Source organism: Somniosus microcephalus, chromosome 7 (assembly GCF_052327205.1).
Source record: "Somniosus microcephalus isolate GS21.2 chromosome 7, FLI_Smic_1.0, whole genome shotgun sequence".
NCBI lineage: Eukaryota > Metazoa > Chordata > Chondrichthyes > Squaliformes > Somniosidae > Somniosus > Somniosus microcephalus.
Window position 1 is genome coordinate 249974149 of NC_140993.1, and position 123967 is coordinate 250098115.

General features: G+C 44.3%; 1 protein-coding gene across 2 annotated transcripts; it reads left to right on the forward strand.

The window, feature by feature from the left end:
* The first annotated feature begins 1599 nt into the window (after nucleotides 1–1599).
* Nucleotides 1600–84811, forward strand: LOC147115224 (uncharacterized). Of its 2 annotated transcripts, XM_085993597.1 has the most exons (28): nucleotides 1600–2051; nucleotides 14045–14153; nucleotides 16356–16784; nucleotides 21551–21674; nucleotides 31249–31639; nucleotides 32429–32506; nucleotides 33355–33432; nucleotides 33550–33603; nucleotides 36553–36606; nucleotides 39265–39318; nucleotides 40390–40443; nucleotides 44906–44959; nucleotides 45082–45135; nucleotides 45310–45363; nucleotides 45841–45894; nucleotides 50243–50287; nucleotides 50373–50426; nucleotides 50534–50587; nucleotides 50721–50774; nucleotides 56797–56868; nucleotides 56957–56992; nucleotides 73259–73303; nucleotides 73394–73426; nucleotides 78167–78313; nucleotides 80002–80178; nucleotides 81154–81244; nucleotides 81355–81432; nucleotides 82858–84811. In XM_085993597.1, the coding sequence occupies exons 1-28, from the start codon at nucleotides 2031–2033 to the stop codon at nucleotides 83058–83060; spliced, it is 2751 nt and encodes a 916-aa protein (XP_085849723.1). In that variant the 5' UTR covers nucleotides 1600–2030; the 3' UTR covers nucleotides 83061–84811. The 2 variants fall into 2 exon arrangements, with proteins under 2 accessions (XP_085849723.1, XP_085849724.1); XM_085993598.1 differs by lacking the exon at nucleotides 16356–16784.
* The last annotated feature ends 39156 nt before the right edge of the window (nucleotides 84812–123967 follow it).

Sequence of the window (123967 nt, forward strand, 5' to 3'; positions counted from 1 at the left end):
CTCTGCGTGCATGTTCCCACCCTCCTTGCTGCCTGCGCTCCCTCTACCGAAGATCCTGGCGCGTGAGGTCGACTGCCAGTACAGCCCCCATGACTGTGAGCAGAAGTATTTTTAAATAATAAAGGCGTTCTGCACTTGCAACAACAGTGCCTGTTATCTTACAACCTTCAAAGAATTTAATAAAGCTGTTGAAGTTGCAGAAAGTAGCACAGAGCCACTCAAACTGCATAACCATGTCATGTGCAACAGATTGCTGATGATCTCTTTAAATATTGTTGCTGGAGGCTCCTTCCTGCTGTTGAATGCTCGCTCTCCATCATTGTTTAGGCATGCTGGTACGATGAACGGCAAAATCCAATGCTGCAGATCAGGTGTCAAGTGAGCATTGCACACTCACCGATGTCAGGATCTTGTTAATTTCAGCTCCTGCAGCGATAGCGCCAGTTGACAGAAGAGCGCCGGCCGCTGTTTTTTCGCTATTTCGTGGCGGTAACGGGTGGCGTAAAACACCCGAATATTTAGCCCTCTAGCTTTCTAAAACAGTAAACACAGGTTATTGGGAATGACTGGCCGCTGTTACACTCCATAATTCACTATAACATGCACAACTCATTCTGTTTTCAAATAGTGCATTCTAACAAGTGTGGGCTGTGCTCTTACACATGTACATTGTTACGTGCATTCTGTTTTTCTTCTGTTGCCCGTAAATAGATAACCATCAAAATAGAAGATCCTGTTTATTGACAGCAAATAGGAGGGATAGAACTAACCTGGTGCAGTCTATGGGAGTGATCTTGAATGCGCAAAAATCATAAGGATCTTACAGCAGAGAAGGAGGTCATTCGGCCCATTGTGCCTGTGCCGGCTCTTTGAAAGGGCTATCCAATTATTTCACCCCCTCTTTTTCCCCACAGCCCTGCGATGTCCTCATTCTTTGACTTTGTGCAACATTTTATTTTTCTATATAGTGAATATCTATGGGCCTTGCTCACAGTTAGGCGGGGAAAATGGCATGTCTTAGCTGCACTTCTTGCAGCAGCCTGAGGTTAGATGTTCCTGTCGAGCCTCCTCTGGAACAGATAAGGACATCACAGCATTACCCATTGATTTCAGTGGACTGGGGTGCTCGTGTACTGCAAACAATTGTAGTTATCATTTAGTTTATGTCTTTCCCTTTCCACCCCGTTTTCTGAAGTTTTAGCACTGTTCCAAATCGGTGCTGATTTTTCTATGAATTTGCCCAATTTTTTTGAAGTGGGGTTTTTCCATGGTTTTGACGCTAAAATATGTTGTGGGTGGAAATGTGAAACGGGGATTTTAAATTGGCAATAAAACCTGACTTTAATGATTCTTACTGTAGAGCTGGTTGAACTTGGCTTCTGCAACCTAAGGAGAATCAGTTTTGGCAATTAAATCATGCGAAGCGGCCTTTTCAAAAGCTGAAGATGTTGGGGTTTAATTCTTGGATTTCCAATTTTTGTTTTTCATAATTTTTCGTATAACAGAGAACTTTGCAAACCTGTTTGTTTAGTTTTTGAATTTGTATTTTAACCACGCGTTGACTTGCACAATGATGTTTAAGTTCACCCATACGGTGAGGAGCTGCGGTCAATGTCACAAGTGCATTCATTTTACTTTTGGCATAAAAGATCTACAATCTGATTTTTTTAATGAAAGCTTTAATACTTTTAGGAGGCTACGGTCGGGACAGTACATGTGCCACGTCGCAGCCATGAGCCACTAGTTTGAGATGAGAAGTTTAAGAATGAGTGTTTGCGTTGTAGAACTCAAGTATTTCGCACCTCTTGAGCGGATGGCCCTCGGAGCTGAGCCTGTATGAAATTACAGAGGGACAGATGAAACTGGCATTGAAGCAGCCTGCCACATGAGAGCTGGATGCCGGATGGTCCCGAGGAAAGGAGATTTGAGAAATCGACTACTGTGCTCAATTATGAACGAGGACGTTTGAATGTTAAATTACTTGGGAGCCAGTGTATTGTGGAGGCGAATTTAACGTCGAGACCGAAGTAATGGCAGCTTCAAGAATGGAGGTAAGAGGCATGCTGATGTTCGTAAAGATTAAAAAATTAAAGCACTGGCTTACGGGAACCCAATTCGCTCTTATAATACACCTTGCACTGTTATGCTTAACTCCACGTTACTTTGGTATTCAAACATGACAGGCCCCAGCTTGCGTTCGCAACAGCCAAGATTGAGTGAAATCCAAGTTGTGGGTTGGGGGTTTTTCTCCTTGGGCCTTAGTTAAGAGCAACATGAAGATGATTGGAAGTCAGCAGAACAGGAACTGGCTGTAATAAGTCTCGCGCGCAATTTATAAATGGAAGTAAATGCATCTGCGGAGAAAAGTTTCTCGGCGGCGTGTCTGTGACCCCACCCAAAGAGGAGGATAACCAGTTTATAAAATAAGGGAACGGATTAGTAACCTATTGTCATAGATGATCAATGTAAATACAATGGGCCCAATGACAAAACATATTGGACTTACCATTTAAACTCGTAGCGGTTAAGTCTAGTTGTGAATTAAATTGAATGCTTTCTACTGCAGCCCTAAATCATTTACCTATTTGGCAAATAAAAAAAATAAAACCTTTACAGTCGACTAAGTTCACTAGGATATACTCGGATATATTTTATCCATGTCCAAAATGTATGTTGTAAACCACAATATTTTCTTTTGGAAAGTTGACTTTTTAAAAGTTTTGATCGATTTTTAAAAGCAAAAGGTGCTTGTTTTCTGAAATTACATCAGTAGAACATACTTTTATAATGTTGCAATATTCTAATAGGCATCGCTAAAAACACAATGAAGGTGTTAGTGAGCATGGAAATGTCTTACATTGTTGGGAATAATACGGTAAGATTTAAAACGTTTGCACTGTTCCACATCATTGTAAAAGGAAAATTAATTAAAAAGTTACAGTGCATAAACATGCTGTTTGGATTCTTGTTCTCTTCAATTAGAGATGAACTTGGAAGCTGAAGTACTTCCAGTTTTTGTAACTTTTTTGTAGAGGGGGCAATCTGTTAAAGAAATTAAATTATATATTGGGTAATTCCACCAAGGCAGGTAAATGTTCGTTAAAGTGAGTGAATTAATTAAGCATTTGAGTACTCTGCATTTTTTTTGGATACCTGACTGAAACATGCTCAGGAGATCAAGTTTCCGTGACTAGTAAAGACCCAGGACAATATTATAATATCCATATATGTGACTGCAGTGGCAGCTAGCTAGCATCTGAGACTGGCAGTTTTGGATTTTATTCAGAAACAGAAAGGCAATCTAAATGTGGGGCTAAGGTGTTTCTGGCCTTATTTACAATTAAGCTTATGAATATATCTACAGTACCTTGAAAACATTGAGTTGTTTTCAGTCCATGTCACTCTGGTCTGTGGGAGTTACATGATCCATTCCTTATTTAGTGATTTGATTGATCCATTGAGTCACAACCATTAGTATTATCGATCACGCGATGACCATTGACTAATCCCCACTCTGCTGCCCCTTGGCCAGGATCTGTGACTCTCGACCAGCCCAATTCTGTACTCTGCTCTGGGTGCTGCTCTTCTTCCTTGGATATCACAAACAGGGTCCATCCAAACTTGCTTGCCTTACCCTGGTCTTGCTGCACCATTTCCGAACCCACCAGGTCTCCCTCTTTCTCAGGCTTTGTGTTAGACTATTGCTGTTGCTCTCCTCTCATGGAGAGTGCATGTTTCCCATCATTATGATAGGATGATACCCGAACTTCAAGGGTTAAGTTACGAGGAGAGATTACACAAATTAGTGTTGTATTCCCTGGAATTTAGAAGGTTAAGGGGTGATCTGATCAAAGTTTTCAAGATATTAAGGGTAACAGATAGGGTAGATAGAGATAAACTATTTCCGCTGGTTGGGGATTCTAGGACTAGGGGGAATAGTCTAAAAATTAGAGCCTGACCTTTCAGGAGTGAAATTAGGAAACACTTCTACACACAAAAGGTGGTAGAAGTTTGGAATTCTCTTCCGCAAACGGCAATTGATGCAAGATCCATTGTTCATTTTAAATCAGAGATTGATAGCTTTCTGTTAACCAAAGGCATTAAGGGATATGGGTCAAAGGTGGGTATATGGAGTTAGGTCGCAGATCAGCCACGATCTCATTGAATGGTGGAGCAGACTCGAGGGGCTGAATGGCCTCCTTCTGTTCATATGTTCCTATGTCCTATTATAACAGTGTCTACACTTCAAAGTACTTCACTGCCTGTAAAGTGCTTTGGGATGTCCGGTGGTCATGAAAGGCACTATATCAATGCAAGTCTTTTTTTTTTGATTGAGGAATAACTTGGAGAATTACAACTACTGCCCCCAAACAGCAGCCCAAGAAGGAATCTCGGGGAAGCAGGGATTAGAAGCTTGCTGATCAGGAGAGACGAGAGAAACTAGGGGACTTTTCATTGCAGCAGAGAAACTTGATCGGATGGAGATGTTCAAAATTATGAAGGGTTTTGATAAGGTAAATAAGGAAAACTTTTGTTGGTGAGCCAGTAACTAGACGGCATAAATTTTAGATCATCACAAAAAGAATGAAGGGAGGGGTTAGGAGAATTGGGCGGGCTCCCTATGTATGCACCCTTACCTACCCGATGTTCCTCTCCACCCAGGTTCAGGAACAGGAATGTTTGCCTCATTGTGTCCAGCTTTGGGCGTATTTCTTTAGGAAGGATGTCAAGGCCATGGGGTGGGTATGGAAGAGATCCATTAGGATAATAACAGAGATAAGAGGATTTAATTATGAGGAAAGACTAAACAAAATGGGACTCTTTCATTAGAGCAGAGAAAGTTGAGAAGATATCTGAAAGAGGTGTTTACAATTATTCATAGTTTTCATAAGGTAAATAGGGGGCAACTACTTTCACTGATGCAATGATTTCACTTTTACAGAATGAGGTTCATATTGCTCATGCAACTGACCTATTATTCTTAATGGTAAGAATTTTGCACTGACCAGTTAGTCATTGGGTAAGTATAGAGTTGAGGCCTTTTAAGAACATAAAAATAGGAGCAGGCATAGGCCATTCAGCCCCTTGAACCTGCTCTGCCATTCGATATGATCATAGCTGATCTTCTACCTCAACTCCACTTTCCTGCACTATCCCCATATCCCTTGATTCCCTTAATAGCCAAAAATCTATCGATCTCTGTCTTGAATATACTCAACGACTGAGCCTCCACAGCCCTCTGGGGTAGAGAATTCCAAAGAATCACAACCCTTTGAGTGAAGAAATTTCTCCTCATCTCAGTCCTAAATGATCAACCCCTTATTCTGAGACTGTGACCCCTAGTTCTAGACTTCCCAGCCAGGGGAAACAGCCTTTCAGCATTATTTACTGCTTATTATTAATTTAATGACAGTTCAGTGACTGGGGGGTCATTCAGGAATAACTGGCAAGGAAATTGCTAAAAAATGTGATTGTACTGCCCATGTTGGGTAAACACATAATTCTCCATTTAAAAAAATAAATTATATACTGCCTAAAAAGGGAAGATTATCAGAGCCGCAAATATATTGTAGTCTATAAATTTGTTCAGTTCAGACTATCCAATGACAGCTGAAGGATGCAGCTGTACTGATGTATTTTGGATATATTTTAAAGATAAAAATGAAAGCCTCAGGAAAGTGATAGATGATTTCCTTGAATTCCACTTGCTTCTGGTAACGCCATGGGGACTAGAGAAAATAAGGGTATCCAGAATTGATGCAAGATGGGATCAAAGGGAAGTAGAGAAAGATGCTGAAAAAGGGAGAGAAAAAAACTCACATAGATTAATACTGAATGGAGCAAGACAAAGAATTATGGAGTGGAAGAGAAACTGTTAAAGGAAAAAGGGATGCAATTTGTTTTCTATCATCTAGTAACTAATATAAAAAAAGCACAAGTAACATTTTCATCATGCAATTTGTGAGGTCACAGGCTAATGTTTAATTGCAGCTTTTAAGTTTGTATAATCATTTGAGCTCCTTCTTATTTTCCTTGCAGTATAATCAGTTTTTGTGAAGTACCTTCAGTGTAACTTAATTTGAGTAGGTAAGATTTACGCATGTGTTAATGTATGGGAAAATGTGCAATATCTGAGAGAATACTTTTTTTTAGCCTTTAGGGTAAAGTGTATAAAATTTAATCTTGTGTAAAGTGTGCCTGGTACAAACTGGGTGTACAGAGCACAAAAGAGAGGCCAGCTCTCTCTCTCTCCGCACTAGTTTAAGGGTCTGTTTGTTTCACAAGGTGGAGTGAACAAACTCAGAAACCAGACAGGCTGAGCGATGCTGAAAGAGCCTTTCTCGGCCCGTGTAGATAAAGGGAAGTTCTTCCTTTGTGTGGAATGTTTATCCTGCATGAGAAATGTTTCTGGTCTCAAGTTCTGCCATAATTACTTACTGGTTGGATAACAAATGATTCACTTTGCTAATGGCTGTTTGAATCACCTGCAAAACTTGCAGATACTGACATTCATTTAGTAAGTTGAAAGTAGTTTTTTATTTGGGAATGTTACTTAAAGTTTGATAGGATAACATTTTCAAAGCTAAGAAAATGAGCAATATTCAATAATGAAAATAATGTTATCATTTTGTACTTTTCAGATTGAAAGTCATTTAAGAAAGACTACCATTCTTTTTGGTTTCAAAATTGGACCTATTTTGATGCATGTCGGCATTTTCGCCCCTCTTTTCTCACCATTTTCCCCCCCTCCCCTGCCCTATTGAAGGCGTGACTCCTTGCTGGGGTCCATTCCATGGAGGCTGCGTGTCCTTACCCAAGTGGCTGCTGTTCAAAAAGTGTACTTCCAGCAGGGGTTGGATAGCAATCAGAAGTATCTTATTTTTCTCTCTCCTTAACCCTGCAGTGAGGAGACCTCAGACTTGGCCGGGAACAGCTAACTGAGCACAGAATGGGGATTGAGCCTGAGACCATCCTGATCTACATGGCTTAGTTATTCACTGAATAAATTGGGGGAGTCTGCGACGTACGTCAGTCTTAAAAATAAACAGCTCCATATAGTAAATTATTCTGCAATCTGTGTCGCTACAGACTCGCCGCTAGTGACATTAATATAACTCCTAACAATTTGCTCTTTTATGTATTCCATGAGAATTCATGTAGAGATCATACTGAACAGAATGACATAGAATTTACTACCAATCCAAAGTATTCTAAAAGGTTAAGTTTTTATTTTAAATGGATGCTAATTATCATCATTTGAGGATGATCTCATCAAATTATCTCTCATAATCAGCTTTGTGTATCCGAAATAAATTCCACATTACATTAGTCATTAAAAATACTAATCCCCTCAAACTTCCCACTGTGAACTCCGCATTGAATGGTAAATTATCAATGATTTATGAAAGGATTCTGTTTTTTTTTTGGTGGGTGTGTTGGGTGGAACACTAGCCTTTCACCTCTGGCACCTCTGTTGGAATCCTGCTGGGATGGAAGCCTCCTCTGTCTGTTGGCTGTAACAGGCCTTTGTGAAGTATGCTTGGGCCGTCTCAGCGAGCACGGGTGCATAGCACTAAGGTACTCATAAAGTAGTACTAAATTGGCAATCTCAAGAGTTCACAAAGGCCGGTTAAGGAAAATGTCATTTTTGGCACAGTATGAAGGGTTTTTCTGAGGCTCTGGCATATTGTTAGAGTAGAGGTAGAGGTAGCTTTACTCTGCATCTGACTATAATCTACCTGTCAATTCATCTCACTATTTTCATAACCACCATATACTAGAAATATACAGGTGGATGTCAGAATTATTATTATGGCAGGAGTGTTATAATTGGCCTCAGCACACCTGGACTGGGAGGCAAAAAGAATCAGTCAAAGTTCTTGCTCACTATCCTGTGCATACCCCTCAAGGTATTTATGCATGTAGATGTCAGGCAAGGACAGGATCAGCTCATCTATAATTATCCATCCTCCACCACAGTTGAATAGTCTGTTGATTTATATTTCCCAGCCTCACACGTGAGGAATCGCTTCTTGGTACCAAAGAGCTGTGGGTGTCCATAGAGCTGTACCCCAGCATGAGCCATTGCTTTCAGGACAGGAGGGGAGAATATTTGGAACAATATATTTATTTGTATTCACATTTGTTTTTAAAGCACTTGCACTTCAATTTGGTCAATTGTTTACTGCAGAAAAAGAGGTGAATCTAGAAGTTTTTAAACTATATTGAGTTGCAAGGGGATAAGAGAAGGAAAAATTGAAGTGCAAAAAAAAACCCAAGCGAAATCAAAACTTAACACAGTGCAAGATGCTTAAGGCTACATTTTAAATCAACAACTTCTTCAGAGTATAGCATAGAATAGTGAGTTTATCGGAAAGAGTTGAAGTATTAACATTTGAGATTTTCAAATACAACAAAAGAATAACTAAGACAGTATGTGGTAATCCTAAAGGGATTTGATATCTATCCTGAAGAAGCATTTTTCACTGAACATATTAAACCATGTTGAAGGGTTTCTCTTTTTTAAAAAAAAACAATTTTAGCCACCTTGACAAATGATAGAAGAACTGAACCATGCTCAACAGTTTTACATTATATTAATTCATGGAATCATAGAAATTTGTGATACTGTGCTGGCCGAAAAAGAGCTATCCAGCCTAATCCCACTTTCCAGCTCTTGGTCCATAGCCCTGTAGGTTACGGCACTTCACGTGCATATCCAAGTACATTTTTAAATGCGATGAGTGTTTCTGTCTCTACCACCCTTTCAGGCAGTGAGTTCCAGACCCCCCACCCCATCCTCTGGGTGAAAAAAATTCTCCTCAACTCCCCTCTAATCCTTCTACCAATTACTTTAAATCTATGCCCCCTGGTTATTGACCTCTCTGCAAGGGGAACTAGGTCTTTCCTATCTACTCTATCTAGGCCCCTCATAATTTTATACACCTCAATCAAGTTTCCCCCTCACCTACCCCTGTTCCAAAGAAAACAACCCCAGCCTAACCAATCTTTCCTCATAGCTAAAATTCTCCAGTCCTGGCAACATCCTCGTAAATGTCCTCTGTACCCTCTCCAATGCAATCACATCTTTCCTGTAATGAGGTGACCAGAACTGTACGCAGTACTCTAGCTGTGGCCTAACTAGTGTTTTATACAGTTCAAACATAACCTCTTGCTCTAGTATTCTATACCTCGGCTAATAAAGGAAAGTATCCCGTATGCCTTCTTAACTACCTGCCCTGCTCCTGCTACCTTCAGGGATCTGTGGACATGCACACCAAGGTCCCTCTGTTCCTCTATACTTCTCAGTGTCCTACCATTTCCTGTGTATTCCCTTGCCTTGTTAGCCCTCCCCAAATGCATTACCTCCCACTTCTCTGGATTGAATTCCATTTGCCACTTTTCTGTCCACCTGACCAGTCCATTGATATCTTCCTGCAGTCTACAGCTTTCTTCCTCACTATCAACCACACGACCAACTTTTATATCATCTACAAACTTCTTAATCATGCCCCCTACATTGAAGTCTAAATCATTGATGTATACCACAAAAAGCAAGGGACCTAGTACTGAGCCCTGTGGAACCCCACTGGAAACAGCTTTCCAGTCACAAAAACATCCGTAGACCATTACCCTTTGCTTCCTGCCACTGAGCCAATTTTGGATCCAACTTGCCACTTTCCCTTGGATCCCATGGGCTTTTACTTTTCTGACCAGTCTGCCATGTGGGACCTTGTCAAAAGCCTTGCTAAACTCTATGTAGACTACATCAAACGCACTACCCTCATCAACCCTCCTTGTTACCGCCTCAAAAAATTCAATCAAGTTAGTTAGACACGACCTTCCCTTAACAAATCCATGCTGACTGTCCTTGATTAATCCGTGCCTTTCTAAATGATGATTAATACTGTCACTCAGAATTTTTTCCAATAATTTGTTAGGCTGACTGGCCTGTAATTACTCGGTCTATCCCTTTCTCCCTTTTTAAACAACAGTACAACGTTGGCAGTCCTCCAGTCCTCCGGCACCAAACCTGTAGCCAGAGAGGATTGAAAAATGATGATCAGAGCTTTTCCTCCCTTGCTTCTTTTAACAGCCTGGGATTGATTTGCATTCAGTATTTGACTCATTCCATAGAGATTTTCTTGCCTTCTGTTGATTAGTTTGAGACTACGCACAGAGCCCTAAAGAAGCATGTAAGCCAATAAAATCTTAACACTTCACTTGAGCCAGTGAATGTTAAATACTAAAGCAAAAGCAAAATACTGTGGATGCTGGAAACTGGAAATAAAAACAGAAAATGCTGGAAACACTCAGCAGGTCAGGCAGCATCTGTGGAGAGAGAGAAAGGGTTCAGAATGCAAAATACTGTATGGTGTTGACCATACAATGTAGCATCAGGCATTTTGCTATAGTAGTATTTTAAGTTATAAATATTAATACGTAGCAGTATTAACTTAGTGCTAGGAATGCATTGCTTAAATTAGCTCACTGTGTCCTGCCCAGCCAAGGCATACCTCCACAGAAATGATAACGTCTAGTTGCTCCACATGATAATACAGACACCTGAAGCCCACCAATGCTTCCTGAGCTCTCCATTCATGACTCCAGTCACTTGGGCTACCCCTTCCCTTTGCGCCACCATTGGCAGCTGTGCTTAGGGCCTCGTGATTTGGAATTCCCTCTTGTGTTGGACCACTTCAGAGAGTCCTTAGTGTGGGACTGGAGTCACAAATAGGCGAGACCAGATAAGAATGGCAGATTTCCTTTCCTAAAGGATATGAGTGAACCAGTTGAGTTTTTATGGCTATCCAACAGTTTCGGGGTCACATTTACTGATACCAAGATTTTATTTCCTGATTTTTAAAAACTGAATTCAAATTCTCAAATTGCCACAGTGGGATTTCAACTCGTGTTCTCTGGATTACTAGTCCAGTAACATAATCACTACACTACCATACCTCCATAGTGCGGTTTGATGCAAAAGCAGATGGCCTTCTTAACTCGTGCTCCTAATATTTCCTAACTTGTGTTTTTCCTTTCTCCCAGAACTTTGCCTGGAAGTGGGAGATATTGAGAGGTTGCAGTGTGCATGGAACACTCTTATTGAGACTGTACATTCCAGCAATCTCTCCACTTACTGAGAGCTGTTTTTGAACTTTATGATTTTTATCATTATTTTATGATTGAGCTTAGTTGCTCTGCTTGTTATTTGCTCCATTTGTTGGGCTAATTGATGAGAATTTGTGTCTCACCACAGTATTAACTTCTTGAACCCTTCCATAATATCTCTTGGTTTTCAAGTCAGTGTCCTGATAAGGATGTTCTAATTATATCAGGTTAAGAGATGCCTCTTAGGATTTGAAGACTTTATTTTCTCCAGCACTTGAATACAGCAGGATTGGAACATTTAATTGACATTTAATAAATAAATGAATGGTATTCAGTATGAACAGTAATTATAAATTTTACTATTCGCTGTGGGATATTGAAACAACAAAGACATATCTCCTGCACTAACCCAGAATATAAAATTGATCCTTAAAACATGGTTGCTTACTTCTCAAGTGGCAAAATTCTACAATTGAGTCTGAATAGCTTTGTACCTTTTGATGGCCTCAGACTGACCTGTCAGCTGAGCACCGGCAGCCAAATAGAAGCCCCAAATCAGAGGGTCCTGGACACAGGTCTGGCAAAAGGACTACAAAGAATCTTGGCCCTGCTCCTCTCGGGGACCCAGTCCAGATAATGCTGGCATACAAATCCACTACACTAAGAAGAAAAATAGTTGAATGGGATGGCTTGATTCACTGACCTGTGCCAAATACTTTGAGTAACTTGCTAGATAAATCAATAGCATCAGTCAAACCCTGCATACCAAGGACTTCCTGAATTACACATGTTTATGCCTTGTCCTGAGTTTGAATATTCATCAGAGAGTAATGTATATTTTCTGAAAAATTAGCTTGCAATAACCAATTTTACCCTGCAAATACCATGACCCCAAGAAAGAGGACTATAATAATGCACGATAGATAAAAAGTGCTTCATTTTTATATTAGTCAGTCCATAGATACCCTTTACTTCTGCCTCCACTACAACTGTCTCATTTGGGTAGATAGGGCATGAAGGTAGCAATTATCAGGCAATTAGATATTTTTTCCTCAATCAGGACTCCTAGAAGTCATTGGAAAGTTCCATTGACCATTCAAAGACCTTGCATATAAACCCATGTTTTCATGCGTATATACATATATTATCACTTACATGACATTCATCGCTTGAATATTTATTTGAGAAAATCAACATGACAAAGTCCTGTTGCCACTTTTTGGATTGGTAATTGGTAAGTGTTGAATAAGTAGAATCTACTGTACTTGAGAGGAGGCTATAGTCAGCTGTCGTAGAATAATAGATGTCAATTCCTGCTCAACATACTGAAATCTGTTGAATGGACATGTTGCATTTCAAAGACTTGGCTGTGTTTCTGGCTGGGAGACCTAATGCTACAAGTCACCAGCAGGCTTCCTTTCTGGCTCAAACAACCCTGAAAGTTCTCTTACGGGAGAAATTTACTTAAAATAAAAGGTAGGAATACTTTAGATTGAAATACTTAACTTCAACATTTTTCTTGTAATCCCACACAGCAATGTTAGGGGATCATGGATACATTTGTGAGGTGCTATGTAAACTGTATTATATAGAGTTACATAGAATCTACAGCACAGAAACAGGCCATTCAGCCCAACCCAATGCCGGTGTTTGTGCTCCACACGAGACTCCTCCCACTCAAATTACTTCATCTCTCCCTATCAGCATATCCTTCTATTCCTTCTCCATCGTGCTTATCTAGCTTCCCCTTAAATGCATCTATTCCTATTCGTCTCCACCACACCATGTGGTAGCGATTTGCACATTTTGAATTGTATTGCAGAATTCACACATTGTAAAGTGCAACATGTACAGTAACTTCCTATGTTTTCTGCTGTGCTCAGTTGTCTCCAAAAAAGCACCTTCACCCAAGTGGTGCAGATCTGAACGGCCAGGTGAGTGAGATATTGAAACCTGTGCAGACTTTGCAAACTTTGGATGTATGAAGAAAGAGAGGGTGAAGTGGGAGAAGGCACTGGAAAATAAAGCACATGAAGAAAAAAATAATTTTTAAGTGCTTATGGCATCTCCCTACCTTTTATAACGTAATCTTACTGTCTTGATTTTAGCTAGGTTGTCTTATGTCATTGCCTTTCAGTCAGTTAGACTTCATTATTCAAATAAAATACGATTAAATGGATACTTGTAGACTATTTTGCCTAATTGAGGAAAAACTGAATTATTGGCAAATAAAACTTGTCAAGACAAAAAATCCACTATTGCTGTTCAGTTATAATTTAAAACTTTATACCAAAAAATACATTTTAATTATATCTACTAAATAGCACACAACTTTTTCTTAGTTGCTACAGATTAAATCTCCAAACTGAGATTTCCTTTAAAATGATTAAAATAGATTTTTTAAGTTGATGAAAATCTCTGGCTCTGATAAAGTGGCTCGTCAGGGGGGTAGCTGAGTTTTACCTATTTTAATGCTAATAATTCACGCATCAAATGAGTCAATATTAGGCTTTGTTGCTATTATAGAAACTAGCTTTGTTTGGGATTGGTCATGTCCATACACTTGGCCTGCAAAGCTCCCAGAGGTAAAAGGGTAGTGCTCTAACCCCAGGTACCTCAAATTCTGCCATGCAACATAAATAATAAGATAAAATACAATAAGCAAGTTTTTTTTTTACTTTCGTGTGTGTGTGGCAGAACAGAGGATGTACTGGAGCTAACGGTGACAAATTAATGTTTTAAGGCACTGAGCTGGTGGTTGTTGAAGGCACAAAAAGCCTTGGAACACTTGTGTTGGGTGCCAAGGGGTAAGCCTAGAACAGCTCCTTTATAGCAAGAACAGGTGTTTTCTAAAATATTAGGCATTAAATATATAAAATTTCTTTATATTTCAATCATCAATTTATCATTTGTTTTCAATCCAAACTTACAGATTTCTTCCATGCCTGTGAGGGGACATGTGCTGTGGCTAGTTATTTATTTCCTAATTTCTCTGCATTCACTTGACGTTAGTTGTCAGGAATATTCAGGCTCCATTTCTGGTGAGTAGGATCCGGACAACCTGTTTAATATCAGCTGATCTGGAGTTCCTTGTTCCAATGTTCTGTCTATAGCGTTCCTCTACCTCTGTTTTATTTCTCTGTTCATTTTCTGGTTTTGCCTTTCACATTTGTAAGAATATTATAGTTCTATAATCATCAAATCATGTCCAGAGTATCTTTTCGAAGTCTGAAGACTGATAGATTTTGATAGCAAATGAAGACTAAGCATCACACAAAGCCTGTATTGGTGATCCATTTACAAAAGAAATGGTAAAGTTTGACAATCTTTGTTCTCCGTGCATGTGGAGGATTTATTCTATTTTCTTGCCACTATATATTCGTGGTAGATGTTAAACATTTGGCTTAAATGTAAACTCGTCTAACAAAAAACTTCCTTGAATTTGACTCTTTATTTAGTCTAATGTGGCACTTTTCAGATTTTCTCTAAGATAATTTTCCTTGTCATTTTTTTACTAAATTGGGTAAAATGAAAGTTGTGTTTATGCCTGTTTTTTTCTCGACTGATTAGAATAATAACTTTTTTTTAAAAGATGGAAATGTTCTGGATAATGTTTTCCTGGCTGTGATGGTGTTATTCCTCTGACTTTTCTGCAATATTTTGTAGTGTATAAGTTTCACAGCTTATTGCACGATTAAATCATTTCTGGCTCACAGAATGAATGCAAAGATTTCTAAACGTCAAGATTGTTCCGTCAACTCAAGCTGGAAGAACAGAGGTTTGCAATTTGCTTGGCAGCAGCCATTCGCTGCAGAGACTGTCAGTTAAAGATTAGAAAAGTATTAGGGTTTTCTGTGTACTGTCTTTTTGACATGTCGTTTTCTCATTTCTTTCTAATGAAGTGAAATGGTGAAAAAGTTCCTAAGCGCATATATCCTATGTAGAAAAATTCCGAAATGCTTTTATGCTGTCATTTAGTATTGCTGGCTTTTATTAGGCTGTGCTTCTGACTACTAACCAGTGCACAGTGCAAACATCCTGATAATACAAGTGACTTTTAGTGAAACCACCCATTCTATTTGTCCACAGAAAATAGTTTCATGCTAGATAGATGATCAAGATTAAGGCACTGAAAAGAGATTAAGGTTTCCTGGAGTGGGTATTGTGAAAAATGTAACATTTGATTATTATTTGTCTACATTAAAAGCACACTGCAGGGAGCATTTACATTTTTTGTATGGTTTATATTATAAAATGGCTAAATCCTTATGCACAAGTATATAATTAGTGGAAAGAGGATTTTAGTAATGGCCAATATCTGCAGATGTTTCAGGCAGTTGTGGATCTTGAATCTTGATCTCTGAATTGTGAAGGAGACATTTTATTGATAGTATCAGGCAACCATACAGCTCCATTTAAAAATATTACTTTTTAAAGATTGTTAATATTATAAATTATGAGTTAAAATAGTGCAATTAAATGCAAATGACTGGAAGAGCTGGCAAATGGTTTGAATTCTACAAATAGCATAAACCTCCTTGTCACAATTGCCTATACCTGCTCAGTGATGGAATACTGTAGTCCTGTTTGGCAGATATCAGAGAGAGAAAAAAATCTCTTGCTCCTGGACTCAAAAGTCACAAAGCCATTAAGATCATTGGATTGGATGAGATTTGCCTACTTCATGCGAGAGTCTATCCTCTACAACACCAGAGAGATGGGGTCAGGCTGTTGGCCTTCCACATCAACATGACTGGAACAGGACCGACAGCACTTAAGCCAGGTTTCTATATGTTTATGCTGGGAATAAAAGAGCTGCTGCAGCTTCATCTCGTCATTCTGCAGCGATCGAAAAGTCTGTACTGAATACTAGCAGCAAAGCTTCACACACCCTTCTGCCCATGGAACTGTCTCCCAAACAGTATCATCATCATCAGGAACTGCATCACTTGCACGTAAAACTTCAAACACACTCGAGCATCATCATGAACCAGGGTTACTGGAGCATACAATAGGCCATAGGAGAGGTCTAGGCATGCCACTTGGCATCCCAGCATGAACTCTCTGGGTTTTTGGTGCTCTAGGCAACTGTCAGGGTCATGGTCCTGAGACATCTGTTCTCCATACTGTTGCCTCTGGCTGTACCCTGCTGTTAGCCACCCAAGATGCAGAAAATACCCCAGTAAATCCAAAATTCAACATTACGCAAGGTTGCTGCTGAAGTTAACTATTGTTTCCTTTAGGAGATGATGACATACATGCCTTTGAAGTGTCTACAACTGAAGATTTGCACAGAGAGCCATCAGAAAGCACAGGATCAAGGAGCGCTTCCTCTGAGGATGAAATGTCTGGTGATGACTATAAAATCACAACAGGCACTCCCAATATTATTGAATCCCCATCAGGATTTTATCCTGAAATTTCAACACCTGCCTATGATGATCTATACAGCACAGCTTCTGGAGATCCTGACCTGGATGAAACTGGATCCACCATGCTAACAGTGCAAATGATCACAGATGAAGATAATTCTTACACTACCCCCCCAGGTTTTCACATTCCTGCCAAAGAAGTCACTAACCTCACAACAAGAATTCCATACACGTACCCCACAGAAACACTGGATGTGGAGATGGAGTTGCTTCCCGTCCGTGATATCTCAGAGGGAGAAGGTACGTGACCTGGCTGATGCGTGATGGTGCACTTGCATGTAATTAAAACAAAAATTAGCTATTTGCCTCATTTTGTGTTTGCAAAATGAAGATAGAAGTGATGTCTTCAGTTCAAATAGATCATGACACTGATCATTTGTATTATTTTTTAAAGTGTGTATTCCCAAATCAGGAGCTTTTAAGTATTGACAGGAATAAAATTGGTATTTGACTAATTTTTTTTTGTTCCTCTTGTTAATTTATTTTATCCCAATCCTGGGTCTGCCCTTGCCATGCAATATTCCAATTTGGAAGTAGTCTGTAACTAGAGCTCCTGCAAATACTGTCTTGATTCACTTACTATGTGTTATGTGACAGCCTAACCTGCCAACTTTTAGGCCTAGAAATTCAGTAAGGCGCTGCAAGCTTTGCGCCCAGTTACCGCTTAAAGAGGGCTTCTGCGCCAGTAGAGGAGGTTGCGCTGATGTTGAGCTCGGCGGTAATGGCGGCGGTAGCCGGTAGCGCTGCGCCGGCACTGATGACGTCATCGGTGTGCGCAGTGCCCCGTTTCCGCCCCGATGCCGGCCCGACGCCCATATTCAGTTGCCGCCGCCTCCTCCGTGGTGGCCGCTACTAACATCCGGAGACCAGGGCCTTACTGCAGCCTTAGTGGGGCGCATAAAGGTGGAGGTGCGGCCGGCCGCTTTTTCGGCGGCCGCCTGCCCGCACCTCCTTCCCCGGCCTCCTCCACCACCCCCCCCCCCGCGGCATTGCCAGCTGCTTTCCGCGAGCCCGGCACTTCTCCGTGGTGCCGGGCTCATTTGCCGGCACAATCCAGCGGCGATCTCCCCGTTGCAGGCACCTCCACCTTAAGAGAAGGAGGAGGCCTGCAGTACCGCAGCCTGCCGCACCGCATCGGGTGGCGCAGCGGCACCTAGAGCGCTGAAATTCAGTTTCAGCGCCCCAAGCGGGGGCAGGCACACCCTGGAATAGCGCCCGGTTCCGACTTGGGGCGCAAAAAGTGAATATCTGACGGTCGCAAATGGCTCTGCGCCCAGCGCTAACTCTTGGGCGCTAGCCAGCTGGCGGGGCCATAGTGAATTTCTAGGCCTTAGTCTCTATGATGAGGCACCTCTCTTCTGCTCTCTTTCTCTTTCTGACAGAGGTCAGGAACTCAACACGAGAGTTCAGGTGGAGACCCAAAGACCACAAAGTAGCATTACGTATGTTTACTCCAGCTCATCCACACTTCAAAGAGGAATGAGAACATGGGTCTTTTTGCTCATCCCTGCTTAATGGCTAGAGTTTTTGCTTTTATGCTCACCAACCTGTGGTTTTCCCCTGTATTAAAATGATGAATAGGGGTGGGAAATCATGGGCTTGCAAGCAGAAGCAGAAACTCTGGCCAATATGTCAACTAATGCATTCATCGAAAGAGAAAATGAAATTTCGATCCTAACATGGTATATAATGGAACCCACTTTAGATCAATTCTGGTAACATGGATTTTTACTCTAGATCCAAAATTAAGAATGGTAAAGCTGACAAAATAACTAAAGTTTGTTTTTCATGGCTAATAATAAAATCTTTAACACTTTTTATTCATTAATACTAGTGGTTTTTTAAAATTGTTAATACTTTTTTTTAATGTGGATCCGTGGAAGATTGAAGTCTAATTTTCAAAGTCCTTACAACTGTGACATTTATTTTTGTGCAATTTTTTCAGTAAAATTCCTTTGCACTGCTTTTGAAACCAAAAAGATAATGTCAATTTGCTACAAGCATTTGTGCCCAGTCCTTCTTGAACAATGTGTCACCTTCCAATGTGTGCTCACCTGTCTCACAACTCCCTGTTCAAATCCCCTCCATTTGGTTTCTGCCCTGCCACAGCATTGAGACAGCCCTAATCAAAGTCACCAATGATCTCCTCTGTGACCAAGGCACTTTATCCATTGCTGACCTCTCTACAGTGTTTGACATGGTTGATCATTCCATCCTGCTTCATCGCCTCTCTTCAGTAGTCCACCTCAGTAGGACTTCCTAGCCTGGTTCCATTCCTACATGTTCCAGTACATCTCCAGCTCTTGCAAGGAGTTTCACAAGGATTTGCCCTTGGCTGCTTCCTCTTGCTTTTTGCATGGACTGAACCAGACTGGATGCAATTTTAGTGTTCTGTTTGATCCTGATCTGAGCCACAAATGCTATATACTATCGATCACCAAGACCACTTATCTCACATTGCTGACCTTAGCCCCTACCTTAGTATCACTGTCACTAAAACCTTTATTCATACCTTCATCACCTCCAGACTCTACTTCCTTACCAGTCAGCTGACCACCAGCCTCCAAAACCTCCAAGTCATCCAAAGCTCTACACCTCCTATCCTGCGCTAAGCTCCATTACCCCTGCACCCACGTCCTTGTTGATCTGTTTGCTCCCCATTCCACAACAGATCAAATTTTAATTCCTTGTCCTCATTTACAAATCCCCCTCATGTCCTCACTCCACCTTACCTCTGCAACCTTCTGCATCCTTCGGTCCTCTAACTCTGGCCTGCTGTGTATCGCCCTCTTCCTTCCCACTGCACCTTTTGTGGCAGAACCTTCAGCATCCTCAATCCTACTCCTTGGACTCTTTCCCCAATCCCTTCCATCTCTCTACCTCCCTTAAAAGTTTGCTCAAGTCAGAGTTTTATGACCAAGATTTTGGTCACCTCTTCTAACTTTCTTGCAAAGACTCGGCGCCTATTCCTTTACTCCTCCCTTAAAGGTGCTGAATATATGTAAACTTTTGGTATTTAACATTCCTTGACATTTTCACATAGCAATTTTCAAACATAGAAGTTGTAAGAGGTTGGTAAATATCACAAGTTGTGAGTGAAGATCTGAAAACTCTCTTACAACCTTGTAAACCTCTGACGGGTCTTTTATGGCAATTGAAACCTCTCCTAAGGAATGTAATGGAAAAAGACTTTTGTTTAAATATTGTTCATACACTGGGGAAAACGAGTTGTCTCTTCATGATTATGTTGCTGGCCTGTGGCAGTGATGGTGGATGGAAGGGAAACTCTTGTAGATTTTTGTTGGCGGTTGGCAATGTATATATTATGTCATTCAACCACACCCTTCCTTCAAGTCTGTGAGGACTTTGGTAATTATACAAGGGGATCTTTTCTAAAAAAAATAATTTTTATTTATTATCCACTTTACATAGGACCTTTTGTTTTGCCTGTTGCAACTGTCACAGTTGTGTGGTATGCGCGTGACTTTTTGATCAAACTGTACTATGAGTGAGTTTCCCTTTCAATCCAACCTAATGGGGGACCCTTTGAAATCAGACATTGGCTATACTGCAGAATAGCTACGACAAAGGAAGCTGGAAGGGTACAAAGGGTCTCATTGTTACATTTTCAATACACTACAAAAATCAAACATGCTTCTGAACACATTGTGCTATAGTTATAGTGACACAAGTATGCATTTTATAAAAAAGGCTTAAGAACATTTTTAAATGGATGGTGAGTTAAAAATAGTAAATAACTAATTTATTAGTAATTTAAAGTTAAATAATTTCCAAAAAGGGCTATGAACTTTGCAAAAGTGAATTGTGCATTTAGAGGGCCTCCACAGAATAAAAATGTTAAATATTGCGCAATTTAAAAATTAAACGCCTATTTCTTATAATTTTCTATTTTTTAAATAAAATTGCTTTCTTACGAGATAAAATTCTGTGGAAACTATGACATATGCAGTCAGTCAGTTAACTGTGATATCAACTTACCCAAAATGCGCACTGCAAGAATGGAGCTGTCCAGGTGTAAAGTTCCAAATTGGATTTCTTCATAACACAGAACAAACAGCATATGGTTCAGAACACTTGGCAAAGGACTATGTGAGTAAACTGTGCAATGTAGACTAAAAAAAATATGGTTAGCTTCCACTTTTAAGAGCAGTGCACTGTATTATCCTTCATTCCTATTTCATCATTAACTGTTAGCTCACTACATCATCAACATTCATATCATTCGTAGCCTCGCTAACAAACCCTTGAAATCCTGTCCACTGCTCATCTCATTGTTCACAGCTTGAAAATGCTGGCTAAAAAAAAAAGCCCAAGGTGATCTTGTATTTTGTTAATTTAATGGCACATATACAGGGTTGTAAAATATATCTGACACTCATAGTGATTCAGTTATAGTGATGTCTTCGCCATGGGACTGCTGTGACTTGGCTCATGAATTGTTCACGTTGCAGCATTAAATATAATATGAGACTTAGCATAGGGTGTCGTGTGGCTATAAAACACAAAATGCCTGGCTCCCGAGGGCTTGGAAGTATTTGCTTCTGAATGCTCAAACATGGTTTGACTATTCAGATTATTTGTTGAACAGCAACCTATTGTATTGTGTAGCATTTCCCATGCTGCCCTCCGAAATATTTAGTTTTCCTATTTTTTTTTTTATGTTCAGCTTATGCTACAACAGACTTTCTAGCTCTAGTTTTAAATATTTTTCTCCTTGTGGCCTGCAATAACCATGATTGTGTTCTTTAGATTATCATTTTAAAATGAAAAAAGCGATATGAAACATTTCTGGTTCTTCCAGCTAAAATAATCTTGCAGCCCTCAGAGGATAAACATATGCAAAATGAAGAGGCTCCTATTTTCTGCCCGACACTGTAATGCTGAGTTATAAGTGTGCATAAGTTATGCTCAGGTAGGAATATTTCTATGTGGACTGGATAAACAATTATAAACTTGGTGCTAGTTGTGTTTCCCCTCTGTTCCAGTTACTGACATGTTGGATGCATTAAGGGTGTCAAGCACAGCCGGAGTATATGTAGTGGAAGGACCCCAAATTGACCTAACTGCCTATCGCCTAGAACCAAGAGTACAGATTAGGAGAGAAACAAGGTATGTAATATCAACTAAAGAGGTTAACATGGTATATATTCTATAATTGTTGCTAAAATGAATCCGCTCATCCTCAAAATAGTTAAGTAAAAAAGACCACCCTCTAAATAACATTAATACACAGTACACCCCTCCAATATGCCATTCCTAGCACTAAGTACCTGCTACTTTACACTTTATAAACAATTTACAAAGGTGGATGTTCCCCACTTGCCATAGTCTATTTTAGAGAGCTCATCAGCGCCATTTCATTACCAAACGATATTGTTAAAGCTTTGCACTGCTGGGTGAATACATAAATAAATTAGACATGTCAACATATGAACAAAAATAAGTCGTTTTACACAAATTTTAAATAGAATATTTTTAGCATTAATTGTCATTGCATTCTCCACTGAGAGTATTGGCACAAATTTAGAATATGTCTATAGCCAAATCCGCAGTATATTTCAACCATCAGAGCTACAACAGGAAGCTTGATAATTGAGCACCATATTTGTGCTTCTGATCCATTTATCATTAGTTTTATTATTTTTTCAAAACTTTTGGCTTTAATAAATAAGGTTGGATTATTAAGTTAGTGCCAAAGGTATAACAGTTCCTACAGTGGTTGCTGCACGGGCACTGAGTTATTGGGTTGTAGGAATCCGCTCTCTAACTTCGAAGCTGAACTTAAATGAACAAGTTATGTGACTAAAAGAAAACCCATGAATTCTGACTGAGTCCCTCGTTAAAGCTATAGGGCCCAAAATTCCACAATTTCTTAGGGCAAAAGTGGTGTAATTCCAGCATAGCGAGTGTAAGTCAGATACACCAGAGTTACACCCGTTCTAAGAGACAAACTACATTATGGTAGAACTGGGTGCTGGCAGAATATGCACCCACCCTCAAAAGAAAAGAAAGACTTGCATTTATATAACGCCTTTCATGACCTCAGGATGTCCCAAAGCACTCAAAATGGCACACATGTGCAAATGAAAGAATAAAGAGGGCAAGCTTGCTGTCCCAGAAATTTTGCCATTTATACCAGAATTACGTCATTCATAAACCCATAGAAAAGAGGGTAAGCTACCTGCATGACTTGTCAAACCGGGAAACAGGCTTTGACTGTTTACGGTCTTTATCTGAAATACCAGCTTTGACTGGAGCGATTTAGAAAAATCTTTTCTCAGTTGTGCTGCTAAGAAAGGATTCTGCAAACTGCCATTCAGCAGTTTCAGGCAGGAAAATCTCTATCTTCCCGCTCTTCTGTCATGGAGCATTTAGTGTGGGGTTTACTATTTAAGGAAAGCCAGCACGGATTTGTTAAAGGCAAACAATTTGTTAAAGTGTTTAACTAACTTGATTGAGTTTTTTGATGAGGTAACAGAGAGGGTTGATGAGGGCAATGCGGTTGATGTGGTGTACATGGACTTCTAAAAGGCGTTTGATAAAGTACCACATAATAGGCTTGCCAGCAAAGTTGAAGCCCATGGAATAAAAGGGACAGCGGCGGCATGGATATGAAATTGGCTAAGTGACAGGAAACAGAGAGTAGTGGTGAACGGTTGTTTTTCAAACGGGAGGAGGTATACAGTGGTGTTCCCCATGGATTGGTACTAGGACCACTGCTTTTCTTGATATATATTAATGACTTGGACTTGGGTGTACAGGGCACAATTTCAAAATTTGCAAATGACACAAAACTTGGAAGTATAGTGAACAGTGAGGAGGATAGTGATAGACTTCAAGAAGACATAGACAGGCTGGTGAAATGGGTGGACACCTGGCAGATGAAATTTAACAGAAAAGTGTGAAGTGATACATTTTGGTAGGAAGAACGAGGCGAGGCAATACAAACTAAAGGGTACAATTCTAAAGGGGGTGCATGAACTGAGAGACCTGGGGGTATATGTGTACAAATCATTGAAGGTGGCAGGGCAGGTTGAGAAAGCAGTTAAAAAAGCTTACGGGATCCTGGGCTTCATAAATAGAGGCATAGAATACAAAAGCAAGGAAGTTATGATTAACCTTTATAAAACACTGGTTCGGCCTCAATTGGAGTATTGTGTCCAATTCTGGGCACCGCACTTTAGGAAGGATGTGAAGGCCTTAGAGAGGGTGCAGAAAAGATTTACGAGAATGATTCCAGCGATGAGGGACTTCAGTTACGTGGATAGACTGGAGAAGCTGGGGTTGTTCTCCTTAGAACAGAGCAGGTTGAGAGGAGATTTGATAGAGGTGTTCAAAATCATGAGGGAGCAGCTAGAGAGTGTTAAATCCGTGAATCTTGATGTATGGTGTCCTTCAATAAATCGACAGAGACTGCAGAGGAACAATCAACAGGTGTTTACTGGGGTTTATATACAGGTGTGGTCACTGCCGGAACTACAGTATACAGGAGCTGTAAAAAGTAGTTCTCCTCTTAAAGGTACATACACTACAATTCCTCCCCTTTTAGATTAACAGTACCATAACATTCATTTAACAATTAAATATCAACTAATTACAAATAACACTTTTAACATGCAACATTAACTGAAAATAGCCCATTTATAAATTCAGTCTTTGGGGCGGCTTCCTGATCCTTTCTGGATAGCGCCTTTCCTGAGTGTCTTGCTCTTGGTGTGGAGGCGATTCTGGCCCCCTGTCGTCGGTTGGTTCATCAGCTTCCGATGCTACTGTTTCTGGGGTAGATGCTACCTGTATATCGGGTTCATCACCAGGTACGCGAGACATGGGGTTGACTCGTTCCTGTGACTCTAGGATCTGGTCGACATGGCGTCTCACAATGTTCTCCCCAACATCCACTGTGTACATTAGTGGCCCCTGCCATGTGCATATCGTTCCTGGTTGCCATTTCTCTGTTCGGTAGTCGCGGGCCAAGACTGGTTGCCCTATATTGAAGCTCCTTGTCGGCTTCTCATTGATGTGCTGGAATTGCTTATTCTCAACATTTCTTCGTACATTTGGTCTGAGCAAATCCAGACGAGATCTCAACCTTCGGTTAAAGAACATCATGGCCGGGGTCTGGTGGGTAACTGCATGTGTCGCATTTCTGTAGGCTAACAGGAAATTGTCCACCTTATGCTGCAGTGGAATGTCGTCATCGCACATGGCCCTTACTGCCTTTTTAAAGGTTTGTACGAACCTCTCAGCCAATCCATTTGTGGCTGGATGATACGGGGCGGATGTGTAATGCCTTACCCCATTCCTTTCATAAATTTCCGAAACTCTTCGGACACAAACTGTGGTCCGTTATCAGAGCAAATCTGCTCTGGCAAGCCGTTCCTGGCCAATATGGTCCGTAGGACTGCAATAGTTTTCTCCGTGGTGGTGGAGGACATTTTGATCACCTCAGGCCATTTCGAGTGCGCATCCACGGCTATTAAAAACATTGAGTCCATGAATGGACCAGCAAAATCAATATGCACCTGTTGCCATGGAGATGAGGGCCACTCCCATGGGTGTAGAGGGGCATGTGGTGGTGCATTTTGGACCTTCTGGCATCCTGAGCAGCTCTTTGTCAGGTGCTCGATTTGCTGATTGATCCCCAGCCACCACACATAAGCCCTAGCAAGGCTTTTCATTTTCACCCCTCCCAGATGGCCTTCGTGAAGCTCATTGAGCACTCTCTCCCTTAACTTGGGTGGAATTACCACTCGGGATCCACACATCAAGGTCCCCTGGCATACTGACAGCTGTTCTCTTCTGGATGAGAATGCTGGCAACAGTGAGTCGCCATGTGTTGGCCATCCCTTCACCGTCAAGTCATATACCCGAGACAGTGTCGGGTCATTTCGGGTCTCCTTCTCTATCTCAGCGTTAGTTACAGGCAAGCGTTCAATTATAGTCGAATGAAATATTTCGACAGGGTCCACTGCTGGTGCTTCCTCCGCAGTAGGCAGTGGCAGGCGTGATAGCCCATCAGCGTTTCCATGCTGTTTCGTGCCCTTATACTCGATTTCATATTGGTTCGCCCCTAGAAAAAGGGACCATCTTTGTAGCCGTTGCGTAGTCATCACCGAAATGCCCTTCTTTGGATTAAAGATGGAGACAAGTGGTTGGTGGTCAGTCAGCAAGGTGAACTTCTGCCCATGCAGATAGTGGTTGAACTTTTTCACTCCCCACACTAGGCTGAGGGCCTCCCTGTCAATCTGGGCGTAGTTACGCTCGGCTGAGGTTAGTGATCATGACGCAAAGGCTATTGGCTTCTCTGAGCCGTCCGAGAATTTGTGCGACAGCACCGCTCCAATGCCATAGGGTGATGCATCACACGCCAACCGAATTGGTAGTGCTGGGTTGAAATGAGCCAACACCTCTTTTGATGTGATCAATTCTTTGCTCTTCTGGAAAGCTCGTTTACATTCGTCATTCCACTTCCATGGTACCCCCGTTTGCAGTAGGGTGTTCAATGGGTGTAGTACGGTAGACAAATTTGGCAAGAACTTATGGTAGTAGTTCACCAGCCCGAGGAACGACCTCAGTTGTGACACATTTTCCGGTGCTGGAGCCTTGACTACTGCCTCAATCTTTTCAGGGGACTTATGTAACCCCTCTTCATCAATAACGTGGCCACAATACGAGATCTGCTTCTGGAAAAACTCGCATTTGTGGCGATTAGCTCGGAGCCCATATTCCTTCAATCTAGTGAGCACCTGCTCCAGGTTGGCGAGGTGATCACTGTCATTTTCGCCCGTGACCAGGATGTCATCCAAATAACACTGGGTCCCTGGAATCCCTTGCAGGACTTGATCCATTGCCCTTTGCCAAATAGCCGGAGCTGATGCTACCCCGAACACCAGCCGGTTGTATTGGTAGAGACCTTTATGAGTGTTGATTGTGAGGTACTGTTTCGAGGCTTCTTCTACCTCCATTTGCAGGTACGCCTGGGCCAGATCAATCTTAGTGAAGCGTTTCCCTCCAGATAGTGAGGCGAAAATATCTTCAATCCGCGGAAGTAGATATTGTACCGTGTGAAGGACTGGGTTCACTGTCACCTTAAAGTCCCCACAGATGCGAACCTTCTTTGGTTCCCCAGGCGTATTACTCAATGACCTCTTCATTACAGGAACGATGGGTGTAGCCCACTCGCTCCAGTCCACTTTGGACAGTACTCCTGAACGTTCCAAACCTTCCAGCTCTGTTTCGACGGCTGGGCGGATCGCATAAGGCACCGGTCTGGCCTTAAAAAACGTTGGGCTTGCATTTTCCTCTATTTTGATCATCGCTGTTATGCCTTTTAGTGTTCCGAGTTCCTCCTGGAACACTTCTTGTGCGTCAGTTAGCATTTTTGACAGTCGTCCAGGTGTGACGTCGTCATCCTTTTTGGCATCTACAGTCAGTGCTTGTATGGAATGCCAATCTAGCTGTATCTTCCGGATCCAGTCACGTCCTAGTAGTGGTGGTCCTCCCTCTGGCAATACATATAGGTCCATTTTTGGTGTTTCCTTGCCGTTATGTATAACGTTCACCCTTATTTTTCCTTTGGGGTAGACTTTTTGCCCCGTGTACGTCTTCAAGACGATCTCTGTATCTCTCAAGGGTATATGTGAGAATAGCCGCTTGTAGTCCCTTCGGTTTATGACTGTTAGGGCTGATCCTGTGTCCAATTCCATTTTCACTTGGACTCCGGCTATCTTGAGTGTGACCCAGATAGTTTGGTGATCCTCCGTTTTGATCACATTATGTAATTTCAGACAACCCAGCTCCTTGCTTCCAGAGTCTGTATCCCTTTTCTGTTCGTCTGAACTACTCTCCGTCACCTTATGTACCTTCTTGTACTTCTCCTGTGGAGATTTCTTGCTGCTGGTTTTCTTTTCTGACCTGCAGACTCTTGCTATGTGTCCTACTTTTCCACACTGTCTGCACACTTGGTCCTTGAACCAGCAATCCTTATGGTCGTGTGTTGTTCTGCCGCAGCGATAGCACTTCACTGTTCCATATGCCATTTCATTTGTGCCATATTCTTGCGGTCTCCGTTGTATCTCAGCCGCGCCCCGTGCTGCTGCTTCGTGTGATACTGCCATGCTGAAAGCCTTGTCCAGCGTAAGATCCTTTTCTGATAGAAGCCGTTTCTGGGTTCCTTCACTTTGAAGCACACACACAAACTTGTCCCTTAAAGTATCTGCTAGTCCCGTTCCAAACTGGCAGTGTTTCGATAGCTTGCGCAGTTCTGTTAAATACTCAGCATTACTTTCATCTTTATGCTGGTTCCTTTTGTGAAACTTAAATCTTTCTGCTATCAGCAGCGGTGTGGGGTTTAAGTGGTACTGTAGGATTGCCACTATACTTTCAAAATCCTTTTCCACTGGCTTCTCTGGGGTTACTAGGTTTCGCAGTAAGCCATACGTTTTTGCACCTATGGAATTCAACAATACCAGTGCTTTCCTGGCATCTGGCACTTCATTCGCCTTGCAGTACACTTCTATGCATTCTACATATGTCGCCCAATCTTCGACTTCATTGTCGAACGCTGTGACACTGCCACTCTTCGGCATCCCTGGGTGTGGTTAGACTGGCTAAAAATGGCGTCTCCCGCGCTCTCCCTTCTTCTCCGCTGGCTCAAAATGGCGTCTCCCGCGCTTTCCTTTCTTCCCGCGCTCTCCCTTCTTCTCCACTGCAGCTAAAAAAAAAAATGGCGTCTCCCTTATTCTCCGTGGACGCTGCTCGGCCCTTGAATACTGGCTGCGCTCTGCGCGCCTGTCTCGTTGACGCCGCTCGGTCCTGAACCCCGGCTGCGCCCTGTGCGCTTTACCCTCTTTTTTTTTTTTTCTGTCGACGCCGCTCGGTCTTCAACCCCGGCTGCGCCCTGTGCGCTTTACCCTCTCTCGTTGACGCCACTCGGTCTTCAACCCCGGCTGCGCCCTGTGCGCTTTACCCTCTCTCTTACCCCGTCGACGCTGCTCGGCCTTTTTCTGTGCCGTCGGTCGGCTCCAGCCGCCGCTGTCCGGGAAGGGTCTGCGCCGTACCTGCTGCCAGCCCGCTGCGCTGGATCGTCGTGACTGGAGAACCAAGCCCAGCTCTCCACAGCCTCCTCTGCGATGTTCAAGTCCTCTCTGGATGGTCGACGCCCGCACTTCTGGACTCGGCCTTCCCCTTTCACTGCTCTCCAGGAGCAAATCCCTGGGAGGTGATGCAGAGTTGCAGGTAGGTTTGAATCCCATCCTCGTCGCCAATGTTAAATCTGTGAATCTTGATGTATGGTGTCCTTCAATAAATCGACAAAGACTGCAGAGGAACAATCAACAGGTGTTTACTGGATGAGGGTTACTCTAAAACTAACAGTACAGATCCCTACTCAGGGTTTATATACAGGTGTGGTGACTGCCGGAACTACAGTATACAGGAGCTGTAAAAAGTAGTTCTCCCCTCAAAGGTACATACACTACAGAGAGAAACTGTTCCCATTGGTGAAAGTGTCGAGAACCAGAGGATACAGATTTAAGGTGATTGGCAAAAAAACCAAAGGCGACATGAGGAAAACTTTTTTTACACAGCGAGTGGTTAGGATCTGGAATGCACTGCCTTGAAAGGGTGGTGGAGGCAAACTCAATCGTGGCTTTCAAAAAGGAGTTGGATAAGTACCTGAAGGAAAAAAAATTGCAGGGCTACGGGGAAAGGGCAGGGGAGTGGGACTAGCTGGAGTGCTCCTGGAGAGAGCCGGGCCGGCACAGGCTCGACAGGCCAAGTGGCCTCCTTCTGTGCTGTAACCATTCTATGATTTCCATATATACCCTTTTATAATGGAGGCAGAAAAAGGAACAGGAGAAAGAGAAGACTACAACAAAGGAAAAGTAAACCAACTAGGAGGTACCTTCCATCAGAGTTTCCAGACCCTGCCACTCTCTTGAGAATGTATCAGAAGAGATCAGCTTAAGGAGTCATAGAAGAGAACTTTGTGCTCTGTTGCAATGTGACATCCAAACATCCTCTAGAACAAAAAAATGAAGCAAATAACTGACATACCTCAGAACACTGGATTTCATATCACAAAGTGGCTTTACTGCATATGTTTGTTTACAGCAGGTGCATCTTCTTATTGTGCCTTGCACCGGTGACACTCTGTACTGTTCTCAAATCTATCCTGGTGCTGTGCCAAGATGCTAGCTGAGGGTGAGAGACGCCCATTATGCTTGGCTGTTCTGTGGTATCCTCTGGTGACCTCTTAGGACCAAGATGGCCCTCGTCTCAGGGCGTCCGAGTCTCAGGAGGACTCTTCAGCAGGCTGCATCGCCAAAGCAGGTGCATGGACAGCCTGGTCTTGTATCCTGTCACCAACATGAGCAGGAATGTGAGGGTACTGGTTGGAAAAGTAACATGAGTTGTGATTCAGAGAGAGGATGGTATCATGAATGCAGGTTCTAGACATGCCACTTGTGCTGGGTCCTGGATCCGAGTACCCACTGATCAGCAGGGGCACAACCTTGATGGTATCAGTTCGATCCTGCAGAGTTGGTACCCCCAGGTTCTCAGAAGCTAGTTTCAATCATTTTCTCCAAACCATCCCCCAAGGCCTTATGGCCAGTGGTCAAAGCATTCACTTTGGATGCACAGACTGGACTGGACACACTTCTGCCACAGTGACAGTTGCATCTGCTCGTGATGCCGCCACTTGCTCCAGGTAGTGCTGCAATATGTCAAATCCTTCTCCCAATACTGGCACTGAGGATAGCACGGGACTCTGCCATGACCTCTACCACCTATCTGGGCAATTTAACCCGGAAGAACAGGTTTCCTGAAGATCCTGCTGAATTTAACAGCAGGACCTGATTACCATTTTTAGTCATCGTTTCCCGGTCGCCACCAGCCATATTGAGAGGCTGGCTGTCGGACGGGTAAGCCTTCGGCACCAGGCTGTAGCCATGGGGTTGAGAGGAGGGAGCGAGGGATCGGAAAGGCCGGGGCGGGGAGGGGAGATCGGAGTCTGCAGCAGGGAGGAGATCAGAGGCCAGAGGCAAGATTGGAGGGCGGGGTCGGGGGGAGAGCAGAGGGGAGATCGGAAAGGTTGGGGGGATGTCCGATCACAGGAAGTGGGTGCAGCAGGTAAACTGGATCCAGCAGGTAAGTGGAAAGGCTCTTGCCTCTGGATCCGGCAGTCCTCACCTCCCTTTAGCCGCCATGTTGTCCAAGACCTGGAAAACCTGGTTGGCCAGGGTTAAATTTAAAATGGTGGTTAAAAATGTGGCATGCAGACCCATTATAATATTTAAATGGACAACCAGCCTCCTGGGAGCGGGTTGGTTGCCCGCTCCCCCGGCCCGCCTCCGTTAAAAAAGGAAGTGAGCGGGTTGGAGGTGCTTTGGGGTTGGGATTCAGATTTTTAACATTATTACATCCCACCTGACCTCCAAACCCTCCTGTTTTTCGGTGTTAAAATTCACCCTTTGTGTTGGCTGAACTCTTGTCCTATTTCTCTGTGGTGCAACACATTAGTACACTGTGTAAAACACTGGCGGGTAACCAGAGTGCAATGCAAAGAAAATTTATTACATTATTAAGAAGTATGAAAATCCTTGTCACTTCACATTTAAAATATATCCCTTGCAATTGCCGTGGGGAAAAAAAAGTGTTTACATTTTTGTGAATTTTACAGGTTTGTTCATCCACACGGATTCCCCAAAGAATTCTCAGTAGTCGCAACTTTTAGAATGAGAGAAGATACCCCTGAGATGGTATGGAATCTGTGGGAGGTAACTGACAGATACGGCGACGAGTTGTTCCGACTCCGTCTATACGGTGAGACCAATGCTGTTGAACTCTACAACGTGGCGGCAGTGGGAGAGGAGGTCACCACTTTTGAGAATGTGGGACAGCTGTTTAACCGGGCCTGGCACAAGCTCTCACTTAGTGCCACGAGAACCCAGCTGACTCTATTTGTTGATTGTCAGCAGGTTGGTACAGCTCCCATTCGACAGTATGGATCCATTGGCACGGATGGAGTTACCATTATAGCTACAGGAGCAAAGAATGATGCTACACCTCCAGTAAGCACCTTTCACTCCATAATATTCCATTTCAGCTCTTTATCCCATAAATAAACCACATTTAAGATTGGGTTCTTGATGAAATATGATGTGCCTATAACATCGGAAAATGTGACCATCATTAATATTACGCAGTGTTCTAGGATCATAAATGTAAAATAAATAATTTGATGACACATGGATTCTTTTCCTTCTAACTGGTTGTATTTTGCCACAGTTTTTGACTTGAGGGGCATTTGTAGTGGCTAGCGGTCACCCAACTTCATTGCTCGTCATGAGGTAATGAGAGGCAGCTCCGAGGTGTTGGAGACATTTATGTAAATTGGTAGCTTTATTACTGCTGTCAGTTATTTATGAGGGTGGGTGGGGGTGGGGGTGGGAAGCAGAAGCATAGGCAATATTATTAATAAAGTTCCCTGCTTTAGACACCACCAAACTTAAGATAAAGTTGCAAAATATTTAAATATTCATAAAATTAGCGAATAAAAGGCAATAATGAACTTGCAGTACTACAGAAGTAGTAATTATGCATTTGGATCGAACGGCTAAAACTGTTCATTTAATCTGTGGCCATACAGACTGCTAGCTAGCTACAGAACTGTTACAGTGCAAGAAACTGGACAATTCATTGCTACAATTTGGTACTTGTATCTCGCAGGGATTTTAGGCTTTATACTGACAAGTTTTGTTGGCTCAAATACCAAACAAAGCAAGTTTCAGATTGCAGTGATGGAATTCTTCACACACATATCTATTTAAATTCATCTGCCATACTTTTTTATATCCTAGATGGATGTACAACAATTCAAAATTTATAGCAACCCAAGCAAGGCGACTGATGCAACCTGCTGCGAATTGCCTGGTGTTGTAAGTACAAAATTCACAAGAGATCATCTTCTATGGGTACTTTTTTCCTTTGTTGTCAGTGATGAATTTGTGCTTTTCTGAATGAAAATGATCACTGCTGTTTACTTTCATTTCACCTCCTATTTCAGAGTTTTGTATTGTCTTTTCTACCCCAATTTTCTTTTATTGAGAGTTCCCCGTTGTGGCGTCCCCATCTCTCGTTCAAGAGGGCAGGGTGAAGAACCTGCTCTCATGCCACTGCCAGCTCAGCTCTTCTTCAGCTGTCAGGAGGTACATGGGATAGGAGATAAGCCTCAATGAAGAATTGCTATCTTTGTTTTACTTCCCTGGCCTTTGTCTTCTTCCCTCCTCTGCAGATGAGATCAGGGCTTCAACATGGCGGACATGATCAAACCTGGGCCCCACCATCGTAGCACTGTGTTCTGGTGTTGGGAACACAGGAACAGGAGTAGGCCATTCAGCCCCTCGAGCCAGTTCTGCCATTCAATGAGATCATGGCTTATCTGTATCCTAACTCTTTTCACCCACCTTGGCTCCATATCCTTTAATACCCTTGGCTAGCAAAAATCTGTCGATCTCCAATTTAAAATTATTAATTGAGCTAGCATTTACTGCTTTTTGAGGGAGAGAGTTCCACCCTTCTACCACCTTTAGTGTGAAGAAGTGCTTCCTAACTTCTCTCTTGAATAGCCTGATTTTAAGGTTGGTGTGTTCTACCACACTGCTGCCATATATTTCACAGTTTTTTAAAAAAGGTTTGTGCAATTGTACTTGAATTTTTGCAAATTAAAACTGACTACATTATATTTCTTTTGAACCTTTTGATTCATTATAAACCACCAATGTAGTGTGAAAGACAAGGAATTGAGGGCACCTCAACAGAATGTGCCTGCAGATCTGCAATGCCTGGATTCCCTGGACCAAAGGTAAGGCTTTTCCACCACTTCAGGAAGTTTTCCAGAGAATAACTTTCTTGTATGTACTTGCTTTTGTATGCAGTTTACATGTATTTAAAGGTACTGACGTAAATGTCATTGTTACAGGGTTACCGAGGTGACAAAGGCAATTCTGGGTTTCCTGGATCTCAGGGTAGAAAGGTATGTACGGGCACGTTGGGTAAGTTTGCACTAGTTCTTGTACTTGGCTCCAATGTGGAAAGCAGTCACTTGGGTACCTCTCTTTAAAATGAAACAGCTCTATTTAAATGCATCACCAATGCATGATGAGCTCGGTCAACTTTTATCTGGGATGATAAATGGTTTCACTTGCCGTGGGTGGGATTAAAGCTGTATTGTGTTATGCTCAAAAGTGTGCACCTTTTGCTCTTCAAAGCCGAGTGGCTGGTGTTCAGCTGTGGCACACAGTGGTAGCCCAAATGACTGCCCCATGGTTCCCCACATAGTAAACCTTCAATTTCAGATGCAATGTATGGGGTAAATGCTAAGTAGAGGAGGAGAGTTGAACAAATAGCCCAGGTGCCAAGGCCAATGTAGGAAGCTTGGGCTGTTAAATGGCCCAATGTGGGAGGTCAACAAGTGAGATCTGTGGATATAAACTTCTGATAAAATAGAAAAAGTTAAAGTCAGGGCAATTGGAGGAATTATCAGGATAAAAGGAACTGCAGACTTTTTGAGTTTCTTGCATTAGGTTTACTTGTTTTTTGAAAAATACTTGCATCATAATGGAATACACTGTAAAGAAGGTGATAATTTAGAAACTGAGACACAGATGAAAGTACTGTGGTGCATCACTCTCCACATCCTCCTTGACCTTTCTGACCACTGCCTCATCCATCCATTGTCTCTCTTTTGTTGTCCACCTCAGTGGCACTGCTCTTTCAGGGTTCCATTCATACCTGTGCCAACATAGCCAGTACACCCCCTACAATGGCTTCTGCTCATGTGCCTGTACTGACACCTCTGGTGTGCTCCAGTTGCCATCCTTGCCATTCCTCACTGTTAGATCCGTGGTTCAGTGGATAAATAATCACACGGATGCTGTACATTAACAAATAACAGGTCTTTACTGGAGGAGGGTAATCTCTAGACTGGGGTACAGAGGCATGCGCACAGCTTATATATCGGTGTGGTCACTGCCGGTACTACAGTATACAGGAGCTGTAAAAAGTAGTTCTGACTTAAAGGCACATACACTACACTCACCATATTGCCTCTCAGCAACATAACCTGTTAGCTTGGGGTCTGCTTCCAAATATATGCTGACAACACTTGCATTACCTCTCCTCTAGCAACCTTGAATCCACAAGTGTCGCTGTGCTCTCCATCTGCCTGCCCAACATCAAATTATGAATAAGCTAGAACTTCCTCCAACTAAACACTGACAAGACTCAAGCCATCTTGTCTGATTCTCACCAGAAATTCCACCCCATTGTGTTCAGTAATAAGTACGAAACTAATGTTCTAGATAACAAATAAGAGGCAGTTGTACAGATTGTCAGCTGTGGGCCTGCTCCACAATGTGATATTACTGAGGTGAAGTTGATTTGTTGTTTACCAAAAGTTGGTGCCCTCGATAGTGATGACTGAGCGAAATTTGTTGTATTAAAGAGGGAGCCTCGCAATCTCTGTTCCTTCAAAAAAGTGAAATTATTGACAAAAACTATGATGGGCTTTAACATCTTCTGTCCAGTGCTGTTTATTTATTTTTATTTTTACTTTCAGCTCTGATATTTAAAAATTGATATTCAGGAAGCAAGATGAAGGGCCAAGGCCCATACTGCAGGAAATTGTTAAGATTAAGAAACATAAGAAATAGGAGCAGGAGTAGGCCATTCGGCCCTTCGAGCCTGCTCTGCCATTCAATGAGATCATGGCTGATCTTCTGCCTCAACTCCATTCACCGGCCCTATCGCCATATCCCTTGATGCCCTTGCTAGACAGAAATCTATCGACTTCTGTTTTGAATATACCCAATGACTGAGCCTCCACAGCCCTCTGGGGTAGAGAATTCCAAAGATTCACCACCCTCTGTGTGAAGAAATTTCTTCTCATCTCAGTCCTGAATGGCCTACCCTTTATCTTGAGGCTGTGGCCCCTGGTTCCAGACTCCCCAGCCAAGGGAAACATTCTCCCAGCATCCACCCTATCAAGCCCTGTAATAATTTTGTATGCTTCAATGAGATCCCCTCTCATTCTTCTGAATTCAAGAGAATACAGGCCTAGTTTACTCAATCTCTTCTCATACGACAGTCCCGCCATCCCAGTAATCAATCTCGTGAACCTTCGTTGTACTCCCTCTATGGCAAGTATATCCTTCCTTGGGTAAGGAGACCAAAATTGTACACAGTACTCCAGGTGTGGTCTCACCAAGGCCCTATATAATTGGAGTAAGACTTCTTTATTCCTGTACTCAAATCCTCTTGTAATGAAGCCCAGCATACCATTTGCCTTCCTAATGGTTGCTGCACCTGCACATTCACTTTCAGTGACTCATGTACAAGGACACCCAGGTCCCTTTGAGCATCTGCATTCCCCAATCTTTCACCATTTAGGAAATACTCTGCCTTTCTGTTTTTTCTACCAAAGTGGATAACTTCACATTTATCCACATTATATTCCATCTGCCATGTTCATGGGGTAAATCAAGAATAGTCATTAGATGATGCCAAATTTAATAGTACTGGGGGATTGGCTTTGCAGAAGTTATTGCAGTTAACTGAGAGAGCTGAGTTAACACACAGAGAAAATGTACATTCATCAAACCACTTTCTGTTAATCTTTATATTTCTGCCACTATTCAGCCCTGTCACATTGGTCTCATTAATTCCTCCCCAATAGTTTCTATGATAATGTCAGCAGGACTGTCCTATATTCAAAAGTAATTTTGAAAATATTCAGAATAAAATGGATGCTCAAAGTAAATTCTTCTTTTAAGAAGCCCTGATGGTGAGATTCCACTTTTAAAGAGGTTGGGGGAAAAACAATCCTTCAAGTATATTTCTTTTTCCACCACTTGTACGGGAGAGATTTGATTGTTCTACATGTTTGCGATGGATTCTTGAATTAAATGATTTGTGTGTGTTGCAGGGTTATCGAGGTTTTAAAGGTGCCCAAGGAAGACGAGGCAATCCAGGACCAAGGGTAAACTACAATTGTAATACATAATAAATAGGTTCTAGATCTCATACACTTTACATCAGGAGACCGAGAGATTTTGTAGGCTGCATTCTTCATCTCTCATGGATAACCTGGAACGATTACACTTTTAATCAGTGCATTTGTGCTCTCAGTTTTAGTAGTTTTCCAATTAAAAAAAAGACATGTTTTTAACTATATAATACATATATACATATTTTTTAAAACGACATATTAGATTATTTCACTCAGTTTAAATTAAAATACATGTTAGGGCTCCACAGTAGTTCAGTGAATAAATGATCCATTGTGTTGCTGAACCCATAAAACCAGAAAGCTCCCAGGCTCGCTCTCTGCTAAAGTTGATTTTAAACGAGTCTGTGGTGTGGTGCCTCAGAGTCCCTGGACTACAGAGGAGACAAATCTGAATGACTTTCTGATTGTTATTCAAAGACTCCTGCCACCCCCTCACCCGCCCCCTCTTTGTTGCTGGAAAGATGTTCACATGTAGACATCAAATCAAGACAGGATTGGACTTAACTGGAATAGTTTCCCATAGTCAAGTAGCTGCTGACACTTACGATTTGTGCTCACATTTGAAGAATGGCTATTTGGGTTAGGCCCTGTAGACTGCTGGCTTCCCTGCTACAGTACTGCCTTCAGGAGAGGAAGGATAAAATGGGGGGGGGGAATATAATTTGATCTTATAGTAATATTTTTTTTTATTCGTTCACGGGATGTGGGCATCACTGGCAAGGCCAGCATTTATTACCCATCCCTAATTGCCCTTGAGAAGGTGGTGATGAGCTGTCTTCTTGAACAGCTGCAGTCCTTGATACTTCTTTGTAGTGGTTTGGTACAACTGTGTGGCTTGCTAGGCCATTTCAGAGGGTAGTTAAAAGTATATTCAGAAAATATATTCAAGATTTTTTTTTTTTAATTGTGCCAAGTCTTTATTTTTATCCCAGGTACAACCGCTTCCCTGTAGAGATCATCTTTTAGTTAAACGCCAACTGAGCTGAGAGAACTAATAGTTGTTTACAGTTCAAAAGGTAGCTATTTGTCCCATTGTGTCTGTCAGCTGTTTGCTGGAGTAGTCCAAATCTAAATCCGCTGTCTCACTCTCTCCCCATAGCTTCTATCTTCCTCTGCTTCAAATATTTATCTACTCCTTCCCCTTAAAAGATGTGATGGTCTCTGCCTCAGCCACTCCCTGGTCTTTACACGTTTTATCTGCACAGTTATTGAAATGCTGAAATCTAATCTGCCATAGTAAACATGTGACTGAGGAGTTTCAAACCATCAGGGGTTGCTCAATATATATTAGCAGTATTTGTGATCTGCTCAAAGATACAAATCAATGGGGTAGAAATTAGTCCTGGGCGCTAGCGGAAAACGGGCAGTATCGAATCGGCCCCCAGTTATACACCCCGCCCGATATTCACTTCTATTCACTTTAATAGAATTGAATATCAAGCATTGCGTATAACAGGTGGTCAATGCGATACCGTCCATTTAGCACTATCGCACAAGGCAAATTTCTACCCCAATGTCCTTCTCTGTCCGTAACTTTTTAAATTCTAAGTGTGAAAAATAAAATTGGTATGAGAACTAAAAAAAATAGCTGTTATCTATTTTTTTTTAAACTAATTTTGAATTAAAACACTGGGATCTGCTTTATCATTGCAAAGTTTAATCCTGTCTGATTTAAAAAGAAACCTGTTTAGAAAAATTCCTGTCTACAATGAGATGAGTCAGCAAACAAAATCTAAAAATAAAAATGGACTGTGGGGATTATTAAGTAACTTACAATATGGATGCACTATACATATACCAACAGACAAATATTAAATTTGGGTGCTAATATCAATAGTTCAACAGTAAATTTGTACCTGCTGTAACCTGTGAATAGAAACATTTGTTAGTGAAACCTTGAAACGATACGAAGGGACGACCAGCCTGTGTAGTATTGTGCTTGTAGTAAGATCATTCTTAATATGCAAATTTGATTGAGTAGTTGCTTAGTATTGCAAATTAATATTTTAACATTGATTTTGGAGATTGTTGTTTCTAATTTTAAAGCAAAGTAAACGTAGAAAGTCAGAAAGAAAAGGAGAGAAATAGAGGAAGAATTGGATAAACAAAGGAAGAGGATTACTGCAATAGATAGAGAGGAAGTAAATAGAACTCAGAAAATGGCCTCGCTACGAATGTATACTGGCCAAGTTTGAGTATTCACATGTAAAAAGATGAATACAGGAAACTTTCTGGTATCCGGCACAGACGGGACCGACGTGGTGCCGGTTCAGCAACAATTCCGGATAACCGAACGCTATAGTGAAAGATACGGACCTTAGAGCTCGGTATGAAGCAACAAACCCCACAGCTTCAGAAGAACGTCCACAAGTTGCAAGCATCTCTGTAGCTTAGCAACAGCTGCAGCCAAACCCTTGCCTTCCTCAATTTGTTGCTGTGCAAGTAATAAAAGTTATAAAAGTTAGCTGAAACCGACTCCTGAATTTTGCCGGTTAACCGACATTTCCGGTTATTTAGGGGCCGGTTAATCGAAAGTTTCCTGTATCTTGTTTGCTGGGATGAAACACTGTGGTTACAAGATATGCCTTTGTACATTATTCATGGGTTCGATCATTTTATGTCTTCTAGGGTGAGGAAGGCGAAGAAGGTTCTCATGGAGATCTGGGTTACTCAGGAGCTATGGTACAAACGAATCCCTTTGTTGAAAGATGCTAAAAAAAATGTTGAAGAATGCTCTCCTTATATTGCGTGAAACATAGAAACATAGAAGATAGGAGCAGAAGTAGGCCATTTGGCCCCATGAGCCTGTTCCGCCATTTAGTGAGATCATGGCTGATCATCCAAATTCAGTACCCTGTCCCTGCTTTCTCCCCATATCCTTTGATCCCTTTAGCCTTAAGAAATATATCTAACTCCTTCTTGAATATATTTAATGAATTGGCCTCAACTGCCTTCTGTGGTAGAGAATTCCACAGGTTCACCACTCTCTGGGTGAAGAAATTCCTCCTCATCTCAGCCCTAAATGGCTTACCCCTTATCCTTAGACTGTGACCCCCTGGTTCTGGACTCCCCCGCCATCGGGAACATCCTTCCTGCATCTAGTCTGTCTAGTCCTGTTAGAATTTTATAAGTTTCAATGAGATCCCCTCTCATTCTTCTAAATCTAACGAATATATGCCTAATTGACCCAATCTCTCCTCATACGTCATTCCTGCCATCCCAGGTATCAGTCTGGTGAATCTTCGCTGCACTCGCTCCATGGTAAGAACATCCTTCCTCAGATAAGGCGACCAAAACTGCACACAATACTCAAGGTGTGGTCTCACCAAGGCCCTGTACAACTGCAGCAAGACATCCTTGCTCCTGTACTCGAATCCTCTCGCTATGCTGCACCTGCATGCTTACCTTCAGCGACTGGTGCACAAGGACACCCAGGTCTCGTTGCACTTCCCCTTTTCCCAATCTATTGCCGTTCAGATAATAATCTGCCTTCCTGTTTTTGCCACCGAAGTGGATAACCTTGCATTTATCCACATTATACTGCATTTGCCATGCATCTGCCCAATGGCCCAACCTGTCCAAATCATACTGGAATTTCTCTGCATCCTCCTCACAGCACACACGCCCACCCAGCTTTGTGTCATCTGCAAACTTGGAGATATTACATCTAGTTCCCTTGTCTAGATCATTTATATATATTGTATATATATATTATATTATAAAGCTTAAAATAAAACTCTTTTCGGATTATAGGGTGTTCCTGGTCCATATGGAGTGCAAGGTGTGCCTGGAGAACAAGGGGCAAAGGTACTGAGAAAATATTGTACATTTAAAAAAAAAAAAAGACCAAAGATTATGGGTGCCAACTTGTGCAAGACTTTGGACAAGCATGACTGAGGGGCCTTTGGTGCATATATGGGGAATAAGTTATCAGTGGATTCAAAGTTACCATGCTTTGTGCAACTAGAGAGACAGAAAGAACAACTCTTAACCCACAATTCCAAAACACTCATGATTGAACAGTGATGGTCCCAGTATCCCATCAAAACCAATTGTGATTGATTGGTATGGTTAGGGAACTACAGACATTTTTCATATATTGAAAATAGCAATGTCATTAAAAGCAAATTCATTAAAAGAATTATTTAAAATATATCTGGTGTATTTAGAATGAGTCAAGGATAGCAATAAGTTCTGATGCATCGTTTCCACTTATCAATTCTCTCTGAACTCACTTGTGACTTCCTGTGAATCCCACTTTTGGAGATGTTTATTATGTCTCTGTGCTGGCTGTAATGTTGCCAGTATTATGTTACAAGGAAAATATATATATATATATATATATATGTGTGTAAAAAACGAGTAACTGTAGTGAAATAACAATTCTATTTTCCTTAGTTTGCTAATTTCAGTGAAAAGAAAACAGGCATGAGCATTTAGATTTGAATTTTGGAGAAACCCAGACGGAGACAGAATTGAGGACAAGTACAGAATTTATTAAAGCAACTAAGAGAAGCTTGTTAACAAGGGAGAGTCACCCTGCTTCCTCAAACAAGAGGTGCACTCACAAGGGAAAAACAGTTGTTCATTCAAGTTATAAAATTCTATAAACAACGCCCACTTACTACAGAATAGGACGTGCCATACAAACAGTGTCATAACAGTTGCTCTTTATTGGTTTATGTGGTTAGTCACTCAACTGTCGGGTCCACCCTTCAACTGTCGGACCCTCCCCCTTGAACTCAAGTACCCTTGGGCCATGTTAGCCACAGATGTGGATTGTAATTTGACTCCCCGCATTTCTGTTGTTATCTTTTCCCCTTTGCAGGCCTTGTTTATAGTTTGAGAAAACATGTTTTTATTCTTAACTGTCGAACAAGGTGGGTAATTGCAAGGCCACAGTGATTCATGTGTTCTGCGACTATTTGAATTTGGTTGTTAATTGTACTCTTATCTCCTAGGAGGACAGGGCAGTGTTTAGACACTGGCTCTACTGAGGTGCTGTGAACCCACATTCCCATGCCCTTATCACTACTATTTGTCTTTGATGCTTGATAGTCGACCTTGCAGGCATTCCTGCTCCCAGCTGCATGTTGTCAGTATCTGTTTTAAGACTTAAAACCCATCTTTGTCTTTAACAGCTATTTCTTACAATTCCCTTCTATGAGAGGGTTAACATAGTCAAGTATCCCAAAATTCATTGGGAACAAGCTGGATCCTTCAGCATTCCTTTCACACTCATCACCATTGCGGGGTGTACCGTTATGTCTCACCATTCACTGCAATTCACTAAGCCACTTTCAGAGGTGCACAAATATCTGTCCAAGAATGCAAGGTGTTGAAAATAAAGGTTTCAATGTTTGACAGCACATTAACAGAAACTTTACATGAACATTGGATAAAACACCCAAGTGGCTACCCTTGTGTGTTGTTAGTTGGTATGATTGCACTAGGATGAGGGTGAGTGTGAGGGGTGGCTAGTGAGATGGGGATGTAATATGTAGATAGAGAGAGAGGGATGGGAGGAGATGCAAGGTAAGTTGGTGTGAGTAAGGATGCGCAGGAGTAGGGTAGGGAAGGCAGAGTGATGGGGATGTGATGAGTGGCACAGCAGGATGAAGGTGAGTGTGGCTTTGTACTCACATTTCCTGATCTACTGAGATCATTGAAAGGTTTGCGTCACTGCACCCAGATCCTCCTGACGACATCCCTGCTTGTGCCCTCCTCTGTAATGTGCAACCAGGCTGTGTTGGTCACCTGGGGAGGACTATTCTGCCCATTGGAAGGGAAGAGGACCTCCCTGCGTGCTCTGACTCCCTCCATATGGAGGGAGTCATGGGCGAACCTGGGTGCAGCCCTGAACCTCTGTGCAGTCATTGTCAGTGTTTACAGCACTTCAATGCTGTAGAACACTGACAGCACAAACATCAAAAGTAAGGTGGCCATGGTCCCTTTAAGGAAACTGGCTCAAGACGTGTCATGAATGACATCACCAGACCTGCTCCATCTAATTGCGCTGGGAAACGCGCTGGGTGGGCTTAACAAGCCCCATTGAGGCAAGTTCATTTTAGGCAGTGGGATGGAGTCAGCAGCGGGGCCATGACCCGCCACCGGCCGCACCGGACCTGCCTAGGTGAGCAAAATCTGAGCCCTGCTGTGGGCTGAGGAAACACCCTATGGGTGTTGGGAGAGAGCCCTGAACATGTGTATTTACAGTGTCAACAGGCTATGGACAGAATGGTGAGACATGGGTTTGTGGTCAAGATTCTTATGACAAATTATTTACTTACCTGCATCATCTTGGAAGGGTGCCCGACAAAAGGCAGAGACTTCCACACACAGATGGAAAGAAACTCCGAGGTGGAGCCACCCATATACATCTCCAATTGGTATTGGCAGAGCCTTCGGAGCAGGTTGTCATGTGTGCTGATTGCCTGAGAGATTATGGGCTGGATTTTCATTGCGGAGTCAGGTAGGAGGCGGGACTACAACTTTTGGGGTTATAGTCCTGCCTCCATCGAGTTCTAGCCAACCCACGCGATTTTGACTTGATTAACCTTGATGAGCCTGCCCGGCGGGCTCAGCAGGCCAATTAAGGGCCACCCAGCAACAGTTGATGTCACAGATTGAAATTTCATCTGTCAAGACCTTTTGACAGATGAAATATCAACGTTTCACAGCTGTTTGAAGCTGTCAAACACTGACAATCTGTACTCCAGGTTAATTCCTTCCTCTCAGGATGATTTAGAGATCTCTCCGGAACAGAAAGCAGAGGCTGCAGATTTTGACAGCTGGCGGGCATTCTGCTTTCTGTGCCGGTGAGATGAGGGACTCCTGAGACCTGAAGGAAGGAAGGCTGTAAAGGTAAGTAAAGGTTAGTAGAACTTCTTTAAACACTTTACACAGACCAAACACACTTACCTCTGCACTCATGCACCCATCACTCACCTGAACACCGGACATCTCGACCCCTCCAAGCCCTTCATCCAGACGGCCCGCCTCGCTAACTTGGTGTGGTTTGGAGCCGTCAGGAATCCCACATTTCAACAATAAAAATGGGGATTAGGCTAAAAACTGCCTGTTAACTCCCTGTTAACAGGCAGTTAATTGGCACTAATCCCCTTCCCGCCTTGGGGAGGCGGGTCCCAGTGCGGGTCGGGTACCCACCTCCTTTGAAACTGGCATGGAGGTGGGATGGGGTCGGGACCCCCGATTTTGGAATTTTAAACCCCCACATGCCTCCAATCCCGACTCCACGGCCCAATGAAAATCCAGCCCTATGTGACCTGAATCAAGGAATATGGGGATAGGGCGGGAAAGTAAAGTTGAAGTGGAAGATCAGCCATGATCTTATCGAATGACGGAGCAGACTCGAAGGGCCGTATGGCCTACTCCAGCTCCTAATTCTTATGTTCTTATGAAGGCCAAGAAAATGAAAAGGGAAAAATATAACTTTTTAGACTCTCGATTTTTCATAATATAATTGGCACCTTAAACATTCACTCCATCCACCACCGGCTACCGTGGCTGCAGTGTGTGCCATCTACAAGATGCACCGCAGCAACTTGCCAAGGCTTCTTTGGCAGCACCTCCCAAACCGGCGACCTCTGCCACCTAGAAGGACAAGGGCAGCAGGCGCATGGGAACACCACCACCTCCAAGTTACGCACCATCCTGACTTGGAAGTATATCGCCGTTCCTTCATCGTCGCTGGGTCAAAATCCTGGAACTCCACCCCCCCCCCCCCCCCCCCAACCGCGCTGTGGGAGTATCTTCACCACACGGACTGCAGCGGTTCAAGAAGGCGGCTCACCACCACCTTCTCAAGGGCAATTAGGGATGGGCAATAAATGCTGACCTTACCAGCAACACCCACATCCCATGTATGAATTTTAAAAAAGATATTATACTCTAATCTGTCTTGGTGCAGGTTTGTTAATTTATTTCAATGAAAAGAAAATAATATTGTTCTGAAGAGATATTGGGAGTCATTTTCAATTTAGCCCTGGAGTGTAAAATTTACAGCGCAGACGCCCATTATAAAACCGCTTGATTATCCTCTCCATTGATTTCAATAACGGGCACTAACCCACAACCATTGGTTTTAGTCTCCAGAGGTCATTTGAAAATGACTTCCATTGTTCTGTAAATCTTTGGAGAAGTTTACTTTGTAAAAATGCATTATACTGTAATTTATACGTTGAGAGCATAAATAATGCAATGTGGTATCAAATAGTGAGATAAATCTTTCAATGACTATACATTGTAGGGTGCTGTTGGATATCCAGGACCACAAGGAGAACCAGGACCTAAGGGTGAAATTGTAAGTATCTCAATGTGCATTATTATCAATTATGTCAAAATCTTATTAACAATTACTTTAGTTATAGTATGAGAACAGCAATATTTAAGAAACTGTATAGTAATTTAAACATTTATTTTAAGGACGATATTGGAAGAACTGGTGAAGAAGGCAGTGCTGGTTCCCTTGGTGAAGTGGTAATTATTGCTTCAAAGAATGATCAGTTCAAAATAAATGAATGCTTCACCCAAGAATTCCAAAGTAACAAGTCCTACTAAAAGCTTTACGGACTATTTGAAAGTTATTCATGAGACTAGTTGGAAGATAATGGAGTTAATTGCTAAATTAATTGTATCTGTGGTTTACAACAGGGTTCTCCAGGAAACCCAGGCCCACCAGGACCGCCAGGTATCATGGGATTAAAGGTGATTTCCAACATATTATTGTCTTTTGTTTTTGAATAGCATTCTGAAGGTAAATTATATAGAGGAAATAGATCCAGAATATTATTTAAAGTAAGCCAGGTGGGTAGGACCTGATCACATAAATTTAAGTTAGTGGAAACAAGTTTACAATAGATATTAGAAAGAGAGATGTACTTTTTTCTCGGCAAGGTAGTGGAAGCAAAAACATTAGGAATGTTCAAAATGGAGCTGGACACTATGAGAGTTAGGGTACTATAGGGCTGGATACTATGAGAGTTAGGGTACTCTCGGGCTGGATACTATGAGAGTTAGGGTGCTATAGGGCTGGATACTATGAGAATGAAGGTACTATGGAGCTGGGTACTGAGAGTTAGGATACTAGAGGGATATGCTTCAATGTGCCTAATGGCTTTTCTTGTCCTTGACTTTCCTATGTCCCAGAATTGTTAACTTTCTTTGTATCTCCAAATGTGACAGGGATTCCCTGGTGAGCTTGGATTCTCAGGAGATATGGGGGAGCCAGGAATTATGGTAAGCTCTTACAATCCCAAACTACATTTGCAAATGATAAATTTACTAGAGTATGTCAATTATTTTAATATTGTGTTTTTTTCTTTTTTATTCCACTGAAAACTATTATGTAGTTATTAACCAAAAAAAGTGTGATTGAGACATTTAAAAAAAAGTGTGATTGAGACATTTAAAACAATGAGGAGAGTAGGTAAAGCAAATTCTGTGAAAGGAGTCACAATTGTAGAGCAATAGGAGATGCTTTCATAATTAAGAGGCCACGAACCATATAGGAAATTGGACTAAATCACTTGTTACAGTTTACTTGAGGAAATTTGCAGGGCTATGGGGAGTGGGACTAATTGGACAGCTCTTTCAAAGAGCCAGCACGGGTACGATGGGCCGAATGGCCTCCTTCTGTGCTGTAAGATTCTATGATTTTATGAATAACCTGCTGGGTCTGTATAGTTTTTTCAAGAGGGAACTTAACAGATTTGCTAAAACCTTAAATTTGGGACAATATGATAGAATAGTTCATATGCATGTGCCTAATTATTTGAAAGTAGTATCAGAAACAATACTGGGGAACAGTTGTTCATATAAGCTTTTTACTTGGATGTACATATGTTTGCATGTACTGTAAAAATTTATAATTATATAGGACAAATGGCATGGAAATAAGTAGAGGAAAATTAGAGCTTAAAAGAAATGATACTCTCCCTCCACCACCGGCGCACCGTGACTACAGTGAGTACCATCTACAAGATGCACTGTGGCAACTCGCCAAGGCTTCTTCAACAGCACCTCCCAAACCCGCGACCTCTACCACCTAGATGGACAAGGGCAGCAGTCGCATGGGAACACCACCACCTGGAAGTTCCCCTCCAAGTCAAACACCTTCCTGACTTGGAACTATATTGTCATTCCTTCATCGCGTTGGTTCACAATCATGGAACCCCCTCCCTAACAGCACTGTGGGAGCAATGTTCCCCCTAATTTCTGGGGGTTGCACGGTCCCTTTAACGTTCAAAATTTCGCGCATCTCCCATTGAAAGGCCGGTGATCGGTCTGCACAGGACCTCCAGACAGCTGCGCAGCTTAGCGGGAACGTTGTGCGGGAGTACCTTCACCACACAGACTGCAGCGGTTCAAGAAGGCAACTCACCACCACCTTCTCAAGGGCAATTAGGGATGGGCAATAAATGCTGGCCTTGCCAGCGAGGCCCACATCCTATAATTGAATAAATAAATAAAAAATACCATGAGTAATTTTTCTATTTAACAAAATTATATAATGGTAGATGATGTCACATTTTAAAAACATAACCACAATTTGTGTAAAATCATAAAAATATTGCAAAACTTTAACTTTTTGCTAATTGAAATGTTATCATCTGCTATTGCAGCTTTTAAACACATTTTTCACGAAGTCTGTTGTTATATCACTTGGTAAATGAAAGCCTCTGTTCAGCCCTAAAGCAGGATGGCCTTGTTCCCACAACTGAATTTTCAGAATCCAATGTATATTGGGGTCAGAAATGTTCCAGTTTTTTGTCTTTGTGGGCTGCTTAGGGGCACAGCATAAAGTCCGCAGGTCAAAGTTCAAGTTATTGTTCCCACAAAATTGCATAAACCTCAAGCTTTGGATGGTAGCAGGTCTTAGAATTCAGACTTGGGACTTACTCACCAATCAGGCAACAGCACTAAGAACAGTCCTTACAGAACATCCAGGCCCGTGAAATCCAAATAGGATAAATGAATAAGAAATACAAGTTTTTAAAAAATTTGTTTATGGGATGTGGGCATCGTTAGCAAGGCCAGCATTTATTGCCCCTAATTGCCCTTGAGAAGGTGGTAGTGAGCTGTCTTCTTGAACCGCTGCAGTCCATGTGGTGAAGGTACTCCCACAGTGCTGTTAGGTAGGGAGTTTCAGGATTTTGACCCAGCAACGATGAAGGATCGGTGATATACTTCTAAGTCAGGATGGTGTGTGATTTGGAGGTGGTGGTGTTCCCATGTACCTGCTGCCCTTGTCCTTCTAGGTGGAAGAAGTTGCGGGTTTGGGAGGTGCTGCCGAAGAAGCCTTGGTGAGTTGCTGCAGTGCATCTTGTAGATGGTACACACTGCAGCCATGGTACGCTGGTGGTGGGGGGAGTGAATGTTTAAGGTGGTGGATGGGGTGCTAATCAAGCGGGCTGCTTTGTCCTGGATGGTGTTGAGCTTCTTGAGTATTGTTGGAGCTGCGCTCATCCAGGCAAGTGGAGAGTATTCCATCACACTCCTTACTTGTGCCATGTAGATGGTGGAAAGGCTTTGAGGAGTCAGGAGGTGAGACACTTGCCGCAGAATACCTAGCCTCTGACCTGCTCTTGTTGCCACAGTATTTATGTGGCTGGTCCAGTTAAGTTTCTGGTCAATGATGACCCCCAGGATATTGATGGTGGAGGATTCGACGATGGTAATGCCGTTGAATGTCAAGGGGCGGTGGTTAGACTCTCGCTTGTTGGAGATAGTCATTGCCAGGCACTTCTTTGGCGCGAATGTTACCTGCCACATATCAGCCCAAACTGAACGTCCTCCAGGTCTTGTTGCATGCGGGCATGGACTGCTTCATTATCTGAGGAGTTTTGAATGGCATTGAACACTGTGCAGTCATCAGCGAACATCCCCATAAGTGCATATAGAACAAAGTTGCTAGGGCATCTTTGGACCACATTACCAGGGCTTGTGGCCCCATGGATTTAGTTTAGACACCCCAGTATTAGACTGCCTGCTATTTTTGATCTGACCTTAATTTAAGTGTCCTGGAGTACAAGATTGGAAAAGCAGTTTGTGGCAGCGTAGCTGACTGTGTGAAGGTATGCAACTCTATTTGGTAAACTTTATTTTTGTAAAAGGGGATTGGATAATATATACTTGTGTTTATAAATTTGAAACCTCACCATCAGTATCTTGGTAAATGGTTAACAATTCTGGCCCTGTATGGGCGATATTGAATCCTTACAAAAGCAAGGAAGTTATGATGAACCTGTATAAAACATTGGTCCAGCCTCAACTGGAGTAGTGTGTCCAATTCTGGGCACCGCACTTTAGGAAGGGTGTGAAGGCCTTGGAGAGGGTGCATAAAAGCTTTACAAGAATGGTTCCAGGGATGAGGGGCTTCAGTTACGTGGATAGACTGGAGAAGCTGGGGTTGTTCTCCTTAGAGCAGAGAAGGTTGAGAGGAGATTTGATAGAGGTGTTCAAAATCATGAAGGGTCTGGACAGAGTAGATAGAGAGAAACTGTTGCCATTGGCGGAAGGGTCGAGAACCAGAGGACACAGATTTAAGGTGATTGGCGGAAGAACCAAAGGTGACATAAGAAAAAACTTTTTTACGCAGCGAGTGTTTATGATCTGGAATGCACTGCCTGAAAAGGTGGTGGAGGCAGATCGTGGCTTTCAAAAGGGAATTGGATAAGAACCTGAAGGAAAAAAATTTGCAGGGTTACAGGGAAAAGACAGGGGAGTGGGACTAGCTGAAGTGCTCTTGCAGAGAGCCGGCACGGGCCGAATGGCCTCCTGTGCTGTAGCCATTCTATGATTCTATTATTAACTCCCACCAGCTGCTCTGCTATAATTAGTATACAACTTATTTGGTTACAAGAGGTATAGTATATACAACTACTCGCATTTTTTCAGACAGCAGGTGCTGGTAACGATTCTGCTGTTGTCATTTACAGCTCCGCTCCTCTAGACCCATCTTTTGTTTCTTTACTTGTCCCATTACCATCTCTTTTTGCCACGCACCATAATCCCTTTTGTCATTTAATCTCTCCTGCCTTCCACCCTATCACAGACCTTCCCTTTTGTTCTTTCCTTCCCTCCCCCATTTCCCAGCCTCTACTTCCTTAAAACCTGTTACATCTCTAACTTATTCCAGTTCTGATGAAAGGTCATCGACCTGAAACGTTAACTTGCTTTCTCTCTCTGCAGATGCTGCCTGACCTGCTGAGTGTTCCCAGCATTTTCTGGTTTTATTTTATTATACAACCTACTCAGTTTAGATCAGATAATACAATTAAAACTGGCTAAACTGTACACCTTCAAGACCAATGCATCTGATAGTTGAGTGCAGGTTTGATGGTGAGATAAATCGCTGTTAATTATACTAACATCTACATTGAGTACAGCAGAGTAAGTGATTTATGTCTCCTGTACAACTGACATACATCTCTCTGCATGAATGCATGTGATAGAGGTATCAATGGTAAGTTTTACATAATGCACACGGTGTGTGATTGCATCAGTTTATTTTAATGACTGGTAAAAGACTGTTTTTATGAGAATTTACTGACATGTAGAATGTTATTTTACCCTATTCTTGTAGGGCTTTTCAGGACCAATAGGACATAAAGGAATTCCAGGCAGAAAGGTAAATGCGTAGTTTTTGGTACGGAGTTATTAATATTTATGTGTCATGGATCGAAAACCAATTTTTTTAATATGTCTTCCGTCAGGGTTCAGTTGGATTTGCTGGAATCCCTGGCAGTGATGGTGTGCCAGGTGATGATGTAAGTTGAAGTTGACTAGAAGCAATATTTTAAACAAGTGATATTAAAAGAAAATGTACAGCTGAGAGAAAAAAAAACTTCAAATGATCCTGGTTATTTGATTTCAGGGCCCTCTGGGAGTACGAGGATTACAAGGTGAAACTGGACAAATGGGAGCAAAGGTGCTTTTGCAAATCTAATTCTACACTGTTTATTAGATTATTTTAAAGTATACCAGATTTGGACCATGTTTGTCAGTTATCTGCCTATCACAGGGTATTTACCAGAGGAATATTTTCCATTGTTTGTATGTAGGGAGATAGAGGGGACCCAGGCCCAAGAGGACCACAAGGCCCGCATGGTTTTCCGGTAAGTTATCTTTTTTATTTTACAACTTAAAATATTGTGCTGGAACAACAGGAACTTTATCCATTACTTTATTAACGAATTTTCTAATCTGCATCCATTCTGTTAGATAGCTTCATAGAGGAATACTTAATGGATATTACCTTGTCAACAGTTACTTATCAAAAGGTCTATTTTGTACGTTTGTTTACAGCCTTTTCAAATCACTGACTGCCCCGTGCTCTCCTTCAGGTGATAGGGTGGGCTATCCTGGGAGCTAGATTTCTCCATAAGCAATGTTGGCATAAATTGCTCGGAGATTGGATATACAACTCAAGCAGGGGGAGGATACCCTTTCTCTCCCTCTGATGTGCAAAAGAGCACTTTGTTTCTGTGTGCCTCATCCAGAATAGTAACAAAACTTAACCAACTGAGACAAGTGAAGTTGTGACATTTGGCCCCTGCACTCAAAATTGGTGATTAAATGCTAACCTGCTTTATCTGCTGCACTGCTCCCATCTTCACAAGTACTCCTGCCCATACCACTCCTTGTTCAGCTAATTGGTCATTTCACAATTACTTGATCCCTTCCCAGAGCCAGAAGAAGATGATGTATCCCTATAAGGCTATTCTTTAGTAATTTCTGGCTTTTGTTTCTTCAGTTTTGTCCTCTTCTCTCAGCGCTTCTCCTAAAACTAGTAACTCTTAATGTTGACGTATAGATTCACAGGTACCGACTGGTCACTCTTGAGTAACCTGCCCAAGCAGTTGTGCTTCATGTGTGAGCTTAGACAATGGGCTGGGTTTTGTCAGTGTGGGCGGGCTGGGGCGTGTCAGGTGGAAATCGTGTCAGGACCCCGACTCCTAATTGAAGTGTTGAAAAAGTGGGATTTTCTCCTAATTCGGCAATTGATTTCCTGCGTGTGGGAACACCTGGCCCAATGAGTCTTTTCATACAGAAAGTTGCCTCCGATGACATCATCAGTGCTGCTGGATTTAAGACCTGCAAGCAGCCTTGCTTCTTCTGGAGACTGCAAAGGCTCTGCAAATTGTATGAAGGTGTTGATTTCCCGACAATGTCCACGATCAAGCAAAAGTGTGCACCTCAATTTGATGAGCCCTCCCTCCAAGCTCTGGTGCATGGAGCCAGATGTAATAAGAAGGTGCTGTTCCCTTCCTCAGGGAGAAAAAAGCCACCCCAACAGACAAAAGCTGTGTGGCTGCAAGTGGTCCAGGAGGTCAACTCCATTTCACTAAGCTGCAGAACCTGGCTGCAATGCAGGAAGAGGTTTCATGATCTTCTCCGCACAGGAAAAGTGAGTATGACTTTCCCATCACCCTCAATCTGATCCCCATCGCCTCTCCTCACCAGCACTCTGCTTTGCCAACCTCTTCCTCCACCTGCCACTTGACACTTACATGCCTGCACCCTTACCCATTCCCTCTCTCTCGAAGGTCACATTCACTTAACTATTTGACCATGCAGCCCTCACACTCCCTAACACTGTGATGCCATGAAAACAACAACTTTCAACACACAGGAATGGTCCTTTGTATCCTTCTAAGCATCTGTGCTATGGATTATCTACACTCCTTCATTCTCACTCAACCTCCACTTGTGTCCCTCATTGCAGGTAAAGAGAGCCCACAATAAGAGGGAAAGAGTGAGAACAGGAGGAGGGCCACCCTCAGTAGCCCAGCTCACTGCCTGGGAGGAGGCGGCCCTGGAAATTGCCGGGACCGAGGAGGATTCCCAAGTGAGGGAGAGACAGATGGGCGCATCGCAGCAAGCTGGTGACAGAATAGTTTGGCATCTCTCTCATTGACATTGCATGAGTCACTGATAATGAATCTGATGCTCTAACAGATTGACTTATGATCATCTGCACTATTCAATGTTCATGTAACCTTGACCTCACATCTCTAACTCTTTCCTTTACTCCCCCACAGGAACATCAACAGCCCCCATCCCCACTGTCCAGGAGGAACAGCCTGAGCCTCAAGACTCCTCAGAGGAAGCTGCAACCTCTGAGGGCGCAGCCTCAGCAGAATTCGGCGCACCCAGCACCAGTGCAGACACTCACACCTTGGTGGCATCTTCGCGAGATAAAGTAGTGTTGGCACCTGGTGTATCACAGCTCACAAGTGAGCATCAGCAGATGGTGGAGAGAGGGACAGCAGTGGAGAGTCCTCGTCGGAGGGCGCAGGACTCTGCCAGCTCGGCTCAGCTGCATGTTGACCCTGTGCCTCCGGGTCCACCCAGAACTAGAGCAGTGCTAGAACTTCAGGAACAGGTGCAGGAGTCTCTGGCAGGTTTTGTCTCCAGAGTCGTTGCGAGTGTCGAGCGAATGGAGGAGTCCATCACGAACATGAGCAGAGCCTTTGTGGAGGCATTGGCGCATGAACGCATCACCACGGAAAGGATGGCAACCTCCGTGGAAAGGATGGCTACAGTAGAGGAGAGGATGGCTACAGCCATGGAGGAGTTAAGTTGCCAGAGTGTAGAAAACATGGTCTTTTGAGGAGCGATGGTCAGCTACTGAGCATAGAAACCAGACCTTCATTGAAATCCTCTGGAGTAGGACTTCCAGTGCAGAAACGGGTCCTCATGGCTCCCCTGAAGTGCAGTAAGGTGCTGTCAAGCCACTTGCTAGCTCTGAAGTGGGGCTGACCCATGAGAGGGATGTTGGTGGCAGACAACAAGGAAGTGGGGCTCCTCTCCAAGCGCTCACATGACCATGCCACTGCAGAGCCCTCGGTCAGAGCCCCACCAGAGTCCCTACCCAACTGAGATCGGCGTCTCAACCCTTGCACAGCCGCAGGAGCAGCAGACTGTTGCCGAGCCCTCACAGGCTCGCAACCCCAGAGGACGCCCACCAAAGGTGTCGAGGCAGGAGCAGCAAGGTGGTGAGCAAGGGGCCTCCACATCTGCTGAAGCCACAGGGGAAGCACCACATAGGAGCATGCGTAAGATAATGCACAAGTAGTCACTTGGGTATTATGTTATGTTTATTTTTGAAATGCCACCAGTTGCTTGTTGTGATAAAATTCTGATGGCAAATTGTTGAAGTTGTGGCCTGTGTCATTTCACAAATGGGACTTTCACATTGAGGGCTTAGAGCGACTTGCAATTGTCAGTATGGTGGTCAGAGTGATAGGAATCCGCAGGTTTTTGTCCATTGTCAATGCTCTGGTAAGAAGGTGCGAGGCAAAAGTGTTTGATTGTACAGGCTAAGCAAATGTGACCAACATGAGTGCGTCCCTTGCATCCCGGGCAGCAATATGGTCGCGCTCTGGCGAATTCTGGCCTGTGCATCTTCAGGTGGGTGACTAGCAGCTTGGCGCTCCTGTTGCTGCTGCTGCTGTTGGTGCTGCTGTTGCTCATGGTTCTGCTGCTGCCGCGGCTGGTCTTCACCCAAATCTGATGTCCAGGAGGAAAGGAAATAAATGGTCGCCTGCTTCTGATATATGCCTCAGTTGAGGAAGCGCTTAGTCAAGGTGGGGAGAGGGATTTCCCAGGAGGTCACACTGGAGATGGGTGTCAGGCTCCAAACTTCCACAACAGTGGGTATGCCTGCTAAAAGTTCCCCCAGACCTGAGGCAACAAAGTTCTGCCACCTGCAAATGATCATTGGTGAAAAGTCCTTGGTAATGGTGGAGCTGCAGCTGTTCGTAAGCAATTCACTTGTGAGGCCACCAGGATTACCTGGCGTGTTCCAGAGGAGGCATGAGGGATGGGGGGAATTACTAAAAATCGGAAAGGCCTCTCAAAATGGGATTATATAGGCTATTAAGTGGTTGTTAAGGGCCTTAAGGGCCTATCCCGCCTCTTGGAGGCGGGATGAAAAGGGGGTCAGAAAACACACTTTTGGGAAAATTGCTCAGAGGCGGGATGGAGGAGGGTTCGGGCCCGCCTGTCATTTTTGGCGCTTTTAACAACTCACACGCCTCCAATCCCGCCTCCTCGCACCTGGCAAAATCGAGCTCAATGAGTGTTGGCAGGTTATTCAAATACAAGAGGATCACGGCCTGTACTTCCCTAATGTCCAAACATACACACATTCCAGCAGGGGTCACTGCTGAGGAGTAGGAACCCCTTCCATACAATCAGAGACTTTTTTTTAGACCAATTACAGTACTCCTACTACTGCCCCAGCTCAGATCAGCTAGCTCAGCAAGGACTAGCAATTGTGATTTTATGGCTTAGTACTTACTGCACCAAATGGTGCACTCTCCCAGGCCGCCTGCCTTTTTTGCGGCCTAGAGGAGTGGTTTCATGTGTATATTCAATGTGTGAGGTTGCAGTCCCTGTTCCATTACTTAATGGGGCTGCTCCTTGGTTTTTGGTTGCACTTCAGTCCCAAGCTCCTGCTCTTCGGTCACCCGGTGCAGAGGGGAGCGGGCAGGTCAGAGGACCTCCTCGTAGGACTGCTCCTGGGCCTGGCCAAAGTGGCCATTAATAGGTCCAGGCAGCGGGCGGTCGAGGGGGTCGTCTGGCCCGATTGCCTGCCTCTCTTCCGCAGCTATGTTCGCGCCCGGGTGGCCCTGGAGATGGAGCACGCGGTGTCCGCCGGCACGCTCGAGGCCTTCCGAGACCGGTGGGTGCCGCGGGGACTGGAGTGCATCGTCACCCCGGCAAACCAAATTTTAGTTTAATTTGTTAAGTTTTAGTTAAAGTTTTATCAAGTTACAGTTAATTCACAGTTAATTTGGTTCAACAAAAAGCAGACCAAATGGTGCGCTGACCTGCTTTGCCATTGGGGAGTGTAATTTCTGGTTTTAATTGAAATGAATTGCTTGTGCTGTTTTATTTATTTAGCCTAACAGGCCAAACCTGGTATAAATTGGAAATAAATTTAGTGCAATTCTGTAAAGCCATTTTTTGCCTTTTTCACCCCCTCCCTTTTCCCTCCATCTTCTTCCCTCCGCCCTGCCGCACCCCCCTCCCCCCCCGTGCACAGTACCTCCCGCAGCATGTGGACGACCATGGACACAAGCCAATATCCTACAGCACCAATATTGTTGCTACTTCAAATTATGTGTCTTTTAATAACTAAGTTTAAAAAAAACCATACATTTGCTGTTGTAAATTTTCCTTAGTATTCCCAACAGTCATGAAATGGTCTGTGGCCGGAGTTATATTCAACCGTGCATTGTTATTAAAACAAACACTTTTAAGATCACAAAAATCTCAAATATATATCATGGCTCTTTCTTGCAGTTCATGACCGTCAACTTAATAGTTCATGTAGTATATAAAATGGCATTGATGAATAAATAGAGTAATGTTCAAATACATATATGCGCACTTCAATTGATTGACTGTACTTGGCCTTTTCAATGTCATGAATGCACACTACAACTGATTTTCCTTTTCTCATTTTTCTTTGTAGGCATTTGGTCTCCCAGGCTTTTGGGCTGAATGGCTTTTTGTTGCTTTTAAAAATACTTGCGTTCTAAATTCGTCTTTTCTTCAGTCATTTGGTGTTATCCATGTGTGACGCTGAGACACCGGGTTTCAAAGCCTGAAGAGTTTGGACACTTAGAAACCCTGTGGTTTTCTCAACAGTCGACATGTGTACTCACAAACATTTATCATCAAGTGTAAAATGTTATCCAACCACACTAAAGTCAAGAATAATTAACAGGCTTATGTAAAATCAAAAGCAAGGAGTACATTCTAGGAATGTTAAGTCATTATCTGCATGTATTTTTGTTGTTTGGCCCCCAAAAATCTGTCTGAAAATAATCCCAATTAAAAACTCTCCTCTGGTGCCCTATTTACTCATGAACAGACAAACAGTGATACCCGAGAGAAGACGGGGGGAGGAGCAGGGGTGGAGGGATGGAGAGGGAGGTGGGGGGGAGTCATGACATGCGGTTGGTGTGAAAATAGATTCATGCAGAAATCTGAAGTTTTTTTAAAGTTTTTTAATTTGTAATTTTGTTGGAAATTAGGTATTATTTGAATGCAAAATAAAGGTTGATTACTGAAGTGCTTTTGCCCTCAACTAACACCTTTTATGATTTTTGTGCTTACTTACAGGGGCCTAAAGGTGATGCAGGGGAACCTGGAATACCTGGAAAGCCAGGTGCTCAGGGAATGAAAGGCTTACCGGTGAGCAGGTTTGCCATTGAAGCTACAATCAGTTATAAAACATCCTTTTTGCAAAATATATCTCATTTGTTGTATTTTTTCATCATAGGGTGCACAAGGTGACCAAGGTCCCAATGGCCAGAAGGTAAGAATCTGCAATGGGAATACAAAAGAATTCTAACAGCTATATAGGCCTGCAGTCAAACATGATAAATTGGCACCAAGTACAGGGTGCCATTTGCTGGTGCAAGAGACATGTTTCAAAGTATAGAAGAAGGCATCAGTCTGTACAAAAAGAAGGTGCACCTTCCATTGCAACAGCTGCATGCTCTATTGCTTAGCAAGCTCTTTTCACAATCAGTAGCAATAAAATGGAAATGTCTTTTTCAGTGGTGAGGTACAGTGTGGGGTCAAAGTTGTAGGTAGTGGGAACCTCCTCTTCTCAAATCTCAGAGGAACCCCTCTACCCTTAGATGCCAACTGGCCACTTTTGGAGTGGACATCAGGTTTTTTCCCAGCTCGCGCTGTTTGTACAAAGGGCTAGCAATTGGCTGATTTCAGTTCGGTGAAGTATGTTGCACACACCAGCAACCACTCGCAGGTGATTAAATGTTTGGGACAGCACAGGGGAGACAGGCTGAGGGCGACTGGCTCACTGTGCCCTGGTCCTTACCCATTGCTGTCAAGTTGAGCTGATCACTTGCAGTTTCACTGCTGAGCCATTTGAAGTATAAATTTCCTCTTGACTTCCCAGTGCTTTACTGATCTGTTTAATTTTATTTAGAAAACACAGGTATCACGGCCAATAATCCTCCCTCAACTAACACCACTTTAAAAAAATATATAGATTAACTGGCCATTCATCTCATTTGTTGTTTTTTTGGACTTTACTGTGTAGAGTTGGTTGTTGTCTTTGCCTACTGAATAATAGTGATTGGACTTCAAAAGTAATTCATCGGATGTAAAGTGCTTTGGAATGCCCTGAGGTTATGATGCTATATCAAGACAAGTTCTTTCTTTACGTACTAGTTAGTAACAGTCAAACACAAATTTAAGCAAGATTAAACAGCAACAGCAACATTCAAAGATTGTATAAACTAAAAGAACAGCTATTGTGGTGAGAGTCTTGATGAGGACTAAGATGAGGAAAATCACAAGGCTTATTCAGTTCTAATTACAGATTAGGAAGGCCATTCAGCCCTTTTAACTTACTTTTTCCACCAAAATCACCTATCATAGCATCCAACTACCTCTTGAATGGTTTTTGTCTCCACTACCGTTCCTGGAGGACCATTCCTGATATTGATTGCTCTATTTTGCTAAAGAAGGGAGTTGAGGAGAACTTTTTTCACCCAGAGGGCGGTGGGGGTCTGTGTTAAGTCCGTGAATGATTGAGACACGGACTAGCAGGAGAGAAACAAACAAGTCTTTACTGGTGAAAGGCATAAACGAAACTAACCAACAGAGGCTCTCTAGCGCCTTTTATACAGGGGTGGTCACTGCCGGTATTGCAGTCTGAGACCAGTTATTCTCTTAAAGGTACATACACAACAATTCCTCCCCTTTTAGATAAACAGTACATAACATTCATTTAACACTAATGATAACGAATTACAATCACAATTACTGTTGCTAGATACATTGGTTAAGTTTAAGCAATTATAAGTTCAGTCTTTGAGGAGGCTTCCTGATTCTGTCGGGATAACGCCTCTTTGGAGTATCAGGTTCTTCTGGCAATGTTGAGTCGAAATCAATGTCGTTGTTTGGTTCATCTGCTTCCAATATTACCGGTTCTGCGGTAGCTGCAATTGGAACGTCGATTTCATTACCAGGTGTATCAGATCGTGGTGTGGAGTTGACGTTTTCCAGTGACTCTAGAATCTGGTCAGCATGGCGTCTTACAATGCTCTCCCCAATGTCCACGGTATACATGAGAGGTCCTTGTCGTGTACAAATCGTTCCTGGCTGCCATTTCTCAGTGCGGTAGTCCCGGGCCAAAACTGGTTGACCTATCTTAAAACTCCTGGTCGGCCTTTCATTCATATTCTGAAACTGCCTGTTCTCCACATCTCTTCGGACGTTTGGCTTAACCAAATCCAAGTGGCATCGTAGTCTTCGATTGAAGAACATCATGGCTGGAGTTTGGTTGGTAACCGCATGTAGGCAAACAAGAAGTTGTCCATCTTGTGTTGTAGGGGTATATCTTCATTACACATTGCCTTGATAGCCTTCTTGAATGTTTGGACAAACCTCTCGGCCAATCCATTAGTGGCTGGATGATATGGGGCAGATGTGTAATGCTTAACACCATTGTTCTTTAAGAACCTCCGGAACTCTTCAGACACAAACTGTGGTCCATTGTCAGAGCAAATCTGTTCAGGCAGCCCATTCCTGGCGAATATGGTTCATAAAACTGCGATAGTTTTTTCCGTGGTGGTTGAGGACATTTTTACTACCTCTGGCCACTTTGAATGTGCATCCACCGCAATTAAAAACATCGAGTCCATGAAGGGACCAGCAAAATCAATGTGCACCCTTTGCCATGGAGATGAGGGCCACTCCCATGGATGCAGAGGAGCTTGTGGTGGGGCGTTTTGGACCTTCTGGCATCCTGCACAGCTCTTGGTCATCTCTTCGATTTCTCTATCGATTCCCGGCCACCACACAAACGCTCTGGCTAAGCTCTTCATTTTTACCCCACCCAGATGACCCTCATGAAGCTCATTGAGCACTCTATCCGTCAACTTAGGTGGAATTACTACTCTGGATCCACACATCAAGGTTCCTCTGCACACTGACGGCTGTTCTCTTCTTGACGAAAATGCTGGCAGCAATGGTTCGCCATGTGCTGGCCATCCCTTCACCGTTAAATCATAGACCCGTGATAGTGTCGGGTCATTCCGTGTTTCCTTTTCTATGTTTGCATTCGTCACAGGGAGACATTCGACTATGGTCGAGTGGAATAACTCCATTGGATCCACTGCAAGGTCTTCTTCTTCCACCGTCGGCAACGGTAGACGTGACAATCCATCAGCATTTCCATGCTGTTTAGTTCCCCTGTACTCGATGTCATATTGGTGTGCCCCTAGGAAAAGGGACCATCTCTGCAGCCGTTGTGCTGTCATTATCGGTACGCCCTTCTGAGGGTTGAAAATGGAGACAAGAGGTTGATGATCGGTTAGTAGAGTAAATTTTTGACCGTGCAGATAGTGATTGAACTTCTTCACCCCCCACACTAGGCTGAGGGCCTCTCTGTCAATCTGGGCGTAGTTACGCTCGGCAGAAGTTAACGAGCGTGACGCAAAAGCTATCGGCCTCTCCAAACCATCAAGGAATTTATGTGACAGTACCGCCCCAATGCCGTAGGGAGACGCATCACACGCCAGCCTGATTGGCAGTGCTGGGTTGTAGTGAGCCAATACTTCCTTCGAAGTGATTAAGTCCTTACTCTTCTGAAAAGCACGTTTACAATCATCGCTCCATTTCCATGCTACCCCCGTTCGTAGCAGGGCGTTCAGTGGATGCAGAATTGTCGACAAATTCGGCAAAAACTTATGATAGTAATTCACCAACCCGAGGAATGACCTCAGTTGCGACACATTTTCAGGTGCTGGGGCCTTAACAACCACTTCAATTTTGTCAGGGGACTTATGTAACCCCTCTTCATCAATCACGTGGCCACAATACGATATCTGTTTCTTTAAAAATTTGCACTTGGGGCGGTTGGCTCGCAGCCCATGTTCCCGTAGTCTAGTGAGCACCTGTTCTAGGTTGTTAAGGTGTTCACTGTCATCTTCACCTGTTACAAGGATGTCGTCCAAGTAACACTGAGTCCCCGGAATCCCTTGCAGGACTTGTTCCATCGCTCTTTGCCATATCGCCGGAGCCGATGCTACTCCGAATACCAATCGATGATATTGGTAAAGACCTTTGTGAGTGTTTATCGTGAGATACTTCCTAGAGGACTCTTCAACCTCCATCTGCAAATATGCTTGTGCTAGGTCAATTTTTGTAAAACGTTTCCCTCCAGACAGTGAGGCGAAGATGTCTTCTATCCTTGGAAGAGGATATTGTACTGTGTGAAGGACAGGGTTCACCGTCACCTTGAAATCCCCACAGATGCGAATCTTCCTTGGCTCTCCGGACTTATTGCTTAACGTTTTTTTCATGACAGGAACGATGGATGTCGCCCACTCGCTCCAGTCGACCTTAGACAACATGCCCGCCTTCTCCAGATTCTCCAGCTCTGCCTCGGCGGCTGGACGAATTGCATATGGTACCGGTCTCGCTTTGAAAAACTTGGGAACTGCATTCTCTTCTATTTTTAACGAGGCGGTTACGCCTTTAAGCGTGCCCAGTTCTTGTTGAAATACCTCTTTGGCGTTAGCTAAGATTGTTGACAATCGTCCAGGAGTGACATCTTCATCTTTTTTACCGTCCACCGTCATTGCATGAATGGAATGCCAATCTAAGTTTATCTTCCTGATCCATTCCTGTCCCAATAACGGTGGTCCACCATTTGGCAGTATGTAGAGATACAATTTCCGTATTTTCTTGCCATTGTATTCGACAGGCACCCTTATTTTTCCTCGGGTATACTTTTTGCCCCGTATACATCGTCAAGACGATGGATGTCTCTCTCAAGGGTATGTGTGAAAATAGCCGCTCATAGTCTCGTCGATTCATGACGGTTAGCGCTGATCCTGTATCCAATTCCATTTTAACTTGGGACCCTGCTATCGTGAGGGTGACCCAAATGGTCCGGTGATCCTCTTTTGCGATTACATTGTGAAGTTTGAGACAGCTTAATCTCCTGTTCTCGGATTCACTATCGCTTATCTGGTCTTCGGAACTACTGTCCGTCATCTTTTGTACTTTCTTGTACGGTTCCTTAGTAGCCTTTTTGTTGTCGCTGGTCTTCTTCCCAGACCTACAAACTCGTGCAATGTGTCTAATCTTCCCGCATTGTCTGCATATTTTGTCTTTGGACCAGCAGTCCTTCTGGTCATGGTTAGTTCTGCCGCAGCGATAACATTTTGCAAATCCCCGTGTCATTTCGTGGGTGCTGTATTCCTGTGGTTTTTGTTGAATTTCTGCAGCTCCCCTGGCTGCTGCTTCATACGATACTGCCACGCTGAAAGCCTTATCTAGCGTCAGCTCTTTTTCTGCGAGTAACTTCTTCTGTGTTCCTTCACTCAGGAGTCCACAGACAAATTTGTCCCGTAGGGTATCTGCCAGTCCTGCTCCGAATTGGCAGTGCTTTGATAGCTTGCGTAGTTCCGTAAGATACTCAGCATTGCTCTCATCTTTGTGCTGAGTTCTCCTGTGGAATTTAAATCTTTCTGCTATCAACAGCGGTGCAGGGTTTAAGTGCTCCTGTGGAACAGCAACAATTTCGTTAAAACTCTTCGCCTTCGGTTTGGCTGGAGTAATCAGATCCCGCAATAGGCCGTACGTTCTAGCGCCCATTACGTTTAGCAATATGGATGCCTTTTTCCCCTCCGCTATTTCATTTGCCTCGAAATAAAGCTCGACTCTTTCCACATACGTGGTCCAGTCCTCTAATGTATTATCAAAAGCAGTGATACAGCCAGTCTTCGGCATCTTGCAAATCTAAAATGGCGCCTCCCGCGCTTTGCCTTCTTCTCTGATTTAACAAAATGGCGCCTCCCGCACTTTTCCTTCTTCCCCGCTGTTGTTAGCGCTGCTTTCCACGGTTTCTTGCGCGTATTCTTTTTCTTTTATTATTTTCCCGTCGTGGAGCAGACCCTCTGGAACACTTCCCTCCCTCTTCTGAGGTCCGAACGCTGCCCAGCTTCGAAACACCGGCCGCGCCCTGTATGCTCCACCCTCTCTCTCTCTCCTTGCTTCCCAACTCGCTGCCCGGCCCCGTTGCAGCCCAGGAAGGATCAGAGTACTACCTGCCACCAGCCCGATTAGCTGGGAAACCATGGACCGAGGAACCCAGCTTGGCTCTGGAAAGTCGCTCCTGCAAAGCCTTGAACCCGATGATTGACGGTCGACGCCCGTTCCTCGAGTTTCAATGGACTCTTTTTTTTTTCTTCCGACCTTCAACGTCGTCGGAGTTGCTGCTGAGTTGCAGGTAAGTTCTTTCTAACTCGTCGCCAGTGTTAAGTCCGTGAATGATTGAGACACGGACTAGCAGGAGAGAAACAAACAAGTCTTTACTGGTGAAAGGCATAAACGAAACTAACCAACAGAGGCTCTCTAGCGCCTTTTATACAGGGGTGGTCACTGCCGGTATTGCAGTCTGAGACCAGTTATTCTCTTAAAGGTACATACACAACAGTCTGGAACTCACTGCCTGAAGGGTGGTAGAGGCAGAGACCATCCTCGCATTTAAAAATTACTTAGATATGCACTTGAAGTGCCATAACCTACAAGGCTAAGGATCAAGAGCTGTAAAGTGGGGTTCGGCTAGATAGCTCTTTTTCGGCTGGCACGGACACAATGGGCTGATTGGCCTCCTTCTGTTCCATAAATTTCTATGATTCTATAAGGGCTTGCTGATACCAATCCTGCCCTTTAGAAGTTTGTACCTCTGTCCCATTATCCTGGATTAACTTTAAATAGTGCTCAGGATTAACCTTTTCTATTCTACTTAGTGTTTTATATATGTCTATGAGTCCTTCAAAAATGTCTGCTCTTTCACTAATAAGTCCCGCATCATCCACAATCTCATTGTGGAGGAGCTGTTGAGATCCTAGACATTACTGAGATTTGGCTTACTGATGGCAATTCTTTTCCCCCATTGAAGTGTCCTCTGACTCCACCACATCTCCTGCCCAAACCACTGCAGCAATGACATGCTTATCCTTTTCTATTCCCACCTTGGCTTATCTGCCTATTTCTACAGCTCTTTCTCTACTTTTAAACACTCCACTCTTCACCTCTCCTTTCAAAATCTTCCTTATCTTTTGTCTACCTAAGTCCCCAGGCATTTTAATGATTAAAATCTCTTCCATCCTGTTTCCCTCATACTTTGCACCAAGCGACTTCCTATCTTCAGTAATTTGAACTTCCTTTTTAACTCGCTCTCTTCTACCTCCACTTCCTCATTTCATTCAACCTGATCCTTCACATATACACACACACACACACACACACACACACACACACACATTGCCACCCTCTGAACCTCATCATTGCACAGGGCTGCAAGATCTCCTTCACTGATATCCCAATGCTATCACTACGACGCCCTGAAATGCCAAGAGCTGACCATAAAGAAGAATACCCTCAGTCAACTAGTCCTGGGACTCAATAAAGTAACTAATAACAATACTAACAATAACCAGTCCCAGGACAGTGACAGGGTAACACAAAGAATTCGACCCAACACAATCGTCACTAAGCAAAAGGAAAAATATCTGTCATATTGGGCAGAAACAACAAAAACCCAAAGCAAACTCAATTGCTACTTGGCCCTAAACAGACAATACAACATAGCTGATTACCTGACCATGGTAAAGGATAACAAACTGAGAAGAACCTTGACAAGGTACAGACTTAGCGAACATAGCCTAGCGATCGAAAAAGGCAGACACAGGCAGACCAGGCTGCCAAGAGAAGACAGGATATGCTCTCACTGCAGTCAGGGAGTAGTTGAGACAGAGATGCACTTCCTCACAGCCTGTGGAAAATATCAGGGCATCAGAGAGAATTTCTACCAAAAATTCTCACAAATATGCCCTGAATTCAGAAATCTGACTGACAACCAAAAACTCCCATTCCTACTGGGGGAGGAGAGAAGCTGTGTAACACTGGCGGCACACTATGTTACAGCTTGCCATGAACAGAGGGACAACCAGTAAACTAAGACGAGTATATATAAACAAGGCGAATGTATATTTATAAACTCAGGGGTATACCTGTTTATACACTGTATGAATGGAACCGCGTTTATGTGTTCAACCATAAATGTATTTTGATGCTTTGGCAACATAAGATGTACCTTATCATGCCAATAAAGCGATTTGTATTGTATTGTATTGTATTGATAGAACCATTTTCATCTATCCCTCCTTCTACACCTCTGCCCGATAGCTCAAATCTCTTCCACTTTCGGTCCTTGGAGGAAAAAAAACGACCCCACCTCAATCCTCTCGCTAACACTCTCAATCTCTAATCTTTTTCTGGTCTGTAATGATATTGACACCTCTGTTGATCCATTATAATTGCCCCACCTCCACTTTTAAAAGCCTTGTTCCATTTAGATCTCTGAATGTCTCTCTCCCGCATCACTCCCCTAGAACAACAGTCATCTTTGTGGCCTCTGATTCACTAGTTGTAAGCTGAAATGTACCTGGCCTGGCAGTCCACTGCTGGACTAGGTTTGAATACAAGCTCTTCCTTTTACTGGCTAAATTCACCTACAACTCCAACATTATTTTGGAGTAGAAACAACCCTAATCTCTGATTCTCCACTACCAAGCATCTCCTCCAACCTCTCCTCATTGTGCTTCTTTGACCTTCACATTGCGTTATAAATGTAAGGAAACTTCTCTGTGTCAAAAACTGAGGCTATCTGCAACAGTGGCTCTGCATCTGCCTCCTCCTACCTTTTTAACTCTGATCCTTTGCTCCTTCTCTCTTCCAAGCCATGCCCCAGCCCACAATGATCCCATAGTTTTTCATTATCTCCCCCATCCATGTGCTCCCTCCATTGCCTCTGCTCCCAGCAACTTGACTGCTGACATGACCAGTGGGGTTCTGCAAGGTTCAGTACTGGGTCCTTTGCTTTTTGTGGTATATATCAATGATTTGGACTTGAATGTAGGAAGTATGATTAAGAAGTTTGCAGATGATACAAAAATTGGCCGTGTGGTTGATAATGAAGAAGAAAGCTGTAGGCTGCAGGAAGATATCAATGGACTGGTCTGGTGGGCAGAACAGTGGCAAATGGAATTCAATCCGGAGAAATGTGAGGTAATGCATTTGGGGAGGGCTAACAAGGCAAGGGAATACACAATAAATGGTAGGACACTGAGAAGTGCAGAGGATCAGAGGGACCTTGGAGTGCATGTCCACAGATCCCTGAAGGTAGCAGGATAGGTTGATAAGCTGCTTAGAAGACATACGGGATACTTGCCTTTATTAGCCAAGGCATAGAATGTAAGAGCAAGGAGGTTATGCTTGAACTGTATAAAACACTAGTTAGGCCGCAGCTAGAATATTGCGTGCAGTTCTGGTCACAACATTACAGGAAGGATGTGGATTGCACTAGAGAGGGTGCAGAGGAGATTTATGAGGATGTTGCCTGGGCTGGGGAATTATAGCTATGAGGAAAGATTGGATAGGCTGGTGTTGTTTTCTTTGGAACAGAGGAGGCTGAGGGGAGACTTAATTGAGGTATATAAAATAATGAGGGGCCTAGATAGTGTGGATAGGAAGGACCTATTTCCCTTAGCAGAAGGGTCAATAACCAGGGGCAAAGATTTAAAGTAATTGATGGAAGGATTAGAGGGAATTTGAGGAGAAATTTTTTCACCCAGAATGTGGTGGGGATCTGGAACTCACTACCTGAAAGGGTGGTAGAGGCGAAAACACTCATCACGGACGGAGTGCTGGAAAGTGGGATTAGGGTGAATAGCTCTTTGTCGGCTGAATGGCCTCCTTCTGTGCTGTAAATTTCTATGACGACCAACCTATCGCTATCCTTCACTATTGTCCCTATCTTCTTCAAAACAATTGTCACAAACCCATCTTTAAAAACCTACTTTAAATCTGTTGTGTCTCAAGGGGTTTTATACCCTTACCTATTAAGAAGGACTCCGGGGTGGAGAGTTTAGTTAACGGCCATTTTATTTACAATGTACTTCTTCACTCAATGCACTACATTTCCCATAGTGCATTGCAAATCACCACTACGATATCCCATGTGGGACAATTCTAATACACATTCAAAATACACAACATATTTCCTCCCCCTTAAAATAGAATGTCCACAAAACAGAATAACTGAAAATGACTATAACTTTGGAAGAAAGGGTAGACTGCCTCTACATTCCGCTAACCCTGGGGATTATTCTGCCCCATGCACACAGGTTAGCAATAACTGTAACTAAGGCGCTTTGGAGGCTGCCTTTCTCTTTGGGGGTAATGCCTAGTCTCAGGAGCAGGCTCTGGCTGGCTCTCCCGTGACCCTGCAGGCGTGGCTTCCTCCCTCGATGGCACAAGAGTGGATGGTGCCACCGTCTCAGGGTCGGACGACCAGTCCCTGCTGGAGCCCCCAGCAGGTCCTTGATCCTCTGTTTCTTGGGTTACCTGTGGCGACTGTCTTGGCAGTAACTGGTCTACATGCCGTCTCCATGTTCGGTCATCTCCGGTGCGGACTTGGTATGAAACGGGGCCCGTCTTTTGAATGACCATAGCCGGGACCCACCGCTCCGGGGTGGTGTAGTTATGCGCGATGACTTTGCCCCCCACCACAAAGTGTCGTTCTTTGGACCTCTGAGCTCGTCTGCTGACTTGATCCTGCTGATTGGTGTGCACCACTGCTTCTGTGGACGTTGGCCTCAGCAGGTCAAGGCTGCCTTCCTATGAGTAGGTAAGCAGGAGATGCTCCAGTCGTAGCATGAGGCGTGTTTCGGTATTTCAGCAAGAAAGCATTTAGGCGCTGCTTTAGAGGAGCATCACTTCTTGCCGCTTTCAACGCGCGTTTCAGCGTTCTGACAAATCTCTCCACCGATCCATTCGTGGATGGATTCCATTGCTCTTGAGGAACTCCTCCATCTCCTGGGATGTGAACTGTGTTCCATTGTCGGTTACGATCTGCTCCGGCAGACCAAATCACCCGAACATCTCTCTCAGAGTCTCGATGGTTTTCTCCGTAGTGGTAGTGAACATTACTGCAACCTCCGGCCATTTGGAATGGGAGTCCACCGCGACCAGGAACATCGCTCCTTCCACTGGTCCTGCGAAGTCCAGATGGATCCGTTGCCATGGTGTCGCCGGCCATTCCCATGGATGCAGTGGCGCTGCTCTTGGCGTATCCCTGGTTGTCTCGCATGATGGGCATAATTTCGCTTCAACTTCAATTTCATGATCCAGACCGGGCTACCAGAAGTAGCTTTGTGCCAGCTCCTTCATCCGGACAATACCATAATGTCCTGAGTGCAGCTCGTTGAGGACATGTTTCCGCAGCTTTGGTGGTATGATCACTCGCATGCCCCAAAGGAGGCATATTGACGTGACAGACAACTCCTTCCCTCTTGACAGGTAAGGTAGGAGCTCAGGTGGTGCGTCTGACACCCGTGATCCGTCTCCTTGCATCACCCGATCCAGCACCTTGGATAGCGTAGGGTCCACTCTGGTCTCTTTCTTGACCTGCCAGGCCATGATGGGCATTGCTCACCATGTCAAAGTAGAAAATCTTCTGCTCACAGCCTTCAGAGGGCACAGGCAGCGGAAGTCTTGACAATCCGTCCGCATTGCCATGTGCTGCTGACCTCCGGTATTTGATGTTGTAATTGTGAGCGCTTAACATCAGCGCCCAGCGCTGCATCCTGCACGCTGCCAGGGAGGGTACTCCTGTGTGTGGACCAAAGATCGATGTTAGAGGATGATGATCCGTCAGCAAGGTGAATTTCCTTCCGAACAAGTAGTGATGGAACTTTTTGATTCCAAAGATGATGCCCAAAGCCTCTTTTTCGATCTGCGGGTATTTCACCTCCGCCTTGCTCAGGGACCTTGACGCGAATGCAATCGGCTTCTCTTTGCCTGAGGGAAAGATGTGGGACACGACCGCGCCGATGCCATAAGGCGATGCGTCACAGGCCAGCTGAATCTGCAACGACGGGTCAAAGTGCGTCAACACTCTGGGGTCAGTCAAAGCTGCTTTGGCTTTCTTGAATGCAGCTTCGCACTCCTTCGTCCACGCCCAGGCCTTGCCCTGACACAGCAACTCATGTAATGGCTTCAACAGTGATGTCAGCTGTGGAATAAACTTTCCGTAATAGTTCAGGAGACCTAAGAATGACCGCAGCTGGCTGACATTTGTAGGTGCAGGAGCGTCGGCAATGGCTTTCGCTTTTGACGGTGCTGTGTGTAGGCCGTCCACGTCGATGACATGGCCTAGGTACTCCACTGATGGCTTGAAAAATTTGCATTTGTCCTTGCGAACGCGTAAGCCATATTCTTCAAGTCTTCCCAGTGTCTTCGTCAGGTTCTGCAGATGCTCGTTGTCGTCCTTTCCTGTGACAAGGGTATTGTCGAGATAACATTGTACCCCTGGAATGCCGCTTAAGATCTGGTCCATAGCCCGCTGAAACAATGCTGGTGCTGATGTTATACCAAAGGGTAGGCGGCAGTACCTGTAGAGGCCCTTGTGGGTGGTGATGGTGAGGTACTTCTGTGAGTCCTCTTCTACATGCATCTGCAAGTAGGCTTGGCATAGATCAATCTTGCTAAACTTCTGACCGCCTGCTAGACCCGCGAAAAGATCTTCAATGATGGGGAGGGGGTACAGTTCAGCTGAGAGCACAGGATTCACTGTTACTTTGAAATCTCCACATAAGCAAACCGCGCCGTCACTCTTCATCACTGGTACCACGGGCGTGGCCCACTCACTGTGCAAAACCGGCACCAGGACCCCTATCTTGACCAGACGCTCCAGGTCAGCCTCCACCTTTGGTCTGAGGGCGTAGGGAACGTTCCTGGCCTTCAGGAATCGTGTCTGGCTGTCAGGCTTCACCTTGAGTTTGACCGTAATCCCCTTCATACTCCCCAATTCGCCGTCAAAGACAGCCGCATGCTTTGTCAACACTGCCGCTAGCCCCGCCTCTTCGACTGACACCGCATTCACTTTTTTCCAATCCAGATGAATTTTTTCCAACCATGGCCTGCCCATCAGGGATGGATAGTCACCCTTGACCACGTAAACTGGCAGCATCACGGTTTGTCCATTAAGCTCCACCTTGACCTCCGTCTTACCCAGCATTGGGACTGTTTCCCCAGTGTAGGTCTTTAAGATGAGCTTGGCCGGCGTCAGTGATAGGTGGTTCAGTTTTTCTTTGAATAGCTTCTCTGAAATCAAGGAGACAGCGGCCCCCGTATCCAGCTCCATTTTGACCGGTATTCCCTCTAGTAGTGGAGTGACTCCATAGCCTGATGAGCCTCCATTCACCGTTAACACATGGAGATTCAGCTCCCCATCAGAGTCTGTGTCACTGTCTTCCTGTTCTTGTTTCACCATGTGTAAGTTTTTCTTTTTAGAACGCCAGTTGGATGTGTTTCCTTGTTTGTTTTTGTGTGGCTCTGTGTAGGATTGTTTGCTTTGCCCTTTACACACACGTTCAATGTGTCCTTTCTTTTCACATTTCCGACAGGTCAGGTCTTTACACCAGCAGTCAGATGGCTGATGACCTGACCTTCCACATCTGTAACACTCTCTGGCGCCCCTTGCATGCTTATCCGGTGTAGCTGCTACCCTGTGCACTCTTGTTGCAGCCCCCAATAGCTGTGCATCTTTAGCTGCTAACTCCATAGACACAGCGAGCTCCACTGCTGATTTAAGCGTCAGTTTGTCAGTCGTGAGCAAGCACTTCTGTGTTGCTTCACATCTTAATCCACACACAAACCTATCACGGACAGTGTCATTTAGAGTTTCACCAAACTCACAATGCTCAGTTAGCTTCTTTAGCACTGCAACATATTCGGCTATGGACTCACCCTCCCCTTGGTTTCATTTGTGAAACCTGAATCTCTCGGCAATCAGCAGCGGCTTGAGTGCGAAATGTGTTTCCAAAACTTCCACAATCTGATCATATGTCTTAGCGCCGGGCTTATCCAGGTGCATCAAACTCCGTAACAAGCCAAATGTTTTTGCTCCGATCACACTGAGGAACGTCTCCACTTTCATGTCATCTTTAATGCCATTTGCAGTCACGAAAAATCCGAAATGCTCTGTATAAGCACTCCATTGCTCCGCCGTTTCATCAAATGGTCCAAACGTTCCAGTTAGCATGGCCATTTTGTTAGCTTTACAGTCCTTTTCCTCCACTTTTTTGTTTTATTTTTACAGTCCTTTTCCAGGAACCTCTTACTTTAAACATCGCTGATTCCAGTGCAAAGTAATGCCAAGTCCGTCGTCCTCGTCGCCAGTTTTGTTGTGTCTCAAGGGGTTTTATACCCTTACCTATATAACAATTAAGAAGGGTGGAGAGTTTAGTTAACGGCCATTTTACTTACAATGTGCTTCTTCACTCAATGCACTACATTTCCCATAGTGCATTGTAAATCACCACTACGATATCCCATGTGGGACAATTCTAATACACATTCAAAATACACAACAAAATCCCACCACCCTCTTTAATTCCTTATCTCAAACCTTGGGCTGGATTTTACCTGCCAAGACGAGTTGGGGGCGGGACTGCTGCCTTCCGGGTTCTAGTCCCGCCCCCAGCGATGTCCGACGCACAGATGCTATTTCCCCCTGATTGGCCTTGTTAAGCCCGCCCTGTGGGCTTGCCAGCCAATTGAGGGAAAGCCAGTGTCAGATGACGTCAGTTGATGACGCTTCATCTGCCGATTTTCTTAAAGGGACATGTACCATTTTTGACAGATGATCTGTCAGTGTTTGACAGCATTGAGGTGCTGTCAAACACTGACAATCACTGTACAAAGGTGAGTCCTTGGACCCAGGCTCTCCAATGACTCTCTCCTTAGGATAAAACAGATGGCAGCTGCAGGTGAGGCATACACTTCAAAGCTTGTCACCTACAGAAAAATCTAAACACATTAAAAATGACTTTCCCAACATCTGATACTCACCAGTGTCCCATTGGATCCTTCACACCACTTCTGCAGTGGTCATCACAGAAACCAGAAACCCCACAGTGCAGATAGAGGCCATTTCGGCCCATCGAGCCTGCACCGACACACATCCCACCCGATCCCCGTAACCCCACGTATTTAATCCCCCTAACACTAAGGGTCAATTTATCATAGCCAATCAACCTAACCCGCACATCTTTGGACTGTGGGAGGAAACCGGAGCACCCGGAGAAAACCCACGCAAACACGGGGAGAATGTGCAAACTCCACACAGACAGTCACCCGAGGCCGGATTCGAACCCGGGTCCCTGGCGCTGTGAGGCAACAGTGCTAACCACTATGCCACCGTGCTGCCATCTATACACAAACATTACAACAGACCCACAGCACGCCTCACTTACCCTGGCGGGGTTCCCCGATGTTGGGAAGCCCGCAGCAGAAGTCTCAAAATGGGAAAAAGCCTTTTAACTGCCTGTTAACAGGCAGTTAAGTGGCTATAATCCTCTTCCCGCCGCTAGGAGTCGGGTCCCTGCGCAAATCGGGAAGAATGTTTGGAGGCGGGTTGGGAGCGGGTTTGGGACCCGCTCCCATTATAAGAACATAAGAACATAAGAAATAGGAGCAGGAGTAGGCCAATTGGCCCCTCGAGCCTGCTCCACCATTCAATAAGATCATGGCTGATCTGACCCTAACCTCAAATCTTCTATCACTCTGCATCCACCCGAACCCATTCTTTTTGATTTTGCCAGCAATCCTGCCTCCAAACCCGCCTCCTCAGGGCTGGTAAAATCCAGCCCAAGCTTCTCTTCCTCTGTTAAAATAGCAAACACAGGAATGCTGGAAAATGTTGACAGCAGTCCCTTGAAGCCATGTCCAAATCATTTTTGTATCTGTAAAGGTAGAGATTACTGTTAACAATATTAGCAGATAAATGCTTAACACGTTGAATGACATTCCTGAGTCTGCTATTTTAACAGGGGATTAACCCACTTAAAATAATAGGTTAATGCTTTTTTTTAACATAACAGGAGTGTTATACAAATGTGTTATGCACTTGTCTGCTATGAACCCCAACAATAATTTCTACCCTAAAGCCTTAACCACTACCCACTGCTTTCTTTTGTTAAAATTTGATGTGATAATCCACATAATATAGTGTTGAATGCAAAATGACATTAAGTTAATATTTTTTGTGGAATTATAATTTTTGTTCTTTTAGTCTTTCTGCACTACACATCTGTGTCTGGCCATTAGATTTGGCAGACGACCCCCCTGCCAAGCTTCAGCCAATGCTACTGTGTAACCAGATACTAGGAAGTGCTCAAGAATGGTTGGGATGAGGTGGACTACTCACCAACTTTTACCCTCTCCCAACTCTTGGGAAACAACTCAACTGCACTGTAAACCTACCCCCGCAGTGTAGCTGGAACTGGAAGTGGAATTGGGGATGTGAACCTGAATTCTACCAGCGTGCTAGTTGTGTGTTGCACCACTGGAAACCTTTGGTATAGTTTTTAATATTCCTGCAATCTTGTATGAATGAACATTTGGGGGTTTTTTTGTGAGCGTATGGAAATGCTAATTTTACAATTCAAATCTTTCTTTTTATCAGGGTGAAACTGGAAGAACCGGATTTGAAGGCAAAACAGGAGCTAAGGTATTTCATACACAGTGGATATTAAATCAACAAATTAAGCGCAAAAGTTTGCAGATTTATACATGCTTAATCTCTTCTTTCTCTCTATAGGGTGACAACGGTGATATAGGTGACAAAGGAGAGGTTTGTAATTAATTTTTCAAGATATATCCTGTGACGTAATAAAACTCACTACACACTTGGTTTGAACATAAAGCAAGGCTTTAATCAACTTGTTTCAGAACATGGAAGTCTAGTTGTATTCCACTAGCTCCTTGTCTTTACAAAATGTCTCTGGCAAGCTGGGGCCAACGCCCGAGTATTTATACTCCTTGGATGGCGCCACCAGCTGGCCATCCAGTGTTATTTCATAAGTAGTTTCTTGATGATGAGATTTATGACATCCTGTTTAGGTACAAGCAGAAGCATTAAACATGGCAGATAGAAAAGGTTATAGCATAAGAGTATTTGCTTTGTGGCACTGGTAATTTTCTTTAATTCAATAGGCATTCATAGTTTTCCCATGAGACCTTTCTATAGTAAAATGTTGTTTGTTATTGTGTCATCAATGCCATTAAATCACAAACTAGCTGATGGAGTGAAGAGACAGACATTATATTAGCGTTGGATAAGGCAAAATTAGGTTAACTTTGACAGAGCACAAGAAATGTATTGTCAAGGGCAGATAATGGGAAGAGCACATTGGAAGACTGAGCTGTGCTCCCCAGTGACTCAGTTGGCAAATGGAGTGCCCAATGCGGAATTGAGCTATACTGACTGGGATGGTCTCAAGTTTAATCCCTGGTCTGTGTCGTTAGCTGATCACAGCTGGAAAAGTGGTAGCGCTAATACAATTATCCTGTAGGAAGATCATCTAGGATTTCTGCTCCTATCACAAGAAATTTACAGATGCCATTTGGTCCATCTTAGTTCACACATCCAGATGACACTAGATTCCCAATTGCAACAATTCTTGAACAATTCCAGGGTTTTCGGTTCCACTCTAGAATTCCATTCCATGTATTGGTCACTCTGTGTGAAGAACTTCATGATATCTGTCCTAAATTTGCCCTTTATTACCTTGAACCTGTGGCCTCTTCTTCTACTCCCACAATTTAGTTTAAATTAATTTTTCAAATTTATCTTTTCCATATTGTTTATTATCTTGTATACCTCAAAAATATCCTTTGGAGCCCCCTTTCAAGACCAAGAAGCTCAAACTTTCCAGTCTTTCCTCATAACACTGACCTCTAACATTAGGGATCAGTCTTTTGGCTCTTCGCTGCATGTTTCCAATGCTTTCCTTGTGTCTTGGTTACCAGCACTGACCACAGTACTCTGGGTGTGGTCAAACCAGAGCACAATATAGTTCGATCATGACTTCTATTCTACTATTTTGGCTATATAGTTGAATATTCTATTGATGGTTGCTGAGGATTGAGTCTATGAAGACTCTGGGTTATTTTCAACATCATCCTTAGCTATTTCAATACCATTCATGGAGTACATATGTCACCCATTTTTCCTTCAGTACTTTAGTGCAGTACTTTTCCATTTGTTTGAATTAAATTTCATCTGCCATCACTTACATATTTTGACCAACTTAACCACAGCATCTACCTGACAGTTACTGTGCTGACACGACCTGATTTTGCAGGGTCCCCCTTCATTTGTGTAGTTTGGATGAGTTCTTGACCCATATTGGGTCTGATATTGGGAACTCAACAGGGGGAGGGACGATCATGTGTAAAAACCCTTATAGGGCTGCTTACAAGCAGCAATTGGCAAATTTCAATTTAAAAATAAATGGCTACTTAAAGGTAAATGGTCACATATGGAGTTAAAAATGTTGGTAGCCTCTACAGAGATGTTTAATATTTTATTGTAGATTTCAACCTTTGCAAAGGTTGCTCAGGGAAAACCACCACCTTCTTGAGGGCAGTTAGGGATGCGCAATAAATGCTGGCCTTGCCAGTGATGCCCACATCCCAGGAACGAATAATTAAAAAAAAACCTAGTGGCTGGCCAAATAAGGTGAAAGCTGAAAACCGAGCATTTGGCCAGGTTATGGAGTACCATAACACTTCGACCTGCTGTTTGGCTTGCTGCATCTTTGAAAGAGCTATCTATCCACTTAGCCTGATTTCCCCCTGCCCTTTAAAAAAAAGTTCAAATATTTATCCACTTCCCTTTTAAAAGTTATTATGGATTCTGCTTCCATGTTTCAGGTAGACATGCCACGTCCTAACTATCATCTGCATGAGGAAAAATTCTCCTAGCCACTTCTTTCATTATTTTGGTGACAATCTTAACTTTATGCCATCTAGTTACTGACTCACTGACCAGAGGAAATATTTCCCCCCCCAGTTCTCACCAAAAAAAGTGGATTTCCATTGGGAAACCCATTGTTTCACTCTCATGGACATACTATAGCACTGGCAGTGCAAGATCACAAAGCCTCGTGACTAACTAAGTGGATACAAGGAGGGTAAGGAAAAAAAGTTCAAAAATAGCCTCAAAATTCTGCTATGAATCTCGCTATAGTGCTTTTAAAATGCATTTCCATAAATAGTACATCCTAAAAGTCTGGATGCCCATTTTATGAGGGAAGATGTAATGTTAGCTCTGTAATGGCATAAATGTCAAGATATTGTATCGAAGTCTACATCTTGTCATTGGGGCTTAATTCTAAACTGGCAGGCATTTCTGGCACATGTACAAACCCCAACCAGAAAATTAGATGGGGTTGCTAAATGAGTAGAAATCTGAGTAACTGATCTAATTTTCCTGATTGGGCCAGATGTTCCAACCCACACGAGGTGTGTACGCTCCTGTAGGGGCCTCGCAAGTGCCGGTTTCAGGCATGTGAAGCAAATCCTCTTGACAGATCATCTATCTGCCTGCCCGGGAAAAGGGCCTCCGCGGGCAGGGAGTTGCGTAAGGCCTGCTTTTACCAGCATAAGAGTTTTTAAAAAATAAAACATTTTCACTCATTTATCATTTTAAAATACTTTTAAAAAAGGTAAGTTTAGTTTAGCCCCGTAAAAAAATTTAATTATTTTTTTCAAAAAATTAAAATTTTGTTTAAAATATTAAATTTAATGTAATTTTAACTAATTTTAGATACGTGATGTTTTTAAAAAAAAAAAAATTATTTAATGTTTAACTTTTTTAAGTGATCCCCATTCATACTTTTGACAGATCTGTGCGTAGAGACCTGTCAAAAGTGTGAAGGGGCATTCCCTTCTTTGATTGGTTCCCCAGGGCCCACATGATCCCAGGGGCGCTTGTGAACCACATGCGCCCCTGGGATACCTGGGCCTCTGCACATTTCGTAGAGCAGAGGCCCAGGATTGTAAGTCTCAGGACCTATGGAGCCAGCAGGTAAGTGTTTACACCCATTAATAGGGCATATTGGAATGGAAAATCTAACCTATTGTTACAAGATAATTGAATTGCATGGTAACTGAATTGGGACATGGAAATTGTTATAGTGGAAACACAGTTTCACTGTATTTGAATTTCCTGTAAGTAGAATCCAGTCAATCCATTGAAAGAGGATGGCAGTTGACACCAAAATAATATCTTCCAAAGCTATAAAAGCAAGAGGATAGTCAGGAAGAAGTTAAAGCCCTAAGAGACCCATATAGAGTTGAACATGGGGCTGTACATGAAATAGTTAACAAGCCTAATAGCTACTTTGGAGTTTTCTTTTAACCAGGGAGGATTCTAACAATATACATCAATCACATGTCATGTTTGCTCTGTGGCTTTTAGATAGGTTGATGGGCCTGCTAACCAATGAATCTTCCCAGATTAATGAACTAATCCCCAGGATACTTTAAAAAGACAAGGGAGGCTATGTGGGTAGTAGTGAAGGTCAGATTGTGGGAGTCAATGAATACGGGGCTAATGTTCAGACCGACTGGAAACAACAAAATGCCAAATGTAGTTCCCTTATTTAAGTAGGCCCATAGAGCCATCTCTTGTATCTATGGATCTTCGAATCAACCTCAATTTATTAGAAAACTAATGGCATCAATAACCAGAAACAGATTGAAAGGAAAGAAAGACATGCCTTTCACGATCACCAGACATCCCAAAACACTTTACAGCCAATGAAGTACTTTTTTGAAGTGTAGTCACTGTTGTAATGTAGGAAACGTGGCAGCCAATTTGCACTCAACAAGCTCCCACAAACAGCAATGTGACAATGACCAGATAATCTGTTTTTGTTCTGTTGATTGAGGGATAAATATTGGCCAGGACACCGGGGATAACTCCCCTGCTCTTCTTCAAAATAGTGCCATGGGATCTTTTGCGTCCACCTGAGAGAGCAGACGGGGCTTCGGTTTAACGTCTCATCCGAAAGATGGCACCTCCGACAGTGCAGCACTCCCTCAGCAATGCACTGGCGTGTCAGCCTAGATTTTTGTGCTCAAGTCTCTGGAGTGGGACTATGAACCCACAACCTTCTGACTCAGAGGCGAGAGTGCTACCAACTGAGCCACTGGCTGACAGGCATTGGAAAAGCATCTATATGAAATTATCGTATTAAAGGACAATCAACTTTAGAATTTGCTTGACCAACTTCATAAATCTATTTGACAAAGTGACAGATTGACAGAGATATGTTGTACCTAGACTTCCAAAATACCACAGGAAGACTCTTATTACAAACCAGTGCACTTGCCTTTTGTCTGATTCACAGAGTTACAGCAACCTGAATAATAAACATATCTTGCCTTTTGTCTGATTCAGAGTTACAGCAACCCTGAATAATAAGCATATCTTTCATAGTTGAATGCATGTCCAGTGGTTGGTGTGCATGCTTTAAGTAGTTAAATTGTTGTAAATTTTGTTTAATATTTGTTTTTAATTTAGCTTGGACAACATGGCCCTCCAGGAGGTGTTGGAATAGAAGGTAGACGAGGCGTGCCTGGAATCCCTGGACCATGTGGCTTTCCAGGGCCGATAGGAGAGACTGGTGAATCTGGGCCGAGAGGAGAACCAGGACCTGTAGGAGCACATGTACGTTCAAACTAATCTCAAAATAACTTTAAAAAAGGAAACAGCCACTCTTTAAATCTGTGTTTTTCAGAGAATAATGTTCAACTGTTCCAAGGTTTTTCTTTCCTGTTCCGTTTTCCAATAGTGTAACAATCCTCTTAATCATATTTAACGTAAGTAAAAGAGCTGCCTATACACACCATCTCAATCAGTCTGTCCTAAATTTAACAAGATAAAGACTATCATATTTCAGGTAACTCTTCTTATTTGTCAGAGTCTATTTTTATAATTTTATATGAAGATTTATTTTAGATTTTAGTTCTACTTTAACAATTGCTTTTTTTTTTTGGGCCGCTGTCACCACACCCTATAGCATAGGTACTATAGCATATGGTCAAAGCTAAGCGGATATCAAAATGTCCTAATTTATGTATCATTCAGACTTTTTGCCATTCGTTTAGATGTGGTTCAATAATGGTATGAGGATATTTTCTTTGCCTTATGTGTAGTACAGACATACTTATATTTTATTAGATAACATAGACTAAGAATTTATCACTTTTATATATCAGTCAAATGTTGACGAAGAAGGTCATAAAATGGTCAGGACCTGTGTGTGGCTACGTCACATTGGCACAGGAGATCCCCTTAACAGAAATGGCTCTTGCTCTCGGAGGAGCAGAGAACCATCTCAACGAGGCGAGGAACATCTCCTTTTTGCAATTTGACACAAAATGTTACACACCCTTGATTTCATTCAAATCTTCCTTCAAGGTTGGTTTTCTGGGCTCCCGTAGGGCAGCATTGCTGCTGGTGGTAAATATGCAAATGTTGCCATCATGGTCCTGGGTGCCATCTTCCTGGCCACTCATACAGGCCAGGGATGATGGCCACTGGGGAAGGTCAACAGCCGGAAATGAAGGTCATGATTTGACATTCAAACAGCTGGACATAGACAAGATGCTCTCACTCCATTAGCTGCACTCCTAAGTATACAGGAGCTGAGGCTTGGGGAGTTGATGGCATGGAAATGTGGACCTATGAATGTGCTATTGGCTTAAGGTCAACAGGGAGCCAATCTCACATTTTTGCAACATACCGTAGAGGCCAGCACACCCATAGAGACCCGCTCCCGATAGGTATTGCAAAAACATAAGACGATCTGATGTTCAAGCACAAAAGTAAAAGTACTTTATCCTTCAACTTCCTCTGAAACAAAACACCAGCCCACTGACATCTGTGGAGAAACCATTCACAACACATTAATTCTAAGGAGGATGCTACAAAAAATATAGATGAGACATATCAGCGTAATACTTAAAATTGAAAGTACGTCTCCTTACACTGATATTTCTTCTTTTTAAATGTTCTTTGTATTTCTCTAACGTAAAATATTTAATATTTAGTCCTAGAAATCTACAATAATTTTTTTAATGTATTGGAAAATATATTTATTTTCAATGCTGCAAAGGATATTTTGTAATCAGATACTTAATAGAAAACAAATCATTCAGATTTATTTTAGTAATCCTCTTCAGGTAAATTATCAATCATATTTTCTGGTATTGCATTGCCTGAAACAAAAACATAATTGTTTTGAAAATAGAAGCATTGTAAAGTGCAATCTATTCATTTACAGCTACGTAGTCCATTAAAAGGATGACAACTGTCTTAAACAATTTAAAATAATTTATTTGTGTTTCTGCTAGGGTCCAGGAATGCCCGATGAACAAGTATATGAATTGTGCAAAAGTGTAGTGAATGAACAAATAGCAATCTATGCATCTGCAATCAGGCGGACATGTGCAAGGGCATGTCCAACCAACAATGTAACATTGATAGGGCCTCCTGGTCCTCCTGGATTGCCAGGGAAACGAGGAGTACCAGTAAGTTACTCGCTACTATATAGAACACCAACCAAAATTTGAATTTTGTTATGTAAGTTTTTTTGTATGTATTATGACTCTCATTTTTGTTTGTTTATCATTGAATTCTGGAATACCAATGAGGAATCACCTAACAGTAATAGTGGGGAAAAAAGCACGAAACATTTGGGTTGGGTGCTGAATTAGTGTAATATCGGTGGTGTGCCTGTGGTGCATGCCCGACGGAGCGGGAGGCTCGAACCACTTTCACAAATATAATATACTTTTCTATTCATTCTTGGGATGTGGGCATCGCTAGCAAGGCTGGCATTTATTGCCCATCCCTAGTTGCCCTTGCGAAGGTGGTGGCTGACCTACTACATTTTCCAAGTGTTATATCCCTTTTAAGTATGCAGTTTAAGAAAGTCAAGTTTCATTTTCTTATGAGTGGAAGCATATGAATTAAGCATAGCAGGGGCCATTTTCTTTAAAACGTGGAAGGGTAGATTTCCTTCTTTAAGGCACCTGGAAAATTGGTGTTGCACAGGCACAGTGAAGAGGAAAAAGTGATGGAAACCCATTACATCAGGTCTCCTTCTCCCTTGTGCCACAATAGATGTTTTAGGATATTGCCAGTGGGTGGAACTGTGCCTGTGCCTGTATACATGTAGGTCCAGCATTAGTATTTTAATACTATAAAGACTGTTGGGCACGCCAGTGGAGGGGCAGCTGAAGAATCTGGGCCAGGACCCCCATGGACTGGAGGGCCTGCGAGGAACCTGGTGGAGCTCGAAGATTAAGGAGGCAGATTAGCGTTTTTAAGTTGAACCCCTCCACCACATGACCAAGGACCACCCAAAGGCCCCGGGACCTTCTGGCGTTGCTCTTGGAGGCCCTGATTGCAACAGCTGCATTCGTGTTTCCTGCCTTTAAAAGTTATTTTTAAGAATATAGTTATATTAAAGACTTTTAAAAAATAAAATAATTTCTTAACAGGGTGAAGCTGGTAATGCAGGATTTACTGGTGAATCTGGGCCAAGAGGTAGAGCTGGATTACCTGGATCAATAGGTGCTCCTGGAGAGAGAGGTAATCTTTAGTCATATCTACGTTAGAGCTTCATTTAGAACTTTTCTATACAGAACCATCTTTGGGGATAGTTTTTGCTGATTTTTAACTACGATTCTGCTGTATTTTAGGAGATAAAGGTGAAAAAGGTGTAATAGGAGCTCAAGGGGTTGGACTTCCTGGAACGGATGGACTACAAGGACCGAGAGGTTCACTGTCTTATATTTCATTGTGTTTTAATGATGAGTAATGGTGTGCCTGGGAGTTTGAATCAATCCTAGTTTTCCACTAGTTCAGACAAATTGTGGCAAAACCAAGTGCTGGGCTCTGCGCCCCAATCTGAATCAGATTTAAAGGAGTATTGTCTTCATGCAAAGAGCTGGCAATTCTATTGTCATTTTGGCAGGGCGACAAGCCAGAAGATGTTTGCGATATTTTCATGACAAACACATGTGCATGTGATGCAATGATCCTTATCAATCCAATGTGTGTCATTATATTGTGTGTTTGTAAAAATAAATTGATAAAAAAGCTTACCCAAGCAGGATGATGGTGTCCCCTTAACACAATTTAAGAGTGCGGTTACACATATTCCCGCCAATAAGGAAGGATTCTCCCTTTACCTGGCATGAGTGCAAACTTCTTTCAGGCACAAATCTATAATTTTTGATTTTGAACAGCTGCTATATTTTAATGTAATACAAAATAAACATGAATGCAGAAGTGGAGCTGTAACCTCATTTTCAGATATAATTTTGTCTTTTATACCTGGGAGCACTGGGTGCAGGGAGCAACTAAAATGAAGCCTCAGAACCCCTCGATCTGATTTAAAGAGGGGGTGGAAAAAAACCCTTTTTGGTAGGGTTTTTTTTCTGGTTGGCTCGACTTCTAAAAAGAAAGACTATTGAAGTGTAGTCACTGCTGTAAAGTAGGAAATGCGGCAGCCGATTTGCACACAGCAAGCTCCCACAAACAGCAATGTGATAATGACCAGATCATCTGTTTTAGTGATGTTGATTGAGGGATAAATGTTGGCCAGGACACTGGGGAGAACTCCCCTGCTCTTCTTCGAAATAGTGCCATGGGATCTTTTAGGTCTGCCCGAGAAAGAGCAGACGGGGCCTCAGTTTAACGTCTCATCGGAAAGACGGCACCTCCGTCGGTACTGCCCTGGAGTGTCCGCCTAGATATTTGCACTCAAATCTCTGGAGCGGGACTTGAACCTACAACATTCCGACTCAGAGGCGAGGGTGCTACCCACTGAGCCTCCGCTGACCCCTGGTTTGATGGAGGGGAAAAAAATGAGATTCAAATTTACCCTATTGCAAATAAACTGTATTGTTTGAATCTGTGACTGGGGACTAGGGGAGTAGAGATTTTGTTTGTGGCGTTTTAGCAACAGAGACATTAGCACCTCATGTGTTGAATATTTATAGATAATAGGTGTGTAGTTCCGACATTGGTGTAAGGTCACTCCACATATTTCTCACAGCACTCCTGAGTTCCCTAGGTCTGTTCAATTTCAGATCAAATTGACTTAAAGAACTTCATTATTTCTGCAACCCTTTTTTCTTTTAAAGTGTTTTAGTTTTCACATTGAACTGAAAGTAACTGTCTCTTTCATTATCCTTTAGGATATCCTGGATATCCAGGTGTTGCCGAAGGAGGAGGAGGAGAACCAGGTCCACAGGGCCCAATAGGGTACAGTGGGCCTTCAGGCCAGCCAGGATTGCCTGGCATGCCAGGGGTTCCTGGGATTTGTGAAGCTAGAGACTGTGGAATCCACGCTGCTGCTCTTCAGGCTCAACGTGGACTTTTGAAAGGACCATATTATTAGTGTTCAGCCATTGACAAAGCCATGGTCTGGAATTTAAAAATAACCTGAGGTAGCAAGAATTGACCATTGCTCTGAGAAATGATACACCCAACATTGTACAGGAAACTTTCATTTATCCGGAGGTTAAATGTCCGGAAAGCTCTATCTACCGGCAAAATTCAGGAGTCGGTTCAGATAATTTTTTTTCTTTTCGTTGCTTCTTTTCTCCAGTCCTGGCTCTGCAAGCGTCTCTGTAGCTAAGCAACAGCTTCAGCTAGACGCTTGCAAGCTGCGCCGACTGTTTTGAAGCTGTTGCTAAGCAACAGGGTTTGTTGCTTCACACGGAGCTCTGAGCTCCGTATGTTTTAACATTAGCGCTGGTTTCTATGGCAGTTTTGATCTAACGGCACCAGCTCGGTCCCATCGGTGCCGGATACCAGAAAGTTTCCTGTATTTTATACCCCCACATCCCTCAGAAAAACAGACATTATTCAAGTTGATAATGAATGGTTTGCTTAGCTGTTTTAAAGAGTCAAGTTTGTATCTCACTATTAAAATTGTGCCTAATGATTATTCTTCACATTATGTACTTATGTAAATAGCTAGTCAAATTTCTTCCTATAATATATTCTGGCCACTTTTTTTTCATCAAGACCTTTAATGTAATTTTTAATTGCCAGTTTAAAAACCCAGGATATTTTTTCCAGATATTTTCAGGTCTTCTTTTTAAATGTTAAAAAAAGACAACATCAGTGGGGAAAAATTAAATCTCAAAATACATAATACCCAGCTAAAATCAGAGAAAGTGATTTAAAAATAAAAACAGTTTTATTTTTGAACATTGTTAAAACTCCAAAGAAACAAGCAAGCAACTTCAAAAGCAAAAGGTCAAGCTAAATGTCAACCTACAATTATTTATACAGTTCGTGGCACCACTTTTATAGGGCTTGACATCACACTCTCACTTAAACCCCTAGATAGTCTTTTTTTAAATTAAAAGTAAAATTAATGCAGCTATGTTTACTGTTCTGGCTCTAGCCAGTTATCTACCACTATGATGGAGGGATATTAAAAATGATTGAAGATAATGTTGGGGTGAATAGTTGTGATCTTGATTATAATAAAGAATGCCTTTGTGCGTGACCTGAGTCGGCCCATGATTGGTGATCTAAGTCTTCAGGAGAATATCAAAGTGATGTTCGTGCTAGTGCACTTCTGCCCTTGCTCCAGACCTAACTAGAAATGAAAGACTGACATTTGCTATAGTGTAGAGTATGATAGTCCTCACAGCAGTGCCAAAAGATGGTCCATGTCCATCTTTTAAAATAAAATCCAAATTGCACAGCCTTCGTTTCTTTTCTGCCCAAACTCCGGCTCATAAATCCACAGCATGCAATGTGTTGACTGCACCAATGCAATTCACACATCTCCAGACCCGATTTTTGTAAGAAAACAATGGGAAATTTCATTCCCCCCATGCCATCCGCCATCAAATTGTTTTCTTTTGACGATTCATCGGCCAAAAAAAATCCAGTACTTTTATCAGTGAAAATTGTTAAAAACTGATTTTTAAAATCTCTATTTATACACCACTCTAAACTGCATAACAACAAACATATCTTGACAACAAAGAAAGAAACAAATCACTTTTTTTTTTAGCACATTACTCATGTGTTGGAAATGCTTCTAATCCAAAAATGGGTGTAAAGTTTATAGGCCTAGCAATTCGGGGGCTTAGCGCCACCCATTACTGCCAGATTTGGGTGGAAAAATGGCGGCGGCTGCTCTTCCGCCCACTGCTGGCGGGTCCCACGGCAGCCACCATTTTTGGATGGCCAGCAGCAATGTCTGCGCTCTCTAGGGATATATAGATTATGCAGATTGTGCTGTCAGTGAGTGTGCAACGCTCACCTGATGCCCGATCTGCCATCTTGGAGTCCGCTGCTCAACTTACAAGCATGCCTTAAGTACGACGAGCTGAGCAAGCATTGACAAGCAGGAAGGAGGCTCCAGCAGTGATATTTCAAGTGATCATCAGCAACAGCTTGCACCTGACATGTTTCTGCATGTTGGCTGGCTCTGTGCAACTTTCTGCAACTCCAGCAGCTTTATTAACTTCTTTCAAGGTTCTAAGGTAACAGGGAGTGTTGTTGCAAGTGGTGAACGCCTTCATTCTTATTTAAAGGCTTCTGCTCACAGCACTTGCTCACAGTCATGGGGGCTGTACTGGCAGTCCCCCTCATGCTCGAGTATCTTAGGGAAAGGGAGCGGAGGCAGTGAAGAAGACGAGAAGATACGTGCAGAGGGAAGAAAGAGGAGGAGGGCTCTTAACAGGAGGCCTTATCCACATAGGGTCTTCAGAGAGCACTTCTCTTACACTGCTCCTCGCTTAAGTGGATTTATCAGGAGGCTATGCTTCACCAAGGAGGTGGTCACAGAACTCTGCCACCTCCTGCAACCAGACCTGCAGCTTGAGAGCAGGGCGACCACGGCTCTCCCAGTGGCAGTCGAGGCCACCATGGCCCTCAATTTCTTTGCCAGTGGATCGTTCCAGTCTGCAGCAGGAGACATAGCTAACATCTCCCAGTTCGCCGTCCATCGCTGCATCCGGGAGGCCACTGAGGCTCTACACCAGGACATTGGCTTCTCTACCTTGGCTTCTCGACCACCAGAGAGAAGCAGGACAAGATCGCATGTGGCTTTGTCAGGATAGCGGGCTTGCCCATGGTGCAGGCCGCCATCGACTGCACCCATGTGGCTTTGTGGGTGCCATATAACAATCCTGAGATCTTCCGTAACTGCAAAGTCTACCAGTCACTTAATGTGCAGGTGATGTGTGGCCACGGCTAGCGCTTCCTGATGGTCAATGCCCGCTATCCTAGCAGCAGCCATGATGCCTTTATCCTTCATCAGTCCGGTGTGACAGCAATCTTCCAGCCAGCACATGAAACACAAGGGTGGCTGCTTGGAGACAAGGGCTATCCGCTCTGCACCTGGCTGATGACTCCCCTCCGCAACCCCACCACTTGTGCCCGGCACTTCTATAATGATAGCCATGCTTTCACCAGGAACATCATCGAGCAGACCATCAGGCTACTGAAGCAATGGTTCCGCTACCTTGACCGCTCGGGAGGAGCCCACCAGTACTTGGCGGAGCGGGTGTCCCATTTTGTGGTGCTCTGCTGCATGCTTCACAACTTGGCCATCATGAGGGCGCAGCCCTTGCCACCAGGAATTGTGGGACCACCTCAGGAGGTCAACAAGGGAGAGGAGGCAGAAGAGAAAAAGGAGCAAGAGGAAGAGGACGAGGAGGGAGGGAGATGGCAGGCAGCCAATCTCCCTTCCAGTTGGGCTGTCTGTGAACACCTCATCAGACTCATCATTCCAATGAATGAAACCCCAGATCCAATTTGCTCGTCACATCCCCATCATACCATCCCTCTGTCACGGAATATCAAAGCGTCCTCCTGGGCACAAAGCTGAAATAAGAGTCACCACAAAAGATTCCAAACAAAATTTATAAACTTATCCAAAATCAATTGACGCATATTTACACTTACAATATGAACTAATCACCCTTGTGCAGTCCCTTAGTGCCTGTCGTTTGGGTGCCCTTGCCTGATCTAGTGCTCCTATGAAGTGCTCCCCCAGTGGCTGCAGCATGGCCAGTGGAAGGCTGCTGAGTTTCCATGGGGGAGACGTCAGATGGCCTTGCAGGATGACCTCGAGCAGCTCTGGTCCTAGAAGGCCCGGCTGTAGACTGCATCACCTCTGCATGGGCGGCAGCAGTCTGGGCTGGCTGGCTGACAGGCACCGGCAAGGGCAATGACTTAGTGGCCGTGGTGGGAACAGGAATGCTGTCATCCTGAGAGAGGACAGCAGGGTCCTGCACCACGGACCCACGGCCACTCCCCCGGGGTGGCGCCTCAGCATTCCCAGCAATCTGTTGGAGCACAGATTGCTGGCCTGCTGCGACACCCTGCAAGCCCCGGTCAACACTGTAAACCCAGCCACAAAGGCGCCAAGCTGAGATTGCATGAGAGCAGTCTGAGCTTGGATGGCATCAAGCTGAGACTTCATGAGAGCGGTCTGCGCTTCCGCTGCAGCACTAAGATGTTGGGTGGCTTCCGCCTGTGCTGCAATGGCAGCCGCGGTATCACCCATCACACTCAGCATCATGTCTGGGTCGACGTCACGGTCTCTTTGGGAGTCTTGCATCATTTCCAGCCTGGAAATCCTAGGCTCCAAGTTCTGCGCAGAGCCCCATGCAATGTTGGAGGCGGACTCCTCCATGGTCCTCGTCATTGCCAAGAGGCTCTTTGGCAGGCTTGCATTGCACCTAGCAATTCGGTGTGCATGCTCATCACCCTTCTTCTGAAGTCAGCCCCATCTAGGTCCTCATCTGAATCCTGTGCAGCAGAACTCGTGCGTGAACTCGTTCTCCGGGGAGCTGGCCCCTGAGCTACCCTTTGCCCCTTGCCTTGCTGCAGCCCACTCATGGCCCGGTGCCTCACCCTGTGCAGATCCTGCTTCTACACTAGCCTCTAAAGTACGTGCAGTGCCAGTTTCTGAGCTGGTGTCTGCTCGTGACAGATGCGGTGTCATCGTCGTCGTCATCTCCTCCTCCTCCTTCTTCCTCTTCCTCCTCCTCCTGTTGTTATGGTGAGGGAAGCAAGCTATGCATGCATGCAGCATCAGCAGCTTGAAAGTGAGAAGAGATTTTGGGATGAGGGAGAAGTGGGATGTGAGAAGAAGGATTAGAAATGAGCATACCGTTGTTGTCCCCAAGGCATTCAATCTCGCCGGTTGCCACGGCCTCTATTATCTACCACCCAATGATCTCCAGCACTCTCTCCTCCAGCTGGCTGAGGTCCAGGATGTCAGCTTGCTCCCCGCCCCGCCCCACCCCGGCCTGCTCTCTCCGATTATGCATGACCTTGACCTGAAAGAGAATGGGAAGCACGTCAGTGAGTGTGGTGCAATGTGTTTGGGTGCATGGTTGCATAGCTGTTAGTGTGTGCAAGGTGTGAGATGTGGGTGTGACTGTTGCAGCAGTGGTAATCATAGTATCATAGAATGGTTACAGCACAGAAGGAGGCCATATGGCCCATCCAGCCTGTGCCGGCTCTCTGCAAGAGCACTTCAGCTAGGCCCACTCCCCTGACCTTTCCCCGTAGCCCTGCAAATTTTTTTCCTTCAGGTACTGAAAGCCACTGAAAGCCTCCACCACCCCTTCAGGCAGTGCATTCCAGATCATAACCACTCGCTGCGTAAAAAAGTTTGCCCTCATGTTGCCTTTGGTTCTTCTGCCAATCACCTTAATCTGTGTCCTCTGGTTCTCGACCCTTCCGCCATTGGGAACAGTTTCTCTCTAGCCACTCTGTCTAGGCCCTTCATGATTTTGATCTATCAAATCTCCTCTCAGCCTTCTCTGTTCTAAAGAGAACAATCCCAGCTTCTCCAGTCTATCCACATAACTGAAGTCCCTCATCCCTGGAACCATTCTTGTAAATCTTTTCTGCACCCTCTCCAAGGCCTTCACACCCTTCCTAAAGTGTGGTGCCCAGAGTTGGACACAATACTCCAGTTTAGGCCGAACCAGTGTTTTATAAAGGTTCATCATAACTTACTTGCTTCTGTACTCTATGGGCTGGATTTTCATTGAGGAGTCGGGTTGGAGGCAGGACTACAACTTTCGGGGTTGTAGTCCCGCCTCCATCGAGATGTGGCCAATCCACGCAATTTTAACTTGATTGACCTTGTTGAGCCCGCCCAGCGGGCTCAGCAGGCCAATTAAGGGCCACCCGGCAACAGGTGATGTCACAGACTGAAATTTCATCTGTCAAGAGATTTTGACATATGAAAAATCAGCGTTTCACAGCTGTTTGAAGCTGTCAAACACTGGGGGGAGAAGTTGGGTGAGTAGCGCCACCTGTTAGCGCCTAAAGAGGCAGTCAGTGGCTGTAGCGCCACTGGCTGCGTCTCCGGCGATATTCAGTAGGGGCGCTAATGGTGGCGTTAGGCATTTGCGCTGCACCGCCACCGATGATGTCATCGGTGTGCGCAGCGCCCCATTCGCGCCCCGTTCGCGATATTTGGTAGCGAACGCCGCAGTTGCGCCGCTCGCTACCCGCACCCGGTTCACGGGGCCTTACTGTGCCGGCAGCGGCGCAAGTTAAGGTGGAGGTGCGGGGCAGCCGCTTTTTCGGCGGCCGCCTGCCAGCACCTCCGTCCCCGGCCTCCTAACCCTCCCCCCGTGGCATTGCCGGCTGTTTCCCGAGAGCCCGGCACTTCTCCTTGGTGCCGGGCTCATTTGCCGGCACTCGCGAGCGGGGATCGCGCTGTTGCAGGCACCTCCCCCTTAACAGTGGGAGGAAGGCCTGCAGTACCGCAGCGTGCCGTGCCGCAGTGTGTGGCGCTGCGACACGTTGCGCTGCGATAATCAGTTTCAGCGCCCTAAGAGGGACGCGGAGCGCCTCGAGCCTCGCCCCGTCTCCCTCCGCCCCGTCTCCCTCGAGGGGCACTGAAACTGAATTTCTGGCGATCGGTATCACTCCGATTGCTGCGCTAAATCCTGCGCTCAGGCAACTTTTGCGCCACTTTGGCGCCCAACCCAATTTCTGGGCCTGACAGTCTTACTTCTAACATGAGTCCTTCTCCACAGACTCAGTTAGAAATCTCTCCTGCACAGAAAGCTGCAGGCTGTCACTTTTGACAGTTCGCAGCCATTCTGCTTTCTGTGCCGGTGAAATGAGGGACTCCCGGGACCTACAGGAAGGAAGGCTGAAAAGGTAAGAAAAGGTAATTTACACTTCTTTAATCACTTTAGACACACCAAACACACTTACCTTTGCACTCATGCACACATCACTCACCTGAACACCGACATCTCGACCCCTCCAAGTCCTTCAACCCGACGGCCCGACTCCTCTAACTTGGCGTGGTTTGGAGCCGTCGGGAATCCCACACTTCAACCTTCAAAATAGGGATTAGGCTAAAAACTGCGTGTTAACTACCTGTTAACAGGCAGTTAATTGGCACTAATCCCTTCCCGCCTCGGATTGGCGGGTCCCAGTGCGGGGCGGGTACCCGCCTCCTTTGAAACTGGCATGGAGGTGGGTTGGGGGTGGGATGGTGTCGGGACCCCCCCGATTTTGGGATTTTAACCCCCCGCATGCCTCCAATCCCGACTCCACGGCACAATGAAAATCCTGCCCTATGTCTCTATGAAGCCCAGGATCCCGTATACTTTTTCAACTGCTTTCTCAACCTGCCACCTTCAACAATTTGTGCACATATACCCCCAGGTTTCTCTGTTCATGCACCCACTTTAGAATTGTACCCTTTAGTGTATATTGCCTCTCCTCATTCTTCCTACCAAAATGTACCACTTCGCAATTTTCTGCGTTAAATTTAATCTGCCACGTGTCCACCCATTCCACCAGCCTGTATATGTCCTCTTTAAGTCTATCACTATCCTCCTCACTGTTCACTGTACTTCTAAGTTTTGTGTCATCTGAAAATTTTGAAATTGTGCCCTGTACACCCAAGTCTAAGGCCTAGAAATTCAGTTGGCGCCGCGCCAGGGCTTTAGCGCCGGAAAGTTAGCGCCGGCGCTAAGTCCCCCTGCGCGCGCCAAAAATTCAGTAGCGCTGCGCCCAAACGGCTGCCGGCGCTACTGAAGGGTGTTTGCGCCTGAAAATGGGCGCTACCTGCTGCATTGCGGCGCTGCGGCGCCCGATGCGGTGCGGCAGGCTCGGGAAGTGCAGGCCTCCTCCTTCAGTTAAGGAGGAGCTGCCTGCACCCGCCCGCTGGCCGGTAAAATCTTCACAAAAATGAGCCCGGCACCTCGGAAGTGCCGGGCTCGCAGCCCAGAAGCATCTGTTCCGCGGGGGGGGGTGGAGGAGTCCGGGGAGGGAGGTGCGGGCAGGCGGCCGGCCGCCGCGCGACCTTAATGCGCCGGCGCAAACTCCTGTAAGACTCGGTTGCCAGAGTCTTAGTTGCGGCTGCCACGGGCGAGGCGGCCGCAACTCAATTTCGGCGCTGGGGCCCGTCACCACGGCAACCGGGACGCTGCGCACACCGATGACGTCATCGGTGCCGGCGCAGCGCAACCGGTCTACCGCCGATGGTAGGGCCCCAGGGAATTTCTGAACCGGCTGTAAGTCCAGCGCAATGACCTCTAGCGCTGCAAAATGGGCGCAAAGCCCACTCAATTTCTAGGCCTAAGTCATTAATATATACCAAGAAAAGCAGTGGTCCTAGTACCGACCCCTGGGGAACCCCACTGTGTACCTTCCTCCAGTCCGATAAACAACCGTTCACCACTACTCTGTTTCCTGTCACTTAGCCAATTTTGTATCCATGTTGCCACTGTCCCTTTTATTCCATGGGCTTCAACTTTGCTGGCACGCCTATTATGTGGCACTTTATCAAACGCCTTTTGGATGTCCATGTACACCACATCAACCGCATTGCCCTCATCAACCCTCTCTGTAACCTCATCCAAAAACTCAATCAAATTAGTTAAACATGATTTGCCTTTAACAAATCCGTGCTGGCTTTCCTTAATTAATCCACACTTGTCCAAGTAACTGTTAATTTTGTCCCGGATTATCATTTCTAAAAGCTTCCCCACTGCCGAGATTAAACTGACTGGCCTGTAGTTGCTGGGTTTATCCTTACACCCTTTTTTGAACAAGGGTGTAACATTTGCAATTCCCCAGTCTCTGGCACCAGCCCCCTACCCAAGGAGGATTAGAAGATTATGGCCAGTACCTCCGCAATTTCCACCTTTACTTCCCTCAGCATCTGAGGATGCATCCCATCCGGTCCTGGTGACTTATCTACTTTAAGCACAGCCAGTCTTTCTAGTACATCCTCTTTATCAATTTTTATGCCATCCAGTATCTCAACTACCTCCTCTTTCACTACGACTTTGGCAGCACCTTCTTCCTTGGTAAAGACAGATACAAAGTACTCATTTAGTACCTCAGCCATGCTGCCTCCATGCGTAGGTTTTCATTTTGGTCCCAATCAGTCCCTAAGGTTGTGAGGGTGAAGTGAAGCTGTGATTGTGAGGTGTGAGTGGTGATGGGTAGAGATTGTTGGTAGGTGAGTGCTGCAGGTGTGGTGTATTGAGTAGTGTGTGAGTCTTGTGGTGCAAATGGCCATCACATAGTCGGCTATCTTTTGCCAGAGCCTTCGCGAGGTATGCGGCGAGGGCTTCCTGCCAGTGTGTGGGTAGAGGACAGCCCGCCTCCTCTCCACGGCGATGACCAGTGCCTCAAGAGCTACGTCGGAGAATCTGCGGGCTCTCTCCCTATGCTGAGGCTCCGCCATGTGTTTGCATTGCCGTCTTCTTCCAACTGAATTTGTGAGTGGCTTGACAATGAGGTGCTGTAGCATCAATGCACTTCCTCTTTAAGAACTGAATAAAGCCTGTGCAAAACATGACTGGGAATTATACCGGACCCGATATTGGCCCACCTGTTGAGGGTTAAGCCAATGGGCAGTGGTTTTAGCACTGAAATCAAGACTACAATTATGTTAATGAGGACTGAGCATGAATTTTGCGTGCTACCTAGACCATTTTGACCCGGCGCAGCTCAACATCGTTTGACCTTAACACTGCCCATTTCGTGGCCACATCCAATTTCTAGGCCATATAGTTTTGTAATTGCTTCTATTTAACAGGGAGACAGATGTTAATATTCACTATTCACTTTTAATAATCAACTAAATAACTAAATTATTCTATTGAAAAGTTGAAACGGAGGCTGTTATAGCATACATAAATTGACACCTTTTCCTCTTTTTTTAATTCAGCTTTAACAAAAATGACTCTTTATTGTAGCAATAATACTACAAGATGTGTGTGAAGTGCCCCAATAAGAAAGGTACTGAAAGATTTTCAATATAAAGTATTAGTTTTTCTTTCTTTTACAAAGCTGTTCAAGGGTTTTTTTTTACTCACATGCTCAAAAATAAAAGGAAGCCACCACTGGTTATGCTTACTACTTTTAGAAACTGGGGTGCTAATCTTACCAGTTTTTATTTTAATGGCAGTGAAGAAATGCTAATTATTTAGTTTACTGCTGCATGAGTTTGTTCTACAGGTTTTTGTTAACTTATCCAGCCAGTCAGGATTTATCTGCAATAATGCTCATTTGTTTCTTGTCAAATGACCGAGGATATAATACCAGTTCCATAGAGTAGGAAATGGTAAGAAATTAGGCAGAGTCTGTGCATCTCGAGTCACCGCCATGACTAGTTTTGAATTTTGAAAAGCTGCTTTAAAGATCCATGACATTAGATCATATAAGATCAAAGCAATTCCTCTTATTAATTCAAACTTTTGAATTTTGAAATCAGGAACAGAGTGTGAACTGCAATTCAAGTTTTAAACATGTGCCTTGTTTCCTTGTGTAGTTCGTACTGAAAATTCTACTTAAATTATTGGTTAGTTATGGCTGCCTTTGTCAGTGTAATGACTAGTTTAAACATCCACATTTTTTGAGATTTTAGATTTCCCATGAGGGAGAATCAAATACAAAGCTGAGCAGCTGATTGGATCTTTTTTAAACAATTACTGCTCAGCTGTTTGAAGTTGTCTCTGAGCTGACTTGCTCAGCTGAGGAGAGCAACACAGTAGATGGTGTTAAAGCCTGGTGGTATTTGGTCGGTTGGTGCTTTATCTACTGTAGAGCGTGGAAGGCAAGACGGCCTTCTGCCACCAGCAGCAACAGTTGGTATAACCGTCGTGGGAAAATCCACCTTGAGCAAACGTTCTCCAAAGGGGTTTAGTTGATCCATCTTTAAATTAACTGCAGCTCAGCAAGTAAATGAATTCCTACCTGGTCCTTTTTAACTTCAAGTGAAAAATTACCACATCTTTTCTCTAACAAGCCTAAATGAGCAACAACAGATTTAAAAAATGTTACCAAATTCTTTGGGTGGAAATTTTTAGCAGAGAAAATGGCAATTTAAGCTTATCAATCGTTTTATCTGCCACCTTAACACCTGTCTCTACCAATGTTGTTGTTGAACATGTATTTGTTTTAGCATGGAGGAAGGGTGGCCATGTTCGAAATATTCTACTTTAAAAGGTAGCAGATTATAATTTGTGACGCTAATATTTCTATTGTAGTTATCACAGCTCCTCTCTTTCAAGTATTATATTCTCTGCATTCTGGTTTTTAGTCTTGTTGGTTTTAACTTTAATCCTTGCTAAACTCTCTCCAGCTTTAGTTAATTGTGTAGGTGCTCCTGACTGTAAGATATGCCTCCGAGGGAGCACTAAGTGATAACATTAAAAAAAAACTTTAAATCTCCTCTGACATATAATTTTGTTTAATAAATTTGGCATTTTGTACCATTTGATGTTGAATATTTAATTATTTTGCAACAAACATTATGTTGATTTAGTGGTGTACTATTTTTAGCTCACTTGTGTCAAACATGCACTATATTAGTTCAGATAAAATATATTTTCCGAGTCTTTGTCCACTGCCAGCATATATGAGAAAATCATGTGCACATTGCCTGTGACTTTCCAATGCACATTAGCAGTGGGTAAGGTACATTGCCATAGGCAACACAGTAAATCTACCCTATAATATCGAGATCTGTTTGCTTGTAATACATTGCTCCGTTCCAATGTGAACAGCATAACCTTGTGTGAAAAATATGTAATAATCTCCTATTCCTACAGTGTTAGATTAACATCATCAACAAATAATAAAAGACTAGAATCACCCCCACCAAAACAAAACCCCTCCATCTTGAAATATCAAATATTTATGTACCTATTAAAGAATTTAGCACTGAATATCCAATTCCAAGGAATTTCTTTCAATCCCAGAGCCTGCAGAGACTCTAGGTGTGATTATCATATTCATACCATCCATTTTTCAGGTGGGCAGAGACAGGAAATCGAGCTGTTATGTATTATTATGAACCTCTTGGGTCTGTGATGGCTCTCATCTCATGGCACCCGAGTCCTGAGACGAACCTGCTAAAGGCTGCATTTATTGTGTCGATAGAAAGGCCAGCCCTGCCATATCTCCTTTCTGCCACATGTACAGGCATCTGCAGAAGATGGTTGGATGGCAGGCACATGCTGGTATCCTGAGAAATAGCACTATCATGGGACCACATTGCTTCCATTCTCCTAGTACCAGGCATTGGCTCTGCAGTTACTGATCTGTGGGAAAGCAGACCCAATGACGTCAATCAGATCCATGAAGCCCTGAGAGATGGTTGGCCATAACCTGTTGAAGCCAAAGGAGACAACCCTTTTCACGCTGGCACCTAAGCCCTTTATGGTAGCAGCCTGAACATTCATGACAAAAGCTAAGACTGCCCTTAGGTCCTCTACTGTGGGGATCTTTGCTACAAATCAGCCTGGAGTTGTCACACTCTCCAAGGTAGACTGCAGTGCTCCCATTGTGGATTGTGGTCTCATCCTATTGAACTGCTATCTGATGCACATTCTTGGCGACCATCCCTAGTATTTGCCCATATGTTTGGTGCTCTGCAAGCATCTTTCTTTTAAGCACAGTACCCATGAGATCTGGGTACCTAGGTTCCTGCCCTTCCAGTCAACAATGCCTTCCTTCTCCCACCTCCAGTTCCTCCTGCCCACTTGGGTTCTGGGCATCACTTTGTGGGCTCCCCTCTGGTTTAATTTATGATGTCCCTTGGGTGATATCGCTCTAGGCTGGTGTCTGGCATGGAGAGGGTGAGTAATGGCACATGTGAAGCAGTGCTGCCAACGCTGGAAACAGAGGGGCCATGGTTCATCCTCCTCCTCTGCTTCTTGTCACATCTAGAGGAGGAGGTGGAGCATATGAATTAGAGATTCACTACATGTAGCCAATGTTTTAAAGTGTTTTTGGGGTGATCTCCATTCATATATTTGACAGGTCTATCTGTCAAGTGTATGAAGGGAGATTCCCTTCTTTGATTGGCTCCCCCATGGCCCACGTGATCCCAGGGACGCTTGCGAACCACATGCGCCTCTGGGATACGTGGACTCTGCACATTTCGAGTTGGAGAGGCCCAGGAGCGGAAGTATCCGGACCTCGGGAGCCCTCAGGTAAGTGCGTAGATTTTTTCCAGATCGGAGGCCTCCGCACGCAGGAAGCCTCTGATAGGAAAATACGGCCCACAGTGTCTTACCTGACCTGGTAAGGTAATGAAACTTCTTGTGGCACTTAATTGCTGTTTGTGGGGTCAGGGAGTTAGCATTGACTGCCCTGATCACCACCATCCACCATGCCTGGCCCAACCTTTGGACCGCCTTCTCTCCATTACAAACGTGGCGTCCCGTGTCTACCTTATTTGGGGCAGCAGTACTTCCACCTTATAAATCTTGAGGGTTTTGTGCTTTGCAGAAGACCTTTGAAACAATCTATACAGATTTCCACTCCAGCTTCCATACAAAACTATCGAACATTAAGCCATCGTTTCCATAACTGTCACTGACCTCATCTCCTCTGGAGATCTCCCTTCCATGGCCGCCAACCTCATAGTTCCCCAACTCCACACAGCCCACTCCAAGATCCACAAACAGGACTGCCCTGGTAGACCCATCATTTCAGCCTGTTCTTGCCCCACGGAACTTATCTCTTCCTATCTCGACTCTATTTTTTCTCCCCTTGTCCAGTCTCTTCCCACCTACATCCGTGACTCTTCCGACGCCCTCCGCCACTTTAAGTTTCCAGTTTCCTGGCCCCAACCGTCTCCTTTTCACTATGGACGTCCAATCCCTCTACACTTCCATCCCCCACCAGGATAGCCTGAGGGCGCTCCACTTCTTCTTGAACAGAGGCCCAACCAGTCCCCATCCACCACCACCCTCCTCCGCCTGGCTGAACTTGTTCTCACATTGAACAACTTCTCCTTTAACTCCACTCACTTCTTCCAAATTAAAGGTGTTGCTATGGGAACCCACATGGGTCCTAGCTATGCCTGCCTTTTCGTGGGCTATGTAGAACGTTCTTTGTTCCAGTCCTACTCAGGTCCCCTCCCTCACCTCTTTTTCTGGTACATTGATGACTGTATCGGTGCTGTTTCCTGCTCTCGCCCATAACTAGAAAATTTCATTCACTTTGCTTCCAATTTCCATCCTTCCCTCACCTTCACATGGTCCATCTCCAACTCTTCCCTTCCCTTCCTCGACTTCTCTGTCTCCGTCTCTGGGGATAGGCTATTGACAAACATCCACTATAAGCCCACTGACTCACACAGCTACCTGGACTACACTTCCTCCCACTCCGCTTCCTGTAAGGAATCTATTCCATTCTCCCAGTTTCTCTGTCGCCGCCGCATCTGCTCTGACGATGCCACCTTCCATGCTAGTGCTTCCGACATGTCTTCCTTTTTCCTCAACCAAGGATTCCCCTCTAATGTGGTTAACACAGCCCTTGACCGTGTGCGTTCTATTTCCCGCACTTCTGCTCTCACCCCTTCCCCTCCCACCCAGAACCATGATAGGGTTCCCCTTGTCCTCACCTTTCACCCCACCAGCCTCCACATTCAACAGATCATCCTCCGCCATTTCCGCCACCTCCAGTGTGACCCCACCACCAAACACACCTTCCCCACACCTCCCCTTTCAGCATTCCAAAGGGACCGCTCCATCCACGACACCCTGGTCCACTCTTCTTTAACCCCAACGCCCCTTCCCCTTCGCCCGGCACCTTCACGTGCAAGCGCAGGAGATGCAACACATGCCCTTTTACCTCCTCCCTTCCCACTGTCCAGGGCCCCAAACACTCCTTCCAGGTGAAACAGTGATTTACTTTTACTTCTTGCAAATTAGTACACTGTATTTGCTGCTCACGATGTGGTCTCTTCTACACTGGGGAGACCAAACGCAGATTGGGTGACCGCTTTGCGGAACACCTCCGTTCAGTCCGTAAGGGTGACCCCAAGCTTCCGGTCGCCTGTCACTTTAATTCTCCGCTCCACTCCCACTCTGACCTCTCTGTCCTCGGCCTCTTACACTGTTCCAATGAAGCTCAACGTAAACTTGAGGAACAGCACCTCATCTTTCGATTAGTCATTTTACAGCCTTCTGGACTCAACATTGAGTTCAACAATTTCAGACCATAACCTCTGCCCCATCTCTATTTTTTTTCATTTTTTCTCTCTCTCTCACATGGCAGCTGTCGATCATTATGCCATTGCCATTTACACTTCATCTAAAGTCATCTTTTGTTTCTTAACTTGTCCCATTACCATCTCCTTTTGCCTTGCACCATCATCCCTTTTGTCTCTTAATCTCTCCTGCCTTCCATCCTATCACAGATATTCCCTTTTGTTCTTTCCTCCCCTCCCCCCTTTCCCTGCCCCTACACTTGCTTAAAAACCTGTTCCATCTCCAACTTTTTCCAGTTCTGATGAAGGGTCATCGACCTGAAACGCTAACTCTGTTTCTCTCTCCACTGATGCTGCCTGAACTGCTGAGTATTTCCAGCATTTTCTGTTTTTATTCCATACAAAATGTTCAGTAGTGTTATTTCTGCCCTTTAAGCAGGCTGCAGGTAATTAAAGCTCACAGCAGCACACCATTTCCCACTCCTAAACCGGTGAACTCCTGATGAGAGATGTAGACAACACTGGATTCCCACCTTGAGTATTCTAATTAGGTTGATTCTGCAAAATTTGCCGAGGTCAGCCTGGGGCCACATTAAATGTTAAACTAAGATGCTGCCTGCTGTTCAAGAGGACATCAAAGATCCCATGAAACTATGCAAAGAAGAATAGAGACGTCTCCTGGATACTGGCCAATATTGTTCCTGCAACTAATGCCACTCTAGTCAGATTATCTGATCATCTCATTTACTGTTTGTGGGACCTTGCTGTGGATACATTGACTAGATAACAACAGTGATTGCACTTTAAAATGAATTGATTGGTAGTGAAGAGCTTTGGGATGTTCTGAGGATGTGATAAGATGCTATATGAAGGCCCAATTCATTCATTCTTTCTTGTTGCAGGTCCAATAGTGTTGAGATGTAATCATGGGGTATTAGATCGCAGGGTAAACGTCCTTTTTTGTGGAAGTGGCCAGTAGGAATGGTGGGTTGTGGGGGAGCCCACATGGCCAATGCTGGGATATTTTCCAGTTTTGAAATTAATTACATTTTCATGGCGAGCTCTTGTCCATACGGTCAGTGTCTGCAGGAACTCAGACACAGCTGTTTAAAGAATGTTCATTGGCAGAAATCTCTAACCTAATTTTTTAAGCAAAACAAGAAGTGAATTCATGATTTTATAATAGTCATCCCAAAGTAATTATTTTAAGTTTATAAATGGTGAAATGTTGGCATATTCCTATTTCTCAGATGCATAGAATTTCATTACTGTTTGAATCAGATCAAATCATGTTTACATATTTCTTTTACATTTACTGTTCTTGACAATTTTGGTACCAAAAACTAACCACATCTAAATTATGAAGGAAAGTTTAATTGAATATAGTGCCAAAAAATCCTCCTTGTGTGAGAGTAGGATTCTTCTGAATTCTCACCAAACACTGGTTCTATCAAGAAAAAATTGAGTATTTCTGTTTCTGTAGAATTTCTGTATTTTTACATAACTAGATTTTTCGAGTGGAGTGTTATGCTGGTTCCTACGTCGATTTAATACAGTATGTGCAACTTTATCATGACAATTAAAAAAAAATTAAAGTGCATTCCACTCCCCATTTGCTTTTGTTCATTCTTATTGTTTTCCCAGTTGCTATTTTCTCCTCCTCCATTTTAAATGATTATCTGAGCTTAATAGTTAAAAATACTCTGAAAGTTAGGTATTACCTTTTTCTTTTAATTTTTAGAATATTGAGCACCTGACCCAGAGAGGACATAAAAAAAAGCACTCTTCAACAGCTTGACCACCAGGTGGTGGTAAATATTAACAACGGCTTCAGCACAAGTTCTGGTATTCTATTCAGGGTTTATAAGATCATTATTGTTATGGTATATCTATATATATGTGGAGCGAGAGAGACACACGGACTAGCACTCTTAGGGCACGGATCTGTAATTAAAAATAAACAAAATAACATTTACAAAGCAAGGGGGAAAAATTAAGTTGTTTGCGCCTCCCGTTAGTGCCTTAAGAGGGCACTAAAGGGGCATAAAGCAACTAGCGCCTGGGCGCGACGATATTTGCGTGCTCGCGAAATTAACCAGACATTTTTCGGCAGCGCTAAACACTACCGCCATGATCTCCTGCACCAGCAGATCGTGACGTCAATCGAGTGCAAAATGCCCCGGTAGCGCCCCAGACCGGATATTGAGTGGCGCCCCTGCCTTACCGCCTGCCGCTAGCACCGACAGGTTGAAGGGAGCGTTTTGCAGTTGGGAAGGGACTATTTAAAGGCGACCGCTGCCTGCCTTTTTTTGTTGGTGACATTTTTGCACCACGCATTCTGAGAGAGAGAGAGAGAGAGACTTCTGGAGAGATTCAACGCTGTGTGAAGGAGTTTTGAGTACTGAGCAGCACTCTGCAGGTTCATTTTGATTTGCCCTTCCTTGCTTCGCCAGCGTTCTGAGGTAGCGCCTCGCTCCTCGGCCTTTGCGCCTTAAGACAGGTGTGAAGCGCCTGATTTAGCGCTCCAATCACCTCCAGGGGCGATAAAAGCCAAGTTTGCCGTCGGAGGCGATAATTAGCGCCAGGCGCTAAACTTTGCGCACAGCTGATAATGGCGCCCCAAACGGGACGATACTGAATTTTTCCCCCTAAGTGTTTCTTGCTGGTTTAATTAAACCTGGGGAAAAACCATACATTTCTGCATACTGCACTGTTTATAAGTTTTAAAAATCCCTGCTACTGTACTTTGAATAAAGTTAAAAGGAATATATAAATGAATATTTATTAATATTGTTTCATAATCTGTAATGTGATATATATTCAGGAGCTAATGTATGTTGACACTTAATATTTACTGAACAGTTTGAAACACTGTCACGTAACAGACATTAAATATATCTTGCACCTCAACACTTGGCTAAATAATAGCTATTTATACTATACTTCATGTAAGTATATTTTAATTTGCACCAATGTTTTATGGATGAGTTAGTCCATTTAGCCAACTGCTGGAATACACTGTAATATCAACCCTCCAAAATACTTTCAACAGCGAGTTTGTGGTGGCTTGCTGAATCTAAAATATGACATTTCCAGAAATGAGTTTAATATGTGTCAGTGTCAATTGGGTACTTATCATGCTTTCATCACAGTGCAATCTATAAATGTTAAATTCCATATATATTTCAGTAACTTTCATTCACCCCTTATGCAAGACTTGTTTGTGCTTCAATGCTTCAATAACTATTATATTCTATGCCAAAAAATGACTTCAGTGTTGATACAAGTCTGTTTTAGATGGACAGAATGCTATCTTTCAACTCATTTGGGTCTATAATGTATTCAACATGAAGAGAATATTTCATTTTTCCAGTCGCACTTGTCACTTGTGCTTCTTAAGATTTAAATAGAGCCATTTGTTGGCTGTGAGAATGGGGTTCGGAACATTGTATTTCATTGTACAAAATTCTGTTGAGTCCTTCAGTAACTCTGACAAATTAAGTAGCATAATTTCTCTGGAATTTGACACTCATTCATTCACTTTTGCATAATGGAATTATTACTGATTTTTTTTTGAAACTGAGGTGCTTTCTCCATTCTCCAAAGTGTTTGGACAACATAATGAGCTTTTTCACCACTTCAGGCTCCTAACCTTTAAGTACTTCAGCAATAAATCTGGCCTCACCTGAAGCTTTCCTTCTCTTCATTGGTCATTCTACCTGCTGCAAGGTCATTCCTCTGTCTACCTCTTTCTATCTTGTTCAGCTCCGCCACTTACTTGTCTTGATGTGAACCAGACTCTGAACAGAATCAGCTAGTACTGTTTGTGATCTGAAAGAAAGAAAGACTTGCATTTATATAGCATCTTTCACGACCACCAGATGTCCCAAAGCGCTTTACAGCCAATTAAGTACTTTTTGAAGTGTAGTCACAATGTAGGACATATTAAATTCAAAATGCCCCCAGAGTCACAATCAGTTTATTTTAGTCTTTTGACCCATAATTATAGTTTGTATGTGGCTTAATACCACTAATGTTTCACCTTCATTGGAATTGGAACAGTCATGTATATCAGTGTTGTTTTCAATTCTTGTTACTGCATCTTACTGATCTCCCCCAGGACAGCAGTAATTATGCTACAATTGATCTCAAACCCTAGACTAGGGAGGGGAAAAAATCAGTCTCGTCATTATCTAGATTGCTCTTTTTTTTACATTAAATATGCAACACATTTAGATATAAATTTGGGCAATTTCAGCAGTGGGAAAAATTATTAGTATGCCTAAAAAAAACTCCAACATATTGTAAGTTATCCACACACATATCATTATGTTATATAGTATAAAATTTAGAAATTTTTTAGTGCTATAAAGTCTCCTCCATTGGGAACTGGGTTGAGAAAGCCCAACCCCTCATTACTTATGGGACCCTGAATACCCCTCAAGGGAGAGGGAAGAGTTTATCCCACCTCCTGGGCTGGATTCATTATCCAAGACCTTAAGCTCAAAGAACCTGAATAGTTATCCATTCCTGTCATCCAAACTTTTTTTTCTTCTGTAATGATAACACTTCTATTTATGTGAGTAATACTCATTGTACTTTATTTATTATTCCTGTGCACAGTATTGATGTTCTGAAATACGTAAATTTGAAAATCCATAATGATTCATAACTAAGTAAAACATCCACCACATTGAGAGATGGGAGCAGAGGCTGGCTCTGTGGGCAGGGATTGGAGCAGAAGAGAGCTAAGCACGGGTCGTTGAGTTCAGGTGAGTGGAGAGGCCTGGCTCTGAGGCCAGGAGAGAACAATTGCAATATTATAAACTAGTAAATCAATGCCCAATGGATGAATGATTTCAAATATTATAAAAACAAACAGTTTGGGAGAGAAAAAAGAGATACTGAAGCAGAGCAGAAGTCATTCCAGGATTGGAAGTGGAGCAGAAACTGGGCCCATATCTGGCGAGTGGAGCACAGGCTGACTTTGTACACAGCGAGGGAGGCAGGGCCTGACAGGGGGGAGATTTGGACGCTTGTGAAATGGCAGGAGGCTTGTGAATCAGGCCAGTGGCCCAAGGCACCCATGAGGATATAGGGATCCCAGGGGCTTGAGAGTATTTGGGGTGGGCATGAGGTCTGTTGCCGTATTATTTGTTTTATTTGGGTGCAAAAGCAATCAGCCTAAAGACAAATAATGATGTCTTTGTGCATCTGAGTTTTCCTGCAAGCATTACTCAAGTGAGGCCTCCTCTGGGTGAGTTGCACCAGGGAACGTGTATCGATGGTTACAGATGTTTGAGAGGCCCAATGGATTGTGTGGGAGGATAAATGGAACAATTTGAAGATGGGAAAGGGAAAGTGTGTTGGTAATTTTTTTTTTCTGAAATGTTTAATCTTTTAGTGTTAATTATGTTATAAATGTTATTATGTTAAAAAATTATGTTCATACACTGTGACTGGTTGTTTTTGACTATACAACAACAACAACAACAAAACCAACCAGAAATGACACTGCAGAGATAGTTCTGAGATCGGATTGGTTCTGGTTACATGATTCCTGCCATCTCCTATGCGCATTTTTGACTATCTTTATTCATTTCCCCTTCTTTTAATCTCCAGGGAATTTTGTATATTGTTTCCAAGTTTCAGAGACTTCTGCAGTTTGATTTTTAAAACAATGGGGGAGAAATTCGGTATCGCCCCATTTGGGGCACAATTATCGGCCGCGTGCAAAGTTCAGCGCCTGGCGCTAATTATTGCCTCCGACAGCAAACTTGGCTTCTAACGCCCCTGGAGGTGATTGGAGCGCTAAATCAGGCGCTATACACCTCTCTTAAGGCACTAACGCCGAGGAGTAAGGCGCTACCTCAGAGCGCCGGCGAAGCTCAGGTGATGTCAGTTAGCTATGGAACACAGACAGACTGGCGCCGGCCAGTTCTTAAAAGGGGAGGGTCGATCTTGCTCTCCAGCCACACCCTGCTCATTGCAGCCTTGAATCTCTGCCTGGACAGAGCTGAACTTGAATTCTGCTGGAAAGAAGAATGGAGAGGCCCAGGGAATGAGCTCACCGCTTCAGCGACCAGGCCTTGGTGGCTCTGGTTGGCGCAGTGGAGCGCCAAAGGTCAGTACTGTACCCACATGGCTGCATACATTAAGGGCTATTCAACTATGGGATGCACATCAGGCAAACACATGGCTGCATATTTACTCAGACGCCGTCCTTTTTTTTGCAGGCCAAGCTATCCCACAACAGGAGCCAGCAGCAATGGACAGGTGGAGGACGGCTGAGCTGCAGACCCTCAGCGATTTGGAGGTGCGCATGCACAGGATCGTTGCCAGCCAGGTGATAGGTGTCATGGCCGCTGGAGAGGTCGACCCCCTTGGGGACTGCAATGGTAAGTTCATCAGCTTTCTCTCCTCTCTCATTCCACTTGCCCCTCACAACACCAGCCTTTTATACTTTCAATCCAACTTACTAAATGTCTCCAGTCCTTGCTCCCATACTGCCCCCCTGTCCTGATGCTAAAGCCACTCTTGTACCTCCCTACTTTCAGATAGTGAACCACCAGCTGACCAGCCTGTCCCTCAACCTACCAGTGGCAGCGACGGCCCAGGCGAGGAGAAGGAAGAAACCAGAGCCTCACCGCCTGCATCTCCCAAGGGAGCCCATGCCCACACTGGGACCACACCTTCCCTGGAGGGGAGCAGGGGGGAAGGGTCTGATGAGGACGAAGCTCTGGGACCCAGTGGGCTGCAGCAACGCCATGGGGGTAGGGAAGCTCGGGGGCCATCTCCCCAGAGGGCGAGTAGGCAAGCGAGTCCTGCTGCACTGGACTCAGAGGAGGACCGTGTCATCGCGGCCATGAATAGCCAGGCCTTGAGCATGCACACTCAGCTCATGGATGCAATGGCAAGGGTGCCCGAAAGCATTGATGGACTGGCAAGGATTGTGGAGCAGTCTGCTGCAGCACAGGCTGACACAATGCAATGGTTTAGTGCTGCAATTCAGTCATTGGCTGGTGCCATCCAGTCTCAGACTGCTCTCATGCAGTCTCAGATTGATGTCACGCAAGCACTGACTGCTGCCATCGTTGCTGATGCGGCCATATTGCCACGGTGCCGCAGCAGGCCAGCAATCTGTGCTCGAGCAGATTGCTCTGATGCTGAGATGCTGCCCAGTGGGAGTGCCAGGGTGTCGGTCGAGCAGGGAGGTGCTGTCTTCTCTCAGGATGAAAGCATTCCTGCTCCCACCACTGTCACTTCCCCATTGCACTTGTCACCGCCTGCCCAGACTGCTGCTGCCCATGCAGATTTGGTGCAGTCTACAGCCGGGGCCTCCAGGTCCAGAGCTGGTCGAGGGCGTCCTTCAAGGCCATCTGTAGTCTCTGCATCTGACATTCAGCAGCCTTCCACTAGCCTTGCTGCAGCCACTGGGGCCCCATTATGGAGGAGCAGTAGGGTGGGAAGGGGGGAAGTGCGCAGGGGATGGAGATCACCCTCGAAGGGCAAACAGTAGGAGGTCTAAATAAATGTTAGGAATGTTTGTAGTAAAGGTCGAGGTTCGTTTGATAACATTTGTTTACTGTTTTGGCGTTTTTCTGCAGCTTGTGAGAACCATTTCTGTAAATTCATGATTTGTTGTGTTTGTTTCTAATTCTTTTGTCCTGAATAAATGACACACACAGAGTTTGTTAAATAAAAAAGTTGTTGTATTCAAAATTTACATTTTTGGCATTTGGAATCATTGCAGCTTTGGCTGGCTATAGGGGTTGCGGGTTGCTTTCCATGATGTTGTTCTCCATGCCAGAAGCCATCTTCTCAGTAGGGGCCTAGAAGCGGCTTGTTATCAGCCATTGATGGACGGCCCTTGCAGTGGCAACATTGTGGGCCTCCCTCCCACCTTGGTGCTGCTGCTGATCATCCTCCTCATCCTCCACCTCCTCCTCTTCCTCCTCCTCCTCCTCCTCCGGTGGTGCACCAATGTCTGGTGGCATTGGCTGGTTCCTGAGGATTAAATGGCACCCTGCACCATGGGGAAGCCCGCTATCCTAGCAAAGCCACATGCGCATTCAATCTGTTTGGCCCGGGTCATGGGGCTAGAGATGTACCGGCATCTCCTTTTATAGAGGGCATTTGTCACCTCCCGGATACAGCAATGGATAGCGAATTTGGAGATATTGGCGATGTCCCCAGTAGATGCTTGAAAGGAGCCGCTGGCATAAAAATTCAGAGCCACTGCCACCAACAGAGACGTCCTGGTCCTCAGTTGAGGCTGCAGATCTGGTTGCAGCAGGTGGCAGAGCTCAGTGACCACCTCCTTGCTGAAGCGCAGCCTGCGCAAACACTGCTCCTCAGACAAATGAATGTAGGAGAATTGTTCCCGGAATACCGTGGGAGGGTAAGGTCTCCTGTGCAGAGGCCTGTTGGCACTGCTCCCTCTGGCCATGTTTGACACTCGCTCTCTGCGTCTCTGATGCCTCCAATTCTGCAGGTGCAGGACGACGCCCTGAATCAGTGCAGCCCCCATAGTCTCTTCTACGTCGATGCAAGGAAGGTCAAATCAAAAAGAACCTGCAAAGTGCTGCTCAGTACCCAAAAATCCTTCACACAGCGTTGAATCTCTCCAGAAGTCTCTCTCTCTCTCTCAGAATGCGTGGTGCACATATGTCGCCGACAAAAAAAGGCAGGAAGAGGCCGCCTTTAAATAGCGCTCCACCAGCCCCTTCCCGACTGCAAACCGTTCCCCTCTACCTGTCGTTGCTAGCAGCAGGTGGAAAGGCAGGGGACGCCACTCAATATCCGGTCCGGGGCACTACCGGGGGCGTTGCATGCTCGACTGACGTCATGATCTGTGGGCGCAGGAGATCGTAGCGGTAGTGTTTAGTGCCGCCGAAAAATGTCTGGTCAATTTTGCGAGTGGCGCAAACATCGCCGCGCCCGGGCGCTAGTTGCTTTGCGCCCTGTTAGCGCCATCTTAGGGCACTAATGGGAGGAGCTAATCAACCGAATTTTTCCCCCAAAGCATGTTAAATAACTATATTTTGAAAATTATCTTGTTATTTTAGGGCTCTTCAATTTTATTTTAAAACATTCTGGGATAAGGAGTTTTCAATTTTTCCACCTTTCTCATTTACTTCATAAATTTATGCATGCCTGTAACAATTTCTGGGATTGATCCAATATTAGGCTTAATTTCTCAGGAATATCTTGCTATGGTTAATTTCTCAAAGTTTTTTGTTTACTGAAATATCTCACTTTCTTTTAATTTTTAGATTAGATGAAATATATCCGTTTTCCTTGGGTGAATCAGCAGTGCCTAGCTATGCCTTCAATTCAAATCGATCAAAAGGATGCTGAGGTTGTTTCCCAGGTTGTGCATAATTGATTTGTTTCAAAGAAACGAAAGTATACAAGCTTAATTGATTCTCTCAGATTTTTCATGTTTTTTAAATTTCTTAAGTTCATAACATAGCGGAGAGAGGACATTCAGATCGTAATTTCAGGGCCACATGTTAATTAACTTTAGGAGTTCTTTTTCCTCTCAGTACAGTGACTGCACTCTTGGATTTGGTACTATGTTTATAGGCTTAGTGATATGCTTTAGGCATCAAAACTCAAATGCTAACATGGGCAGGTTAGTCCCACTCCCTAAGGAGCACTCAGGGTCTGGGGAATTTTGAATGAACACTGAGTAAATTGTACTGCAGAAGGTGCACTTTCTATTTAACTGATTTGTTAGTCTAAAAGCTATGAAGTGATTTTGAAATGGAGCAAATTGCAATCCTGATTTGCTAATTAGTAGGATTAACAGTATAAATTTAAAATAATTATAGTTTTGGCTTGTTTGCATATTTCTGGCTAATAATTCACTACCTGTTAGGAAATGGATGGATTAGAAAATATATTAAAGAGGCAATGTTTTCATAACTAGTGTTTGGCAAATCTTTTATTTAATAAACACATAATGCAATGTATTAAGTTGTATCAAAGCACATAGAAAGGTTTCGACCTGAAACCATGGCTGGAATTTTTGCCGGTCCTCAGAGTGCGGGATTGAAGGTGGGACCACTGTCAAAATCGTAAAGATTGACAGCGGGTAGGAAACCTGCTGTCAACCCGCCTCCAATCAATCTTCCCAGGTGTCGGGCCCCCGATTTGTGCATGGACCCGACACCTAGCAGCGGGAAGAGGATTATAGCCACTTACCTGCCTGTTAACAGGTACTTGACACTTGTTAACAGGCTCTTTTTCAATGTTGCCGCTTCTGCCTCGGGTTTCCCAACATCCGAACACCACACCAGGTAAGTGTGGCATGTTGTGAGTCTGCTGTTATGTTTCTGCATTGATGACGGCTGCAGAAGTGGTGTGAAGGATCCAATGGTGCACTGGTGAGTTTCAGAGGTAAGAAAATGTTGGGAAAATCATTTTTAATGCATTTACACTTTTCTGTAGGTAACAAGTTTTGAATTGGATGTCTTGTCCCACCTCATTGGGAGAACCTGTGTCACCAGTGATAGATCGCTTCTGTAACCTCACTTGCAGCTGCCATTCATTAAAGCCTATGGAGGGAGTCATTGTAGAGCCTGGGTGCAAGAGCTCACCTTTGTCCAGTCATTGTCAGTGTTTGCAGCACCTCAGTGCTGTCAAACACTGAGAAATGAGCTGTCAAAGAAAAATTGTGCGTGGTCCCTTTAAGAAAACCGGCAGATGACACGTCATCAAATGACGTCATCTGACCGGCTTCCTCTTAATTGGCCGGCAAGCCTGCAGGGGGGGCTTAACAAGGCCAATCAACGTAAAAGCACGTCGGTGGGCTGGATGAAGTTGGGGGCGGGACTGGAACCTGGAAACCAGCTGACCCACTCCCAAGCAAAATCACGGCCGTTGACTCTGTTTCTCTCCCCTTGATGCTACCGGACCTGCTGAGTGTTTCCAGCATTTTCTGTTGTTATTACATAGAAATAGGAGTAGGCCATTCAGCCCCTTGAGCCTGCTCTGTCATTCAGTTACATTATGGCTGACCTGAACCTCAACTCCATTTACTCGCTTTTGCTCCATATCCCTTGAAACCCTTACCTAACAAAAATCTATCGATCTCAGTCTTGAAAACTGCAATAGTCACAGCATCCACAGCCTTTTGGGGGAGAGAATTCCAGATTTCTACTACCCTCTGTGTGAAAAGGCGCTTCCTGATTCCCTCCTAAATAGCCCAGCTCTAACTTTAAGATTATGTCCTCTCGTGCTTGATTCCCCCATCAGAGGAAATAGTTTTTCTGTATCTACTTATCAAAGCCTTTTAACATTTTAAACACCTCGATCAGATCACCCCTCAATCTTCCATACTCAAGGGCATACGTGCCTTTTACACAACCTGTCCTCATAACTTAACCTTCTAAGCCCTGGTATCATTCTGGTGAATCTGTGCTGCACCCTCTCCAAAGCCAATATATCCTTCCTGAGGTGCGGTGCCCAAAACTGAATACAGTACTCCATATGGGGTCTGACCAAGGCTCTGTACAACTGAAGCACCACTTCCTCCCCTTTGTAATCCAGCCCCCCCTGAGATGAAGGCCAACATTCTATTAGCTTTCTTGATTGCTTTTTGTACCTGTCTACTAGCTTTTAATGATTTTTGTACTTGGACTCCCAAATCTCTTTGCTCCTCTACAGTTCCTAGTTTCTCACTATTTACAAAATACACCGATTTACCTTTCTTAGGCCCAAAGTGGATGACATCACACTTGCCCACATACCAAAACACGAGTGGATCACTTCCATGTGACGCATCATGATGAAAATGATACACTGCTGTTCTCACTCTTTCCCTTCCCAAACGAGATTGCCAAACCTTTTTTCACAAAGATAGTAACCCTTTAAAGGTAGAGAACTAAGGTAGCACAATAACAAAGAAATGATCTCTTTCCCCCCCCTCCCAAAAAAAAACATTAAACAGACTAGCTCTTGTGCTGGAGGAGGATGAAGCATGATGAAACATGCCCAGGGCTTGTTGAGATGGAGAACATGGAGTGGTGGGCTTGCACACATGGGGCTGGATTTTGCCAGGCCCGAGGAGGCGGGAATGGAGGCGTGTGGGGTGTTAAAATTGCAAAAAGTGGCGGGCGGAAAGTGGCGGGCGGGCCCGACCCCGCCTCCATCCCGCCTCCAAGCAATTTTCCCAAATGCGTGGTTTCTGATCCCATCTCCGTCCCGCCTCCAAGAGGCGGGATAGGCCCTTAACAACCACTAAATTGCCTCTATAATCCCATTTTGAGAGGCCTTTCCAATTTTAACACGTTTCCCATGTGATTCACGTCTCTTCTGAAACACGACGGTGAAACCTGGCAGGAGCACAATTGGATTGCTGACTGTCAGCTGCAGCTCCACCATTAAATAGGAGATCTGATCAGTCATCATTTGCAGGTGGCAGGACTTTGTTGTCTCAGGTCTGGGGGAACTTTTAGCAGGCATACCCATAGCTGTGGAAGTTTGGAGCCTGACACCCATCTCCAGTGTGACCTCCTGGGAAACCCCTCTCGCCACCTTAACTGAGCACTTCCTCAACTGAGACGTCTACCAGAAGCATGGGAACCATTTATTTCCTTTCCTCCTGGACATCAGATTCAGATGAAGACCAGCCGCGGCAGCAGCAGAACCATGAACAACAGCAGCGGCAACAACAGGTGCGCCAAGCTGCTGCTCACCCACCTGAAGCTGCACAGGCCAGAAGGCGCCAGCCCATGGAAGCCCGTCGGCGCAGGAGATACCCCCCAAACAGGGTCTACAGACAGAGGATCAGCTACCTCAACATGAGTGAGCAGCAGTGCCAAAGGCAGCTCCGACATTCACAAGAGGTAGTGGGTGACATCTGCGCAATGGTGCAGCAAGACCTGGAGACCAGAGGAGCAGGTAAACACCCCTTACCAGTGGCCGTCAAAGCCACCACCACACTCAACTTTTTTGCTTCAGGCTCATTCCAGGGATCAGCAGCAGACATCAGCAGCATCTCCCAGGCAGCCGCACACACTTGCATCACGCAGGTAACTGATGCCCTTTTTGCCATTGCGCATAATCGCATCCATTTCTCCAAGGATCAAGCAAGTGTCACGGTGCATGCGGTTGGATTAGCTAATCTGGCAGGCTTTCCAAGGGTGCAGGGCGTCGTTGACTGCACACATGTGGCCCTTAAGGCACCCCATCATAATCCAGGTATTTTTGTCAACCGCAAGGGCTTCCACTCCCTCAACATGCAGCTGGTGTGTGACCGCAAGAAGGAAATTTTGCATGTTTGTGCCAAGTACCCTGGCAGTTGCCATGACTCCTTCATACTGCGCCAGTCTAGTGTGCCTCCGCTCTTCAGTCCGCCAGACCAACTTAACGGATGGCTACTTGGAGACAAGGGCTATGCCCTGAAGACATGGCTAATGACGCCGTTGAGGAGCCCATCCAACGAAGCTGAGGAGAGCTACAACTCCAGCCACATATTCACCAGAGCCATAATCGAGCAAACCATCGGTATGCTGAAGATGCGCTTCAGATGACTGGATAGATCAGGTGGAGCCCTGCAGTATTCAGCAGCCAGGGTCTCCAGAATCGTTGTGGTTTGCTGTGCACTTCACATGGCACAGCGTCGTGGCTTGCAGATTCCTGAGGACCAAGTGGCTCCTCGCATATCCTCCTCAGATGAGGAAGAGGAGGAGGAGGAGAGCGAAAATGAACATCTTGCAGAGGCCCATCAACCAGCGGCAGCAGTACGCGAGAACATTGCTGCCCAGGATGCAAGGAACACACTCATCTTGGCCAGATTTGCTCTGCCTAGCCAATCAAGCACTTTTTCCTCGCAGCTTCTTACCAAAGCATCGACAGTGGCCAAGAACCAGTGGATTCCTAGCACTCTGACCACCATACTGACAATTGCAAGTAATCCTAAGCCCTCAATGTGGAAGTCCCATTTGCGAAATGGCACACGCCACAACTGCAACAGTTGCCATCAGAATTTTTACTTACAATAACCAACTGATGGCATTTTAAAAATAAACACAACATTTCACCTAAGTGATTACCCTTGTGACTATTTGTGCAGTATCTTTCTCTTACGCGTGCTCCTACATGGTGCTTCCCCTGTGGCTTCAGCAGATGTGGAGGCCCCTTGCTCACTTTCTTGCTGCTCTTGTCTCGACACCTTTGGCGGGCGTCCTCTGGGGTTGTGAACCTGTGAGGGCTCACCAACAGTCTGCTGCTCCTGCGGCTGTGCAGGGGTTGAGACGCCGATCTCAGTTGGGTGGGGACTCTGGTGGGGCTCTGACCGAGGACTTGGCAGTGGCATGGAAGTGTGAGCACTTGGCGAGGAGCCCCCACTTCCTTGTTCTCTGCCACTAACATCCCTCTTATGGGTCAGGTCCACCTCAGCGCTTGCAAGTGGCTTGAGAGCACCTTGCTGCACATCAGGGAGGCCATGGGGACCCGTATCTGCACTGGCAGTCCTACTCAGGACTTCCATGAAGGTCTGATTTCTCTGTTCAATAGCTGACCATTGCTCCTCCAGAGATGTCAGTCTATTCTGAACACGCACCATGTTTTCTACACTCTGGCGACTTAGCTCCTCCATGGCCGTAGCCATCCTTTCGTCTACTGTAGCCATCCTTTCCACGGAGGTTGCCATCCTTTCCGTGGTGCTGCTTTCATGCGCCAATGACTCCACAAAGGCTCTGCTCATGTTTGCGATGGACTCCTCCATTCACTCCACACTCGCAGCGACCCTGGAGACAAAACCTGCCAGAGACTCCTGCACCTGTTCTTGGAGTTCCAGCACCGCTGTCCTTCTGGATGGACCCAGAGGCAGAGGGTCGACATGCAGCTGAGCCGAGCTGGGAGAGTCCTGTGCCCTCTGACTAGGACTCTCCACTGCTGTCCCTGTCTCCACAATCTGCTGATGCTCACTTGTGAGCTGTGATACACCAGGTGACAACACTACTCTATCTCGCGATGGTCCCACCGAGGTGTGAGTGTCTGCGCTGGTGCTGGGTTGGCTGAATTCTGCTGACGCTGCGCCCTCAGAGGTTGCAGCTTCCTCTGAGGAGTCTGGAGGCTCAGGCTGTTCCTCCTGGATAGTGGGGATGGGTGCTTGCGATGATCCTGTGGGGGAGTAAAGGAAAGAGTCAGAGATGTGAGACCAAGGTTACATGCACATTGCATATTGCAGATGATCATAAGTCCATCTGTTAGAGCTTCAGAATCATTATCAGCGATTCATGCAATGTCAATGAGAGAGATGAAAAACTATCCTGTCACCAGCTTTCTCTGATGCACCCCTCTGTCCGTCCCCCATTTGCGCATCGTCCTAGAGTCCCACAATCTCCAGGACCGCCTCCTCCCAAGGGGTGAGGTGGGCTACTGAGGGTGGCCCTCCTCCTGCCCTCACTCTTTCCCTCTTATTATGAGCTCTCTTTTCCTGCAATGAGAGACAAGTGGAGTTTGAGTGAGAATGAAGGAGTGAGTGTAGAGAATCCATATCATTGATGGTTAGAAGGAAACAAAGATGGAGTGAGTTGGCAAGACCAAGGGTCCTCCCTGTAAGTTGTTTTCACAGCATCACAGTGATAGGGAGTGTGAGGGCTGCATAGTCGAATAGTTAGGTGAATGTGACCATAGAGAGAGAGAGAATGGGTAAGGGTGCAGGGATGTCAGTGTCAAGTGGGATGTGGAGGAAGAGGTTGCTAAAGCTGAGTGCTGAGGTGAGGAGAGGCAATGGGGATCAGATTGAGGGTGATGGGAAAGTCATACTCACTTTTCCAGTGCGCAGAAGGTCATGAAACCTTTTCCTGCACTGAAGCCAGGTTCTGCGGATCATCGACAACGAGTTGACCTCCTGTGCCACCTGGATCCACACAGCCTTCGTCTGCTGGGGAGGCTTCTTCCTCCCTGAAGAAGGGAAGAGCACCTCCTTACTAGCTCTTGCTCCCTCCACCAAAGCTTGCAGGGCGACATCATCAAATCTGGGAGCAGTCTTAGGTCTCCCACTGCTCATTCTGCCTCCAGGTCCCTCTCACTGCAAAGGCCAAAAGATTGGCAGTCTGCAGAAGAAGCAAGGCTTCTTGCAGACCTTAAATGCAGCAGCAATGATGACGGCATCGGAGGCAAGTTTCAGACTGAGAAAACTAATTGGGCCATGGGTTCCCACATGCTGGAACTCAAGTGGCCAATTATGTGAAAATTGCATCAATCTCCCACATCGATTTGGAATCGGGTGGATAACACGAAAAGTGGATGACATGACCCCAGCCCGCCCCAATGACAAAATCCAGCCCATGGTCTGGTTTTCATAGTAGGATTCAGATGCAGTTTTCAGCTCTTAGTATTGAGCCAGATAAACATTTTGATTGTTTACATTTCTTTACAGTGGCATCATTTTCACGTCTCCTCTTAATTTGATAGTCAGGCTTGTTCAAATAAACACACTGGTAGAACAGTGGGAGCAGTTGTTTTGTACATAGAGGGCCAATGGGTTAATCACAAGAAACATTCCAGGGAAACAACAGTTGTGCCAGAGAGGGAAGAAAAGTGGAGGGAACATGTTTGGCCATGTTCTCTTGGCAGCGCTTCACCTTTTGGGTGATTGTTGTTTGGCAGTTAATGTTTATGCTTTTATTTTCACATCTGAAAGGCTTTGATAGAGTAAGTACGGAGAAAATGTTCCACTGTCAGGAGGGTTGGTAATAAGAGTACACAGATTTAAGATAATTGGCAAAAGAACCAGAGGGGAGATGAGGAGAGAAAAAAATTACACAGCGAATGGTTATGATCTGGAATGCACTGCCTGAAAGGGTGGTGGAAACAGATTCAATAGTAACTTTCAAAAGGGAATCTGATATATACCTGAAAAGGGAAATTTTGCAGGGCTTTGGGGGAAAGAGCAGGGGAGTGGGACTAATTGATAGCTCTTTCAAAGAGTGGTGCAGCCACGATGGGCCAAATTTCTTCCTTCTACCTGCATGATTCTATGATTCTATCTACCACATGCTCTATAGAATACTGAACTTTAAAGCATATGGGGTAATTTTACAAAATCACACGCCTGGTGCAAAGCAATGCCTGCTGGGCTGCAATTTTGTAAAAATGCCACCATGGTGTGAAGCTGTTAGCTAATTTTGCTTAAGTCTGTTCAAGGCTATTGAGCTCATATGCCCAGAGAAGAAGAAGCTAAATCACTTGGTTCATTGTGTAGAATGAAGCAAAAAAGTTAGTGAGATAGGGAAAAGTTATGAAGAAGGTAGAATTGGACATGCAGGAGTGTCAGCATTATAGCATTATTGAAACATATAAGATTGTGAAGGGGTTGGATCGGGTGGATGCGGGGAGGATGTTCCCGATGATGGGTGAAACTAGAACTAGGGGGCATAGTCTTAGAATAAGGGGCTGCTCTTTCAAAACTGAGATGAGGAGGAACTACTTCACTCAGAGGGTGGTAGGTCCATGGAATATGCTGCCCCAAAAAGCTGTAGAAGCTATATCATTACATAAATTTAAAACAGAAATAGACAGTGTAATAATCAATAACATGTCATTCTATAGTGGACACTAGGTGGAGCCATAGAGCTGTGTAGAGCTGTATATAGCTGTATGTATAAGACTACACTACCCAGCTGTATGTATATTAAGACTACATTACCCATGAGGCACTAGGCTACCCACAAGGCAACAGTCAAGATGGAAGCCTCTACAGATACTGTACCTAGTCCACATGTGCTCAATAAAAGTGTCTAGCAAAAGCTAGCTGTGTTCATAATAAGAATGTCTATTTATTAATGAACATAAGATGGTACCAGGATGGTGAAGATCTGCTGAAAATTGTGAAAAGCGACATGGAGAATTTGAAGCCACCAGAGCGTTTGAATCTCGAGGGAAATGTCGACTACAATTGGCGGTTTTTAAACAACAATTCGAACTCTACATTGCAGCCATCGGATTCGGTACGAAGCCAGACGCAAGGAAGATAGCGTTACTGCTTACGGTTGCAGGCCCACAGGCGATAGAGGTATTTAATACATTTGTATTTAATCCAGAGGAGAACAGAGAAAAATTAGAAGATGTGCTAAAAAAATTTGATGCACATTGCTCTCCCAAAAAGAATGAGACGTATGAAAGATACATCTTCCGTTCTCGGAGACAGCAACAAAATGAGACTTTTGATAGCTTTATAACGGATCTGAAACTGAAAGCACAGACATGTAATTTCTCTGAGCTCAAAGCATCCATGGTTCGTGACCAGATTGTGTTTGGTATTCATGATAAAAAAGTCAGGGAACGTCTGTTGAGAGAAACCAAACTAAATTTGGAAAATGCGGTGAAAATATGCCAAGCCAGCGAGCTAGCTCGAAAGCACGCGAAGACTTTCAGTGAAATCAATAATGATGTGATTGTAATGAGTGATAATGCTGCTGTTGGTGCTGTGTCCTATAAAGGGAAGAAACATGGGCAGAACAGAAATGAAAAGCAATCAGAGGATGAAATTTTTAATTGTAAACGCTGTGGTTACAAACACCAGTTAAGACAATGCCCAGCGTTTGGAAAAATGTGCACAAAGTGTAATGGAAAGAATCACTTTGCCAAACAATGCTTTTCAAAAGTAAAAACAATGAAAGGGCAACGGCACTGATTTAAGTGAGACATTTTTTGTAGGAATGGTGTCATGTGACAATATCAAAAAGGATACAGAAAATGTGCAGCCCTCAGAAATGGACAATGCTGAACATAAAGTTAATGCAGTAAAAGAGGACAAATGGATGATCCCACTGCAGGTAAATGGAGCATTAGTTACCTTGAAACTAGACACTGGGGCAAAAGCAAACTTAATCAGTATGAGTGACATTAACAATGTGAAAGAAAAGCCCAAAATACAGAAAAAGTCAGTACTACTGAAGGACTATAATGGACAGAAAATAGATAGCTTAGGTGTATGCAGACTTAAACTGACAGTCAAAGACAAAGTGCATCATCTCATGTTTTCTGTTGTGGCTGAAAGACTTGATTCACTACTGGGTGACAAAGCTTGTGAGGACTTAGAACTGGTCAAGAGAGTCTACCGTATAAACTGTGCCATAAGCAGACCAGATGACTCGGTGGATTCTGTAGTGAATAATTTCCAGGATGTGTTCAAAGGATTTGGAGTTCTACCATTCACTTACAAGATCCAGCTAAAGCAGGATGCTCAGCCAGTGGTACATGCTCCACGAAGAGTTCCAGCACCCCTGCGTGACCGGCTCAAGAATGAACTGGACAGAATGACCACACTAGGAGTCATCAGGAAAGTTGAAGAGCCAACAGACTGGGTTAACTCCATGGTATGTGTAAAGAAAAAGAACAATGATCTAAGAATATGCATGGATCCAAAGGACTTAAATGCAAACATAAAACGTGAACACTACCAGATTCCCAAGCGAGAAGAAATCACCAGTGAAATGTCAGGTGCCAGATACTTTACAAAGCTCGATGCCTCACAAGGATTTTGGCAACTAAAACTGGATGAAGAGAGCACCAAATACTGTACCTTCAACACACCATTTGGCAGGTATTGTTTCCTCAGAATGCCTTTCGGGATAATATCTGCATCTGAAATCTTTCATAGAGCGATGGAACACATAATTGAAGGTCTGGAAGGAGTTCGGGTCTATGTTGATGACATCATCATCTGGGGCTCCACACTGAAAGAACACAATGAGAGACTGACTAAAGTGCTACAGAGCATACGCCGGAATGGACTGAAGCTCAACAAAGCCAAGTGTCAGTTTGGCGTCCAGGAAGTCACTTTCCTAGGAGATAATCTATCTGGTAAAGGAATAGAGCCAGATATGGAAAAAGTAAACGCCATACTCAAAATGCCCCGACCCACTGACAAAAAAGGAGTGCTACGCATCATGGGGATGATAAACTTCATTGGAAAGTTAATTCCTAACTTGTCAGCCAAGACAGCCTGTCTGCGAGACCTGCTACGTAAAACAAATGAGTTCGCATGGACAGAAAGACATGAACAAGAGTGGATAAACCTCAAAACAGTGCTGACAACCACACCTGTACTCACCTTCTTTGACCCAACAAAAAGAATCAAAGTGTCAACGGATGCATCAAAAGATGGCCTAGGTGCGGTCTTGCTACAAGCAGAGGGTGAAGATTGGAAGCCTGCTGCCTATGCCTCCAGGTCTATGACTGATACTGAGTGTCGATACGCCCAGATTGAAAAGGAATGTCTAGGCTTGGTAGTTGGACTAGAAAAGTTTCATGGCTACATATATGGACTTCCCACCTTCACAGTTGAGACAGACCACAGCCCTCTGGTTGCCATCATAAAAAAAAACCTGAATGAGATGTCTCCAAGGATTCAACGACTCATGATGAAGCTGCAAAGATATGACTTTGAACTGATCTACACACCAGGCAAATACATAGTGTTAGCAGATGCACTATCCCGAGCACCCACAATGAGTCATGTGAGCTCTACTGAAGAAGACGTGGATGTTCATGTGAGTATGGTCACTGCTGCGCTGCCCGTGTCAGACACAAAATCAAAGCAAATAGCAGAAGAAACAGTAAAAGATACAGTATTACAAACAGTAATAGAGAACATTCATCATGGTTGGCCAAAAGGTTCCTGTCCAAAATATTTTCAAATAAGGTCAGAATTGAGTGTCGCAAGTGGACTATTACTAAAACAGAACAGAATAGTCATTCCACAGGCTCTACGTCAAGACATGCTCAAAAGGATTCATGAGGGACACCTCAGAATTGAAAAATGCAAAAGGAGAGCAAGAGACACTGTTTATTGGCCTGGCATAAATAAGGACATTGAGAACATGATAGGCAAATGTGAGACATGTCAGAAACACCAAAACAAACAAGCAAAGGAACCAATGATAGTAGCTGACATACCAACAGCACCATGGCAAAAGGTTGGTATGGACCTTTTTCATTTAAATGGTAAAGACTATCTAATAGTGATTGACTACTATTCTAACTATCCTGAGATGGCGCTGCTCTCAAGCACCACAGCAAGCAGTGTCATAATGCATGTGAAATCCATCTTCGCCAGACATGGAATTCCCAGGATTGCCGTTAGCGACAATGGTCTGTGCTTCAACTGCAAGGAGTGGCAACAGTTTGCAGCACATTATGACTTTCAGCACATCACATCCAGTCCTTTGTATGCTCAGTCAAATGGTAAGGCAGAGAAAGGTGTTCAAGTTCTCAAGCAGCTACTGAAGAAAGCGACAGAAAGCAAGTCTGATCCTTATCTCGCCCTGCTGAGCTACCGAGCCTCACCTTTAGACTGTGGTTCTTCACCTGCTGATCTACTAATGGGTCGCAAGTTGCGCACCACGCTACCCTGCTGTGCAAAAGAACAGCAAAGTGAGGAACTGAGACAGAGACTTCAACTGTTAAAGCTGAAACAGAAATCATACTATGACAAGTCATCCAAAACTCTAAAACCATTGACAAGGGACGATGTTGTCAGGATTGAGGATCCAGATGCATGGAACAGGAAAGCTACAGTTCTTGAGGAAGTAGGACCAAGGTCATACACTGTTAGAACTGAGGAAGGACAGATTCTCAGGAGGAACCGCCGTTCCCTCCTAAAAACACAAGAGACTATTCAAGACCAGATTGATGACAATGCCACAACTGCATCTTGTCATTCACCGCCAGAACAATCTCATGAAGACACATCAGACTTACCCGTGTTGAGAAGATCCACACGTGAAGTAAAAAAAGCCTGATAGACTTAATCTTTGAGTACAATGTAAAGCTTTGAAAATGTGTTGACTGTTTTGAAAATGTTTATGTTTATAGAGCACTAACAAAAGTGTTACTGATATTATCTTTATTGTTTTCTTGAAAGTTGATTGATATTGATTTTGTTAAACCTCAAAGAAAGGGGGATGTAATGATCAATAACATGTCATTCTATAGTGGACACTAGGTGGAGCCGTAGAGCTGTGTAGAGCTGTATATAGCTGTATGTATAAGACTACACTACCCAGCTGTATGTATATTAAGACTACATTACCCATGAGGCAGTGGCTACCCACAAGGCAACAGTCAAGATGGAAGCCTCTACAGATACTGTACCTAGTCCACATGTGCTCAATAAAAGTGTCTCGCAAAAGCTAGCTGTGTTCATAATAAGAATGTCTATTTATTAATGAACATAATAGACAGTTTCCTAGAAGTAAAGGGAATTAAGGGTTACGGGCAGCGGGCAGGAATTTGGACATGAGTCTAGGTTCGGATCGGACATGGCCCTGTGGGTAGCGGAGCGGGCCCAGGGGCCGTGTAGCCTGATCCTGCTCCTATTTCGTGTGTCTAATTCTGATAGATTCAGGAGATGGTTCTGTGATAGTAGATTGGCGGTTAGGATCAGATCAGCCATGATCTTATTGAATGGCGGAGTAGGCTCGAGGGGCCGATTGGCCTACTCCTGCTCCTATTTCTTATGTTCTTATATAAATCTAGAGAGAGTTTTTGTTCTAAGTGCTTCATCAATTTATAGAGACCAATACCCACTTCAAGTGCTGGAAAGGACCAGAAGGTGCATGTTAAACTCCAAGCTCTGTATCATTCTCCAGGCAGGAAAATTGGAGAATCCTGTGCTGAGCAGGTCTGGCTCCTGCTCCGCTCTGTACAATTTTCCAGAGGGGGCCTAAAACAGGCATTAGGCCCCAGATTTAGATATGTAAGGGGCCGGATTCCTGTTTTAGACAGCTTCCAGGGACGCATGAAAAATGGCCTGACCCAACATCGGGACAGATGTCTTTCAGACATCCTCTGGGCACAGGATTTTGACCCCCGAAATTAGCCCTCATTGCGCCTGTTTTATGCTCATAAAATGAGCACAATGAAGTCCAATTTCTAGGCCACTAATTATGTGGGCAAAGCAATAGCAGAGGGAGTTCAATGTGAGGAAATGTGTAGGTATCCACTTTGGATCCAAGAAAGACAAATCAGAATATGTTCTTAATGGTGAGAGATGAGGAGCAAAGGGATTTGGGTGTCCACGTGCACAGATCATTACAAGCTAGTGCATAAATACAAAAAATAATCAAAAAGGCTAATGGGATATTGATCTTTATTTCAAGAGGATTGGAATATAAAAGTGAGGAAGTAATGCTTCAGTTGTACAGAGCCTTGGTCAGACTCCATCTGGAGTATACAGTTTTGGACACTGAGGCATTGATTTTAATGGAGGAGGCGGGATGGAGTTGGGTTGCCTGGTGGGCGGGTTTTGGACCCACTGCCGGTTTCAGCCGCCCCCGATGTCCCATTTTGATTTAATTGGACCAATTAATCCCATCGTGCACGCTGCCTGCTGCATTGACTGGGAGCGGGTCTGTTGGTCTGCACTGATGAGGTCATTGCTGCATTTGTTTTTAAGGGCTCCATGTAGCCTCAGCCTCTCATTTCTCATTACTGCTGCAGCTTGAATGGGCCAAGATGACCATGAGTGCTGCAAAATCCAAGGCTGCTCCCCGATTCACTGAGGACTCCCTGCAAGCTCTTGTGCAGGGAGTAAGAGGACGCAGGGAGATTCTGTTTCCTCCCGATGGCTGGAGGAAGCCTCCTCAGCAGACAAAGGCAGCTTGGCTGGATATTGCTGAGGAGGTAAGCGCAAGAACGCTACGTACACGCACCTGGGTCCAGTGCCGAAAACGCTTCAATGATCTTCTGCGAACATCAAAAGTGAGAATCACATCACACTTACCTTCAAACTGTTTCCCTTCTCTTCTCATCACCAGCATTCTGCATTGTCAGCCTGCTCCTCCACACCCCACCACTTTACTTCCCTTGCACCCTTTCCTCTCTCTCTGTACTGAATTACTTCACCATCCTACTATGCAGCCCTCACACTCACTCTCACTGTTATGCAATGACAACAACTAACAATGCACAGGGAGGCAGCTTCCTCTTGCCACCTCACTCCATCTTGGTCTCCCTCTAAGCTTCTAGGGTTTGGATTCTTCACACTCACTCCATCACTCTCGCTGAAACTCCACTTGTGTCCCTCCTTGCAGGAAAAGCTAGCCCACAATAAGAGGGAGAGAGCAAAGACAGGAGTAGACACACCATCCCTGGCCACATTAACATACGCTGAGGAGGCTGCTCATGACATCATGGGAGGTGGCGAGGAGCTGGAAGTGGGGGAAGGAGAGACGGATGCAGTTGAAGAAGCTGGTGACAGAATGCATTTTCATCCCTTGCATTTACAATTCATGATTGACTGCAATGGCATATGATGCTCATAGAGATTGACTTCTGATCATCTGCACAAAAGGATGAGTCTGCTACCTGAAATTCTGATGTCTAACTCATGCCTTTACTCTCTCACAGGACCACCAAGAGCCCCCCTCCTCACTGTCCAGGAGGAAGAGCAGACAACTCCTCAGAGGAACCTGGAGCCTCAGAGGGAGCAGTGTCACCAGGACTCAGCGCACCCAGCACCAGCACAGCAACGCACACCTCAGCGGGGCCTTCGCGACATAGAGTAGTGTTGTCACCTGGTGTAACACAGCTCATGAGTGAGTATCAGCAGATGGTGGAGACAGTGACAGCAGTGGAGAGTCCTCCTCAGAGGTTGCAGGACTCTCCTAGCTCTGCTCAGCTGCATGTATCCGCTGTGCCTCTGGGGCCATCCAGAAAGAGAGCGGTGCTGGAACTCCAGGAACAAGTGCAGGAGTCTCTGACAGGGTGGGTTTGCAGCCAGGCTAACTGCGAATGTGTAGAGAATGGAGGAGTCCATCTCTAACATGAGCACTGCCTTTGTGGAGGCAATGGCACATGAACATTCCGCCATGGAGAGGGTGGCAATCACCATGCAGGATATAAGTCGCCAGACTAATGAAAACATGGTGACTCTTCAAAATAGATTGTCTGCAATGGAGGAGAGATGGGCATCTATTGAGGAGAGACACCAAAGCTTCATGGACATCCTTCTTATGAAGACTGCCAGTACAGAGATGGGTCCTCATGGTCCCCCTGATGTGCAGCAAGATGCTCTCCAGCCACTTGCTAGCACTGAAGTGCAGCTGACCCATGAGAGGGATGTTGGTGGCAGGCAACAAGGAAGTGTGGGATCCTCTCCAAGTGCTCACACGACCATGCCACTGCGGAGCCCTCGGTCAGAGCCCCACATTCCACACCAAACTGAGATGGCCGTCTCAGCCCCTGCATAGCCGCAGGAAGAGCAGACTGTGGAGGAGCTCTCCCAGGCTCCCAAACCCAGAGGACACCCGCCAAAGGCATCTAGGCAGGCGCAGCATCAAAGTGAGCAAGGTGCCTCTACATCTGCTGAAGCCACAGGGGAAGCACCATGTAGAAGCACGCGTAAGGGGAAGTTAACACATAAATAGACACAAGGGTAGTCACATGGGTGTTTTATTGTGCTGTAACTTATCGAGTGTCCTCTTGTGATGTCATTAAACAAAAGTGATGGCAAGCAGTTGAGGTTCTGGTCTATGTGTTCTGGGAAATGGAAGTTGCACAGTGAGGGCTCAGGGCTAATTCCATTTATAATGATGGTGGTGACAGTGATCAGAAAGCACCGCTTATTGGACAGATGATGTATGGTGTGTTAAAAAGTTTGACCGTATCTTTATCTCCATCTGCCAGCCACCTGTGTTTGAAGTGTAAGCTCATGTGAATCTGGCATGGATGAATGCATCCCTTGCCTGATGGCCATCAACGTGATCACCTGCTGCAAGGCGTTACTCCCCATCCTCCTACTCATCCTCCTCCTCGTCCTCTTCATCTTCCTCCAAGGAGGCTGTGTGCTGAGCCAA

Coding starts and splice junctions, on each gene's coding strand:
- LOC147115224 (XM_085993597.1), top strand. CDS start 2,031: ATGGCAGCTTCAAGAATGGAG. Junction 33,604..36,552: donor CTGGATCTCAGGGTAGAAAG/GTATGTACGGGC, acceptor TGTGTGTTGCAG/GGTTATCGAGGTTTTAAAGG. Junction 73,304..73,393: donor AAGGCAAAACAGGAGCTAAG/GTATTTCATACA, acceptor TTCTCTCTATAG/GGTGACAACGGTGATATAGG.